The 105,000-nt window shown below is 43.8% G+C and overlaps 1 protein-coding gene and 1 pseudogene across 1 annotated transcript; both read right to left on the minus strand.

Moving 5' to 3' along the window:
* Positions 1–5,513: 5,513 nt before the first annotated feature.
* Positions 5,514–66,252, minus strand: LOC145391150 (sulfotransferase 1A1-like). The gene is made up of 6 exons (XM_080265830.1): positions 66,187–66,252; positions 65,710–66,017; positions 62,699–62,888; positions 7,275–7,401; positions 6,761–7,051; positions 5,514–5,626 (listed from the first exon to the last, which is right to left on the minus strand). Exons 1-6 carry the CDS (start codon positions 66,250–66,252, stop codon positions 5,514–5,516), a joined length of 1,095 nt encoding a protein of 364 aa, XP_080121956.1.
* Positions 52,164–52,279, minus strand: LOC145391334 (5S ribosomal RNA; annotated as a pseudogene).
* Positions 66,253–105,000: the final 38,748 nt, after the last annotated feature.

The following is a 105,000-nucleotide window of genomic DNA, read 5'->3' on the forward strand; positions in this document are numbered from 1 at the left end:
GGGCGATTTTAATGTCCATAATGTTGAATGGCTCACTTATTCAGCCAGAACTGATGACTCTGGTCTTGAATGTGAGCTATTTGCAGACTCATTTAAACTCACCCAGTTAGTCAGTCAACCCACCCGTGTACCAGACAACCCCGATCAAAATCTCCACCTATTGGACTTGTTTCTAACAACCAATTCAGATAATTATAGTGTCGAAGTGAAGTCCCCCCTCGGATCCTCTGATAATTATTGTCTGATTCAAGCCACCAGTTTAACACCTACCACACCCTCCTGCTCTGAACAAGTCGTTGTGACTAAATGGCACTACGACAGGGCAGACTGGCAGGGACTCCATAATTTTTTCATGGATGTTCCTTGGACCTTCTTTTTCTCCTAGGATGTAAATTCCACATTAGGCCACATATAGGATTTCATTAAAGTCGGCATGGAAATATTCATTCCCCTTCATAGTTACAGAAAAAGATGTAATTCTCCTAGATGGTTTGACCACACTTGTGCTAGAGTAACAGAACATTAAACAATAGCCTATAACACTTATACAAGAACCAAAACCAAAGAAGCCTTTAACTATTATAGAAATATCAGAAACCATGCTAAAACTGTCATCAATCTTTCTAAATCAAACTTTCTGCATAGACAGGCTAACAAACTACTAAACAACCCAAATGATAACAAAATATTCTGGTCAACCCTTAATTCATTCAAAACTAACTTCACTACCTCCTCTTCCATTCCACCTTTACAGTTCCCCAATGGAAATCTAGTCAGTGACCCATGTGGAAAAGCCAAACTTTTCGTTGACATTTTTTCGACAAACTCAACCCTAAATACAAAAAATTACAATATTCCTGTACTTGATTTTGGTTCCCCTCAAATACCTCCTTTCATCATTCACACCAGATACGTACAAGCTGTATTACAGAATCTCTCAGCAAACAAAGCTGCTGGTCCAGATGAAATTCCTTCAATAGTACTTAAAAATTGCTCCTCAGTGTTGGCTCCTGTATTGGCAAAATTTTTCCGCTTATGCATCCGCACCTCATGTTTTCCAGCCTCTTGGAAAGAAGCAAATATCCATCCTGTTCCTCAAAAGGGGGCAACTTCTGATCCATCAAACTATAGACCAATTGCAATAACTTCCATTCTCGGTAAAGTTTTTGAGACGCTAATTAACAAACACATAATCAAGCATCTAGAAATTAATAAATTAATCAACGGTCGGCAGTATGGATTTAGACAAGAAAGTTCAACTGTAGACATTCTTTGCCTTCTTACCCATCAGATTAACAAAACAATAGACCAACACGGTGAAACACACACAATAGCACTAGATATATATCAAAAGCATTTGACAGAATATGGCACCGGGCCTTATTGTCTAAGATGTCACACTGTGGCCTTGCATCACTGGTTCCTCTAATTTCTTCTTGCCTTCATAATAGAAAAATACGGGTCATGGTAGATGGTATTTATTCTCAGTTTCATTCCATAAATGCTGGCGTACCTCAGGGATCAGTTTTGGCGCCAACCCTCTTTCTAATTCATATAAATGACCTCCTATCTGTCACTTACAACCCAATACACTCTTATGCTGATGACTCGACCCTTCATAGTCCTTTCACATTTAGTACCTCCTTTACACAATTTGATATTATAAATTCCCAAATAAACACAGCAATTTCTCTGAACCAGGACCTTTCTAAAATTAATCAATGGCGACAAACAAATCTGGTCTCATTTAATGCTCAGAAAACTAAATACATTCACTTCTCCAACAGAAAAAATCCCTCAGACTCTCACATAATTTTAAATGATGTCAATATTCCCATATCCACTACTATTGATATCCTAGGTGTTACCCTAAACCCCAATCTAAACTGAACAGTTTATGTTAAATCCCTTGCTAAAAATGCTTCCAAATAATTTGGACTTATGTACAGAGTTCGTGAGTTCTTCACTGACGAGCAGATGGCCACAATATACAAAAGTCATGTGCGTTCTCAGATCGAATACTGTTCACCACTGTGGAGTGGATGCGGAGCGGTTGCACTGAGGCAGTTGGACAAAATTCAAAATAAAGCCATTAGATTAATCAATAATCCTGCCATCACGCAAGACCTTCCTTCATTATCAGTACGTAGAGATGTTGCTTCTTTAGCATTATTTTATAGATATTTTTACCGTAAGTGTTCAGACGAACTGGCTTCAATTGTTCCTCCCCTTAACATTTTCTCCCGAAATACTCGGGCAGCTGGGAGCGCCCATGAATTCACACTCTCTCCCCCGCAATGCAGAACCTCTGCTTATCAAAATTCATTTATCCCCAGAACTACTACTCTCTGGAATTCACTTCCTGGGACATTTAATCCACTTCATTTCAAATCCAGTTATTATAAATATTTTATGAATGGAGGATGCCTTTAAGCACATGGACTTATTTTTTTCCCCCTTGTTTTTCCTTCTTCCATTCATTATCTATTAAAAAAATATATATTATGTCAAATGTATATATTCCATATATATCATGGAGAGAGAGAGAGAGAGAGAGAGAGAGAGAGAGAGAGAGAGAGAGAGAGAGACTGCGTAGATGCCAAATCGTTAATTATAAATAACAAATCTCTTATTCTGAGCTATTAAATATATGTGAATGTATTTCATATACTCTTTGTGGCTTCATGTACATAAAAAAGCTATATAGTTTTTATGAATTATTCACTTTATGAGAATAAAAAGTGGCTGTATAAATAATTTCCAACGACTTGTCACCGTTGTTTTTGCGACTTGGAAGGGGGGGAGGGAAGGAAGGGGGGGAAATGATAACATATTTCTTGCCAAACGCTTCCAGATGGAATTACTACGTTACGAACCTGCTTTAAACAAATACATTCTGCGATATACCGTACTTCAGTTTCAACATTATTGCTTTATTGCTAGGGTACTCAGTATTGATTACCTACAGTACGTGGGTAGAACAAAATAATGGTGGGTAAATATGAATACTAGCAACTCATACTAGTGCAATGGTCAGTTGCCTCAATTTATATTACCTGGGCTGGTAAATGCAATGCACCACGTGCTTTTCCACATTTCTGCAAGCAATAACCCCGTGAGGGGAGATACTACTGCACAGCTTATAAAGAGCAAAAGTGACCTGTTTGGTGCCGTGACCTCTAAGCAACTGAATCTACTTCTCACTATATGGCAACTCCTACTCGGGAGACCTCACCTGGTGTCTTCGCCATGACGTCATGCACAAACACGACGCGTTTTGGGGTCGGTGTGGTTAGACCCTGTACATATATGGGTCCTGGAAATGCGAATACTTGACGAGAGACTCACGAGCTTCGCCCTCGCCCGTAATAACACTTATATGCAGCCTGCAATGGGTTTTTGAATTGGAATTGTTAGATACCACCTTTTATTCCCCCATAGGCCTACACTACATAACAGCTATGGCAGAAAGAATATAATCGTCTGGAGTCAGCAAGAATACGGGAAAACAAGACGTCATCGGAGTGAAGGACAAAAGGAGAGGAGAGAATCAGACGTCAGGGATAGAGAAACGGACGTCGAAGTCAGGGTATCGAACATGGGAAGGGGTAGAAATGGGGGTGGAAGGGGGAAAGAATTGGATGTGGTGGTGGGGCATCGAACTGGGTGTGGGAGTGAGAAAGAATCAAGGGGGAGAAGGAGAAAGAATCAGGTTTGGGAGAGAGAGAGAATATGGCGTGGGAAGTATTGAGAATTGGACGTGGCAGGAAGGGAAGACAGAATGTGGCAGGAGAAGAGAATCGGACGCTGGGAGAAGGCTACATATCAAGGGTCAGGCAGCTGGCAGGCATAACCTCAGTTCCACCACCAAGATGCCAATGTTCGTACGATGCTTGAAGGAAGTCCAGGAATCCGGATAATGCTGAGGCGAGTGGAAAAGAAGCGACGGAGACAAAAAACGAAGACTAAGAGATGCTGAAGAAAAGAATATGGAAGAAGAAGAAGAAGGAATAGGATAAAGCAGGTGGTAATGACGATGATGAAGATGGTCAGGAAAATGAAGATGGTGATGATGATGATGATGGTCAGGAAAGGATGATGATAATGATTGTGATGATTATGGCGATGAAGAAGAATATATGTGCCCTACAATGAGAAAGAGTAAAAATGGATGGTAAAGTTGTTTGTTGTGCCTTTCAATATTGGTAATAGTTTTGGGATGTGCAGCAGTCTTCAGGGTGTGCTATTGGTATTTGTCCTTCTCCATCTTGTCATTCCAAAGATCTGTCATCCTTTCTCCAACTACTGTATTCCTTATACTGAATAGCTGTTTCGACACTCCCGCCCGCAATCCAAGAGCAGGCGTTATGCTTTGTGAAGCACGAGTGTCTGCGTGTGTATGAACAAAAATATTGCGCTTTTTTTTCTTTTTTCTTTTTTTACGAAACATGGTGTGAGGTTTGATGGATGGTCACGGGGTTTACTATTGTTTTTAACAACTAAAGCTTGTTAGATACATAGCGCTTGAATGAACTGGAAAGTGTACTTACATCAGCTTAACAACTAAACCACATTAGATATATAGTTGCTTGAATGAACTGGTAAGTGTACTTACATCATCTTACAGTAACAACTAAAGCATGTTAGATACATTGATGCTATTGCTAATATGAACTGGTAAGTCTGCCTACACCAGCGTAACAGCTAAAGCATGCCAGATGCAGCAGTGCTAGAGTGAACTGATACGTCTGCCTACATCAGCTGGACAACTATGGTCAGACTCAAATATGAAGTCCGTTTGGGTGGGGCCCGCGTGGGGATTTCCCTCTCTACAGCTCTGCCAAACCTCCTCTCTCTCTCTCTCTCTCTCTCTCTCTTTTCTCATTTGATTGAGAAAGTTTTTATATATTTATAAGTTGCGTTTTCTTCTATATTGTCTCGACCTTTTTTCCACACCACCACTGTGGTCTTGGCGCGTTTTTTTTTTTTTTTTTTTTTTTATAGAGGTTTCCCCAGTAGGCATAAGTCCTCTGTCTGATCTTTCTTCTAGAAAATACTTGTCCACATTGTAAATAAGTTCTTTCTCCCGACTGTGGAGCACACGAGAGCGAGTCGGAGTAGCTGCCATCGTGGGTGGGGATCAGGCAGGAAGTGACCGGTCACATGTAGTCTGAGGTGGGTGTCCTTGACCTCTGGCAACGTCGGAAAGCGACGTTGTCACGTGGTGTGGAATTTATACAAATCATTGCTATTATCCTAAAAAGCAACACATTCATAGCACTATATAGCCTTATTTAATATATTTAATAAGTACAGAATATTTAATATACAATTTCAAATAGTAAATAGCTGACATATGACAGAGAGAGAGAGAGAGAGGTACTGGGGTTGATGCGGCAGAGCTGTAGAGAGGGAAATCCCCTCTCGGGCCCCACCCAAACGGACTTCATATTTGAGTATGACCATAATGCATGTCAGATACATCGGGACCAGGCTGAAGCTCAGTCATTGGCCTATAAGGTGTCCTTGAAGGTGATACCAAGACTGCCCAAATTCTTTGCTGTCCATTCATTGATCTTGTCCTCGAGTTGTGGTGTCAGTTTGCTCTTCCATGAGCCAATCTCGCCTGAGGAGAGAATATCAAACACAAGAAAGTACTGAGATAACAAGAATGCAAATAAATTGTATGTGACTTTATCAGGTTGTGATAAATTGGTATTCATCCTATAATTTATGGGCTCCAGGGACTTCTTAGAAACGGGCAGGGGGCTATGGTACTCCATCCTCTGTCCCCGACAATCACCTTCTCCTCCCGTTGCTCTTGGCCATATGAGGGTGGATTCATAAATGAGTCGGTGGGATGGTGATCAACCCGCTTCCCCTTCCATTAATTGTCTCCTTATTGGGACTTGATATCTACTTCAGATTCAAGCAAGCAAATACTTTAAATCTACAAGCATCTGATGTTTCTGGACAATATGAAGAAAACAACAGCTTGTGGATTACTTCGTGTGTCAAAAGACAACAATCACTTGGAATTAGTAAGTGGTCAATTACGTCCCATTATTTACTACTTTACTAATGTGTGAACGTCTTCAACACTTTTTACTTTACATCATCATCCTTGACATCTGTCTCCCGTTTTCTCTTTTCTGTCCTTCACTCTTGAATGTATCTGCCATTTAGTGTCAGTCCAGGTAACCTTACTTTCCCTGCTGCTCAGTGCCATCCTAATATATATTTTTCCTCCTACTTACAGGTTTGGTCAACTTTCCTACTCACCCATCAAGAGAACACACTATATTGTGTCCTTCTGGCCTGCCGACCAAGCAAAAGTTTTGTTGCTCCTTCCTGTCACTTTAACCTACCCTTCTGCATGCTAACTGAGAAATGTTCGTCGTGCTTTGTTACCTTCAGACAAGCTTACTTACTCCTGCCGCCAGTCTAACTTTCCATCACCAGTCTAACCTTCCTATTCCTGTCCCCTCTGGGTATAACGTTCCACAAACCATCTTCCCCTCACAGCCTCCTTGCTCGCATCCTGCTTGGCAAGTAACTGTAGCTAAAATATTCCTCTTGGGGAGCAGTATTTGTGGTGACATTGTGTGACACTCAAAAATATTTGTAATTGTTTGCTAAAAGACACATGTATGACTACCAACATATGCCAGTGTATAAAATAGTGGTATATACTTCAATAAGGTGACTCATCATTTAGTTTGAAGAGGAGACTGCAGTCAACATTAACTGATCAGCTCACCCTTTCTGAAGAAGCCTCCATCCTCTGCCACTACATCTTGGTTGAACACCACAACATCATTTTTCGTCATTCCAAGTGTAGCATTCCTGGCCTTCATCGCATCGAAACGACAGTGTCTCTCCACATTCACCATCTGTCTGTCTGTCAGATTCGTGCCCAAGAAGGAGTCTAGTTTTCGGATCTCAGCCAGAGGGTTTTCCCTCAAATCCTCATAGAAAATGAAATGGAGGTTCGAGTGGTGACGCTTCTCCCAGGACTCCTTCAGGTGCGTTGCGTATGACCCATACAATACTGTTGATAGGAAGGAATGAAAAACATGCTGTATTATTGCATTCCCATTAAACTTACTGACATTTAACTGAATGAAAATGATGATACGTATTTGAGTGACGATAATCAGATTTGGTTATTATTGCACGAAAAAAAAAAAATCCTATTAACAGACTACAGTTTGGGTATGAACATAATTTTGATATACTCAATGGCTGGTTAAACCAAGGAAAAAGATACTCACAGTCACCATCCACAAAGTACTGAACAAAGTCGTCTATGCTCCCGGTGTAATTTTGTTTCTTTATCAGCCGACAGTGGTGGTAATAGGACACAACCACATCCTTGGGATTCCGAGCTACATACACCACCTGAGGACAAGACTCATAGTGCTCATCTTCCATTCCACTCATCATGAACACAATATCCCTACTTACCACTATCAATGAGGTGGGAGGGAATACAAAACAACATGAGGAGCAGTATAGTGTGACATGCATTTGTCAGTCTTTCCTTGTAGAGTCCGAGGTAATTTCTGAACGTGTGAACATTTACAGGTTACCACAAACGTTTAGTGATCTACATGAAACTCATGAATAATGATATGATTACTCAAAGAAAGTGATCATATGCAATCATGTTATACATCAGTGTTTTTATACTCAGCAGATATTAAATGTTTATAATTCCTTATATAAATTACCTCCTGGTTCCTTTCTTCCTTAGTCCCAGCAGTGATTCTGAATGTAAAATATGCTGTAAGGTGCAGAACTAGTCTATTTCATATCAGTTTATTTTAATATAAATAAATTATATCTGTACACACACACACACACACACAAACACACACACACACACACACACACACATATATATATATATATAATAAAATTAGCTGATAATAATTACTCTCATTTTATCCTAATAATATAATCATTATCATCATTATGATATCAGTTTTTCCACTCCACTTGCAGGGAGCTCAAGAGTAGCCTCGCTAAATGATTAAATTCTGGTTAGGAAAACACTATATTCTCTTCGCTGAAAGTAGATGTAAATAACCATTTCTCCATGTTTAACCTACTGTGTCCCATTGACGTATATATACGTCCACACATTTTGTCACTGTCAATCCCGTTGACATATATAAATGCGCATCAATTGCAAGGTCCCTAATTTGCACAATTTTCAATTTTTGCGTGTGATTTTTGGTACGTATACACGGGACATCTTCCTCTACAAGATACCAGGCAGGGACAATGCCTTACCTTGCATGACCTCTCCCCTCCCCCCCGCACGCCATTTTCTCGGCAATTCACCTGTTAAGACATGTCGTGCCACGGTATGAAATTCAGGGCCAGAGTGATTCCCCAGTCGATGACAATGTGGAAGACAAAGTTTTGTAGCATTAGAGGAAGAAACAGTCAGAAATGATGATCAGGTAATGTTGCTAAAAAAGGTCAGGTATGCTGATGTGTTTGGTGAGTGAAACAATGCTTATATTGCCTATATTACTGTGTGAAAACCAATATACTCTCATACTACATATAAATTCGCAACAAATAAATAAATACCGTTTATGAGTGGTGTGGAATAGTTACCCTTCCATAGAACTCGTTTTCCTTAGAGCCAGCCTGATAGAAAACCCAGTAGGGTATGGGGTACTGCTACCTGTATCGAGCACTTTAAATCTCAGGTGAGCGATTTTTCTATGAATTTTCGATGTTTCTCACCAAAAGTGGAGGTTTGAGCCAACAAATATTTTTTCTAAAATTGGTCGGAATTGGGGAGAGTCAGTGGTGGAAAATTGGTCGGGATGAGGCAGGTTAATATTAAGTTATGGCAAATTTTTATCACTATAATGTGATGCTAGTCATGAAATAGTTCTGTGTAGATGATAAAGGATTTTCCTCTTCTGCCTTTTAACTATTTAAAGTATGCTGTAACGGAAAGAAAATTTCTGCCTTGTTTAAATGAAGTATAATCAGGAACAAAAAATAAATAAATAAATAACAACGATCATGTCACGAACTAATTTGCACTGTATTAGTAGTGTATAAAGGAACGTCTGACTCTCCTTGAAATGCGTAAAGTTTCGCTCAGACAGTTAACTGCCTAGCTTTTGTACTCAGATCATAATGAGTTTCGTAACCCTTGTCATTGTTTCATAAGTGACTGTCTTTCTGTATAGACAGTGCATTTCACTGAGCAAAAATTATTGTGTAGTTGTCATTTTCACATTACCTCTTGACCTTTGGGCCATGCCCAGCTGCTTACATAAGTCAGTCAGTGACAAGTAGCCACGGAAGGAGGTTCGTTGTGTGAGAGCTGAGAGAGGAGCTCTTCTAGCCCCTAGTCTCCGGAGTTCAATGATTCCCCATATTTCCCCGCCGAGTTTGGTGAGCAGTTGCTGTGAGCAGAGCCAACGAGCAGCAGCCTGCCTTGGCAGAAACACCCAGTCTTGTGTAGCTTCAGCTCCATTCCCTTCACTGACCAGTATTTTCATTCGTTTTCTTAGCCTTAAGTCTGATCAGCTTTTTGAATGAGTGAGTGAGTATATTTTTTTTGTTATTTGAATTCATGAGTCCCCCTGTGACCGTCAATTCCTCTCTAGAATTCATTTTGAGATTCATGTAACAAATTTATTTTATTGTAATCAGTAAATTTACAGTTCTTTTCTTTGAGCTCATTTAACTGTGTTAATGGTGTTTCACATCTCCACACTGAGCTTAATTTAGTTTGCTACTCCCAGTTAGCACAAACTTCTTATGTTAAACACAACTGGTAATTAGGCCAGTTCTTTTGTATCAAAACTTAAATCCGATGTGCCAGCCATGAGTTAAGCATCAGCAAGAACTTGTTCATTATTATTATTAATTACTGATTGTTAGGGGGTAAAGATCACACTTTCTCAGAGACTAACAGTAGTAATGATACATTGGTATTCGTGAGTAGTCTCTGCTGTGTACTGTTGAGAAAGTTTATAAAGTTCTTGTCTTTAACCCGCAGCGTCCCGTTGACGTGAATTAACGTCCACACGTTTTGTCACTGCCAATCCCGTCGACGTACATAAACGCGAATCAACTGCAAGGTCCCTAATTTGCACAATTTTCAATTTCGCGAGTGATTTTTGGTACATATACACGGGACACCTTCCTCTACACGATGCCAGGCAGGGACAATGCCTTGCCCAGCATGACCTCCTCCCCCCCCTGCACGCCATTGTCTCAGCAATTCACCTGTTATCAGTGTCCTGGCCAGTAAAGCCATGTCATGCCACAGTACAAAATTCGGGGCCAGAGTGATTCCCCAATCAATGACAATGTGGAGGACAAACTTTACATAGCATTAGAGGAAGAAACAGTCAGAAATGATGCTCAGGTAATGTGGCAAGAAAAGGTCAGGTATGGTGAGTGAAACAATGCTTATAATGCCTATATTACTGTTTGAAAACCAATATACTCTCGTACTAAATATAAATTCGTACCATGTAAGTAAATAAATACCGTTTATGAGTGGTGTGAAATAGTTACCCTCCCATAGAACTCGTTTTCTTTGGTGCCAGCCTGTTAGAAATCCCAGTCAGGTAAGGAGGTACTGTTACCTGGATCGAGTATTTTAAACCTCAGGTGACCGATTTATCTATGAATTTTCGATGTTTCTCACCAAAAGCGGAGGTTTGAGCAAAAAGAATTTTTTTTCCAAAAATGGTCGGGATTGGGGGGAGTCAGTGGCGAAAAAGTGGTCGGGATGGGGCGGGTTAAAGAATTGGCGAAGTAAGCCAGCATAAAGTAAAACTTACTACTGGATTTCACAAGTCAATTATCTGTGTTTACCTTCGATTAATATCAGATAAATTTCGCATCCCCCCATGACATCTGGTGACCTCATTCCAGGATATTAACTCCTAGCTCTAAAGTTATTAACGTAATAATACTCACACCTAGATATTTGTTATCATTTAAGGCTATAGGCTCTAGTCACAGATTCACTAGTCCCCCTGTGACAGTGAATCCTACCAGTTTAGTTATATAAAAACTAGTCACGATTCACTAGTCCCCCTGTGACAGCGAATCTTACCAGTTTAACTAGATAAGGCTAATCACAGATTCACTAGACCCCCTGCAACAGTGAATCCTACCAGTTTAGTTAGATAAAACTAGTCACGATTCACTAGTCTCCTTGCGACAGTGAATCTTACCAGTTTAATTAGATAAGCCTAGTCACAGCTCACTAGTTCTCCAGTGTCAGTGAATCATACCAGTTTAACTAGATAAGACTAGTGACGATTCATTAGTCCCCCAACGACAGTGAATCTTACCAGTTTAACTAGATAAGAGTAGTCACAGCTCACTAGTCCCTTAGTGACAGTGAATCTTGCCAGTTTAAGTAGATAAGACTAGTGACGATTCAGTAGTCCCCCAGCGACAGTGAATCTTACCAGTTTAACTAGATAAAATGAGTCTCAATTCACTAGTCCCCCTGCAACAGTGAATCCTCCTCCGCAGGAGATAAAACGAGTAACAGTTCACTAGTCTCCCTGTGACAGTGCATCTTCCTCCACAGGAGATAAAACAAGTCACAATTAACTAGTCCCCCTGCGACAGCGAATTCTCCTCCACAGGAGATAAAACAAGTCACAATTCACTAATCTTCCTGCGACAGTGAATCCTCCTCCACAGGACATAAAATGAGTAACAATTCACTAGTCTCCCTGTGACAGTGAATCCTCCTACACAGGAGATAAGACTGGTCACCACCAGTCTGTGCCTACATTCTTTACCTTTGATTATTAGCATTTCTCTGTGAAACAGCAGTCAGTACTCAGTATTTAGTCCACTCAGCCTTTGTTGAGTTAGCATCATGGCTACTAATATATATGTACAGGAAGCCAAAGATATGGGGCTTACTGATCCCAAGGAACTGAAAGACTATGTGCTCTCACAGTACACTTATGAATAGCATTGCGAGAGTGATGCCCGTGAAGAGCGTAAAATTCAGCGTGAGGAACACGAGAGAGAATGTGAACACGAGTGAGAACAACGCGCAGAAGCGAGAACAGCATGGGAACGTGAGAGAGAGCATGAATACGAGCGAGAACAACGCGAGAGAGAACGTGAACACGAGCATGAGGCACGTGAGAAACATGAACTTGAGATGCTGAAGCTCAAGTAAAACTCCATGGCTTCAGGCACATGTGGTGTAGCCGACCCGAGCTCCACGAGTGCTCTCCCAGCACATGTTCTGGCAACCCCACGCCTCAAGCTTCCTTCATACAAGGAAGGCGAGCGAACTGAGCCATTCATAGCTCGTTTCGAAGACATGGCGCAGCTGTACCAGCTGGATGAAGCAGCTAAGCGACTCCAGTTTCTTTGTTTGAGGGCCCTGCCCTCGATATTCTCCAAAGAATTCGTGGAGACAGTCTCACGTATGAGATGATGAAGGCTGCACTCATCAAAGCATAAGGTCTCACAGCTGATGACGCCAGGAATCAGTTCATGAGGGCGTGTTTCCAAGAAAAGGAGACTGCTGTTCAGTTCCTCAACCGGCTTACTGCTTACTTAGATGAGTGGATGGAGAAAGATGAGACCCCTTGCATGCAAGAGGGGATAATTGACCTTATGCTGTGCACACAGCTAGAAAAGTCGTGGCCTGCTGAGCTTATGGCTCAGCTTAAGATCTGCCAGGTAAGGGATGCCAGCCAAATGATGGAAAAGGCTGATGCATTCTTCACTGCGTACGGGTACCAAACTCGTAAACAACAGACCTGGAACAGGAAAGCTGACAAGTCTGGGAAGCCATCTCAGACTGAACCCCAGCATCAGGGCCGTTCTCAGAATCATGGCCAAGATCCAAACAAACAGCAGAAGAAAGACCAGGGGCAAAATACGCAGAAGCCCGATTGGAAGGGGTACAACAAGTACCCTAATCAGCGTCAGCATCAGCCATGCAATCGACAGTCGGGACAATACTTTACAGCACCAGCCCCAGTGTATCAGAGGTCGGAGGCAAACGCAGCCTTCATTCCCCGACAAGCGTACAATGGTGTCGTCCCTAGCAGCACAGGTCCTCCTCCACAGTTCACTAGTCCCCCTGCGACAGTGAACCCTCCTCCACAGGTGGTCAACGCTCCATCTTCCCAGACGGTGAGCACGACCCCTCAGGTATCTAATTATCAGGGCACCATGTTTGCCGCATCGTTCATTCAGCAGCTTTTTCAATGGCTGGCCACTTCCTCAACTGGCCCTCCCACAAGTAACAGTGCCTTCCTTGTTCAGCCAGGGTTTGTGAGAGGCATTCCTGTAAATGTTCTTAGAGACAATGGTCCCTCAGGTTGCTCTGTCAGGCAGAGTCTAGTTCGGCCCGACAAGACACAGGTCAACAGATCCAAGCTCAGCTTATTGATGGATGAGTGAGAGTGTTCCCTGAGGCACGTATCCAGGTGGCATCTCTATTTTACACTGGTATGACAGTTGCAGTTGTCATGCCAGAACCTTTGTTTGACCTAATAAGAGGCAACATACCAGGTGCCAAGTATAGTTGCACCGTAGATGACGCTACTCAGACTTCGGCTGCAGTAACAAGAGCCATGGCCAAGGCTCCAAATTGTCACCCCGGTGACCATTGCTTCGCCGCAAGATCTGATTTGTAGTCAAGATGTTGTCCAAGAACAACACTCTGGCCCGACACTTGCTGCTATGCAGAAGAAGCAAAAGGGTAAGGTAATTAAGTATTCATAGAAGCAAAAGAGTAAAGTGATTAAGTATTCATGGGGAGGTCAAGCCAGATTCCTTTGTAAACAAGGACGGCTCTACTGTGAGTCACGAATACCCCAGGGAGAGGTTCGACTGCAGTTTGTTGTTCCCATCAAGTATCGCCAAGCAGTGTTAGAATGGGGTCGTTGTTCAGCCTCAGGAGGTCACATGGGCAAATGGAAAACCCAGGGCCGTATCCATGCTGACTTCTTCTGGCCAGGAATAGGACAGGAAATAGATAGGTTCGTGCGTTCCTGCAATGTGTGTCAATGTACCACCAACCAGGGACATGTCCTTCCTGTGCCATTTGAATCCACACCCATAATCTCTGAGACAGATGAGAGAGAGGGCAGTGGTGATGTGGGTGCAGACCTAATGTCTCGCCCATTGGTCCCACAAGACACATTATGTCCAGAGTTTGTACATACATAGGTACCATAGGTTAAAAGGAAGTTTGAGACCCCCGCAGAAGCAATCCAAGGCTGTGTCTGAATACCGTGTGGTGTCTCGGGCTGTGGGCCTCTCTGAGGATTCCTGGAGAATGCACATTATCCACATGAGTGTTCACATCACACTGAGTGTTAAAATGTGACCTGCCTGAAATTGCGTAGGGATTCTCAGCGTGCCGATATTAACTGTAAGTGTAGAGTTAGGTTTAACAGTAAACTGCCCATTCTGAGAGATTTGAGCAATCCAAGGACTAGCACATTTCCTGGTTAATAATAATGTAGGTTTAACCAGTAAACTACAAAGGTCCTTTGAGATTCTGTCCTGGGACTACATTTCCTGGTTAATAATGTATCCAATAAGAAAATAATGGCAACCTTGAATGTACAAAGCATTGGCTGCCACTTAAAATTTTCGGCTAGGGTGTACTTCTTGTAGCATATATACTGACTACTAGGCAGAGAGAGAAATTGTAATTTAATAAAATTTATTAGTCGCACTGACACTTTTGATGCTCCACCTTGATTGATTTTGCAGGTACAGTTGGCAGGTGTAGCAGTTTTGTCGGGCAGATCAGCTGATTGTCTCTGCCGCATGCTGCCACCTCTTCTCTTTTGCCTCATCATCTCCATTTACTATTAATTTCTATTCTACCATTTTACACGTAGGTACATTACACTACAACGGTCACACCTACACCATGTATAACATACACCACGCTACATAACTAAAATGCGTGGCTTGAACAGTGCCCCCGAAGAATACCATAGTATCCCCGACGACAGGGCAAATCAAGAACAACATAGTTTGCCTGCAAATATGCCGACATCCCCACACGGACCCCACGGGGTAGCCACCACCAGCCACCACCACTCCGGGCAACAGTGATGCATGTCAGCCCGGGCCGTGTGCCCCTGTGACATGCAGCCACCACGCCGCCGCCACTGTAGTAGAAGGACACTACCATCACGTAGTGGAATTGCTGAGCTAGCTAGGGGTGGAATTAGAACTCAAACTCCAGATGGCGCCCCTCTGGTAGAGATGATCTATGGTCGTTCCCAAAGTGTTTCGGTAGAGACGATCTATGGTCGCTCCCAAAGTGTTCAGGTAGGGACGATCTATGGTCGCTCCCAAAGTGTTCAGGTAGAGACGATCAATGGTCGCTTCCAAAGTGTTCAGGTAGAGACGATCAATGGTCGCTCCCAAGGTGTTCCGGTAGAGACGATCAATGGTCGCTCCTAAAGTGTTCCGGTAGAGACGATCAATGGTCGCTCCCAAAGTGTTCAGGTAGAGACGATCAATGGTCGCTCCCAAAGTGTTCAGGTAGAGATGATCAATGGTCGCTCCCAAAGTGTTCAGGTAGAGACGATCAATGGTCGCTCCCAAAGTGTTCAGGTAGAGACGATCAATGGTAGCTCCCAAAGTGTTCAGGTAGAGACGATCAATGGTCGCTCCCAAAGTGTTCAGGTAGAGATGATCAATGGTAGCTCCCAAAGTGTTCAGGTAGAGACGATCAATGGTAGCTCCCAAAGTGTTCAGGTAGAGACGATCAATGGTCGCTCCCAAGGTGTTCCGGTAGAGATGATCAATGGTCGCTCCCAAAGTGTTCAGGTAGAGACGATCTATGGTCACTCCCAAAGTGTTCCGGTAGAGATGATCAATGGTCGCTCCCAGAGTGTTCAGGTAGAGACGATCAATGGTCGCTTCCAAAGTGTTCAGGTAGAGATGATCAATGGTCGCTCAAAAAGTGTTCAGGTAGAGACGATCTATGGTCACTCCCAAAGTGTTCAGGTAGAGACGATCTATGGTCGCTCCCAAGATGCTCCGGTAGAGACGATCTATGGTCGCTCGCGTCCTCGTGAGACGATCTATGGTCGCTCTGAGAGTGTTGTGGTAGGAACGATCTATTGTCGCTCCCTCCCTCGTGAGACGATCTATGGTCGCTCTGAGGGTGTGCAAAGGAGAGGGACGTCCCCACGGCCGGAGACTGAAGTCCAGGCTCTCTGTCCCAGAGTGTCCCAGACAGGCCTCCCAGCCTCCCCTGGTCTCTGTTCTCTACGCCTGGCTCTAGAGCAGATGCACCTGACGGACCCCAGTGGAAGTCGCTGCCGCAGTCCTCCCCTGACAGCGCCCCTAGACGCTGGAGACCGCAGCCCACAGTCTCTCTCGGTTCTCCCCAGAACACCCGGGCGAGACCTCTCCACGCCCCCATGACGCTGGGACCTCTCACAGAGGTTCCTGGAGCTATTCGGCCCCAGTCCTGAGGGCCACATGCCAGAGCCAAGTCCAGGAGCCACAGGAAGTCCAGGACACGAGAGGACGCCCTTGCGAGCCGCCCCGTGCCCTCCTGGCACGCCCAGCATTGACGGTGCCACTAGCCCAGCAGGATCACCGATGTCATGTTCCTGTCTATCCCCCTGATGAATACGAGTAATTTTGTAACATGAGTGATTTAGGTTAAGTGTAACTTTCCCCTAGTGTAAGTATTGTGCAGTGATTTCATATAGTGCATATCGGGGCAAATCAGATCACAGTGAGAAGTTAAAGGGCGAGAACGTGGACTAAGATCTGACTGACTATACGTGCGAGTGCCATCCCTGTTATATAATTAATAAGCCTATGTCTCTAAAGACATACCCCCATTGCTGTGAAGGAATATTGTGAAAAGAAGTATTAATAGTATTCTATCTTTCCCCCACGCTCTGAAACGAGATCTATCGACTATACCCGTGAGTGACATCTCTGTTATATAATTAATAAGCCTGTGCCTATAAAGTCATACCCTCCATTACTGTGAAGGAATATTGTGAAAGGAAATATTAACAGTATTCTCTCCTTCCCCCACGCGACCCATAAAATCTTGTTTACCACTCGCTCTCACTCCCAAATCTCAAGTAAGTGTAAATCAAGGACCAGATTCATTTACCAAAGTATCATGGCAAGTGGAAACCATATAAACTTCACGGCTAATATCTGCCGCCTTCCAGTATTATCATAACTTTCTCCTAGCCATCCTAAGTCACTCCCCGCACCTCCCCTATCTCCTCCTAGTGAGTCACAACTCCTCCCCCGCGCCCCTGCGCGCGCCTATATTTACTGCACTCCTGACACAGTAGGATTGTTGTGTTGTCATTAGTATCAGAAAAGGAAGTATCCTGCGAGATACACATATCCTAGATAAGGTTTTATATTGCTATATATTGTGCTGTAATATCTGCTGATTTGTCCTATGTCTGACTGTGGTAATATACAAGTAAAGGTTGTTGCCTAGAGTTTTGTGTCCTGCCTCTCTTTATTGCACTAGCTCCGGTCTCGAAAGAGGACCCCGCTCCACGTTAGGTGAAATAGGAACGAGAAGTCGATTCTAATTTCACCTAGCATTACACTGGTGGCCAGCGGTGGTTCTAGACCCGGGCGTAGAAGAGAGGTAATCAGGAAATATTTGGAAAAATGGCAACTAAACCGCACGTTCAGTTACCCAAGTTTGACCCCTACCAGTATGATATACACACATATCTGGCAATAATTAAACCCTTACTGGATATTGGCTTTGAAAATGACCAACAAAAAATTGCAGTCACACTACCACTACTGGGTAAAGCGGCAGCAAATATAGTGCCGAAAATCGTCCCAGAACTCACCTGGCAGAACTTTACCAAGTTCACTGTCCAAGCCATCACCCCATCATTAGGGAAAGTAGTGGCTCTATCCAAATTGGATAGTTTTGCATTCGACGGGGATTTAGATAATATCCTGTTACAGGCAAGACGCCTGGTTACTGCTGCCTACCCAGAGGCAGATGAGGAAACCCGGGATCAGCATACATTTAATACTCTGCTCCGAGTACTCCCAAGTGTTGTGAAGCAACACTTTACTATCCATTACCCATCAGGAGACATGGATAGAGATATACAGCTGATACGGCGCCTCCTGACCACCTGCCCTTCTCCACAACAAATTAACGTTGTTAAGAAATTCCCCACCCGACCCCCGGCTCCCCCAGCCACACCGCGTCCTCCTCTGCCCCACACCAGCCCGACCCCGACGCCTAGCCCGCCCAGGGCACACCCCTCCCGTCGGCGTCCCGCCCCATGAGAAAACCCGAACCTAATTCTTATAAACCCGTGGGAGTTCACAGCCTGCAGCTCCCGCTGCCCCCTTCACGACATACGGGACCAGCTGAAAGCTGATCGCTGCAGAATCACAACCTCGGATTCGTGTAAAGTGTCTGCCTTAGAAGGCAAGGCCCCAGGGGACGAGCTGACGCCCGTGGACGAACCCCCTCCAGGAGAACTAGAGCAGGAACAGGAGCACGAGAGCCCTAGCCAGCTGGATTTTTAGGCCCGCCCCCGCACCAACCCACGGTGGCGGGGGCCATCACCCCTAAGTATTGCCCCCCAGTATTCCACAAGATGAAAATAAATGGCATGAAGGCCAGGCTACTAGTTGATACGGGAGCAGCCAGGTCCTGCCTTTACAGCCACTATTTCTCCCGCTACAAATCGCGGTTTGGCCCACTTTGCCCTACTACCACTCACCTTGTGGATGCGGGGGATGGCGCCCTGCCCATCCGTGGGGAAACTCGGGCCCTATGGGTGGACACCCACCAGCCAGTGTTCGCCCAACACCCATTCATCATTTTTTATTCCTCCTGCCGGAGTTATGACTGGTATTTAGGGCTAGACTTGCTTCAAAAACTTGAAACCATGATCGACTGTCGCCACCGACAACTCCAGTTCTGCCCCCCACCCTGTTCCACCCCAACCGTTTGCACATGCACGCCGCGGCCCCAGCTGGAGGATTCACCCTCTTCCTCCCCCCAGTGCCCCTTTCTCCCCCCCCTTCTTCGCCTCCCTCTCTTCCCCCTCCCACGCCTTTCCACCCCACTCCTGCCCCCTCTTTCCCTGCCACCATCTCCGCCGCCATTACCATCCCCTCCCACCATGAGGCATAGGTGCCCCTGAACAGGCCCTCAGGTCCATCCGTTTTGTTCTCCCCCCTCCTCCCCTCCGGACCCCTTTCTGCCTGCCTTGTGTCCCCTACCTTCCTCCCTTCCCACCACGCCGCCATCTGCATCGCCAATCTCGCCCCGTCCCCTTTCATCCTTCCCAAAGGGCTTATCATCGGAGAGATGGAGGAAGCCGAGCCCTGTGCCCCATCCTCCTCCCACCACCCTGCCCCTCTACCCCCCATCCCTGACCATCTCTCCAACCAGCAGTCAGACACTTTACGCCGCCTCCTCCTGGATTTCCAGGATTTGTTTGCGACAGGACCCGCAGATATAGGGCATACTACGTACCTGTCGCACGAAATCCATACGACAGGCCCACCTATATGACAACCTTCCCGACGCAAGAACCCCCGACAGAGAGAAGAGGAGGACTGCCAGGTGCGCGAAATGGAAGAGGCAGGTGTTATCTCCCCCTCCACCAGCCCGTGGTCCTCCCCCGTCGTTCTAGTAAAAAAGAAAGACGGCACGATGCGGTTTTGCATCGACTACCGCCGTGTGAACGACGTCACAATTAAAGATGCCACCCCCCTCCCCCGCATTGACGATTCCCTAGACTCCCTCTACGGGGCGTCTTGGTTTTCTACCCTCGACCTCCAGTCTGGATACTGGCAGGTCCCCGTCCACCCGGACCACCGAGGCAAGACGGCCTTTTCCACCAGTAATGGCAAACATTACGAATTTAATGTCCTGCCATTCGGCCTCTGCAACGCCCCTGCCACATTCTCCAGACTAATGGAATCTGTCTTGAGCAGCCTCACTTGGGAAATATATTTAGCCTATCTTGATGACGTCATTGTTTTTAGCCAGACCTGGGCCGACCACTTGCAGCATCTCCGTTGAGTTTTCACCAGAATTCACCAGGCAGGCCTCAAGCTACATCCTTCTAAATGTGTCCTGGCCGCTAAAACTGTCTCGTTCCTAGGACATACTATTTCCTAAGCAAGAATTTCCCCAGATCCCGACAAGCTTCATGCCATAGCGGACATACCACCTCCGCAGGATGTCCACGGCGTCCGTGCCTTCCTGGGACTCACGTCCTACTACCGTCGCTTCGTGAAGGGATTCGCGCAGATCGCTAAGCTGCTTCACGACTTGACACGAAAAGGGGAACCTTTCCTCTGGACCGAGGATCGGCGAGCTGCTTTTCAACAGCTAAAAGACAAGCTTGTCTCAACCCCCATCGTGGCCTTCCCCAACTATGCCCTCCCTTTTCACCTCTACACGGACGTATCCCTTACCGCGATAGGCGCTGTCCTAGCCCAGCTACAGGCCAGCCGGGAACACATCATAGCATGCGCCAACCGCACTCTGAATCCAGCCGAAAAAAATTATGCCGCCACCAAGCAAGAATGCCTTGGCATAATCTGGGCCCTCCAATATTTTAGGGCTTATCTTTCCGGGACCCAAGTCACGATAATCACCGACCACCAATCACTCCATTGGCTGCACCAATCAGACTCCCATAACGCTCAAATCGTCCGGTGGCGTGATACCCTAGAGGAGTTTCAGTACGAGATTTCATACAGACCCGGAAAGCTCCACACCAAAGCAGATGCCCTCTCCCGCCTTCCCATCCACACGGTCCAACCGGACCCCGACCTACTACAACTCTGGCACCACAGGGAACGGCCCCCCTGGATCCCTGCTCACCTGTTCCCCAAGCTGTGCCGACAGGGCAACCACCTTCTAACCCTGTTCGGGCACATCCTCTTGGCCCCTGATGCGGCACGTGACACCCTACGCCACCTACACGCTCACAACGGCATCCATTTGGGCACCAAAAAGTTACTACAGGTATTCAATGATATTTATTGGGCCCCGAACCCCTCCACCCTTGCCAAGGAAATTATTCAGACTTGCCGCGCCTGCGTGCTTGGGAAAGATATCACCCAGACCGCCGGGCCATCTGGCCATATCACTGCCCACAAGCCCTGGCAACTCCTGGCGATCGACGTAGTAGGCCCTCTTCCCCCTAAATCTGGATATAAATACTTGATCACTTTTGTAGACACGTACTCCAAATTCGTAGTAGCCTGCCCAGCTAAGGAACATCATGCCATCGCTGTCGCCGATGCCCTACTCCGACACGTGTTCCCTTACTTTGGCATCCCCCAAGCCATCCATTCCGATAATGCCCCCGAGTTCTCCGGAAAAGTCTGGGAAGAACTGGCCAGAATTTTCAGATACAAGATCTCCCACTCCTCACCATACTGGCCCCAAGGGAACATGGTATGTGAACGTAGCCATCGTACCCTTGTCAATTAGCTACGCACCAGAATCGAGGCTACAAAAAACGACGATTGGCCGGCACACGTAAAAATCTTCCAGTGGGGCATGAATTCGTGCCCCCGAGAAGACGGGGTTTCCCCCCACGAAAGAATCTTTGGCGAAACCCCCCTCCTACTATCCCTACGCCATCACCTGCAACCGCCCGCTTCCGCTCCCACCACAGACCCGCTACACCTGCTAAAAGGGCAGATATACCACCTACAGAGGAGTTTAGACCTTGAACCCGACACAGCCACCAACCCTTTCAACCCGGGTGACACAGTCGTCGTCGCCCAACTTCCCACCCCCCACAAGCTCGCCCGGCCCCACACCATCACCAAAGTCCCCAATCCTTACCAGGTGGTCGTAGACTATCACGGCAATCCCCGTACCCTCCGCAACTGGCACGTGCGGCCTTTCTGCACGTCCACCTCCCCCGCTCCGGCCCCACACCCCCAGCTCCCTTCGGCCCCCGCCCCACCCTCTACAGTCACATATGAGTGCTATGTCTCCTCCTCACCCTCCCACTCTGCCCCCCCTACCACCTCCACCTCCCCAACCGCCACCACCCCCAGCACCTCACCTGACGCCTCCCCCGCCACCCCTCCCTCACCCTCACCCCTTCCTTCCATGGTCTCCCCCTCAATGCCCACTCCCACATCTTCCGCCCATGCCACCACACCCTCCCCACAACCCATTACCACCTCCCCTCCCCTACCCACCATCCGTACACCCACTTTGCCCACACCGCGCCCACAACACGCAAAACAACACGCCCATCCCAGCCACCCACTCCCACATCTGCCCACACCACCACACCCTCCCCACAACCCCCTACCACCCCCCACCCCACCCACCATCTGTACGCCCACTCCACCAACACCGCGCCCCACTGCGCCCGCAACACGCAAAACAACCCGCCCATCCCCGATGCCCACTTCTCCCTCCACCCCAACCCTCAAGACCACCACCACCCGCTTGGGCCGCCTCTCACGCCCACCTGCCTGATACTCACACACCCCTACACCACCCACCTCTCCACGACTTCACACCATCAAGCTACACCAGGCCCAAATCCCCTCTACCTGTACTCCCCAGAGACTCAACGCCGTATTACCACGACACAAAACCCGGCCCTTACCCGCAGTATCCAGCATTCAGCCCCCAACCACACCGACAGCCACACCAAGCAACATGAGAGTGAAGAGGGCCATATGGGCACCTACCCTTAGCAGGAACCACCGACTCCGCGGGCCACACCACCTGCTAAACATCCTCCAGTCTACCACCGCCCCCTCCACACTCTTCCTCACCTACGACCCAGCACAAGAGGAGAACTCCTACACTGTCGCCTGGCAGACTACACTGTGACACCTCCAGCCCGTCTACACCACCCCCAACACACAAGCGTTCCACCTCCAGCCATGGGGACGTGACTTTTTACAGGGGGAGGGTGGTAAAATGCGTGGCTTGAACAGTGCCCCCGAAGAATACCATAGTATCCCCAACGACAGGGCAAACCAAGAACAACATAGTTTGCCCGCAAATATGCCGACACCCCCACACGGACCCCACGGGGTAGCCGCCACCAGCCACCACAACTCCGGGCAACAGCGACGCATGTCAGCCTGGGCTGTGCGCCCCTGTGACATGCAGCCACCACGCCGCTGCCACCGTAGGAGAAGGACACTACCTTCGCGTAGTGGAATTGCTGAGCTAGCTAGGGGTGGAGTTAGAACTCAAACTCCAGACGGCGCCCCTCTGGTAGAGACAATCTATGGTCGCTCCCAAAGTGTTTTGGTAGAGACGATCTATGGTCGCTCCCAAAGTGTTCAGGTAGAGACGATCTATGGTCGCTCCCAAAGTGTTCAGGTAGAAACGATCAATGGTCGCTTCCAAAGTGTTCAGTAGAGACGATCAATGGTCGCTCCCAAAGTGTTTAGGTAGAGACGATCAATGGTCGCTCCCAAAGTGTTCAGGTAGAGATGATCAATGGTCGCTCCCAAAGTGTTCAGGTAGAGACGATCAATGGTCGCTCCCAAAGTGTTCAGGTAGAGACGATCAATGGTCGCTCCCAAGGTGTTCCGGTAGAGACGATCAATGGTCGCTCCCAAAGTGTTCAGGTAGAGACGATCTATGGTCACTCCCAAGGTGTTCCGGTAGAGACGATCTATGGTCGCTCCCAAGGTGCTCCGGTAGAGACGATCTATGGTCGCTCCCGTCCTTGTGAGACGATCTATGGTCGCTCGCGTCCTCGTGAGACGATCTATGGTCGCTCCGAGAGTGTCGTGGTAGGAACGACCTATTATCGCTCCCTCCCTCGTGAAACGATCTATGGTTGCTCCAAGGGCGTGCAAAGGAGAGGGACGTCCCCACGGCCGGAGACTGAAGTCCAGGCTCTCTGTCCCAGAGTGTCCAAGACAGGCCTCCCAGCCTCCCCTGGCTCTAGAGCAGACGCACCAGACGGACCCCAGTGGAAGTCGCTGCTGCAGTCCTCCCCTGACGGCGCCCCTAGACGCTGGAGACCGCAGCCCACAGTCTCTCTCGGTTCTCCCCAGAACACCCGGGCGAGACCTCTCCACGCCCCCACGACGCCGGGACCTGTCACAGAGGTTCCTGGAGCTATTCGGCCCCAGTCCCGAGGGCCACACGCCGGAGCCAAGTCCGGGAGCCACAGGGAGTCCAGGACACGAGAGGACGCCCTTGCGAGCCGCCCCGTGCCCTCCCGGCACGCCCCGCATTGACGGTGCCACTAGCCCAGCAGGATCACCGATGTCATGTTCCTGTCTATCCCCCTGATGAATACGAGTGATATTGTAACTTGAGTGATTTAGGTTAAGTGTGACTCTCCCCTAGTGTAAGTATTGTGCAGTGATTTCATATTTACTGCACTCCTGGTACACTAGGATTGTTGTGTTGTCATTAGTATCAGAAAAGCAAGTATCCTGCGAGATACACATATCCTAGATAAGGTTTTATATTGCTATATATTGTGCTGTAATATCTGCTGATTTGTCCTGTGTCTGACTGTGGTAATATACAAGTAAAGGTTGTTGCCTAGAGTTTTTGTGTCCTGCCTCTCTTCATTGCACTAGCTCCGGTCTCGAAAGAGGACCCCGCTCCACGTTAGGTGAAATAGGAACGAGAAGTCGAGCCTACTTTCACCTAGCATTACAATAACAATTAATTGTTAATGTAAATGTAGCAAACTTTTGCTCAATTTGACCTGAGTACAGGATTTTCCACCGTCGTCACAGAGCATTTTCCTCAAGCTTGCTTCTATTAACATAAATACGTGGTTTTTATGCTCATTGGCGACAGTGATTTTCTCCTGTAGCAGGATAGTACACACACCACAGTGTGAATCTTGTGTGACTGAGTTAGGATGTAAATATCACCTACTGTTAAATTTTCTATGAGAAACGTTATTTTGATGGGGCGTAATATCACGAACTAATTTGCGACATTGTATTAGTATTGTATAAGAGAACGTCTGAATCTCATTGGAATGCATAAAGTTTCGCTTAGACCGTCAACTGTCTCGCTTTTGTACTCAGATCGTAATGAATTTTGTAACCCTTGTCATTGTTTCGTAAGTGACTGTCTTTATGTATAGACAGTGCATTTAACTGAGCAAAAATTTTTTGTGTAGTTGTCGTTTTCACATTAACTCTCAACCGTTGGGCCGTGCCCAGCTGCTTACATGACTCAGTCGGTGACGAGCAGCCACGGAAGGAGGTTAATTGTGCGACAGCTGAGACAGGAGGTCTTCTAGCACCTAGTCTCCAGAGATAACGATTCCCCGTATTTCCCCGCCGAGTTTGGTGAGTGGTTGCAGTGAGCAGAGCCAACGAGCAGCAGCCTACCCTAGCAGAAACGCCAGTCTTGTGTAGCTTCAGCTCCGTTCCCTTCACTGACCAGTATTTTTGTTCGTTTTCTTAGCCTTAAGTCTGATTAGATTTTGAATGTGAGAGTGAGTGTATTTCCTTTGATATTTGAATTCATGAGTCCCCCATGACCGTGATTCCCCTTTTGAATTCATTCTGAGATGTAACGTAAATTTATTTTACTGTAATTAGTACATTTACAGTTATTTTCTTGAGCTCATTTAACTGTGTTAATGGTGTTTCATTTCTCCACATTGAGCATAATTTAGTTTGCTACTCCCAGTTAGCACAAACTTCTTATGTTAAACACAACTGGTAATTAGGCCAGTTCTTTTGTATCTAAACTTAAATCCGATGTGCCAGCCATGAGTTAAGCATCAGCAAGAACTTGTTCATTTATTATTATTAATTACTGATTGTCAGGGGGTAAAGATCACACTTTCTCAGAGGCTAACAGTACTAATGATACAGCATTCGTGAGTAGATAGTCTCTGTGTACTGTTGAGAAAGTTTATAATATTCTCGTCTTAAAAAAATAGGCGAAGTAAGCCAGCATAAAGTAAAACTTACTACTTGATTTCACAAGTCAATTCTTTGTCTTTATTTTCGAGTAATACTGGCATTTTATTCTTAAATTCACATCCCCCCGGAACAGAACACTCATAGGCACCCACTCATCCGCCAATTCGTACAAGAGCCAAACATTTGACTTTAACTTCTGTGCATGAATTTCCTCGATTGCTCTCGGAGTTGACCCTCTTCATCCTTGCTTTACCCTGGACTCTCCCACAAAGTTTGGTCGAAATAAGATCGAATCTGTTGAAGTTGACTTTACCATTTGTCCTTGACATTTGACCATTCCCTGTGACCTTGATATTTAATTCACTGTGATTAAAATATCTATAGCCAGACGTCCCCGTCCCGTAAGGGGTGGCCACAAACAAATGGCCTCCATATTGCCCTGTCCTTTGCCATTTCGCTGTCTTCCCCCAACTTGCATGGCCCCCCCCCCCTCTCAGATACCTCTCTGCTCCATTCCTCCATGTCAGCCTTGGTTTCCTCCTCCTTCTTCCCTTCTCACCTCACATATACTCTCCTAGCCAGTCTCTCTCTCCAACCTGTCCACATGGTCAAACCACCTCACTGTAGTGCTTTGTATCACATCCACATCCACGCGTCAAGGCTCCTTCACTTCATCATAAAAATATGACTCCCATATTCTCCCTTCACCCTAAACCCTTCCACATATCTGGGTCTAAATTGGATAACAATTTTAAATTAATATCTTGTTCATATACAGACACACGGGTTGAACACTCACCTTGTTCTGTGACACTGACTTTTGACTACAGGAATTGTTGTCACAGCTGACTCACCTCGCTCTTGTCTTAACCTAACCACTCAACCAAGATTGCTGTAAATCAGACAAAAAATTAAGTTTATTTTATCAGGTCAAACTTTGACCTGTAATCTTGGCCACTGACCTGTTGTTAAAGAAATGAGAGTGTCCTCATTTCTAACCTACAGTCCTTTCACCAAGTTGGACTGAAATCAGGTGAAAACTTTTTCAGTTACTTTCTACACACACACACACACACACACACACAGAGGGATTCAATCGAGGCGGACGTGCGACATCGGAGCTCCGTACCGAACCAACACGGCCAGTGGCATTACCTAAATTAGTATCATTGTATGAGTCAAGCTCTGTACCAGGTTAGACTAAATGATTTTTCATTATTAAAAGGAAAAAAATAATAAGTTTAAACAAGACTTGTTCAAACAGGAAAGAGAACCAAGACGAAAGAATACGCTGAGTCATATGGGGTTTGTTCAGAATACAACAACACGGGGATTGTAAGTACATGCTCTACACTTTTAGTATTGCAAAATGGATACATACTTTAGTTATGCAAATCTGGAAAAGAAAAGGGATAAAGGTAAAAAGCAAAATGATGATTTCTACCAAGAACTGGTTGAAGTGGAAGCTCACAATAGACTGGTTGAACGTGTAAACAAACTAGAAATGGCTTTCAAAAATGAAATTGATGAAATAAAGAAGCAGATGCTCTTGCAAAAGGAAGAAATGGAAAAACTAGGAAGGGAGGCCAATAAGAAAGACACAACCATCAGTGAACTAACAGTGGAATTGAGTACACTTAGGAAGAAAATGAGTGAAATGGCAAGTAAAGTAGTCAATCACGAGAGTGTTATGGAAGAGTTTAAAAATGACACAGAGACAATTAGGCAAGTAAGCAGTCTTAAAGATCAGAGCAGTGATACTGAGGAGAAGATAACACAGGTGAATGAAGCTGTGCAAAGCTACAAAAATGATGTGGAAACCACTTATGCTGAAATGGTGAAAGTAAAGAAAGACTTAGAAACAAGGGTGGAGGAAAAAAGCATTAAAAAGGAGGTGAAAAGAATAATCCAAAACAATCCAAAGTTAGTCAGAGATTCAGTAGATATAAACAAATCTATAGTAATCACTGGTATAGAAGAGGAAGAAGTAAAAAACAAGATCACAAGAGACAAAAAGGAGATGGCAAATGTAATGAGCTTACTGAAAGAAGTATCAGAGGAAATCTGTAGTAAAGACATAGAGGAACACAAAAGGTTAGGGAAATATGAGAAAAGCAAGACAAGACCTCTAAAGGTGACTTTCCAGAGTGTAAACACTGTGGAAGAGATACTAAAAAATGCAAAGAATCTCATGGAAAAAGAGGAGTTCAAAAATGTATGGATAAAAAGATGCCTAACACAAGAGGAACTGGAATTACTGAAAGAGAAAAGGGAGGAAGCAAAAACAAAAAATGAGGGAAGATCAGAAGAGAAGATTTTTTTTTTTTTTTTTTTACAAAGTAATAGGATTGCAGGTACGAAAGTGGTACACAAACAGGATGGAATAAAAAGGAGGAAGGTAGTAGAACCATGTCATGACAAGTATATAAACAAGATGATAAAGTTGATGTACTCAAATGTGGATGGAATGGTATCTAAATTACTAGAGATGAATGATTATGTCAGAGAAAATGAACCACAAATAATATGCCTAACTGAAACAAAATTAACACCAAGGATATCCAATGACATACTAAACTTAGAGGAATACAATATATGGAGAAGAGACAGAAATTTAAAAAAGGAGGAGGAATTATAATATTAACTAAGAAAAATCTAAAAGTCAATGAAATAAAACTAGATATACCATCACAAGTAGAACTGATTGCAGTAGAGATCAACACATCTGAAGGGAAAGTAATTGTAGCCAATTTGTACATGCCACCCAGATCAAACACATGGGAAAGAGATGAATATGAGGACCTGGCAGAGAGTACAATTCAGAGTTTAAGATCATTACTACATAAAATGGAAGAGAAATCAGAAAGAATTATACTAACTGGGGATTTCAATACAAATATAAATTGGAATACTCTAGATATAATTAGCCAAGAAAGCTGTTGGGACCAAAAGCTCCTGGATCTCGTACAAGAGTTCTTCCTAACCCAACATGTGAGGGAAACCACCAGAAAGAGAGGACTTGATATACCTTCAGTGCTAGATCTAATATTTACTAGGCAAGAAAATGATATTGATAGTTTAATATATCACCCTCCACTCGGCAAAAGCGATCATGGAGTACTAAATTATAGCTTCAGGATAGCATATGACATAGTAAACAGCAATGACAGTTACAAAAAGAGCCTAAACTATAAAAATGGAAATTATCAAGACCTAAAGAAGTATTTCTTAGAAGTTGATTGGGAAAATGAGCTTAAAGGACAAGATTTAAATGCTGTATATAAAAAATTCTGTGAATTTTATGAAATAGGAGTCCAGAAGTACATCCCAAAGCACAAAGAAGCAGATAAGAAAATACAGAAATGGTTCAATACAGAATGTAAAAAATCAAAAGAAAGAAGAGATTTGTTGTGGGGTAGATACAGAAGACATAATAGTGAAAGGGCGTATAATAATTACAAACAGGCAAGAAACGATTATACAAGAATAAGGAGGGAAGCCCAAAAACAGTTTGAGGAGGATATAATAAATAAAAGTAGTGATCAACCAAAGCTGTTTTACAGCTATATCAGAAGCAAAACCAAAGTAAAAGATATAATACACTCCATTACGGACGAGGGAATCACTTATACACAAGAGAAAGATATTTGTGAAGCACTAAATAAACATTTCCAATTAGTTTTTACAAAAGAAAAAATTATGAGAGGGACTATGTGGAACATGCATGTCCACACATACTACCAGATATACAAATAGCAGAAAAAGTAATACAGGAGGAGTTAAGTAGATTAGACAGAGGAAAAGCAAGTGGTCCTGATGAAATTTCATGTTGGGTACTACGAGAATGTGCAAAGGAGTTAAGTAAACCATTATTTTTAATTTTCAAGAAATCCTTGAGTCAGGGTAAACTACCTGATATTTGGAAAAAAGCAAATATTGTCCCCTTATTCAAGAAAGGAAATAGACAAAATCCACTCAACTACCGACCAGTATCACTGACCAGTGTTGTAAGCAAGGTATTAGAAAAGCTTATAAGAAAAGCTTGGGTAAATCATCTAGAAGAACAGAAAGACAGTTTGGTTTCAGAAAAGGAAAATCATGTGTTACTAATCTGTTGAGCTACTATGACAGAGTAACAAACACAATACAGGAAAGAGAAGGATGGGTGGAATTTAGATTTCAAGAAAGCTTTTGACACAGTACCACACCAAAGTCTTTTATGAAAACTGTACCATCAAGGAGGAATTCGAGGCAAACTGTTTTGTTGGATGCAAGATTTTCTCATAAAAAGAGAAATGAGAACAGTACTAAGAGGAAACTACTCATCATGGAAAGAAGTGACTAGTGGAGTACCACAGGGTTCAGTGCCAGCACCAATCATGTTTTTAGTGTATATAAATGATATAAACAGTAACACTGTAAATGAGAGCTATCTGAATATGTTTGCAGATGATGCAAAAATACAAAGGAGAATTACTAACACAGACTCTTGTAAAGAGCTACAAGAAGAATTAAATAAACTTCATGAATGGAGTAGTACAATGCAAATGGAATTCAATGTGGACATGTGTCGTGTAATCAAGTTTGGTAAAAGTGGAAAAAGACCTGACTGGGATTATAAGTTAGGAAATAAAACCCTATACACATCAGAAAGAGAAAGACCTAGGTGTGATTATCAATAACAGACTATCTCCGGCTGACCACATCCGCGAGAAGGTACGGAACATGTATGCACTGCTTGCAAATATAAGAATAGCATTCAGATACATAAATGAAGACATGCTAAGAAGGATAATAACATCATTCATTAGACCAGCCCTGGAATATGCATCAGTAGTCTGGAGTCCTCATCTCAAAAAGCACATAGACAAGATTGAAAAAGTTCAAAGGGCCGCTACAAGATGGATACCAAGCTTAAGGGACCTAAGTTACGAAGAAAGACTAAATAAACTGAATCTAGCAACACTACAGGAGAGAAGGAAAAGAGGTGACATGATAATGCTATATAAGTGCATATCAGGGTAGAGATGTGGCTTGCAGTCCTATCGGACCCAGGTTCAAATCCCCGCTGGTGCAGGGAACAGTTTAAGGATTTGAATTTCATTACGGCAGAGTTTACCGATCTACCAGAAGACCCGCCGACATGTCGTAAAAATACCCCTGTCAATACCAATACATCAGTCCAGTATGAGACAGCCCATGTATTCAATATGGACGGTGGGTGTTAGCGCCGAAGTGGTGACATGTAGAGGTGTACGATATGTAGGAGGACTACTGGGCCTTGGGAGCAGGCTGAGAAGCCTATGCCCAGAGTCGAGCACATTTAAAAAAAAAAAAAAAAAAAACTTAACATATGGAGAAGCATCAGCAAGAGGACACTGCAAAAAACTGCATAAGAAGAGAGGTGATAAAGACGTAAGGAAATTCAGTTTCCCAAACAGAGCAATTGATCAATGGAATGCACTACCGAATGAAATAGTGTGTGCCAAAACAATTCACAAATTTAAGGATATGTACTATAAATATGGTTTAAGACACGGGACAGTACGAGCTTGACTCATTCCTGTAAAGATACAATTAGGTAAGAACAATTAGGTAAGAACACACACACACACACACACACGTCGAGTGGAGCTTGATACTCGCTAATGTATGGGTATAATAATAATAAAAAAAAAAATGGATTAGAAGTGAATAAAATTTACTTGCAATTACTGGTAGCATTTAGTTTGTTCACATTTTTGTTTTCACCTAACTGAGAAAAGTAGCTTATACTTACAATGAAAGGAAAAAGAAAGTTTTGTCAAGCCAAATGTTTGCAGTCAGTGGCACAGTGGTACAAGTTTTCCCAGTCTGTGTCAATTAACTAATCATTACCGTCTTGCCACCCACAGTATTCCAGAATCACACAGCATAAAGCCTATGGCCCATTGTCAGGAACTTTCCTACGACTCGCCATTAACATGTCTTCGCGTGTTGCCGCCTGTCGTCATGAGTAACGTGGCGTGACTTAGCAATGACGTAGGTGTGATTTGACGTGTCGTAGCAATAACTTGGAGATCAGATCCCGAAACCTGCTACGACATGCTGGCAGCTGCCTACTGACACCTGCCTACAGTATACTCCGCCGGACTATATACTGTATAGCCTCGCACCGAAGATCCCGGCCATTGTCTTGCAGCGTCATAATCTTAGTGGTGACTTAGCGGTAAGTTAGCAGTTCCGTAGCGTGTCGTAACTTGTCGTAGCGTATCGTGGCGTGACGTGGAGTCAAAGTGACAGTTGTTTTTTAACTGAGGGATAATCGTAGTGTGTCGTCTGGATAACGTAACGCTTTTGTAGAGTTACGTGGGATGTCATAGCAATGTCTTTGCCTTAGCACTAACGTGACTGTGTCGTGAAATGGCCGTTTAGGCCTTACCGTTGGAGGTATGATCGTGGCATTTCACCAAGATCATCCCTGGAGGGTAAGATTGTGGTGATCGAGGCTGTTCTCGAAGATGAACATGAATATGGGACACGGACTTAAGAGTGAATTAGGTTGCCAAAGTAGCTGCTGGAAAAGTGTACTTATAGCCTCCACGAAGGTCATACAGGCTGAAGACGGCATTCTGACCGGAGACTACGACTGGAACTTCCCAGTTCTCTTGGTGATGTTGCTGGACTGAGAAGAGTGAGTTTGTGGAAGGAGGGAGGCTGCGTGTGGCGTGGCACCAGTGATGCCATGAAAACTGTTCTTTTTCTTTTCTCTCACCTACTCATTACATGCACACGACACGCGTTATAACATTATTTTTTCTCATTCTCTTATTAAAAATAAGTTTCAATATTGGTATGATGTGCATAGTACAATGTTTGACAAAACGTGATATATGATTCACTTAACCTCTTTGGTTTGGGTGCCATATAAGTAAGGCACGAATTTTAGCACCACCTATTAAAACTAGTTGGATTAAACTCGTATTTTGGCATAAGGAATCCACCAGATGCTCTCTCCATGGTTGTCATGCTTCACATTCATTTAAGTCACATTCAGGCATTCGTGGGAGAAACACTGGATGTGTGTCTCCTTTATTTATTTTTTTTTTAAATGCGAGTAAGGAGGAACCAAAGGCCACGAGCCCGCAATAACTGTTCCTTTCATGAGAAAAGCAAAATACAAGAGAGCCAAATTCAAGATCCAATCATTTTGAGATGCCTGGACACCCTGCGTTTGAAAGACTGGAGATCATAGGAAGCAGGACATACAGACAGAGGGAGACAGTTCCACAGTTGACCTGTTGCATAAATGAAGGACTGGGAGTAACAGTTAACTCTTGCATTAGAGAGTTGGACAGAAAAGAGATGAGAGTTTGCTGCTAGACGGGTGCTACGCGCCCATTGTTGAGGTGGAGGAATGCAAGCAGACAGTTCAGAGGAGCAATGACCATTGAAGTAGCGATAGAAAAGAGATAAAGATGCAACATTGCGGTGAAGAGACATAGGTTGAAGGGAGTCAGTAAGAGGAGGAGAGTTAAGCCTTTGACTCCACCCTATTGAGAAGAGCTGTATGTGGGGAACCTTCCCACATATGAGAGTTGTGCTCCACACGGGGTGGATAAAACCCGTGTATAGAGTCAACAATTGTGCAGGGGTAAAGAAGGAATGGAGTCGGCTTAGCACACCTAATCTCTTGGAAGCAGATTTTACAAGAGATGTAATATGATCTTTCCAAGACAAGTCCCGAGTAAATGAAACCCTAAGCAAGTTTAAGGATGTTACAGGATTAAGCTGAATATTATTAAACATTAGTGGGTACACCTGTGGAAGATTTTGTCGGGTTGATAGGTGTAAGAACCGAGTCTTTGATGCATTAAAAACAAGATTATTTTTTTCCCAGTCAGAGATACGAGCCAAGTCAGACATTAGGTGTGCCATAGCTTCATCCCTTGTATGTTGAAGTAACTGCTGAGATGGACGTTGCGGGAACCGAATGGAAAGGTGAAGGGTGGAGTCATCAGCATATGAGTGGATAGGGTTAGATGTACAGTTTAGAAGGTCATTGATGAATAAAAGGAAGAGCGTTGGTCATAGGACAGAGCCCTGAGGAACACCACTGTTGATAGATCAAGGAGAAGAACGATGGCCGTCTACAACAGCGGCTATAGAACGACGAGAAAGGAAGCTAGAGATGAAGGCACAGATAGAATGATAGAAACCGTAATAGGGCAGTTTGGAAATTAGAGATTTATGCCAGACTCGATCGAAAGCCTTTGAGATATTAAGTGCAATGGCAAAGCTTTCGCCAAAGTCCCGAAAGGAGGATGACCAGGAATCTGAAAGGTAGGTGAGAAGATCGCCAGTGGAGCGTCCCTGATGGAACCCGTACTGACAATCAGAAAGAAGGTTGTGATAGGAAAGATGCTTTAAAATTTTTCCATTGAGAATTGACTCGAGAACTTTTGAGATACAGGATGTTAAAGCAATTGGACGATAGAGGATTGGGACTGGGTGAATGAGAGCAAACTTCCAGCAAGAAGGAAAGGTACAAGTTGACAGACAAAGGCGAAAGAGTTTCTTAGGCAGGGTGTAAGCACAGAAGCACAGTTCTTGAGAATAACAGGAAGGACTCCAGCAGGCCCATATGCTTTGTTAGTATTGAGGCTTGTGATGGCAGAAAATACATCAGCTGAAGAAATTTTAATGTCAGCCATGAGGAAGTCAGAGAGAGGAAGTGTTGGAGGAACAGCACCGGAATCGTCTAAGGTGGAATTGGAGGAGAAAGTCAGAGCGAGGAAATCTGGTTTATCAGCGGAAGAAATAGCTACAGAACCATCAGAATAGAAAGGAGGAGGGAAGGATGATGAGGTAAAATTGTTAGAAAGGTTTTTTGGCAAGGTGCCAGAAGGATCGGGAAGGATTCGAGTTGGAGAGATGAGAGCATTTGGTACGTATGAAATTATTTTTAGCAGAGCGAAGAACAGACTTAGCACGATTCCGGGCAGAAACGTATAAAAGATGTGATTCACGGGTGGGTTGGCCCCAGTATCTTTTATAGGCCCTCTCCTTGTTGCTGACAGCATTAGAACAAGCGTAATTAAACAAAGGCTTTCTTGCATTAGTCAAAGGATATGAGAAAGGAATGTATGCTTCCATGCCCGAAAGAATAACTTCCAAAATGCGCAAGGCACACTCAGATGGCTCCCAGCCATGGAAGCAATAATCATTCCAGGGAAAATCAAAGAAGTACTGCCTGACGGCCTCCCAATCCGCAGCTCCAAAGTGCCACTGATGACGTTTCTTTGGAGGGTCCACAGGTCGTACCGGAGCGATGTATTGCGTACTCAGTATGTTGAAGGACAATGAAATACGAAATATGCCACAAAAAATAAAGTTGAATTATTGATATAATTGCTAGAATATTGTACAAATTTCTGGCGTTTTGCAGGTAGAGCGTGATCACAAAATCAAACACATCAGATCCAGTCCCCCAGGAAAATCTGTGTGACCTAGATGCTCACAGCAAATGCAAAGACTAACATAGCTTTAGGAAATGTTTCTAGATGAAGAGCATTGTCAGATTTAACATTTTATTTAATGCTTCCAGTTAATGTTCCAAATTCTTAGTCAACATATTCAGTTTGAACTTCTTCCTCTTCCTACTTCTCCACCTCCTCCTCCTCCTGCTGGGAAATGGACGTTTCTTCCCACTGCTTCGTGTAAAGTGTGGATGGGGAAAAGTTTCTGTTGTTATAAGAGACACCATAATGTCTATCTGTCTATCTATCTATAGCCTGACGCCCTTATCCCGCAAAGGGCGGCCGCAGACAAAACGCCTCCAAGTCGCTCTGTCACCCACCATTCGATTGCCCTCACTCCAACTCACTCACCCTCCCTCATATACCTCTCAACTCCATCCCTCCCCCTCATCCTCGGTGTACCCCTCCCTCTTCCTCCCTCCACCTCACCAACATATACACTCTAAGTCAGTCTTTCATTCTCCATTCTCTCCACATGTCCAAACCACCTCAGTGTATTTCTCCTAATCTTCTCAACCACATCCACATCCACCCCACAACGATCCTTCACTTCCTCATTCGTCAACCTGTCCCTCTATGTCACTCCACATGCTCCTCTCAAGTAGCTCATTTCCACTGTTCTCACTCTTGACTTGTTCCCCTCTTGCAAGGTCCACGCCTCGCTTCCATACGTCAGGGTAGGGATCACAATACTATCATGCAGTGACTTCTTAACTTCCATACTCACCTCCCTATTTCTCATCACTGCTTTCAGTGAACCAACAACCTTCCTTCCCTGCTGTACCCTTTCACGTACTTCATCCCCCAAAGTTCCATCCTTACTCATCACACTACCCAAGTACTTGAATGCACTCACATCCTCCATATCCTCACCATCCAACCACACTGTACATTCTGTGACTTCATTCCTCTCAAACACCATAACTTTACTCTAATTTACTTTAACTTTCCTCTTCCTCTTCCTACACACTGTCCCAAATTCATTCACCAAACTCTTATGTGTGTGGAGGCTCCCCACATACAGCTCTTCTCAATAGGGTGGAGTCAAAGGCTTTTCGTCTCATTAACTCTCCTCCTCTTACTGACTCCCCTCAACCTCTGTCTCTTCGCCGCACTGTTGCATCTTTATCTCTTTTCTATCGCTGCTTTAATGGTCACTGCTCCTCTGAACTGTTCTGCATGCATTCCTCCACCTCTACGAAGAGCGCGTAGCACCCACCTAGCAGCAAACTCTCATCGCTTTTCTGCCCAACTCTCTAATGCAAGAGTTAACCGTTACTCCCAGTCCTTCATTTATGCAACAAGTCAACTCTGGAACTGTCTCCCTCGTCTGTATTTCCTGCTGCCTATGATCTCCAGTCTTTCAAACTCCGTGTGTCCAGGCATCTCGAAATGATCGGATCTTGAATTTGGCTCTCTATTGTATTTTGTTTTCTCTTGGAGGGAACTGTTTTGCGGGCTCATGACCTTTGGTTCCTTCTTCCTCGCATAAAAAAAAAAAACTCCCAATCATCTTCACTCAACAATACTGTATCATCAGCAAACAGCAACACCGGAATCTTCCAAATCTCACCCTCGTTCATTAGAGCCACCCCCACATCCACTGCCCTACCTTGCACCTCCTTTACAACCCATCCATGTATATATTAAACAGCCATGGAGACATCACACAACACTGTTTCAGTCCCGCATTGAGATCAAAGAACTCACTCAGCTCACCATCCACTCGCACCGTAGCCTTAGTTCCTTCGTACATACTCTTCACAGGACTCAACAATTTCCCCTCCACTCCATATATTCTTAATACCTTCCACATACCTTGCCTATCTATTCTGTCATAAGCTTTCTCCAAGTCCATGAAGGCAGCATACACTTTCTTTCCCTTCTCTAGATACTTCTCCACTAAACATCTTAGAACAAATATCTGATCTACACATCCTTTTCCCTTCCTAAATCCCCCTTGTTCTTCTCCAACTAGCTCCTCTGTCATATGCTTAACCCTATCAATGAGTATTCTACCATATATTTTTCCAGTCACAGTAAGAACGCAAATACCTCTATGGTTACCACATACTTCTTTCTCCCCCTTTCCATTGTATAAAGGGAACAATTTTACCTGATTTTCAGTCCTCTGAACCCTTCCCTCTTCCCAAGCCAATCTACACAACTTCCATATCCACTGCACAACAATCTCACCCCCATACCTCAGCATTTCATCACACACTCCATCAATTCGTGGGGCCTCTTCCATCTTTATCTTCTTCATTGCTTCCACTACTTCCGCTCAACTGATCTCTTCCTCCCTCCTCTCATCTCTTCTTCTCCCAGCCATTCCCCAACCACTTATACTCTCACCATAATGTAATGTTAGTATTTAAAATTTGTATAGTTGCATGATTCTCTTTAAATACTGCAACTTGAATATATTCAGGTCAGTTATTAATTTCGTTTTGCAGATGAATCGTATATAATAATTGCACAGTAATATTGTTGCATTATGGTATTACTACTTGATGCTAAATTATCAACAAGTGGAATGTGTGCTGTCGTCGCCTCATGGGAAAAAATAATATCCAAAGTAGATGCTTAAGTTTCAAAGTAATAATAAATCATGTGTTTAATAGAAAGAAAGGTTTTGCATCATGTCTAACTTCTCATCAGAGCTTTACCTTTAGCAACCAGGTCCTCAATCTATGCTATACTTGAATCTTCTGGGATATTTGCATTAACGTAATGGCTATGTCCCCCCCTCACCTCAAACAAGGAAATCACAAAACTATGGGAAATATAATGATTTTGCCCGGTAAAATAGGCAATACATTAACCCATACATCTCTGAAACCTGTAACATTCATGGCTCCAAAAAGCATGGTAACGACTAACAGTCATATGCTTCATAATGTGATGCGAACTTTCCCATCGACTACCAAGTTTTGTATTTTTTTTGGTAACAGAACAGAGGAAGAAAAAACAAATGAATAAAATTAAATCCATACACCAGATTACTAACGTCCTTCATTCGTAAAATATCTGTAACAGTTGGACTTGAACAGCTGTTGGTTGGGTTTGGGCGGAAACAACCCTGGGGAAGCAAATTCCAGAGACATGCAATTCGGGGAATAAAGAATTCTGATAGGCAGAAGTTCTGCAATATGGCTGAGTGACATTCCAGTCATGAGCGCTATCAGATGCCCGTGCAGCACGAGGAAAGGCATGGGGAGGTGGCATAATGGGTGCAACTTCGTCTGAGCATTTGCCATAAAAGTATCTGTACAATAATGCAAGGGAGGCAACATTCCCTCTTACTTGAAGGGGAGGTAATTTATTTATAATAGCAGGGTTATTAATAATTCCAACAGCTTTGTCTTGAATTTTGTCTAGTTGCTTTAATGCAACCTCTCCACATGCATTCCACAAGGGTGAGCAATATTCAAGCTGAGAGCGCACATGACTCTTATAAATTATAGCTAACTGCTCGTCAGTGAAGAAGTTTCGGACTCTGTACAACAATTGAAGTTTCTTTGAGGCGGTTTTAGCAAGTGATCTATCATGAGAGGTCCAGCTGAGGGCATTGTTTAGTGAGACAGCGAGAATTTTATACTTTTGGAGATGGGTATATTAGCAGCACAGAAGGTAATATATGAATCTGGCAATTTCTGTTTATTAGTAAATTGTATATGTATTTGGTTTTACTACCATCAAATGAGAATAGGTTGTTTTGTCCCTGTTCATTGATCGTAGATAAGTCTTGATTTATGGAGATGGCTGTACTGCGGTGAGAGTTTAGAGATATTAGAATTTGTAAATGGGTGTCTGAGTGTGAAAGAACTGTGAAGTGTTGAGTCATATGCATATGAATGGATGGGATTATGGGTGACAGATAAGAGATCATTAATATGAACCAGGAACATGGTTGGCACCAGAACTGATCCCTGTGGCACGCCGGCATTAACTGAGTGGAAACTGGAATATACATCATCTACTTTTACTCTTATTTTTCTGTTACTGGATATGAGGAAAGCAGAGGAACAAAAGACGTTAGTTCATAGCAAAGGAATTTAGACAGAAGGGAACGGTGCCATACTCTCTCAAAAGCTTTAGAAATATCAAGGGCAACAGCATGAGTTTCTCCATGTAGGTCGATTGATTGATGGATGGTATAAGTCAGGAGATTGAGTATGTCAATGGTGGATCATTTGTGGCGATAACCATATTGTCTATCACTAAGTTGTTGGACTGAAGATGTTTAACAATGTGCAAATTAATTAAAATTTCAAATACTTTACCAAGAGAAGATGTGCCAGCTATTGGTCTATAATCAGAGGGGTCAGAAGAACTTCCTTTCTTTGGAAATGGGTGGGTATTGGCTTCTTTCCATGAATTAGGGAATGAAGTACGTATGCATAGTCTGAATAATTTAGCTAGAACAGAGGAAAGTTCTGGGGAACACTTTTTCAAAACAATTGAAGGAATTCCATCCGGGCCTGGAGCTTCGTTGGTTGGTAAATTGTCTAGGATGGATTTTACATATCTTGTCTTTTTTTTTAAGCGGAACAATTTCGGGAGAGCCAAGTTCTAATAATGGGACGTTCTGGCTGACTTTCTATAAAGTAGAATTTCTAGCTCATGTACTGGCAAAGATAATTGTTTTCCCACGCGGGTCATTTGTAATTATGCCATCTGAAGATTTTAGTGGGGGATAGATGAAGACTTGTTAAAGTTATTATCGAAAGAATTAAGAGTTGACCAGAATATTCTATTGTCATTATGGCTGCTAAGTAGTTTTGATGTTTTGATGCTTGATTTTGAAGAAAATTTTATTTAGCGAGAATTATTTCAGCTTTTAATGGCTTCTAGCAATTTTAATTTTAAACGGTGTAACTTCAAACATGTACATTTTCATGCATAATTTTCCCATTTAATTCTTTGGTTTTTCATGTTCTACCCCTTGCTTATTTACATATTAACCTATCTCTCCGTACCACGCCTTTCTCTACCTTTCAGACTTCATCCTGCTGTCAGTCAGTATTCACTTCTAGTTTTAAGCAATCTTCCAAATATTAAATCTCTCTCTCTCTCTCTCTCTCTCTCTCTCTCTCTCTCTCTCTCTCTCTCTCTCCAGGCAAGTGAGGCAGAGTACACTATCCATTATTTATGCGGTTAGTTTGCATAGATGAATATGTTGTAAGCAGGAAGACTGGAGCCATACTTTCCTTGTTTCCGTACGGTTATTGCTACAACTGGTTATAAGACGCATCAGAATTTTAGGTGGATCGCCAGTCAAGCGAGGCATATCTCACAAAGTAGACAGAATGGCGGTGACACAGTGCGCTAACTCGCCTCAGCCACCCTCAGAAAGGATTTGAAAACATAACTATTCTTTTCATTGATTTGCTCACTTGTCACCAACGATGGTAGATACCTAATGGTTACGTTGTTAGGGATGGACAGGATTTATTAGTATAATATACAAGATCGTCGCCCGTGTGTTAACGTCTCATTGTATTTGTACTTGGTTCCGCCTGCATCCATTCTCATGTTAATGGGGTTAACCACATTTGCATTATCTTCGGCTATTCATGTGCTAATGATTCAAGGATTTTGCCAATAACATGACAGGTTAATATCTTGTCATAATGCTATCTATCTATCTATATACCTAGGCTGCTTCCCCCAAGGATAGGGAGGTAGCCGAGACAGGACGACACACTCCCAACTTACTCATCCATTCAAACACATTCATCCGCATCTTAGTCCCAAAGGGGAGAAGGGACAGATCCTCACCACACCACACCGCACAAGGGTCAACTGTGCACTGCAATCAGTGACATCCGCAGCGGGGTCCGACAGCAGAGCTGGTTTACCCCTGCCACATCATAATAGACCCATCTCCTTACCCACACCTGACCTGATTAGCTGATCAGACCAAATGCGGGAGAATATCCCCTCAGGGATGCATCATCATTTATTCATTCACAGTTTCTCTCCATTTATTTCTGTCATGCACAGCCACTCTTCCTCTCCATTTATTTCTGTCATGCACAACCACTCTTCCTTGCTCAACAGCCATTCCTCTTGCATCCAACGCTCTCTTCACACTGTCCATCCACCCTATTCGTGATCTCCCTCTCAGCCTTACACCTCTCACATCAGATCTAGTTATCTTTTTCATGAATCGCACATTATCCATTCTCTCCATATGCCCAAACCATCGCAACACCTGCTGCTTAACTCGATCAGCCATCTCCCGAACAACTCCAGTTCTCCTGCGCACTTCATCATTTCTCACTCGATCCATAAGCGTCTCTTCACAGATATTCCTCAGACACCTCATCTCCATTACATTCAAACTTTTCCTCTCTGCTACACCCATATAACGCAGTCAGTACCACAACACCATACAGCCTTCTCTTTACATCCATTCTAAGCGAACGACATCTAAACACTGTTTTCATTCCTCCCAGCATATATCATAATGCGATATATAATATTTGTCAGGATTTGAATTAATATGATTTAATAAGTGCGAGCCTTTTAATTTTAAACTTCATTTGGTTCTCAGACATTAAAAAAAAAAAATCTAATAATTCTATTCAGAACCCACAGACCCGAACGGACCTAAAGATGACGATGAAGTACAGGACAAGGAACATATTAAGGGTGGTGACATGGAAAGTGAGAGGTGCGTATAATGAAGTGAAAGAATAATCGTTCGAGTGGTTGAGAATGCAAAAGCTGACATATGCGGACTGACTGAGACCACATGAGAAGATTAGAGAGTGCGAGTATGGATTGAATGTATTTCCTGAAGTAGATGAGAATGTAAGGGCAATGGAGGGTGCATATATTGTTGTATGCAAGAGTTGGAAGAGAGTATAAGGGAGTATGGATCAATTGAAGCCCTGATTGTATGGCTAAGAAATGCAGTGGGTATATGAGCGGGGGCAACTGTCTGCGTGAATGTCCAAACAGAAGATCAAATGGCTAGAGTCAAAAGATTAGTTTTGGGTGAAAGTGGAAGCCTGCATGGAAAATTCTGATTGAAGTGAGAGTGTTTTTGATTGGAAATATGAATGAAAAAGAGAGAAATGTCAGGGTAGATGGGGTGGATGGCGAATGAGAAGTAGGCTGCCTTCTGAAGTGAATGGCAGTGGAAGTGCTCTGGTAGACTTGGCAATAGCTGACACCTTCTTTAGGCACAAAAAGATCCACAGGTACTATTGGCCACAAGTATTCTTACATATCTCAGCTTAGCTTCTCAACAGATTTCAACTGGTAACACTGACCCCATGTCCAGAAGTACGATATTCTATGTTCCTCTCTAATTTTCCCTTCACATACTTCTAGCTATTTATGGCACGATATTCTATTAATATTGTTATTAATCCCTCCATTCAGCCAAATGTTTATTTATTCTGATATTACTTCATGAATGAAGAAAAATGGTCTCTCTCCACTTCTTCCTCCATACTTCCCTCTCTTTTTCTCTCTCTAAAATACCCGCCACCTCCTGGCCACCCACCCCCACCACCCCCCACCCCACCGCCAAGCCAGTACCACACCGCCACCCCAGGCGGACACCACGGCGGGGCTATTGACCCGGAACAAGAGGGTCACCGGGACACCCCTGTCCCGAGTCCCTCTTCCCCGCAACTGTCACAACACCAAGTAAGCGGGAAGAGGCAACGACCCTGCGAGTGGGGCACACTTCACCAGGTTCGGGGTGGGACTGATCCAGAGTCAGTCCCAGGCAACACCGTGGTACGGCCACCATACATACCGGGGAAGGAGCGATCACTGTTCGCCCTTCAGTTGTTTTCCCCTGTGACACCGCCATCACGGCCACCGTACGTGAAGGGGGAGGGAGTGGCCACCATATGCCCCTCAGTCACAGCCACCTCTGGGGACGGCCTCGGGGCGTTAGGTATTGAACACGCCCCGACTGGCAGAGAGAGGAATAGTGGAACTGCGATCACGGACACTGTACATGATGGGGAGGGAGTGGCCACCGTACGCCCCTCATCCACTATTTCCTCCTACTACGGTAGTAACACCGCGTTCACGGCCACCGTACGTGACGGGGAAGGAGCGGCCACCATACGCCCTTCAGTTACTTCCCGAAGGGCAGACAGGCCCACGGCTATGGCCTTTGTACGTACCAGGGTAAGTAGACCCTCGGCTGTGGCCTCTGTACGTACCAGAGAGGGCGCTGCCCCTGTGCACCCCTCTCCTGCCTTTTCCTCCTACTATGGGAGTAACACCGCATTCATGGCCACCATATGTGATGGGAAAGGAGCGGCCACTGTACGCCCTTCAGTTACTTCCCGACAGGTAGGCAGGCCCATGGCTACGGCTGCAGTGTTTGCAAGGGTAAGGAGACCCTCGGCTACGGCCTCAGCACACACTGGAGAGGGCGCTGCCCCAGTGCACCCCTCTCCTGCCTTTTCCTCCTTCGGGAGCAGCACCGTCAGCACTATCTTAGTACGTGTGAGGGAAGGAGCGGCCACTGTACGCCCTTCAGCTGCTAGCCCTAGGAGTCAAGAAACCTCATTCACGGCCACCGTACATGACGGGGAGAGAGTGGCCACTGTGCGCCCCTCATTCGTGATTCCGAAGGCCCTCCCGAAGCAGGAGGTCCCTTGCACGGCCAACCCCTTTCCTCTCGGCTGTGTGGGACGCCCTTTGTCAGGAGCGGTTCCCTGGAGGTGCTGTCGGAGTGGTGGCGTGGCCCAGTCCAAGCCCTACCACCTACCCCTGGGAGGTCCTTGTCCCTGACGGACACCTGACAGAGGCGGCGCAGCAGTTCACCCCTGACGGCGCTTTCTCCTGTAGGCGGCCGCAGTCCCTGGACTCCCAGGTCTGGTCAGCAGCCCCCAGGCCCAGACAACCCGGGCTCTCTCTCTCCTCGGAGCCAGAGGCACCAGGCCCGCCTCCTGCAGCTGTTTGGCCCTAGTCCCGAGGGTCACCTCTCAGGTCGAGGCCCCCAGACCGGAAGGCCTCCCTGCACACCACCGACGAGGCCCCAGTGAGAGGGCCGCCTCTCAGGTCGAGGCCCCCAGACAGGAGGGCCTCCCTGCACCCCAACAACAACTACGACCCAGGCAGTGACGCCCCTGCGGGCAGTGCATTAGGGCTCCCCGTAGGGCCCCTCTCTCACGCCCTGGACTCGCAACAGGTGATGCCCAGGAAAAATATGGGTACACAGTGACTAATAACGCTAGTGTCATGAACAGTCAAGATAGAAGTGCACAGTGATAAGTGACAGAGTAAAGGCCCAAGTAATATATAAGTGACTAAAGTTACCGACAGTGTATAGTGACCCGGTACTTGGCAGAGCAGAAAAGATCAATAACTATATACGGGAGGACTTATAGAAATCGTGTGTCGAGATCAGAGGTGTGCGGGCATCATCAGAAACTTGTGAACTAGTGCTACTGCGACTAAATGACTTCCGCGAGTGTCGCGACCCGCACCCTACCCACTTATGATAATATTCATTCCCCCAACTCTTGGTCACGTCCTCTCCTAGTGTATCGAACTTAACATATAAAACGCCATCTCTGCCTAGAAACTATACGGGTATTATAATATTAAAACCAAATATCCATGTATAAGTGAAGAGTGACATATTGTGAGTGTGACTATAATCATTTGTATTAAAGACTAACTCTGTGTTTCCTGTCTCCACACATATCCAATATATCTCTTTGTGTATATTGTAACGGTGTAAGAATTAAGACAATAGATGTGTTAACGTGTACTGCCTGGTTTTTATGTCCTGTTTCTTTGTGGGTGCTTTACTCCCGGTCCGGAAAGAGGACCCCTCTCAGTCGCTGGTGTTTTTAGGACGAGAGGTCAGACTAAAAACACCCAGCATAACACTCATACTCCCTCCCTCCCATTCCCCATTTCCTCTCTCATTATCCTCCCCTCCTCTCTCTCATTTTCTCTTCCTGGTTCCCCTTATTCTCTCTCCCTTCCATTCCCCCTTCTCTCTCTCTCTTTCTCACACACACACACACACACACACACACACACACACACACACACACACACACACACACACACAGCTATTTACCTCGCTTGAGACGATACTTCTCTCGTCTATTATGCCAATATCGATGAGTTGTTTTTGTTAATCCATCCATCCAGCCAATAATTTCTCTATGGTATTTGTTCTAATATTCTGAAATTAGCAAATTGGATTCGTGTCTAAAGAGTCACGAAATCAAGGCTCTTGCCGATCACCAGGTGTGGGAGGGACTCCGCATTTACTGCTAGTCCATATCCATTCCCTCCCCCGAGTCTGACGACTCTTGCTAGCATTAGCACAGCCCGGTTGGGCTTTGACTTTCCGAGGTACCTGTTCAGCCTTGGTCAGTTGTGGAATAATTATGATATTTAAAAAATCAACAACTGGTCTCTCCTCCCTCTATCCCTCTCTCTCTTCACCCCTCCTTCTCTTTGCCCCCTCCCCATCTCCAAATGTTTTTAAATGCGACGCCTCTTGGACGAACGCCTCGCTACACAGGCAACCTGTGGTCTGTGGCCCGCATATATACATACATATATATATATATATATATATATATATATATATATATATATACGCTAGAGAGAGAGAGAGAGAGAGAGAGAGAGAGAGAGAGAGAGAGAGAGAGAGAGACAGAGATGCCGTACCTACTGTATTTCACCTGCGGGTATTTGCCAAGCTCAAGTGTCAGGGGAATACCTCTCTCTCTCTCTCTCTCTCTCTCTCTCTCTCTCTCTCTCTCTCTCTCTCTCTCTCTCTCTCTCTCTCTCTAATTTCCTAACACTTCTGTTTTTTTCGTCGGTATTTTGAAGGGTTTGAATTAATGTAAAATTGTTACAAGAATTATTTTCACATATATAGGTCGGTAGAATTAATATTTTGTTGCATTCACCAATTGTTTCGTTATACCTAACCTCTTCACTCATATTTCAATGAATCTATCACAATTTCATTATGGAAATTATATAAATAATTGTATGTTTAATGAAAATATTGTTATGGTGCACTGATAATGCCCTAGGTACGCGCCCGTCGTAGAGATGGAGGAATGCATGCAGACAGTGCAGAGGAACAGTGACCATTGAAGTAGCAATAGAAAAAAGATAAAGATGCAACAGTGTGGCAAAGAGATAGAGGTTGAAGGAAGGCAGTAGGAGGAGGAGAGTTAATGAGACGAAAAGCCTTTGACTCCACCCTATTGAGAAGAGTTGTATGTGGGGAGCCTCCCCACATATTCCACACAGGAGCAGATAAAACCCGTGTATAGAGTCAACGATTGTGCAGGGGTAAAGAAGGAATGGAGACGGCTTAGCACACCCAATCTCTTAGAAGCAGATTTCACAAGAGATGTAATATGATCTTTCCAAGATAAGTCCTGAGTGAATGAAACCCCAGCCATATTCAAGGATAATGCAGGATTAAGCTGAATATTATTAAACATCAGTGGGTACACCTGTGGAAGATTTTGTTGGGTTGATAGGTGTAAGAACTGAGTCTTTGGTGCATTAAAAACAACAAGATTATTTTTTTCCCAGTCAGAGATACGAGCCAAGTCAGACATTATGTGTGCCATAGCCTCATCCCTTGTTTGTTGTTATATGCCCTCTCACTATTGTGACTTTGTATCTATTCCACGGCAAGTCTCTTTTCTTTTGATTTTTTACATTCTGTATTAACACATTACTTTATTTTCATTTGTTTCTTTGTGCTGTGAGATGTAATTTTGGACTCATGTTTCATAAAATTCCCAGAATTTTCTATATATAACAATTAAATCTTGTCATCTAAGCTCCTTTTCCCAATCTGTTTCTAAGAAATACTTCTTTAGGTCTTGGTAGTTGCCCTTTTCTCAGTTTATGTTCTTTTTTTGTAACTCATTACTGTTAACTATGTCATGTGCAACCCTGAAGTTCTATCTATAGCCAGACGCCCTAATCCCGCAAAGGGTGGCTGCAGACAAAACGCCTCCAAGTCGCTCTGTCACCCACCATTTGACTACCCGCCCCCCCACTCGCTCCCCCCTCCCTCATATACCTCTCAACTCCATCCCTTCACCTCATCCTCGGTCTTCCCCTCCCTCTCCCTCCCTCCACCTCACCTACATACACCCTCTTAGTCAGTCTTTCATTCTCCATTCTCTCTACATGTCCAAACCACCTCAGCGTATTTCTCCTAATTCTCTGTCACATCTACATACTGAAGTTGCAATTTAATAATGCATTGTCACTCTTGCTGAATGGAGGGTGATTCATTGTATTGCCAATATCATTTTCTTGCCTAGTATATATAAGATATAGTACTGACAAGTGCTCATGGGCCCTTCGGGCCCCTTGCACTTTGCTCCTGCGGAAGGCTCTTGCGTTTATGTGCTGTTCTAGTGTAACGTTGTAATGTGGATTTTTTGCAGCTAAGCAATTGATCGTGTTATTTGCAGCTTTGGGAATGGAACCCAAGTTGTCTGAACGCTAGTCCGAAGTACACACACAGACACACAGCTACTGCTACAGTTTATTTTAGTTCTACCTCTGGGCAAAAAATTCTACGGAGATGCTATGCCGGGCTCCGGGACCAGCGTTTATTGATGAAAATGTGATCACTTATTAAATATAGTAAAAGTTTTTCAATCGTGATGGGACCAATTTTTTTTTTTTACATCAGCTATTTTTTTGCAGTTTTTGTGCCAATGTAAGGTGCGATTTGAATGTGTAGTTTCGGCTGCCCAAAATACACAGACACGCGGCTACTGCTATAGTATATTAGACAGATCATCAAGTCCCCTTTCTCTGGTGTTTTCCTTTACGTTCTGTGTTAGGAAAAACTCTTGCACAAGATCCAGGAGCTTTTATCCCAATAGCTTTCATGGCCTCTTACATCTAGAGTATTGCAGTTTATATTTGTACTGAAATCTCCAGTTAATATAATTCTTTCAGATTTATCTTCCATTCTGTATATTAATGCTCTTAAACCCTGAATAGTACTCTCTACCAGGTCTTCATATTTGCCTCTTTCCCAAGTGTTTGTTTTGGGTGACATGTAAAAATTAGCCACAATTATTTTCCCTTCTGATGTGTTAATCTCTACTGCAATCAGTTCTACTTGTGAAGGTATATCCAGTTCTATTTCTTTGACTTGTAGATTTTTCATTGTTAATATTATAACTCCACCTCCTTTTTTTAAATTGCTATCTCTTCTCCATATATTGTTATCCTCTAGGTTTAGGGCATCGTTTGATATCATTGAGGTTAATTTTGTTTCCATTAGGCAAATATTATGTGGTTCCTTTTCTTTAGTATAGTCTTTCATCTCTAATAATTTAGATACCATTCCGTCTAATCTGAGTACATCAAATTAACTCTTACAAGCCAGGGGTTTTTCAATGTCATGATCCTCCCTACGGGGGATTTTGTTATTTTGGAAAAAAAATTCCCTTACTTAAAACCCTAATATCGGCCAAACTATTACAACTAGAGAAAACATTGAAGATACATAAGGCTCACCAACTCCTCTTTCAAATGAAAGTATCCCCCATATCTACATGTGGTCCTGTCGATGATTAAGGATAAGTTAAGTTCAAAGAGTGGCAGGAAGATGTTTGCAGCTATACAAGTCAAATGGTGTTGCTCTGCGACCAAAATTGTGACGGCTATACTCGTCAACTGGTGCATAGGCGTTAATCATCTTGTTTACATACTTGCCATAGTTTGAATCTTCTTTTTTTTCTCTGCTGGTTGTGTACCACTTTCATACCTGCAGTTCAATTACTTTGTAAAAAATTTACTCTTCTATTCCTCTGGTCTTTCCTCGTTCTTTGTTTTTGCATCCTCTCTGTTCTTTAGCATTCCCAATTCCTCTTGACTTAGGCATCTATTTATCTGTGCTTTTATAAATTCCTATTTTTCCATGAATTTCTTGGCATTTTCCAATATTTCCTCTACAGTGTTTTTGCACTCCAGAAGGTTGCTTTGAGGGGCCTTGACTTACATCTCTCATATTTCCTTAGACTTTTATGTTCTATATCTTTATCACAGATATCCTCTGATACTTGCTTCAGTATGTTCACTATATTTTCCATCTACTTTTTGTCTCTTGGGATTCTGTTTTTCATTTCTCCTTCACCTATGCCGCTGATTACTGTAAATTTGTTAATCTCTACAGCTTCCCTGACTAGTTTTATGTTGTCTTTTATGATTTCTTTCACTTCCTTTCTTGCACGTTTTTCTTCTTCCTTTGTATTTAAATCCTTCTTTATTTTCACCAATTCAGCACAAGTAGTTTGTACCTCATCCTGGTAATTTCTCACCATTTCATTTACCTGAGTTATTTTCAGTATTACTACTTTGGTCTATCAGAATGCTTGCTTGCCTGATTTTCTCCGTATCGTTTCTGAAATCATCCATAATTCTCACATGGTTGACAACTGCACATCCCATTTCATTAGTCTTCGTTCTCAGTGAATTTATATCAACTGATAGTTCATCTATTGTTGTGGCATTTCTGTTTGTTTCCTTTATTAATTCTTAATTTTCTCCTGTCTGCATAGCTCATTCTTGATTTCATCGATTTCCATTTGAAAAGTTTTTTCTAGTCTTTTTACTTTTTCAACTAACTAATTGTAAGTTTCCTTTTCAACCAGTTCTGGGTAGATGTCATATCCTGTTTTTTACCTTTGTCTCTTCTCTTAGCACCTTCTAAAGGCATCTTTCCAAAATATGAAGCCATCTTAAAGAAAACATAATCTCTGCTAATAGTAGTTGCATCACTGTCGTCTGTTCGTCTTAATGTTGTCTAGCTGATGTAAGAAAACTTAGGACATTCCTAGACACTGATTTATAGATACTACGCTTTTGTTGCTATTACTTGTTTTACTATGTTGGATCTTCACGTAAATTAACCTAAATGAGCTTGACCCATAAACAGATACAACTTAGGTATCATCAGAGCGGAGCACAGTAATATACATCCGACTCGTGTGTTGTCTCTCTCGTGTGTGTGTGTGTGTGTTCTTACCTTACCTAATTGTTCTTACCTAATTGTATCTTTACAGGAATGAGTCAAGCTCGTACTGTCCCGTGTCTTAAACCATATTTATCGTACATATCCCTAAATTTGTGAATTGTTTTGGCACACACTATTTCATTCGGTAGTGCATTCCATTGATCAATTGCTCTGTTTGGGAAACTGAATTTCCTTACGTCATTATCACCTCTCTTCTTATGCAGTTTTTTGCAGTGTCCTCTTGCTGATGCTTCTCCATATGTTAAGTAATCATTTATGTCTATTTTCTCCTTTCCTGATATGCACTTATATAGCATTATCATGTCACCTCTTTTCCTTCTCTCCTGTAGTGTTGGTAGATTCAGTTTATTTAGTCTTTCTTCGTAGCTTAGGTCCCTTAAACTTGGTATCCATTTTGTAGCGGCCCTTTGAACTTTTTCAATCTTGTCTATGTGTTTCTTGAGATGAGGACTCCAGACTACTGATGCATACTCCAGGGTTGGTCTGATGAATGATGTTATTATCCTTCTTAGCATGTCATCATTTATGTATCTGAATGCTATTCTCATATTTGCAAGCAGTGTATACATGTTCCGTACCTTCTCGCTGATGTGGTCAGCCGGAGATAGTCTGTTATTGATAATCACACCTAGGTCCTTCTCTCTTTCTGATGTGTGTAGGGTTTTATTTCCTAACTTATAATCCCAATCAGGTCTTTTTCCACTTTTACCAAACTTGATTACATGACACTTGTCCACATTGAATTCCATTTGCCATGTATTACTCCATTCATGAAGTTTATTTAATTCTTCTTGTAGCTCTTTACAAGAGTCTGTGTTAGTAATTCTCCTTTGTATTTTTGCATCATCTGCAAACATATTTAGATAGCTTTCTTTTCCAGTGTTACTGTTTATATCATTTATATACACTAAAAACGTGATTGGTGCCAGTACTGAACCCTGTGGTACTCCACTAGTCACTTCTTTCCATGATGACTAGTTTCCCCTTAGTATTGTTCTCATTTCTCTTTTTATGAGAAAATCTTGCATCCAACAAAACAGTTTGCCTCGAATTCCTCCTTGATGGTACAGTTTCCATAAAATTCTTTGGTGTGGTACTATGTCAAAAGCTTTCTTGAAATCTAAATAGATACTGTCCACCCACCCTTCTCTTTCCTGTATTGTGTTTGTTACTCTGTCATAGTAGCTCAACAGATTAACAACACATGATTTTCCTTTTCTGAAACCAAACTGTCTTTCTTGTATCATACTGTGTTCTTCTAGATGATTTACCCAAGCTTTTCTTATAAGCTTTTCTAATATCTTGCTTATAACACTGGTCAGTGATACTGGTCGGTAGTTGAGTGGATTTTGTCTATTCCCTTTCTTGAATAAGGGGACAATATTTGCCTTTTTCCAAGTATCAGGTAGTTTACCTTGACTCAAGGATTTCTTGAAAATTAAAAATAATAGTTTACTTAACTCCTTTGCACATTCTTGTAGCACCCAACATGAAATTTCATCAGGACCATTTGCTTTTCCTCTGTCTCCTCCTGTTTTACTTTTTCTCATTCATTCATTCATTGCCAGACGCCATGTATCCCAAACGGGGTGGCCAAGGCTTAGAGTTAATTGTTTTACAGGGAGGGGCACTACTTCTCCACCAACCCCACTTGACACGTAGGGAGAACGTTATGCCAACAGCATCTGGTGTTCCCAGGCGGTCACCCATCCAAGTACTAACCAGACCCAACGTTGCTTAACTTCGCTGATCGGACGGGAAGCGGTGTACTCAACGTGGTACTTTTTCTGCTATTTGTATATCTGGTAGTATGTGTGGACATGCATGTACCACATAGTCCCTCTCCAAATATTTTTCTTCTGTAAAAACTGATCGGAAATTTTTATTTAGTGCTTCACAAATATCTTTCTTTTGTGTATAGGTGATTCCCTCGTCCGTAATGGATTGTATTATATCTTTTACTTTGGTTTTGCTTCTGATGTAGCTGTAAAATAGCTTCGGTTGATCACTACTTTTATTTATTATATCCTCCTCAAACTGTTTTTGGGCTTCCCTCCTTATTCTTGTATAATCGTTTCTTGCCTGTTTGTAATTATTATATGCCCTTTCACTATTGCATCTTCTGTATCTATTCCACAACAAATCTCTTCTTTCTTTTGATTTTTTACATTCTGTATTGAACCATTTCTGTATTTTCTTGTCTGCTTCTTTGTGCTGTGGGATGTACATATTTCATAAAATTCACAGAATTTTTTATATACAGCATTTAAATCTTGTCATTTTCCTAATCAACTAAGAAATACTTCTTTAGGTCTTGATAATTTCCCTTTTTATAGTTTAGGCTCTTTTTGTAACTTTCATTGCTGTTAACTATGTCATATGCTATCCTGAAGTTGCAATTTAGTACTGCATGATCGCTTTTGCCGAGTGGAGGGTGATATGTTAAACTGTCCGTATCATTTTCTTGTCTAGTAAATATGAGATCTAGCATTGAAGGTACATCGAGTCCTCTTTTTCTGGTGGTTTCCCTCACATGTTGCGGTAGGAAAAACTCTTGCACGAGATCCAGGAGCTTTTGGTCCCAACAGCTTTCTTGGCTAATTATATCTAGAGTATTCCAATTCATATTTGTATTAAAATCTCCAGTTAGTATAATTCTTTCCGATTTTTCTTCCATTTTACGTAGTAATGCTCTTAATCTCTGAATTGTACTCTCTGCCAGGTCCTCATATTCGTCTCTTTCCCATGTGTTTGATCTGGGTGGCATGTACAAATTGGCTACAATTACTTTCCCTTCAGATGTGTTGATCTCTACTGCAATCAGTTCTACTTGTGAGGGTATATTTTGTTTTATTTCATTGACTTTTAGATTTTTCTTAGTTAATAATTCCTCCTCCTTTTTTTAAGTTTCTATCTCTTCTCCATATATTGTATTCCTCTAAGTTTAGTATGTCATTGGATATCCTTGGTGTTAATTTTGTTTCAGTTAGGAATATTATATGTGTTTCATTTTCTCTGACATAATCATTCATCTCTAGTAATTTAGATACCATTCCATCCACATTTGAGTACATCAACTTTATCATCTTGTTTATATACTTGTCATGACGTGTGTGTGTGTGTGTGTGTGTGTGTGTGTGTGTGTGTGTGTGTGTGTGAGAGAGAGAGAGAGAGAGAGAGAGAGAGAGAGAGAGAGAGAGTCTGTCTGTCTGTCTGTAAGGTGGGGTGGTGGAGGCGAGCAGGCAGCCTGGCTTCAAAAGGTTGTTGCTATGGTTACCGGCCTACCAGCACCAAGTGCGACCGATTATGGAAAATTATTCACGTAAATAGTGTTTGTGGTGTATTTTGGTGTTCTGGATTTGTTATCTGAGTGTTATTGTTGTGGAGGGTTATTGTAAGCTTTAGTAGTGTCACCGAACCTTCGCAACGCATACTGACATTGGCAAAAAAAACAACAAAAATTGCCCTCATTCCCCACTCACTCACTTCCTACACGCACTTCACGGACCATCTGATGCAATCAGCTTGAAATTGAAGGATAGTTGAGTAATATGAGACCTTGTTTGTTTTATGTGATTAAATATTAACTGAGATATGAAGGTTTAATAATAGACGATTTTCCCGATTTTTCTCGGGAATGCCTGGCTGGGGGGAGCGCTCACGACAACATCTGTCTGATAGGAGGGGTTAATTAACTTGAAATACTTTACCAAGAGAAGATGTGACAGCTATTGGTCTGTCATCAGAGGGGTCAGAGGAACTTCCTTTCTTTGGAACTGGGTGGATATTGGCTTCTTTCCATGAATTACGGAATGAAGAACGCATGCATAGGCTAAATAATTTAACTAGAACAGAGGCAAGTTCTGGGGAACACTTTTTCAAAACAATTGGAGGAATTCCAGCTGGACCTGGAGCTTTGTTGGCTTGTAAATTGTCAAGCATGGATTTTACGTATCTTGTCTGTATTTTAAGTGGAACAATTTCGGGAGAGTCAAGTTCTAGTACAGGGACGTTCTGGCTGTCTTCCTCTATTGTAGAATTTCTGGCAAATGTACTGGCAAAGATATTTGCTTTCCCAAGTGGGTCATTTGTAATGTTGCCATCTGAAGATTTTAGTGGGGGAATGGATGATGACATGTTTAAGTTATTATTGAAGGAACTGAGAGAGGACCAGAATATTCTGTTGTCATTAGGGTTGTTAGGTAGTTTTGAAGCTTGATTTTGAAGAAAGTTTGATTTAGTGAGATTTATTACAGCTTTTGCATGGTTTCTAACAGTTTTAAATTGACAGAGTGATTCAGATGTTTTTGATTTTAAGTACGAGTTATATGCTAACGACTTTTGGGCTGTTGCTCTGGCACAGTTGCTATCAAACTATTTTGGGGAGTTCTATTTTTAGTAAATTGCTGACGATATGGATAAATCCATACCAGCTAGTATTAATGCATTAATGTGGGACTGGGTAGAACTGGCATCACTAAAGAAGAAAGAATGCCATGGAATGTCAGCAAGATAATTTCTAAATCCATCCCAGTTTGCCCTATCAAAGTGCCATCATGTCACCCTGACAGGTTCAGAATGGGGAAGTTTGGGGAGGCTAATTAATGAGGCTTTGATGAGATTATGATCAGAGGATCCAAGTGGTGACAGTACTTCTGCCCTGTATTGATCTGGATTATTTGTCAGGAACAGATCCAAGAGATGGACATTATGGTCAGGATTATTTGGTATTCTGGTTGGTTGCTTTACCAACAGCGTGAGATTAAACGATTCTGCAAGAAGCACACACTCTAGACCAGCATCGTCAGTCCTGGCAGAATGCAATAACCATTCAATATATGTATGTTAAAATCACCCAGAATGGGAATTTCGGTGCTAAGGGCAAGGTTAAGGTTAATCAATTGTGTGGATATGGAGTCATATGCACTGGTTTCTGAAGAAGCACTGGGAGAGTGATAGACTACACTGATATATTTGGTAATATTTAGATAATCTAGTTTATACAGCGAGTAGTCAAAATTACTTGAAGTGATGTTTAAAACAGTGTCAACTGCAAATTCAGATTTGATGTAACAGCAGGTGCTGCCCTTGTTACGGAATTTGTGAGGAGATGGTAATCAGGAAAACAAAACTGGGACATTTTGGTAGAGGGTGAGATTTGTGTTTCTGTGAGGGACAGGGCCAGAGGGGATATGAACTGAATTTAAATTGGTGCTAAGACCACGGAAACTGGTGAATAAGGCCACACCTTCACTTCTCTGCTGACGAGCATGACTGGAATTTGCAACAGTCGCTGCTGGCACAGTTGCTTGATGGTGACCGGGAGGACCCTGTACCACCAGCCCTACCCTGCCAGCGGTGGCAATCCGAGATACCACCTCGTTTGCTAGTAATAATTCAGTGACCATTGCTAGATGGAATGGAAATATAGAAGGTGTGATATCTTCAGTGCATATAGCGTGGTGTAGACAGTTCAAGGTAAAGGTATTAAGAGAGTATGCTGGCCTACTCTCTGTGTAAATGAAAGCACTGAAAATGTTCAGGAAAGGGAGATGGTCAGGATCAAGTCCTGAGGGCTGGTGAAACGGGAGCTCCAGCTCTCCCTGTCATCAGTTTGCCATCCACCCAGGGAGTACTGCCCTGTTTGACTGGTGCTGACACGCATGAATGGGAAAAAATGAATCGGGACACTTGTTCCTACAAAGGAGCTGGCAAACTGCCAAGTTGGAATGGGGTTCTTCCCGGAGGATTCACGGCAAAATGAGGAGGTTTAGTTTCCGGGGAGAAGGTGCTTATGCTTCCTTGCACCCAGGCCAACGGCGGCACCACAGGAAGGCTCCTCTCGGCTGCCTGTAGGTGATTGCAAAACACAGAACAAAAACTGGGTTAATTCGGGGCCTCTTAATGCTACAGTGGATCCATGCACATCGTTAGAAAGTTTATGGAAAGTGTGAAAGGAAGGATATTATCTATAAATTTTGTACCATATTGCTGAAATAACCAATAAATGCCAAAATGAGAACCAAAATTTTAAACTTCAGGCTTCAATGAAACTAAACACAACACTGGAAATTTTAGAAAAAATTAATATGGCAGGGAACTGTGAAGTTTCTCAAAGTGTCACAGTGTGGCTAAAAAGAAGTCAAAAAGCTAAGACTGAGCTCTGAAATCTATATTATCTGGGAAACTAAAGTACAGGGGGGGCAAGTACATATGGAAAACCTATGGAAGACTAATGGGTCCTATAGGTCTCTCTCTCTCTCTCTCTCTCTCTCTCTCTCTCTCTCTATATATATATATATATATATATACACACACACACACACAAGTGCTCGTGGGCCCTTCGGGCCTCTCTCACTTGCTCCTGTGGAGGCCTCTTGCACTTATGTGCTGTTCTAGTGTAACGTTGTCACTTGGATTTTTTGCAGCTAACCAATTGATCGTGTTATTTGAAGCTTCGGGAATGGAACTCAAGTTGTGTGAACACAAGTCCGAAATACTTAAGTTGTACCTGTGGGCAAAAAAATCTACGGAGATCCTATGCCGAGCGCCAGGAGCAGCGTTTTTTGGTCAAAATGTGATCTCTTATTAAATATAATAAAAGTTTTTCAGTCGTGATGGGACCAAGTTTTTTCACATCAGCGAATTTTTTGCGATTTCTGTGCCAATTTTGGTGCGGTTTGAATGTGTAGTTTCGGCCACCCAAAACACACACACACACACACACACACACACACACACACACACACACACACACACGGCTAGTGCTACATTTTATATGTATATTGTATATAATATATACAGTATATATGTATATATATATATAATATACATCGTACTTCGAAAAAAGTCAAAGTGCCCCAAGTTGCATACAAAAAACGGTCATATAAGAAAATACGATTATTAAAGCAGACTCCTGGTATCACTGCAAATAACGTAAGCTCACTTGCTTGGCTGAGGACGTACCAAATATTCAAGTGTTGTTGTTGTCACTGTTGCTGTTGCGCTTCCCCCGCCTGTCTGATCAAGACAACCCGTCCACAGCAGGTGAACAGCTGCACTTTGGTGTTGTTCCATATGTTCCCTAAACCGCTGATACTGTGTCTGCATCGTAGTGTGGCATGTACTGTGCAGTGTTCCATTGTGTGTACAGAGCCGTTCCTACCACTAGGTGACCGCCTAGGGCAGGTTGACTGGAAGGACGCCAATTTCCGCCAAATATGAAAATATTCAATTAAATTCTTGCAGATCAAGCATCCTTTAGGTGCGACAGTAATAGAAGTAATTTCCACAAAATGTTTGCATATCTTCCAAGCCTAAAATTCATTAAAATCTGAAGGAGGGAACAGCGCCACATTCGCTTAGGGCATCTGATACCTGTGGAATGGGACTGTGTGTGTTATACAGTGTGAACTTATTCTACAGGTCAGACGAGTGTCTTCTCTGTGACCTTCCAGTCCAAATCTAAGCTGGTAGCTGACTAGGGCTGGGTGAAGTTCTGCTCTAAACTGAGGTAGATGAACTTTATCATGCTTATTAAAGGGCACCGCCCATAGATGGATGTCAGGAGGGGGTGATTGTGATATAGTATTCTGATCGAGGTGTTGTATTGCCCTGTGCATGAAGTAAGAATGTAGGTATTTCTTCATCACTAGTACTGGAATGTCTGGAGGTGCTATATTGTTGAATTGTTGAAATAGATTTAACAGTGTTAGTGTGGTGATTATTTTATGTGCCTTTGTGTGTTGTGTATGTCTGTCATGTAATGACATGGGTGTTGTGTACTGGTACAGGCTGATGCATAGAATTGTGTGCCACTCATATCACTGTATTCTCTGGCAGGAGGACTTGTTTCAGAGTAGAAAAGAGCTGTTGGAATGGTTCTGGTGCAGCCAGTGGCTATGTATAGGGCGTTGTTCTATATGGTTTAAAAGATATTGGAGTGAGTATTAGATAGGATGGGATCCCATGCCGGCGAGGCATAGGACGTTACTGATCAAATGAATTGTCAATAGTGCAAGGAGTGTTTCTTTTTGATGGCCAAAGTCTGGCTCTGCAGTTGCTCTAAGTGCACTGAGTCTGGGGGAGCACCGCCTCTTGCTTTCTTGTCCATGGCCGTTGAAGGTGAGTCTGGTGTCATATACTGTATACTCCAAGCTTCTTCGTGGAGGGTGCCTGTGGCACAGCCACATTATTTTACGTTTTATGTGAGGGGAGAATCTTTATCCATGTTTAATGCTGGTGATGAGTGTGGTGATGGATTTGGCTGGAGGGCGATGGTCAACCTTTTGTCTTCAACCCAAGTCTCCAGGAGGTTGAATTAGTCCTGTTACAGTGTGCAGGCTGTGTCTGGAATGTGGTGTGTGGTTGTAATTATGATGTCATCTGCATATGAGGCAATGTTTGTGGATGGTTGGGGTGTCTGAATATCATACATGTACTCGTATAAGATGAGGAGTGTAGGTGAGAGAACGGAGCCTTGAGGAACTCTGTTAGAAAAATTTCATGGTCGTGATGACTTGCCTTGCAATACAACATCTATCTATCTATCTATCTATAGCCCGACGCCCTAATCCCGCAAAGGGTGGCCGCAGACAAAACGCCTCCAAGTCGCTGTCACCCACCATTTGACTACCCTCCCCCCAACTCACCCCCCCCCTCATATACCTCTCAACTCCATCCCTCCACCTCATCCTCGGTCTACGCTTCCCTCTCCCTCCCTCCATCTCACCTACATACACCCTCTTAGTCAGTCTTTCATTCTGCATTCTCTCCACATGTCCAAACCACATCACTGTATTTCTCCTAATCTTCATCACTGCTTTCAGTGAGCCAACAACCTTCCTTCCCTGCTGTACCCTTTCACGCGCTTCATCCCCCAAAGTTCCATCCTCACTCATCACACTACCCAAGTACTTGAATGTACTCACATTCTCCATATCCTCACCATCCAGCCTCAATGTACATTCTGTGACTTCATTCCTCTCAAACATCATAACTTTACTTTTGTTTACATTAACTTTCAGCTTCCTCCTCCTAAACACTGTCCCAAATTCATTCACCAAACCTTGCAACTCCCATTCATCTTCACTCAACAATACTGTACTGTATCATCAGCAAACAGCAACACCGGAATCTTCCAAATCTCACCTTCATTCATTAAAGCCACCCCTACATCCACTGCCTTACCTTGCACCTCCTTTACAACCCCATCCATGTATATATTAAACAGCCTTGGAGACATCACACAACCCTGTTTCAGTCCCACATTGAGATCAAAGAACTCACTCAGCACACCATCCACTCACACCGTAGCTCTAGCTCTTTCGTACATACTCTTCACAGCAATCAACAATTTCCCCTCCACTCTATATATTCTTAATACCTTTCACATACCTTGCCTATCTATTCTGTCATAAGCTTTCTCCAAGTCCATGAAGGCAGCATATACTTTCTTTCCCTTCTCTAGATACTTCTCCACTAAACATCTTAGAACAAATATCTGATCTACACACCCTTTTCCCTTCCTAAATCCACCTTGTTCTTCACCAACTAGCTCCTCTGTCAAATGCCTAAGCCTATCAATGAGCATTCTACCATATATTTTACCAGTCACACTAAGAAGGCAAATACCCCTATGGTTACCACATACTTCTCTCTCCCCTTTTCCATTGCATAAAGGAACAATTATACCTGATTTCCAGTCCTCTGGAACTCTTCCCTCTTCCCAAGCCAATTTACACAACTTCCATATCCACTCCACAACAATCTCACCCCCATACCTCATCATTTCACCACACACTCCATCAATTCCTGGGGCCTTTCCCAACTTGATCTTCTTCATTGTTTCCACTACTTCCGCCCTACTGATCTCTTCCTCCCTCCTCTCATCTCTTCTTCTCCCAGCCATTCTCTAACCACTTATACTCGCACTGCTCTCACTCTCTACATTCAACAAATCCTCAAAGTGCTCCTTCCATCTCCTCAAGTTCTCTCTCTTCTCCACCAACACTCTATTATTCCTATCTTTCACTCCCCTACTATTTCCCCTTTCACACTGCCTTACTTTCTTTACCTCCTTCCGAAACAATTTCTTACTCTCCCTCCATTTCACACTCAGTTTCCTCCCAAACTCTTCATCCACTTTCTTCTTACTCTCCTTCACCAGTCTCTTCACCTCCCTTCTCTTGCTCATATATACCTCTCTCTTCTCTCTCTCCTCTTCTCCCCTACCTCTACTCGCTAACTATTCAGTATATGCCTTCTTCTTTTGTTCCACTGCAACAAGCTTGTGGATATTTTTCCTCATTGAGAGGTGTCCTTCATGAGAGGTAATACTTACCTCTTATGTGTAATTGTCATAGTCAGAACCAGAGGATGAAACACAAAATGATGGGCATATGGTTTAAGCGTTTGGAAGCCTATGAAACATCGTACCACTGGATGGTCGACACCTCTAAATGGGGAAAATTTTCCATAACGTTTATGTCTACCAAACAATTAGTTGGCAGGCCATCGTTTGGTGTTGTTCGCCATATAATTTTGTGTCATGTATCTTGGTGATTAGTTTGTGTCGGGGGATGGCATTAAAGTTTTACAGATGATTTGTCTTGAGAAGCGTGCGTTGTTCGGGTGCCGCAGAGCTGATGTCCTCCAGTGCTTGTTGTGTGAGGTTAGTAAGTTTGTAGAGTGTTGTGTTGTGAAGGAGCAAGGGGGACACGAGATGTGCCTCTGAGATGTACCTAAATGAGGCGTTCATTTATATTGGATGGTGGCCTAAGTAGTGCTATGGGTCCATGTTTGGTTTATTTAAAGTGATAACAGTTCCATGCTTGAAAATAATGGGAATGGTACAGTAAGTGATGAGTATCTGCTGATGTTTGTGAAGGCCTGGATGCCTTGTGGTCAAATATGCTTCAACTGCATGTTGCCAATCCCATACGACCCTTTGTTTGTAGAGTTCTCTATTTTCTTGATAATGTTACATGTTTCTTCTAAAAGGAAGGTGGTTACACTGTAATAGAGTGGATATGATTGTCTACTCTGAAAGGTTATTGCTTGTGTTGAATGACATGTTTGCGGAGTGGTGAACAAGTATGTTTGCTTGTTTTTTGTAGGAAGGGATGTGTTAGGTATTGTAACTGATGGAGGCCTGGGTCTTGGAGATGCAAGTCTGTGTTTTTATGATATATTTATTTTATAGGGCCGAGCTGGACCTGTAGAGTAATTAATTGTTGCTATAAAGTTCTTTCAGTTTTCCGTTTCTTTGCAGTAATTCTGTTGATCTTATTGTTTAGTACTTAGAGCCTTGCGATGGTGTCTTCAGAGTGGGAGAGAGGGGAGTTAATGTTCAAGTCTGTCACATTGTCTTACGAGGCGGGCAATCTCCGGGGTAACGTTGGGTTGTAATGTTTTTTGTTGTCTCATAGAATATGGTGTTTGCCCTAGGTTTTAATGTTTTTTGTTGTCTCATGGAATATAGTGTTTGTCTGCCCTAAGTACGTTGTTGAATATGCCTGTTAATATTGGTAATGGGTATGTTTTTAGTATCCTGAAATATTGTTCTGTTTCTTCGGTGAATTTTGTCCATTCTGATTTCTCCCAGTTTGTGTACGTGCATCGTGATGGCTCTGGTTTGGACTGTGTTTCTGTGGTGATAATGACGGGCTATGATCTGTAGCGAGTATGGGTTCCGTTCATGAGGTTGTGTTCAGCGCTTGTGATGGTGAAAAGACTGTGATTTTTGGAAAGGACGGGGAATGGTTTGCCTGGTATGGGAGGACGGTATTACGTGAGGTGTCACTGAGAATGTAAATGTTGTGGAGTTGTAAGGCAATATCGTGGCCTCGGTAGTTGCTATTCCATTGTTCGTTCCTGGCAGTGTTTTTAACGTTAAAGACTCCAGCAATGATAAAGTTAGATAATTATGTATTAGAGGGAGGAACAAAGGTTTGTGTTGCACGTATATAGCGTGTAGATGCTCATAACTTGGAAAAGATTGCTGGTGCTGGACAGGCACTCCTTCACACTGGAGCACCGATTTAACCAGGCAGTCCTGCAGTCCAATAAGAGGAACTCTCCTTGGCACTTTCCTCATCTCCTTGAAGGAGGATGGAAAGCAGCAGGAGAACAGTTTCAGCCTTCAGTCCGTCAGGTTCTCCTTCAGATGAACCTTTAGAAAAAACAATGACATTAGCATAAAGTTTCCCACCTTTCCAATGTCCAGGAGGTGAGGGTGGAGGAGTGAAAAGGGAAGGTGAGTTCTTAATGTACGCGGCTCTGGTGTGGCTTCTGCTATCTGCAACACACGTCCATCTGCTGGGTCCTTTCCAGGGCATAGCTTATCAAACCTATGCCGGAGGGGGGTGATCGGGTCGTTCTTATCCACTAGGCAGTCCCTCCTGATGGTAAAATGCACTAATGTGAAGGATGCTATGAATGGTGGGCCACTTAAATACTTTAAAACAGCGAATCTATATCCCCCCCCCTTCTCTCTCTCTCTCTCTCTCTCTCTCTCTCTCTCTCCTTGAGCAAACATATTTGTTAGTTCCAGTATTGTAAATCATTTTGTTGATTAATTTTGTGGTTGTCAGACCTTTTTATTCATCTTTATGGAGACGTATCACATTGCAAGGGTAAATAAATGTTAGTTATAAACTCCACAATTAGTAAGTCTCGTTCAAGCTGAATATTGTTATTTATAGTGATATTAAGACACAGTGGCCAAATGGAGCCAGTAAGAGTTTACATTGTTAAAGGTTGTTGTTTATTCCTCACATAATGTTACTCATGGGAAACAAAGCGGGTCACCCTTTTCGTTAAATATTAGGACTGAGAAACGAAGTGGATCACCATTATGTTAAATGTCAGGACTGAGAAACGAAGCGGGTCATCCTTACGTTAAATGTCAGGACTGAGAAACGAAGTCCTAATATTTAACATAAGGATGACCCGTTTAGAGGTGGGTCACCCTTTAGTTAAATGTCAGGACCAAGTAGAATAGTTCTGGGCTCCTAAGCTCCTGCAAGTGTAAAAGTAAAAGGGAGATAAATATTTACTTTTCTTTTACTGAGTTTTACACTGTGTCCCCTTTTGTCGATAAGGGCTAAGGCGTTGTCCCTGGATAGAGGACTTTTGGTTTGGAGCGTGTAGCACTTTATGACCAGATGCCCATCCTGATGTCTACCAATGACCATTGGGTGGACTCGAACTTTTGACCCTTTGGTCAGAGTGCTGTGCCCAACTGAGCCACGGCTGCTACACCCTGGCCTTACTAACCAGACCCAGTTACATACCAGTGTTGGCTGTATTGGTTTCTAAATTGGAGTGTGGGTTGGGGTTGGATCACGGGCGCTCAGTTGCCAGACCCAGTTATGTACCACTGTTGGCTTTAATTAGATATTACCATAGAGAAACAGTTGTTTTGCTCAACACATTTTGTATTTAATGCCTTCATCTCAAGGTTATTTAAAGAATTAATCTTTTGGCTGCAGCAATGTGTTTTTTTAACCAACGTTGCTGGTGTGGGAGATAGGGGAAAAATAGGGTGTTTTGCGAGCTGTTTTGACCCACTTATGATTAACAAAATATTTTAAAATTTTGACCACACAAACTTTAGTCTTTCCATTTACCCTTGAAAGAAACTGGAAGTCCGTATGTGGTCCACGGCTAGAGGCAGAGGAAGTTAAAGAAGTGGTGTTTTGTACGGTCAGAAAACAAAGGTAAGCTAGGCGGGCACGAAACAGCATGTCTAGTCCGCCACTGCACGTGCGGGAAGTGACTAATTATGCAGTTACAAGGTAATTTTCTATCTCTGCCCATACTAGCCTTTGCTCTTACAGTTGTAGCAATCCACAGTAACTATGTAGCAAGTGTTGCTTTCACTTTCACGACTGTGTAGCACAATGCAGTGTCACTCACCACTGTCTCCATATTCACTGTTATATTAATTATTTACTTTCTTATGTACTAAAACAGGGTATTTACACAAATGTACATTATTCTTCGCATAACGGTGTGCTTTTTTTTTTTTTTTTTTTTTATGTGACCGACTCTGGGCATAGGCTTCACAGCCTGCTTTCAAAGCCCAGTAGTCCTCCTACGTACCGCACACCTCTACATGTCACCACTTCGGCACTAACACCCACCGTCCATACTGAATACATGCTAGGGCTGTCTCATACAGAACTGGTGTATTGGTATTAGCGGGGGTATTTTTACGAAATGTCGGCGGGGCTTCTGGTAGATCAGTAAAGTCTGATTTTATGAAATTCAAATCCTTAAACTGTTCCCTGCCTCAGCGAGATTTGAACCCGGGTCCCTCAGGACTGCAGGCCAACTCTCTACCGATTGAGCCACTGCTACACTCGGCAGCACTCTCCGGTTGTCACTTTTGATTTTGCTTGTGTGTAGTGCACTGCATTTTTACTTGCCATTGTCTCCTGATTCATTATTGCATAAATTATATCTATATTTTTCGTAAAACCAGGATATTTACACATTTATCTTTTTCCCTTGCACCCAGCACATATACTGTAGTTGTAACTTTCTTCCTCATCTAGACATGTTTTGTGGTGTGGCGGCTCACATACTGTAGCAGCGCACCTCCTTCTTGCACGTCCCTGGATACGTACTGGTCTTACCAGGTAGTTCTCAGAAGCACAACTGTAACACGTGCCAGGTAGGTCGATTGAAGCACAAATGTGACACCTGTCAGACGGGCCGACTCTCCTCCACCTTGTCACACATCACAAAATTCTTTGTATCAAACCACTGTCATTTTGCCTGAAAACAAGCAGCCCCTTAAACGAAAGAAGTCTTGTCAATCACATTACATTAGGTCACAAAGTATTTCCTGTACAATTCCTTGAGCGTCTAAAATGTTGCGAATCTTCCTCAAGCAGTCATTGGCAGAGGTAACAGTTGGCAAAAAGCATGAACTGTAGCATCAGCAAGAATCAATCACGGTTCATGCACTTCTCAAACACTGGTGTGTCAATAATCAAATCATGCAATCAGTATGAGATCAGCACACGATTCTTGTATTGTTGCATGAGCATAAACAGGCAAGGAACACCAGGAACTCCTCGTGAAGTACATCATGTCACCACAGCCAAAACTTATGACAAGACTCGGCCTGCCGAAACGAAAGCTTAGTAGTGTTTTGTGATAAGAATGCAAATGGTGTTTGTCACATTTCTCATCATGAACACGCTACAGTACTCGACCTCCTCTTCGCCTGTCACATAGCTGTTGGAGGCATCCAAGGAGTGGATGTTGGGATAAACCACCATCCCTCCTTTAATGTGACCTGGATCACTTACGATGGCGGAAGTGGTGAGGGAGTCCCACGCCCATTTGACTTGCCCAGTCTCCTCAGTGGTGGGAATGGAGGTGCAGGTGAGTTCCTGGATGGGCCTGGCTGTTGGGTTGAGAATGCAGGCAGTGCCGGTGAAGACACAGACGGTGATGTTGAGGATGCAGGCAGTGTGGGTGAGGATGCAGGCAGTGTGGGTGAGGATGCTGGCGATCTGGAGAGGTTGTCTAAGATGGGGGAGATGACCCGGGTGATCAGGGTGAGGGTATGCGGAAGATGGGGGACTACATTCCGAGGGTGGTGGTGGAGGAAGCGTGTTCACTCTCCCTCCCCTCCCTTCTCCTCTTTTTCCTTCTCTCTCCTGGTAACTCTTCATTGCTGACCTCCCAAGTGCTAGAGATGTTATGTGTTCCTATCACACCATCACTGTCCTCACAATTGGTCCACATGTTGTTTGCATGCTCCTCTGCCTCACTCTTATTTCTCTTGACTTCGAGAAGGGTCCACTTCCGAGGAATGAGGGGAACAGCTCAGCACGGAGGTGGACTGGCATGGCCTTGGCTTGAGGAGGGATGCTGGGAAGGATATGGGTTGGTGTGACCTTATATCATTTTTGTCCCTCCTATTTCCACCTTCTCCCATTCAGTCACTCTCACAGCTGTCAGTGGGTGGTAGCAGGTGCTTCTGAGGTGGTTGGTCATACTTTCCGGCCTGTTGGTCGATGGGGAATGGAGTCGGGAGAAACCGAGTGGCGTCATGATTTCATGACTGGCGGTGCAAGATTGAGGGATGTGACATGTCTGGGCAGGCTGGGTTTGACCTAAGTGAGCCACTCATCAAACATAAAGCAATGTTTAGGCAGACAAATGGAGCTAATGTGACATGACTTATTCTGTTCATGTACCTGGCACGGGAGATACGGAAAAAGAGGGAATTTTCATCAGCTGTTTTGACCCACTTCTACCTAACCAAACATATCAGACAAACTAGACTCATTCCATTCATCTTTGAAAAAAACTATAGGTATGTAGGTGCTCCAGCCAGAGGGAAGCGAGTTATAGAAGAGGCGTTTTGTGCTGGCAGTGAGCACAGTTCGCCCAGGATGGTGTGAGGCAGTGTGACCTGCCACCACCTCTCACAACATGCAAGAACTGTGGGAGGTGACTTTCGTGATTTGGAGTACTAAAACACAAGTTGTTTACTAACTTCCAAGGCTAAAAACACTGTAAGCACGTTATTGTGGTATGTATAATCAAATATTAAAATCCATTCACATTCTCTTCATCTTTCTCTTTACTGGATTATTGATGATTAACCCGCTGTGTGCCGGCAGACTTTGGACCCTCATGGAGCCGTGGTGCTGGCCAAATTTCAACCTTTTTTTTTTTTTTTTTTTTGCTAGATAGGTTAGAAATGATGAGAAAACATGGAGAACAACCATAAAAGTATTCACAGAAGCCATTTAGGTCGATTTTGAGGTTGATTCCCTGAGCAGGCAGCTGAAAACTTCGGAGTAACGCCCGTAACCTTCACCGCCTGTTGCCACCACAGAGCGAGAGGAGGCAGAAGCTCTGCATTTTCTTTGTCGGTAACTATGCTATTCGAGCCAAGGACACTCCTGTTGGGAATATAGATGATATAGGAAGTGTCCCCAAACATAGTTATGTATGTTGGCGCATTATGACAAGCGAGTGAGTGAGTTGGATTGCCCACTTAATATTCGTAATAGTTCATATTCTATGTCTCTGACGTAGAAGGTCTGTGCCCACTCGTATTATACTGTACATTATATTTGTTTTCCACATAACTTATAATTCTGTTCATAGTCTACACATTCTTGGTGTGATTTCTCTCACACTCAATGCAATACTGTTTTTTTTTTATCGCATGGTAAGATATCTGCATCGTGTCCTTTCACTTAGTATTCTTTCTCGCACACACACACATACCTATGTAACTTATTTTACTTTACTTACTATTATGAAATCACTAACACTAGTTTTATCATATTACATACTATTGAGATAATTATAATTACATATTATTTACAATTATATAAATTTCACATGCTTTTGATAGTGTTTCGAGAGAGACTATGGGGAAGATCATGAGATTATGGAATACCAGAGGAGTTTGTGAGGGTCATTATGAACATGCATGAGGACACATTTTGTAAAGTGATGGTTGATGGTTGTCTGAGTGATTCGTTTGAAGTAAAGTCCGGAGTAATTCAAGGTGGTGTTCTATCGCCTTTACTATTTATATTGGTCATTGATTACATTATGAAACGCGTTGGAACAGAAACCGGTGCAGGTATACTTTGGGGAGAGAACAGGAAACTTTTGGATTTAGATTATGCAGATGATATAGTTTTGATTTGTGATGGGCCAGAAGAGATGCAGAGAGTGTTGGACTGTTTGGTGAGTGAAGGTCGCAAGGTGGGTTTGGTTATTAATTGTGGAAAAACTGAAATAATCAATATGAATATGGAAAATGCACGGGAATGTGTAATTGGAGGTATGGTTGTAAAGCAAGTTGATAGGTTTAAATATTTAGGTACTTATTTAGCCAAGGATGGTTCTTTGAACTTTGAAATCGAGGAAAGGTTAAAGAAGGCTAATCAGGCAATGGGAATGCTTAAAAATATTTGGAATAATAACAATTTCTCTGTGCATACAAAAATCAAACTTTATAAGGTAATGGTTAGGAGTATCTTAATTTATGGACACGAGTCTTGGTACAGCACAGTGACTATGGAAAATAAATTCTTGGTGTTTGAAAATAAGGCACTTAGAAGAGTATTAGGAGTTAAGTGGTGGGAAAGGATACCAAATAGTAGAATTAGAGAAATAACGGGAGTGCAGCCGATCGATGAATATGTTAGATTCTCACGATGGAAGTGGCTAGGACATGTGTACAGGAGACAGGGAATAGTACGAGGTACACCAGGGTGGGTGGCACTTGGTAGGAGAGGTAGAGGAAGGCCAAAAGAGACGTGGGTGAGGACAATGAGACGGGAAGCTGGAGATGAGTGTTGGGGAGATCTTGAGGAGTTAGCACAAGATAGGATGTGGTGGTGTGAGTTCATCGAGGCCCTATGCATCCCCGCGGGTGCCACAGGAAATGATTGATTGATTGATTGATCACATGCGTCTTTTATCGCACGCACCACATGGTTCACAATTGAAGTAGGGTGTGATTATTTTTTAAAGCAGGGTGTAAGGCACAGTCCCACATCACACTCCACACGCTGGTAACGTGTGTCCTTTCACTGTGTTCTTGACCGTACTGTGCTGTATTGGCACACGTGACACCTGCGTTAGGGATTCCTCTTCACACCTGGTGCCATCATTAACTCAGGGAAATGATGTTCAGTGAGGCGAAGGGGATTTTCACCACAAGTTGAATGCTTTCTAGGAGCACGATCACAACCGCAGGTGCCAATCAGCTCCCTGCACAGCTCCCTGATGAAGTCCTCAAAAGTCTCACTGGATCCTGTGGTGTTGGCGCGGAGGAGGTGAGCATTCAAAACTGTTACATCCAGCACGTGAAAGAACTGTTTCTTGTTCCACATCATCGTGGGCCTGGCAAACTCGATGCTCGATATCATTGCATCTGACTGGTCTACCTGATGCATAATGATAATGTAATCAATTAGAGCCTCAGGCTTCCAACTATGCACACGTTTATCACTTTGGTAATCGATGGCCTTTGTGATATGCATCAGGGGGCAATGAACCATCAAAAGGAGGTTTACCTCGTGGTTGTGGTGCCAGGCAGTGGTGAGGATATTGTTTGTCTGGAAAAGCACTACCTCCTTCCTTTGCAGTTTCCTGCCCACCTGTACCATGTGTCGTGTTTTTTTTTTTTTTTCCCACTGTACCGCAGATGCCAGTCTCTTGCTGCTGCAAATACCAAGCGAGAAGTGGGTTAGTGTATCAGTTGTCCCTACAGGAAGTGCCCACAAATGATGTTATGGCTATATAATTGTCTTGGCAACTGCACCAGACAGACCAACAGTCGTATCCTCTGTAACTTCCGTCTGTGCACTGGTGTACAGGACTATGTCCAGCACATACCCGGTCCTGCAGTCACGCATGATGAAAATTTTGAAACCAAAGTAGTGTCTTTTGCTTGGGATATATTGCCTGAAGGCAATATTCCCCCTCCATAACATGAGACTTTTGTCAATGACCAGGTCTCTGTAGGAAGAGAAAGAGGATGAGAATCGCGCCCTCAGGTGATCAAACACTAGTCGAATTCGGTGCAACTTGTCAGTGTTGCCTGCATTGCTGGGGTCCTCATTATCGTAAAAATGGAGCCAGCTGAGAGTGTACTGGAATCTGTTTCTCCCCATATCTCTGCCAAAGAAGGGTGTTGACATAGGGGGGGTCCACAGTCCAGTAAGAAGGTAATTGATTCATTTTTATCAGTCCCATCATGAGATCTAAGGCCAGGAACAGGTACATCTAGTCAACAGATATGTCAACATCAAACAGCCGGCTATGGGGTGTGTATGGGGCTGTGACACGGCAGAATGCTGCGTATGTGTTGTAAAGTATGCAGATTGTGAGAACCAACTCTCTAGTAAAAAAGTTTTTGAAGAAATCGATCCTCCTAGAGGAGTGGTTCAACTCAGGAAGAGTACAGCCTGCTGTGTCCCCATGAGTACATGGTTGGTGAATGGAAACAAAATTGCTCCCATCCTCCCACTCCCACGACACTTCATCCTCTGCTTCACCATCTGCACCATCACCACCACCGACCCTGTAGCCAGGATGGAAAGGAAAACGGAAGACACCTGTGGAATATTTTCTGCCTCCTCACCTTCCTCCTGACTATCACCTTTTTTTCCCCTAACTTTCTGTTTTCCTTTCCCCTTCCCCTTTCGTCCCCACACTATCAATAAGGGAGGAGGAAGCAGTAAAATGAGGTGGGGAATTTCCATAGGGTAGGTTACCTGTGCCAAAAGTGCTGGACTGAGGTGATTCAGGAATTTATGAGGTCAGCGGTGGCACGGTCCTCCTCGCCCCATGTGCATAACACAAAGCACTACTCACCTTGCATTTTTTTGTTTGAACATCTTCTGGCCCTTTATGGGGAGATTCTACTCATTTTGGAAGACCGTAGGTAGCACTAGGATCCTCCTGATATCCATCCTCACTGGAGGAATTGTCATAGGATCGAGGGTGGTGGTGGGTGGTGGGAAGGGTTGATGGTAGTGGGGCTGCCTGGGAGGATACCATCCTCACTGCCATATATTTAGCCTTCTTGGGGGATGGTATTTTCTCATCACTGCTAGATTCTGAGTATGGCTGGACATAATCTCTGTCAGCCACATTGTCATCTAATGAGGAATCACTTTCCCCATCATAGGGCACCTCAAGGAGAGAGTCAATCTTGTGCTGGGCTAGGCCACGATGTGCCATGGTCCTCACTTACTGTCAAAATCAGACTGACGTGGCTAGCTCCCACACGGGCCCAGGCATGCAGTGATGACTCATACCTGGTGGGTGAGGCCTAGAGCAGTGCGGGAATATCCCAGCTGATTTTTTGGCGCCTAATTTGAATTTTCGAATTTTGTTAAATATAGCAAATTGCTGACATACATGTATGTCGCTGGCTCTATCTGTACATATAGCGGCTGACGTACATGTACGTCGCCAGTACATGTCAGGTAAAATATTGCGAGGTGATATATGTGCATATTATCATCCATAGATGAATGACGATAGGCACCTTAGCCCAGTATGTCACATTCATGCATCTATGAATCCAGTAAGGAAAACTGAGACAGGAATGGACTTTAGTATTTGACTGTACTTGAGCTAAAACAGCAGATCACAAGTACTATACATATAACTACACATGCTATGTGAATTTTATGTGGCATTTTGTTTTCCTTGTTATAAGTCACTTTTTGACTAAATTCATCACTTATCACCAATTCATATAGAAGGTCACATACAAGGTAAGGTATGGAAGTAACTTACAGTATATTTATGCTGGTTTACCACATGAGGGAAGAAGTGTAATACTTTGCTTCCATTGGAGTAGTCACGTATGTGCTTCTTTGACCTCCATTCATTACCACTTCAGCATTACAAGATAATTATCAGTAGTGTAGGGTTGAAAAAGTTAAAGCTTGGCAGGGGGGGGGGCAAGGTAGTGTAGGTAAAGATAAAGCATGACAGGGAAAGGCAAAGTACAGTAGTAAAGGCAAAACATGATGGAAAGGCAGGATAGGGTACTGAACAACCAGAATTGAGTAAGGAGATTTGGGGTAGAGTAAGGAGGGGTAAGGCAGGGTAGGAAAAACCAAGACATGGCAGGGAAAGGCAGTGGAGGGTAGAGAAAGGCTAAGTAGAGTGGGGAGATGCAGGGTAGAGTAAGAAGAGGCAGGATAAGGTGGGGAAAGGCAATAAACTGCAGAGACAGGCAGTGTAGGGTAGGGAAAGGTAAGGCATGGCAGGGAAAGGCAGTATAAGGTTGGGAAAACCAGGGCAGAGCAGGGAGAGGCGAGACAGGATAGAAGGAGGGACAGCAGGGTAGGGTATGAGGCAGGGTGAAGTAAGGAGAGGTAGGTTAGGGTAAAGAGAGGCAATGTAGGGTAGGGTACAGAATGGCAAGGCATGGCAGAGAATGGCATAGTAGGGTAAGGAGAAGCAGGGCAGGGTAAGGAGAAGCAGGGCAGGGTAAGGAGAGCCATGGTTATGTACTCCAAATTTAGACTTTTTCCTCCTCACTTTCACCTCCTTCCATTTCGAGCTGCTGTCACAGGTGTCTCTGGGTGGTAGGTGGTGCCACTTTGGTGACTGAGTGCACTTCCCACCCAGCTGGGTGGAAGAAAAAGGTGGTAGGAGATGTAGGGCAGCATACTATAGAAACTCCAAGATGGCCATTGGATGACCTATCAATGTAGTACATTCAGACAGGCTGGAGGGGACCCATGTCACCTATTCATTAATCATAATAAATAAAATTAGGTGGTAATAAATGAACAAGCAAAATACAAAATTTACTGTGGTCTTCTGCAAGGACCATCACAGCTGCCACCACTGTCATTCTGGAAGGACCAATGCAGTATAAGGGATAAGAAGGATGATGATTAGACAATGTACTGTGTTAATTCTGAAACTATTCAAGTTACAATAGATTTATGCACAGCAATGTAAATATGTAGAAAATTAACCGTTAGGTCTTGTATTGAAATCACTTCACTCAGCAGTTTGTGAATGTGGATGTGAATCAGACTACCTTAAAAATATGAAGAGTTTCACAGTTTCAACTAGTAGCTAGTACAGGGAGTAGATTTTAATGCCAGTTGAACAAGGCGGTACTCCCAAGGTGGATGGAAAGCTGATAACAGGGAGAGCTGGATCTCCCATTCCATCAGCCCTCGGGACTAGCTTCTGACCATCCCTCTTTGCTGAACTTTTGCAGTGTTTCAGTAGTATAGAGAATAGGCCAGCATGCTCTCCCATGAATAAGTTCCTCTAAATGTCAACACCAAACTACCTGGACATTACACACTTTACTTCCATTCAAAAAAAAAAAAAAAAAAAAAGGTATCTTATCACAAAGCCTCGGAGAGGGACCATCAGTGCCCCCACCATCCACCCCTTCCCTGGTGTCAATCAAGTGAGATGTACAGAACCACAATCTGACTCCCCACTCCCTGCCTAGACACCGTCTGATGCAGAGCTCTGACTGTTTTCCCACTAATGCTGGACTCAGTCTTATTTACTAGTGGCGATTTTTCGCCTGTTTTTTCAGCTTTTGCCACTTTTGAGACTCAGTCTCTGGTACTGAGGAAGGTTTTTTAGACGTTTTTCCAGGTTTTCCTGGGACTCTGTCTCTGTTTGCCTGTGTGTGATTGGCAGTGTGTTAGTGTTTTTTTTTTTTTTTGGCCTGCCGTTAGTGTTCCTCACTGTAGTACGACGCCAAACCCTGAAGGGGTGCCGTTAGGGCACTTCCAAGAAGGGGGGCCTTTAGGGCCTGGTTATAGGAGGCAGTGAGGTCGGCTCTGTTAGTTTAGGGAAGACCCGAAAGGGGCAGTGGCGGGGCCTCCCATCGCCCTTTAGAGGACGGGGAGCATAGGTTGCCCGTCACTGTAGGGACCTTGGCCACTTTTGCTGTTTTTTGTTTGTGCTTTTGAGTGGTTGTGTGTGTGTGGTGTGTGTGTGTGTGTGTGTGTGTGTGTGTGTGTGTGTGTGTTGACTGAGTTTTTCTTTGCTTGTGTGTGCAGGATGAAGGGATCTTGCATCCCTAGGCCCCAGGGGCATTCCCGCCTCCCGCTCCCTCAGTCAAGGCTCTCCAACCCATGTCCTGCTACAGGCATGAAGCGGGAGCGTCATTTTTCGGACTCTAGCTCCCACTCGTCAGCTCACGAGGTTTCTTGTGCTGACACCTCTCTACCTAAGTCTACAGGCGTGGTACCTCACTTGCGTGGTGCCTCAACCCGTTCTGCTAAGGCAGCCCGCCGACATGAGGCTATGGAGGAGGTTGCACCTGCTCCACCCTCTCTTCCACCAAGGCTGCCAACCCTGCTCCATGGCAAGGCACCCCCATGAACCGAGCCCTCAGTCTGCAGCCTCGTGCTCCCACCTGCGCACCCTCTCACGAGCCCAGGCCGGCTAGGTCTGCTTGTATTCCCAAGTGGCTGGAGGTCCCGTTGGAGGCTCTGCTGCTACTCAGATCTCCCCCTCTTCTGATCCTGCTCTGCATGATGATGAGGGTTTCACCCCCGTGGCAAGCAAGGGATCAAGGCGTGGTCACCAGGGAACGGCCCTTCTCTGGCAGTACGTACTGGGCCTCCTCTCAGGGGTCCCCCTGCTGCTCGTCCCTCTGTGTCAGTAGCTGTGCGTCCGCCGCCTCGCTCTGCATTCCCAGCATTCCGTGTGCCGGTCCAGGACGGGCATGCGACGAGTTACGACGCCGTGGCTGCACTAGAGCGTCACCTGCCAGGGCTACACTGCTCCAACCTGATAGGACGGGATGGAAGCTCGGTGTTGGTGCCGAAGGACGAGGGAGCATACGACCTCTTGAGAACAGCTCTGCAGGACGAGGCCTCCCCTGTTAAGCTAGTCGAGCTGACGCCTGGCCAACAGTCAACGAAGGCAGTCGTCATGGGTTATCCCTTGCGGATGCCAATGGAGATACTGCTACAGCACCCTCAGGTCGAAGAGGCAACCCGCTGCCAGAAAGCGCGGACCAGGGAGGAGACTCGACAGGTCATCGTCACCCTGCGGGGTCCTCTGATCCCTGTGATCAACCTGGGGAACTGGCGAGAATATTACCTTCGCCCCTTCACCCCGGAGCCACTCCGTTGCTACAGATGCCAGCGATACGGGCACTACAGAGCCACTTGCAACCGGGCCACAGTCTGTGGAATGTGCAGCGGCCCGCACGAAACGGAGCGGTGCTTGGCCAAGTTCAAGGCCAAGGAAGCTGTCTCTACCTGCTGCCCCAACTGCTCAGGAAAACATCATGCGTGGCACCCCAGCTGCCCAACAAAAGATGCACTTGTTGATCGAGGGTGAGAACGCCAAGTTACCTGGGTGAAGGAGCAACAGGCGAGCAGCAACAAACCGGCACCTACAGGAACTTTCATTTGGGGCCAGCAACGCCGTCCAGCAGCGACTGCATCCCCAGTGCTAGACGAGGCAGCGTTTCCGCCCCTCCAACCTGCTCTCACTCGTCACACGACGACTGCGGAGGTCCATCACCCTCCTCCCCCCCCCAGTTCGGCAGACAGTCAAGGAGTTTACTCCACCCACGCCCCACAACACGGGCTTTCCTCTCATAGTCTTCACCAGGGAAGAATTGCATACGATGGGGACAGAAATTGCTACAAGCTTGGCTCAGATGCTAGGGACGCTTCTCGGCAGGCCTCTGGAAACGGCACCATTGGTACAGGCTGTGAACGTCATCATCGACCAAGTGGTGGAGGCAAAACAACACTCGCGCTCTTCTTCCCTGGTACCTCCTGCATCACCTCCCACACAGACAACCGTGGAAGAGCCGCTACCCACCCAGCTTCCTCTGCCTTGCCCTCGTATGCCAGTCAACATTCCTTCGGGGCTCACACCAGCCACAGCTGCGATCGAGGAAGAGCGCAGGGCCCTTGGCCCCCAGACAGATCATCCCCAGTGCCAGACACCGCTGCCAGCCTCCAAGTCCTACAGTGGAACTGTTTAGGGGTATGGAGCAAGCTCGCCCACCTTCAGGAGGTGGCTGCCTGCTCCCCCTCCAGAGACTACCAACCCCCTACCGCGCAGGGCGGCTCGCCCGAAACGGAGGGCATGGCCTCGACTCACCGCTGCCTCATCCCAGAGGGCTCAGGAGCCTTGTCTCCCACCCCCTCCATCAGAGGAAGCGCCGGCACCAGTGACAGTCGACACGGTGGTCGAGGCCCCGGCCTCTCTCTCGGGCGACAGCCCCCTGCCCCCCATGACCTGCGAGCAAACCCTGCAGACATCCGACTAATACAGTGGAACTGTTTGGGGATCAGGCACAAGCTCCCCCTCCTGCAGGAGGCAGTCGCTAGGGATCAGCCCCACGTCTTCCTCCTGCAGGAGACCTTACTCCCCGACAATTCCTCCTTTCAGCTACCTGGATACACCTCCCATCTCCTCCCCTATGAACGTGGAGTCACACGAGGATGTGCCATTCTCGTCCAAGATCACGTCTCCCACACTGTTTGTGACCCCCTGCCTTTTTGTGGACCAGGTGTAGAGGTGCAAGGTGTTGTGTTACACCTGGCATCCTCCTCACTAACTGTGTACAATGTCTACAAAAGCCAGGGGGGCACTCTTGATGTGGGAGAGGTGTTCTCCCACGCTGCCTGCCGTTCTGTCTTTATCGGGGGTGACTTTAATGGCCATCTTGACATTCTTGCATCGCCCCTTCCATCCAACGAGGCAGGACGGCACATCTCTCTCGTTCTCGAGGAGATGGAAGGTGTCTCCTTAATAAACAACATTCAAGAACCCACCCACATTCGGGGAGGACGCCTGGATCTGTCATTCACCTCCACCCCCCTTGCTGGCTTGGCGCAATGATCGCTCCACCCGCACCTAGCCAGCGATCACTTTGCCATACTGATCAGGCTGCCACTCACACCCCTCCCCCCGCCCCCACCTCCCCCACCGAGATGGGACCTCAGCAAAGCTGACTAGGCTGCCTTTGCCAGGACCTTAACCATTATTTTTGAGGCCTCTCCTCCTGTCCTAGACCTCGAGGGTAGAGCAGATCATGTTGCCAGTGCTTTTGCACAGGCCGCCTCCATATCCATCCCGCAACAGCGTCGCTCCACGAAGCGTTACCGAGACGGCTGGATCTACTGCGACAGGGTCAGGGAACTTAACCACAGACTCAACACTGCACGAAAGCAATACTGGCGGCGCTGCACATCCCTGCACCGCCGACACCTTGCTGCTGTTACGCAACACGTCGTGTCAGAAAAACGCCAGCTGAAAGAGGAGGCGTGGATCAGATGGTGCAGGACCTTAGACTCTCACTCCACTCTCAGGGAGATGTGGAGGAGAATCCGGTCTATCTCTGATCCACATCCCCCCTGTCCTCCCTCTCACCCTGACCCAGCTGCTGAAGCCAGCCGTCTCACTCAAAACTTCGTGGATCGCTCTGCTTCCCACAATCTTCCACAGTCCGTTAGAGACAAGCAGGAGCAGTTGTCTACCTCTCGTCTTGCAGCAATTCAAGCTGCCTGTGAAAGGCCTGACCCCGCCGATGTTCCCTTCACCAGCAGGGAACTGCATAAAGCGCTGCAGCACAGAGGAGACACTGCTCCGGGGCTCGACGGGCTAACCTACTCTCTGTTATCACATGCTGGAGATTGTGGGAAAGATTGCCTTCTTCATCTGCTCAACCTCTCGTGGTCTCAGGGCCGCTTACCAAGGTCGTGGAAGACAGCCATCATCCACCCGATCCCTAAACCTCGCTACCCTTCTGCCATGCGCCCGATCTCTCTTCTTAGCTGTGTTGCTAAGACAGCGGAGAGGGTGGTGCGAGCTCGCCTTTCCTGGCGCCTGGGCCCGCTACACCCGAGGATCTTTGCCTATCACCATGGCAGGAGTGCCACCCACTGCCTAGCATCCCTCCTCGGGGAGCTCAGAGGGGGAAGGGGAATGGCTGTCTTCCTCGACCTTGAGAAGGCCTTTGAACTGGCTAACCAAGTCGTCATCCAGGCTGCTCTAGCTGAGAGAGGAATGGGGGGCAAATTGCTCACCTGGGTGGGAGATTTCTTCGCAGGCCGTCAAGCAGGGGTCCGTTTCCAGGGGCATCTTTCCTCGTTTTACCACCATAGCAACGGCACGCCTCAGGGGAGCGTCATAAGCCCACTGCTCTTCAATGTCCTAGTTGAGGGACTCCTTACAGTTGATTACGGACAGGGGGTCACTACTCTGCTATGCCGATGACCTGGCCCTAGTTTTCACGAGGAGAGATTGTTACACTCAAGCCCTTTCTGCTCTTCCTAAACTTCACGCAAAGTGTACCGAGCTTGGCTTGAAGATCAACTTCAAAAAAACCAAATGCCTGCCCTTTGGCTTACACCCCCCAGAATTCCCATTGTTGCTTGGTGGCCACCAGCTCTCCATCGTCACTCTCCACCAATATCTGGGAGTCTGGGTCGACAGTGGTCTAACCTTCAAAAAACAAGTCAGATACCTGCAGGAGCGTGCTGCCACCCGCACTGCTGCCCTAAGGTATCTATCACAACGCAGCCTAGGGGCATCCTTTAAGGTCCTGAGAACGTTTTATGTTCATGCAGTCCGCTCGCTTGTGGATTATAGTGCCATAAGCCTGACCGGCCTTGCCTCCCCATCCAGAAGGTCACTAGAAGTCCTTCAAAACGACTCCCTGAGAGTCATGTTGGGAGCTCCCCGGTGGACTTGGATTGCTAATCTAAGGGCCGAGAGTGGTTTGCCGTCCTTGGAGCATCGTATTGCTCTCCGGGCTACAGTCACCACCCTCCAGCTAGTCCAACGACGACCACACCTTCCAGTCTCAGCCTTATTCAGACGCCTCTTGAGCCGCCCATGTGACCCTCATCCAGAGCATGATTGGGCTCGCACCACTGCCGCCTTGGTGCATAGCCTTGGAGCCGCCCCTGACATCTGTAGGGAACCCGACTCCCCCTACCCTGGTTACACCGATCCACCGCCATGGGCCCCCCTTCCATATGAAATTCACTGCCCCACTGAAGCTCACCCACGTGCTTCCATCCCTGCCCTTCTTTGACAGGAGGGCTTCAGCAGGATGGTTGCTCTCGATTCCCCTGAATGTCACTTATTACACAGATGGATCTGTGTGCGCTGACGGATCCGCCGGGTCTGCTTTCATTCTAGGGCACCATATTGAATCTTGGCGACTCTCCCCTGGGGTCTCTGCCTTCCAGGCTGAGTTAGTTGCCATACTTGGTGCATTACGCCATGCACAACTTAACCAGCAACGGCGGGTCGTCATCCACACAGACTCCTTGTCATCCCTTCAGGGGTTGCGCTCCTTCTCCTGCAGTGACAACGTTTATCTATTAACGGAGATATACTCAGTCGCCTCCCTCCTCACGAACAGACGCACCTCCGTCACCCTACACTGGATTCCAGGGCATGTTGGGATCCTTGGCAACGAACGAGCGGATGCTGCGGCACGCTCAGCATGCACTCTCCTGGGAATCATGTTCCCTCTCCGCCCTAGCACCTCTAACACCATTGCCAAACTGACTGGCACTATTGCAAGGCTATCCCGGGAGGACCATCAACTGTGTGTTGCAGAGGGCTCTCGTTCTGCGTTGTGGTATGCCACAGTCACGACCTACCTACCGCTCCTGCCTCCACCTGGAGTACCGAACTACGTGTTGGTGCAGCTCCGGCGATTACGGCTGGGATTCCCATGTTACAGTCAGGTCACCGGGGCCGCACCAGAGCCATGCCCCCACTGCCTTGAGAGGGCTGAAGAGCCTCTACTACATTACCTACTCCACTGCCCAGCCACTGCCCAGCTCAGATCTCACCTAGATGTGGGCCGCGCCTGGTTTGATAATGCCTTCCATACAGCAGCCAACATCATTGCTCAGTCCCCTTTTAGCACTCTATTATTCTTAGTAACCAGTTACCCGCCCCCTAGGTAAATCAGCAAGGGCATTGTTAGCTCTACCCTGACGGGCTCTTTGTTTGCCCGTACCCCACCTAGTGTGGGGAAATATCCAACAACAACAACAATCTGACTCACTTCTTCATTTCTGCAACATTCATAGCCCTTCTTCTAACTTTTTCTTTTGAACACCATCTCTCCTCCTCTAAAATCACCTTCTCTTTCTCACTGAGAGTCAGCTGTTTAAGGCAACTGCTAGTAAACCCTTCATTGTATCCTCCTATTTTCCCTATACTCATTTCAAAGTCAAAGGTGGCTGTTGCGTATATGTGTGCAACATATCTTGCTCATGAGTTGACCCTGAATCTTCTGAATTCTCTACTCTCTGGCTTCAGCTGTCCTGCCATTCTCTGATTAATTATATCTGTGCTGTTCACTTACCATCTATTTTTACTGACTATGAAAAGTTCTTCGACTATTTTACTTCTAAGATGAACACATCCTGTGAATATCTCCTTTCTCTAAAATTTCCATTCGAGGCTCTCCTTTCCTTTCACTGACCCATCTGGTGACCAGGCCTATATCTTTTCTATCCTTAATGACTTATTTTAGCTTGTATAGCACCGTACCAGTATCACTGACTGTCTTGGAGAGACAATATACTTGACCTCTTCCTTACAACTAATCCTTCTGCTGATGCTGATAATAATTTCTCTCTGTTGGGTTCCTCCGATCACAATCTTATCACCTTAACTTCACCTATCGCTGCAGTAAGGCCTGTGTACCCTCCAAAGAAGCGGGAGCTGAGGCAATCTGGAGCTGCTGATTGGGAGGCCCTCAGGCAGTACTTATTTCTTCCCTGGAGTGACTATTGCTTCCATGGCCGAGAGCCCCTGAGTGTGCCTTGTTCACTACGAAAGTTAGTCTCTCTGGTATGGAAGCATACATTCCTCCATCGTATCCTGTGCCTAATGCAAAAAAAAAAAAAAAAAAAAAAAGTTTAATCACGCTTGTTCTAATGCTGTCCACAACAAGGCAGAAGGCCTAAAAAAGGTACCAGAGCCAACCCACCTGAGAGTCACATCTCTATTATGTTTCTGCCCGGAAATGTGTCTGTTCTTCAGTCTACTTTTAATAATTTCATTCGTACTAAATGCTCTGAACCCTCCAACTCAAATTCTTCCTGCTCCTTGTGGCACCTTGCCAAAAATCTTTCTGACAACTTCACCTCATCATCGTTCCCTCTCTCTTTTCCACTCTGATGGTTCTGTAGCTATTTCTTCTACAGATAAATTAGAACTCTTTGCTCGAAGTTTCTCCTTCCATTCCATCTGAGACAATTCCGGTGCTGTTCATCCATCACCTCCCTCCTCTGACATCCTCAATTCTGACATTAAAATGTTTTCAGCTGATGTATTTTTTGTCATTGTTGGCGTGAACACTAACAAGGCATATGAGCCTGATGGGGTCCCTCCTGTTGCCCCGAAGAACTGTGCTTCTGAGTTTACACCCTGCCTAAGTAAACTCTTCCGCCTTTGTCAACTTGAACCTTTCCTTCTTAGCTGGAAGCTTCCTCTCATTCACCCTCTTCCAAAGAAGGATGACCATTCCCAGTCCTCTAACTCTCATGCAATTGCTTTAACATCCTGTATTTTAAAGATTTTGAGTCTATTCTTAATGATAAAATTTTAAAGACTTTTCCTCTCACAACCTTCTTTCCGATCGTCAGTATGCGTTCTGCCATGGGTGCTCCACTGGCGATCTTCTCAGCTACCTTTCAGACTCCTATTCATCATCCTTTCGGGACTTAGGCAAAAGCTTTGCTGTTGCACTTGACATCTCACAAGGTTTTTGATCGAGTCTGGCATACATATTTAAAATCCAAGCTGCGCTTTTTTTTTATCTTTCGATCTGCGCCTTCTTCTATAGCTTTCTTTTTGGTTGTTCTATAACTGCTGTTGTAGACAGCCTCTGTTCTTCTCTTAGAGCTATCAATAGTGGTGTTCCTCAGAGTTCTATCTTTTCACCAAATCGCCTCCTTTTATTCATCATTAACCTTCTGACCTCTATATCTCTCCCCATCCACTCATGTGGTGATGACTCCACCATTCTGCTTTCCATCAGCTTCCTGCAGTCTCCATCTCGGCAGTTATTTCAACAAACAAGGGATGAGGCTACGGCACATCTAATGTCCGACAAAGCCCATATCTCTGATTGGGGTAAAAGTATTGTTCTTGTTTTTAATGCATCAAAAATTCAGTTCTTATATCATTCAACCTGAAAAAAATCTTCCGCTGGAGTATCCTCAAATTTTTAACAATATCCAGTTCGATCGTGCGTCATCATTAAACATACTGTACTTGGAGTTTTTTATTCTCTCTGGATTTATCTTGGAAAGATTATAATTATTACCTCTCTTGTAAAATCTGCTTCCAAGAGATCAGGTGTGTAAAGTTGACTCTGTACCTTCTTTACCCCTGCACAATTGGTGACTTTATACACGGGTTTTATTAACCAGTATAGAGTAAAGCTCCCATGAGTGGGGACATACAGCTCGTCTCAACAAGGCAGGGTCAACGGCTTTTTGTCTCATTAACTATCCTCTTACTGGCTTCCTTCAACCTCTGTCTCTTCACCGCATTGTTGCATCTTTATCTCAATTGTATTGCTACTTCAGTGGTCATTGCTTCTCTTAACTGTCTGCTTGCATCCCACCACCATTACGGTGGGCATGTAGCACCCATCCAGCAACAAACTCTGATCCATTGTCTGTCCAACTCTTTAATGCAAGAGTCAACCGTCATTCCCAGTCCTTCATATATGCAACAGATCAACTCTGGAACTGTCTCCCTCTGTCTGTATTACCTGCTGCCTTTGACCTCCAGTCTTTCAAATGCACTGTGCACAGGCATCTCAAAATGAACAGATCTTGAATTTGGCTCTCTCTTATCTTGTTTTTGTTTTTTTCTTGGGGGAACAATTTGCAGGCTCCTGGCCTTCGAATCCTTCTTAACTGCAAAAGAATAAAAAAATAAATAAACAAATAAGCTGGAGTGAGTCAGACTTCCCTATTATGGAGAGTATTTCTCAGGCAATAGAATAGCCTGCGATAGACAACTATGGGTCATCAGTACCATCGCTGTGTTTCTCTAGTAATTATTATTATCAGTATTTTTAAAAATTTTATATTACTCATATATTTATTATTGTATCTTATTAACTCTTAGCCGCGGCAGCAGTTGCTGAGAAATACCTAAAAAGAAAACAAAATCGTCTTTATATAGATGCCCCCGACCACAGGATTGGAGCATAAATATAGTGACACTGCATTATGTAAGGTTTTAACATAATCTATATATAGGCTCTACCTCATATAAGGTTTTAACGTAATCTTTATATAGACTCTCCCGCAATGTCGAACAGTTGCTATATTTCATTAACATAGCAAAAAGGTGTTGCAAGCATCTGGTTGGTGGAGTGGTATGAATAGATTGTAGGCTTCTTTACTAAGCCTTGTAAAATGACCAAACCTAAAAAGGTATACATCTCCCCAGCATTAGTTTCCTTCCACATCAGATCTCTACTCTTTCTTATCATTTTCACCTTCCTTTTCTTCACAGACCTTAACAACATAATTTGTTTTTCTCACTATATTTTCAATTATACCCTGTATACAAAAGACATAAATCTCCAGTGGGTCCTAAGAATTCTGAAAAACTACTTTGACTCCCTGTGTCTCCAGTAAATGGCAATTGTTATCTACCAGCTGGAGAATGACCTAACCACCCAGCTGGAGCAGTTATCATTGCCATCATCTTCTGAACTTTGACAGATAATCATCTGGCTCCTATGCAATCTCAAGCTGTGATTCATCACCAGTATCAGAGTCATCACCATCATTATCTGATGTCGAGTCACTGCTATTATCATCGATGAAATCATCATCCATTCCTGATCTAGCATAAGTCATAATATCTCATCATCACTAATGTTCCTCCATGTGTGGGACATGATTATGTCTACAGTATTCAAATATGTTAAGAAAATTTGAAATTGAGCTCTACAGGAGAAACAAAAGAGTGATGAGTCCCCTATAAAAGCTGGGAACAGACTGATTGAGTCACTGTTCGTATGTTTGAGATTTACCTCCCTTGGGAGGACTGGGCCAAATATGAGCCCACCAGACAAAAGTTTGTAAAATTAAGAGGGCTCTAAGAGAGCTGCTGTAGATGGTGTGAGGCTCACCAAACTCCCAGCAGCAGATGGAGGAACCAAGGAGGGAGGGCCCTCAATGTCCAGATAGGCAGGAGGGACAGAGGGCCATCAACGTCCAGATCAGCAGGAGGGACAGGAGAACAAGCCCTTTCGCCCTCGGGTGCTGGCAGTGGGGAGTTGGTCTCACCGAGTTCGGGGGTGGAGTTGTTAACTCAGCGAGAGATGGACAGCGAGAGTTGAATTACTGAGTGAGCAACATTATACCACCTGCGACCCGTATGTTGCCAGTTAGGGATATTTAACGCTCTAGGGCACTTACACATTGCCGACTATATATCCCATTGGATCCCCGGGTTGCTGGGCAAGGCATTGCACTGGGAGGGTACTAAGCGTACTGCTCTCCACCTATCGGCTAATAGTTGCGAAACTCATAGGTCCCTACCCGAGGGTTCCCTACTTTATTAAGATTTAAAAATTCCCAGTTTTGTCCAATCCTGAGGACACTGGGCTCCAATGGGTTAAAGTGTTTGCTAGTATTTACAGGGGTAATTTTTTGGAAAGGCATCTATATATAGTCTCACCACAATTTTTCAGCAGATTTTGCACAATCTATATATATAGTTCTGCCGCTGGCTGAGGGTCAATGATGTCATGTCATGTAGAATAATAAACTGTGAAAAATAAAAAAATTCCTGCCGTCTTTTGGAATGCCTGTTGCTGCCATGAATGCAGACCTTCTGAAAGGTCTGTCATAGCCTAAGAGTTAAATGGGAGTGCCAGCTCTCGTGTGCACCGGAAGTAAAAACCCTGTTTTTGCACTGCTCTAACACCCACTTATTTTTATATTACAATATAATTACGATATAGTAGCAGCCGTGGCTCAGTGGGTTAGAAAACTCCGTTCTGGCCGAAGGGTCTGAGGTTAAAGTCTACCCAAGGGTCATTGATAGACATCGGGAAGGGCATCCAGTCATAAAGTGCTACACACTCCAAACCTAAGTCCTCTACCCAGGGGCAATGCCGTAGCCTTATCTAAAAAAGGGGACATTGCATAAAACTAAAAAAAAAATCTCAGTTGTTCTCCTCTCTGAAATTATGTCTACTTCATAACACACATAATCAGTGAATAATTACAGTATCATTATGAGCTCTCAGTAAGGTTGGAAATGAGTGGCCCAATCTGACCCAACCATCACACTAAGCACAAAGTAACAACTTTACTTTGTGAAGTAGCGTTTAAAATTCTTCCTGCATGTAACACATTCATTCAGTATATATTTTTATCAGTTAAAAACTCACCCATAAATGCATAGGAACCCCTTGGAATCTTGAGTTTTCCAAGGGAGTGTTTTGTTCTAATCGGTAAACACCTCAGTTCCAAAATCATATTTCAAAAGATTTTCCATCGTAACACACTGTACAGGCATACCCCAGTTTAACGATCTAATTGGTTAGGTAAAACCCCATTGTTAGGCGGGGTATCGTATATCAGGGTACTTTTAACATGTATTTCAATGTGGACCATTTACCAGCCTTGGGTTTCCCCCTAAACCAAGTCCAAAACCCACCCAGATGAGCCCCCAAACAGGTTTAAAGGCAATCTAAATTGACTAACAGCTGTCAAGGAAGCTAACCTAAGCCTAACACCTGTAAATATCTCACTAAAACCAACAAATCAAATGTGAATATCATCAAATATAAGTCTGGAAAAAATCAAGCTTAGTAAACTGTACCCCCAAAATGACAATGTTCGCCCCACCTATGGCTAAAACACATTAATTGAAGTCTAAAAACAGTTTATAAATCAACCTAAATACATTAACTGAAGTCTAAAAACAGTTTATAAATCAACCTAAAAACACAAGTTTAGTCTAAAATATCATGAAAATCGGTAAGAAAAATCAGAACCCATCGTTAAACCGGGGTTTGGCCATTGTTAGGCGGGGCATGGTGAAATTTCTATCCCCATAGTTAAGCTGGGGTATTGCATCTAGGGGTATCATATCGAGGTATTACTGTACATCAGAGGGAAATTGTGATAACATGGCGCTCACTCACTCATCACACACTCACACTTTACTGGTTATAAGGTACGCAGCATGCACATGAATGTGTTGAAAATGCTCTTGACATGGCAAGAGGTATGAGCCAGCAAACTTGAAAAAATATCCGTATCTCCAAAACTGCTTGGAGTATCAGTGTGAAGGTGGTTGCATTCTCTTTCCAGTGGGGTGTCTGATATTGCATCATTGGAAAAACTGATACTTACCGCTACTCTCTAAGCAAAAAAAAAAAGCCATCAAGTCAGTGGAGGTGTAAAACCATATATGAGGTCTGTTCAGAAAGTATCCATCCAATTTTTTTTTTTTTTTTTGTCACCAACCAGTTGGTAGGTGTGGGGTTTTGTCTAGCACAGCACAGGACCTTTGTGAGCATGCCAGCCGCCACGAGTGACTCGGTGACTGTCAGTCAGTCTGTGATCATGATCGTGTACCTTACGAGTATGCTTATTGTGTTCCGGTGCTCGTAGCAATGACCATAAAAGTCGAACAGTGTTATAGTATTAACTTTTCCCCTAAACTAGGTGATACTCATGTTGAAACTAGCAGGAAGTTCCAGTAAGTTTGGGGGAATGAAGCCATGGGGTAACGCAAATAGAGGAGTAGTACAATTGTGGGAGTGATGAAAATGTGAAAAAAGTCTGAGATTTGGTCATCGGAAATTATCGGTTGACTGTCAGAAATTGCTAATGAATCTGGAATCAGCGATGGATCAACACAGAAAATTTTAATGGATGATTTGGGCATGCAAAGAGTTGCTATCAAGATCATTCTAAAGCTCCTTTCACGTGAATAACAAGCTCTGTGGATGAGCTTTGTTCATGTTGGAGTGTGGAAATCATGATCCAGACTTTCTGGAACCTGTTATCAATGGAGATGAGACTTGGATGTGTGAGTATGACCCAGAAACCAAAGCCCAGTCGTCCCAGTGGAAGGATGCAGGGTCACCTCAGCAAAAAAAAAAAAAAAAAAAAGCACGACAGGTCTGCAGCAAGATGAAATACATGTTGACAGTTTTTTTTCGACTACCGAGGTGTTGTGAATCACAAATATGTGTCAGGTCAGCCTGCCAACAAGCAATACTACCTCGACGTTATCTGTCGTCTCTGTCATGCAGTTCAGCAGAAGAGCCCAGACTTTTGGAAAGTGGCAAGTTTGAAGCTGCACCATGACAATGTCTCTGCCCACTCTTCTAAACTGATTCGCGAATTTTGCGCCAAGAACAATATCTCGCAAATCTGGTAAGCTCCCTACTCACCAGACATGGCTCCACACGACTTTTGGTTATTCCCCAAGCTCATAACTCCACTGAAGGATTCGCAAGATGAGACGAGAGAAGAGTTCATACCGAATGCAGTGAAGGATCTACAGGAGATACCGAAAACCGAGTTTTAAAAATATTTCAGGCAGTGGAAAGGATGCGGGGCTATGTGTGCAAGTCAGAAAGGACCTACTTTCAGAGGGATTAGTTTCCTAGTTCAACGGGTTAGCTATTTATTTTTCCAGAACCTAATATCGGATACCCTCTGAACAGACCTCGAATTTTCGTTTATTACATTTATGCTTTTAGCATATACAACTGAGAATTTGGTATCATCGTTTTTGGCATGAGCCATGTTTCATATACATACCCACTGAATAACATTAAAATCTTTATAGGCCACGTGGTACGTCAATGAAAATCGCTGAAAATGCTGTGGAGACGAAAATTGGGATCTCTTAAACAGCAGATAATTACGCTACAAACATACAGTTGAGAGAGTTATATGAAGAGAGGAAGAGAGAGGTGAAAAGATTAGTAAGAGAGAGTAAGAAGAGAGTGGATGAGGAATTTGGAAGAAATTTGTAAAGTGGAGGAGTGTAAGAAAATGTTCTGGAAAGAGGTAAAGAGAGTTAGATAGGGTGCCAAAGAAGTTAGTTGGGAGTGAAAGATAAAAATGGTAGATTACTAGTGGAGAAGGGAGAAAAAGTGTGCAGATGGAGAGAACAATTTAAGGTATTGTTGTACATAGAGAATGAAAGTAATGTGAGTGTAAGTGGCTGGGGAATGGCTGGGAGACAGAGGGATGTGAGAAGAGAGGGTGGAAGTTGTGGAAGCAATGAGGAAAGTTAAAATGGGGAACACCCCAGGAATTGACAGAGTGTGTGGTGAAATGCTGAAGCATGGGGAAGAGATAGTGGTAGAATGGATGTGGAAGATATGCAGATTGGACTGGGAGGAAGGTAGAGTCCCGGAGGATTGGAAGTCAGGTACAATTATTCTCCTGTACAAAGGTAAAGGGGAAAAGGAAGTATGTGGTAATCATAGGGGCATTTGTCTTCATAGTGTAAAAGGAAAAGTATATGGTAGGATACTTATTAACAGAGTTAGGCGAATAACAGGGGAATTAGTTGGAGACGAACAGGGAGGATTTAGGAAGGAAAGAGGTTGTGTAGATCAGATATTCACTCTTAGATCTTTAGTGGAAAAGTTTCTAGAGAAGGGAAAGAAATCGTATTGCTTGGTGGATGAGTCTGGGAGAATGTGTAAGAAACGGAATCTAAAGGTGAATGTAGGGAAGAGTAAAGTTATGGTTTTCGAGTGAAGTGAAGTTAGTGAATGTACAGTGAGGATGGATGAGAAGGAAACGGATAATGTGAGTGCGTTTAAGTACTTGGCAGTGCGATGAGTAAGGATCAAAATTTAGGGGGTGAAGTGCTTGAAAGGGTACAACAAGGAAGAAAAGTTTCTGGTTCCTTGAAAGCAGTGATAAGAAACAAGGAAGTGAGCAGGGAAGTGAAAAAGCTACTACATGACAGTATTGTGATACCAACTCTAACGCATGGAAGCGAAGCTTGGACCTTGTTGGAGGGACAAAAGTCAAGAGTGAGAACAGTGGAAATGAGTTATTTGAAAGGGGCATGTGGAGTCACATGGAGAGACAGACTAACAAATAAGGAAGTGAAGGAGCGTTGTGGTGTGGATGTGGATGTGATAGGAAGCGTTAGGAGAAACAGATTGAGGTGGCTTGGCCATGTGGTTTTTTCATATTTACAGTGAAATAAATAGGGTACCATTGGAAAGCATTAACAATCAGCTTCAAGATGATGAGTATATCTTGAAGCTGAATGTTAGTGCCATCTTTTGATACCAAATTTATTTCAGCGTTAGTAAGTGTTGTTTGTGACCGGACTTGGGCCAAGGTCAATAGTAGTAACTAATATTTTTATTCATATATGTATCGTAGTTACCTTTCCAATCTCTCTCTCTCTCTCTCTCTTACTTTCACATCTTCATCTAAGCATTAGAACTGGCTATTCTAGATTCATATGTCCCTATTAGACTGTAAACAAATATCCGATTTCAAATTTAGTTTCCCTTGACTGATGATACCCGACACTGGAGCCCGTATACTGTGCTGCCACTGACCAGTGACACCCAACAGCCAGGGGTTAATCCCACAAACAAAATGTCGCTTGAAATCGTATCCTCTGCCAGCAGGTTGCCTCTCTTCCAACTCATACATCCTCATTCATATACCTCTTCGTGCTTTTTCATTGCTGCAGTGCCTCAAAGGTTTTCACTTATATTTCATACAATATGTTAACGTAACTACATTTGTTGTATTATTCGAACTTCCATTGGCCACCTAGAGTCAAACTTATCCCTAAGTACAAAGAAAATATTCCCCCAAAAGAAAAGAACACGAAATAATATCACAATATTTCCTCCATGTCCTAAATAGTCCAAGAGATGAGGTCCATTTATTTTTATGAAAGTACCAGATGTTTTGTTGCTTTTTTTGAAAAGGGTGTACCTTGGGTCATTGGAAATGGGTAGTCTTAAGTTTCAGCAGTGATGGGTGTGGACGGTATTAACACTTTTCCATCATTTTGCAAACTCCACTGATTCATCAAAATTATGGGGTACGACAAATGTTAAAGCCCATATTTGACAAGATATTTTAAGCAGAACAGTGAGCTATGCGTCGAAATACTTGTTATTGAGTTGTCTTTCAATGGTGTAACACTCATACAAATCGGGCCATTACTGAGGTCAGTAGAGGTCGAAAGGTCACATGACATCAAATTCCACAGAAAATCAGATATCTCTGCAATAAAAGCTCTTGCCTGGTCATGTATTGATAGGGGGACACAAACAAACACCTGTAACTTAAACTAGGGTCATACAGGCAGATTTTTAAAAAGGTTTAGCCCAATTTGATGATGTGCAGTAGTCGTGACAGCTTAATAAACTTCGGTGATTTTAGGGATGTTGCACCTGATTATTCAAATAAACCTAAGACATGTGGTTAACCAGTCAGAAGTGGTGGAATGAAACTGATTCAATTGTGTGTTGTTTAAATTTGCAATTTGAGGGTACATTCCTTTCTCCTTTGTGTTCCAGGTGAGAATCCAGAGGAAACTGCAAGATGTCAAAGTTGACATGCACTCTGAGAAGTAAGTGCCTGCAACAAAAAACTACACCAGCATTTTTTTTTTTTTTTCATCAGTATGCATTTTTTGCAATAAAGTGCGCAGAAAGATTAAAGGAAAAGAAGTCTCACTGGTCAGCTGTGAATTTGACAGTGCCCCCCAGAATGTCAAGGACACATCTCATGCATTAAATGATGGTCCAATGTTGGCTAAAATAAGTGACACTGATTTCTTTCGCCAAAGAAGTGAAATACCACAATGAGTGCAAACGAGATTACAGGAACAGAGCAAAATGTGTTTTGTCAAAATCGGACATCAGTGAACAAGTGCAGGTGTATCAAGATGCTCTTGATTCACTTTTCTCATATATTGAGGCATCTGTCACACGGAACAACCGACCGGAATACGTCACATCACTCCATCGTCACTACTGTGAGATTTTCGAAAGGACAGCTAAGGAAAATGGATTGACAGTTGAGCCATATAAACTTTTTACCATTAAGGAAGAAATATCACAACATTTTGGTAAGAGGGTAAAATTGGATAAACTAAGTAATAACCATGGATTGGTACTTTTTTCTAGTATTGCATCAAAAGAAACAGCACTCCAGATGGCATCCCATTGTAGCACACCCGAGGAATTTACTGTGGTAGAAGCTGCTCGAATATTACGAAATAGCATATATGAACTCACGAAGGATGTATCTGAACATCCAACTCCATTAACCCTACATGACTTCCAGAATGGGCAAGCAAAGCCACCAGACATTTTGATTACGTTCATTGAGACTCTTCTGTCTGGCACTCAAGAGGCAAAAACACATTATGCAGCTGAAGAAATAAGCAGACGGACATCATCTCTATCAGAGGATGTTTTGTTTTGTGTGAGCAAGGGCAAAGTAAAACCTAAACACCTGTGTATGGGATTATGAATGAAAAGCTTGACAGGGAGTCGGCGAGTCCTTGAAATATTAAACCATTTTGGACACTCGATATTTTACCATACTGCAGAGGAAATGGAGACCGAACTTGCATCAGACATATCAGACAAAGATAGACTAACACCGGACACACTGTTGCAGCAGCCAGGTTTAGCAACTGGCCTTGCTTTGAACAACTACGACAAACTGACTGAAACGTTATCAAGAAAAGCCACGCTTCATGATACGGTTGGTATCTGTTACCAAAACAAAATTTCAAATCCAGTCGTTGAAGAGGAACCTGTGTGTCATTGGCATGACTTTCCTTTAAAAAGGCCCACCAAGCCGAAAAGGCAATATCAAGCTCCAGAGTGAACCATCGTACCATACAAGCGCCGACCATCAATGACAGGATTTAGTTATGAGGTCTATATAGTGAATCCACCTACTGTCAGCCTTGAAAGGGCAAAGAAAATCTAATCTGGATGTTATCTTGTCATGAAACGCAGGCGACACCAATGTGGCGTAATTGGAATTCCTTAGTGTGTAATGACGACTTGCCACAGCAGGTAGTTGGCTATATGAAGAACATTGAACTCCTACACGACTAGATGTCGTGAGGGAAACTCTTATAAGATCTCAGAAAGTTGCCTGTGAGTGTGGAGAAAAATATGCCATTGTCCACTTTGATTTGGCGATTGCAAAACCTGCACTGCAGATACAGGCTCAAGAGTCCCCTGTGTTTGATAATGTATTTATATGCTTTGGTACTTCCACAGTTTCATGGCATATTTTGGTGCACTGGGGTGCATTGTAGAATCTTCTGGGGCTGCTGAGATACTGTATTTTGCTGATGTGTTAGCCTCAGGCTCAGTGCGTGATTCCTTGGAGGAAAACACTTTAACACGTGCAAGCGTTTGCATCCCGTACTTGCCACCGCCATACAGATTCTTCATTTTAAACAGTTTCTTGAACTACATGGAGCTATGTCCAATGAGTGCATTGCTTTGTTGAAACACTTTGCTGCCAGTCCTACCCCGGAATCCCTCTCAGTTCTCATGAATTCTGATGCAATTACAAATCTATTGGAAAGATATGAGAAATTCTCTGACAACAGACGTCAGGGAGACCATGGAGCAACAGCAAAGTTCTGGATCATCTATGTTGATCTTGTTCATCTCTATCTACATTTAGGCAGGGCATGTAGAACAAATGATATAGACCTCTACATATATGCGCTTAGCCAGATGTGTCACATTTTCTTTGCTACCCACCGTCCAAATTATGCAAGATGGATGACAAAGTACCACCTGAACCTCATAAACATGGAGTACACACATGAGGGAATACGTCATATGTTTGATGAAGGTGCTCTCTCTGTTCGGCGTACATCAAATTCAATTTCCCAAAGTGTTGTTGATCTGACATTAGAACAAACAATTAACAGGGATGCTGCATCTAGGCGTGGTGGTATCGCAGCCTTCACGCAAAATGTAAGTGTGAGAAAGAGATGGACTGTAACTAGGTCTATTCGTGGCAGCATAGTTAGTGCCCTTTTGGATAAGGCAGGCCTTGTCATATCTGAGGAGCCAGCCCAAGAACTAAAACGATCAAAAATAGCAAAGGACAACTCAGACTTGATCAGCATAATGAAACAGATAGAAGATACGCTAAATCCCTTTACATTAGCTGATGACCGGCTCTGTTGTCTAACAACGGGAAAGGCAGCATCGCATGAAGTAAAGGTTGACCTGCTCCAGATTGTAGAAAAGGGAGCTCAGTGGTACCAAGAGCTTGTGAGTGAGTGCAAGGATAATCCTGAAAAGCCAATCAAACGTCAAAAGGTTAAGAACTTTGGCAATGATGCAAAGTCAAAATCTTTACCAAAGACCAAAAGATGAAGGAGATGAGGTGCACCAGAGATATGTTTGGCCGGCTGCTGCATCTGGCTGCTTCAAACAGTGAAGACTTAGCAAAAATCCTTACATACCCTCTGGCTCCAGTGCCATTGTCACTATGTCATCTCGAGGGGGGAATGAACTAGACAGCTAAATCCTCTCTTGCAAAGAAAATAGAGGCTATGATAATTAATAAGAGAGAACCTACCAAAGTAGATGTGTATCTGATTGATTTTTTTTGTTCTTTTTTTTTTTTTTTATAAATAACAGAACGGAGGAAGGAAAAACAAATGGGTAAAAAAAAAAATAATCCATACACCAGATTACTGGTGTCCTCTGTTCATAAAATATCTGTAACAGTTAGACTTGAACAGTTGTAGGTTGAAATTTGGAGGATAACAACTCTGGGGAAGCGAGTTCCAGAGAGATGCAGTTCGGGGAATGAAAGAATTCTGATAGGCAGAAGTTCTGCAATATGGTTGAGTGACATTCCAGTCATGAGCGCTACCAGATGCCCGTGTAGCACGAGGGAAGGCATGGAGAGGTGGCACCATGGACGCAACTTCGTCTGAGCATTTGCCAAAAAAATATCTGTAAAATAATGCAAGGGAGGCAACATTCCTTCTTACTTGCAGGGGAGGTAGTTTATATGTAATGGCAGGGTTGTTAATGATTCTAACAGCTTTATTCTGAATTTTGTCTAGTTGTCTTAATGCAACCTCTCCACAACCATTCCACAAGGGTGAGCAATATTCAAGCTGAGAGCGCACATGACTCTTATAAATTATAGCTAACTGCTCATCGGCGAAGAAGTTACGGACTCTGTACAATAATCCAAGTTTCTTTGAGGCGGTTTCAGCAAGTGATCTGACATGAGAGGTCCAGCAGAGGGCACTGTTAAGTGAGACACCAAGAATTTCAATACTTTTGGAGATGGGAATATTAGTAGCACTGAAGGTAATGTACGAATCTGGCAATATCTGTCTATTAGTAAACTGCATATATTTAGTTTTACTAGCATTAAAAGAGACAAGGTTGTTTTGTCCCCATTCACTGATTGTAGATAGATCTTGATTTATGGAGATGGCTGTACTGAGTCGAGAGGTAGAGATATTAGACTTTGTAAATGGATGTCTGAGTGTGAATGAACTATGTAGCGTTGAGTCATCTGCATGTGAGTGAATGGGATTGTGAGTGACAGATAAGAGATCATTAATATGAACCAGAAATAGGGTTGGCGCCAGAACTGATCCCTGCGGCACGCTGGCGTTAATTGAGTGGAAATTGGAATATACATCATCTACTTTTACTCTTATTTTCCTGTCACTAAGATAAGAAGAAATCAAAGGAACAAAAGACGTTAGTCCATAGCAAGGGAGTTTGGACAGCAGGGAACGGTACCATAATCTGTCGAAAGCTTTAGAGATATCAAGAGCTACAGCATGAGTTTCTCCAAAAAGATCAATTGATTGATGGATGGTATGAGTTAAGAGATTGAGTATGTCAATGGTGGATCTTTCGTGGCGAAAACCGTATTGTCTAACACTAATTAAGTTGTTGGATTCAAGATGTTTAACAATATGCTTATTAATTAAAGTTTCAAATACCTTACCAAGAGAAGATGTGACAGCTATTGGTGTGTAATTGGAGGGGTCAGACGAACTTCCTTTCTTCGGAACTGGGTGGATATTGGCTTCTTTCCATGTTCCTTCTACACATTTCAAACCTCCCAGCAACCTACGGTGGTATAGCTAAGACCATTCTCTTGCAAGCCTGTTCTTTTGCTGCAGAAGTGCATCTTGTTTGCGACACATATAGAGAAGGGCCATCAATCAAGTGATATGAACATGAGGAACGTGGAGATTCTCATACTGTACATAAAATTACAGGATCATCTCAGCGAAGACTAGCTGATTTTACTGGTGCTCTACAATCAAGTACACTCAAAACTGAGCTGTTGAACTTCCTTGCACGAGAATGGCTGTGTCCAGAATATGCACCTGCGTTGGAGGGACATGCAGTCTACTCCGGCACTAGCCAGTCTTGCTTCAAACATATAGCTAAAGAAGAAGTACAGTGTAGCCAGGTTGATGAACTACAGTAAACTGAAGTCATGAAGAGGCAGACACGAGACTCCTTTTCCATGCGCAGTATGTCTCGCAACGTGATCTTGAAGCACCTAAAGTGATAGTCGTTCGGAGTGATGATACCGACGTCCTTGTCCTGCTCATCTATCATGCAGATCAGGTCAGAGCAAGTATATGGATGGATGCTGGGAAGAGCTCGGACAACACCTGGCGTTTCATAGACATCTCTGCCACTGCATTAGATATGACACCAGGTATATGTGCTGCATTACCTAGTCTTCATGCATTCACTGGCTGTGATGATACAGCATCATTCATGTTGATAGGTAAGTCAAGACCGTTTGAAATAATGGTGAAAGACAGACGATTTGCTGCAGCATTAAGCAAACTGGGTACCTGCAGTTCTGTGGATGCAGATGTCGCAGCTACAATGGAAGAGTTTGTTTGTGCTATATACGGGATTCACAACGTGTCTGATGTCAACCTCGGTTGTTATCACCATTTCAGGAAGCTCTATGCACCATCTAAGTCTGGCCAGCCTCTGGAGAAAATTAAATCGTCTGATCCATGTTGTCTGCCTCCCTGCCGAGCAGTGCTTCAGCAGAAACTAAAACGTACGAACTATGTGGCAATGCTCTGGAGGAATGCAACACTCCCTAAACCAATTAGATTTGGGCCTGATGGGCATGGTTGGACAGTTAAAGATAACAAACTGCGAGTGGTCTGATTTGAGGGGCCCCAGATTCCAGTCAGTATCAGTGTAGATGAGGACAGTGACAGTGAGGATGACGATATTCCAGAATATGATGCATCTTCTGATGAAGAAGCTATTGATGAAGACTAAACCTAAAACCTTAAATAAACCTTTTATCTTTATAGGAGATATTTTCTCTGTTTGGTAGATAACCACAAGGCAGTGTTTTGTATGGACAACGTTTTATATGAGAGATATAACTGAATCTGAAAATTTGCAAAATTAAATTTAATTAAGATCGTTGTCACAAACTTTTCATACCAAACAATTTAAATAATTCTTATTTCAAAAACTGCCAATACAACCCTAGTTTAAGTTACAGGTGTTTGTTTGTGTCCCCCTATCAATACATGACCAGGCAAGAGCTTTTATTGCAGAGATATCTGATTTTTTTGTGGAATTTGATGTCATGTGACCTTTTGACCTCTACTGACCTCAGTAATGGCCTGATTTGTATGAGTGATACACCATTGAAAGACAACTCAATAACAAGTATTTCGACGCATAGCTCACTGTTCTGCTTAAAATATCTTGTCAAATATGGGCTTTAACATTTGTCGTACCCCATAATTTTGATGAATCAGTGGAGTTTGCAAAATGATGGAAAAGCGTTAATACCGTCCACACCCACCACTGCTGAAACTTAAGACTACCCATTTCCAATGACCCAAGGTACACCCTTTTCAAAAAAAGCAACAAAACATCTGGTACTTTTATAAAAATAAATGGACCTCATCTCTTGCGCAAAACCCCCCACCCCGCCCCATAGTTAGTAGCAATACTTATTGATTTGCATATAAGCTCAGAACCAAGTGGAAATGAAATGTCGCACACACAATCTCAAAAAGAGTCTCAGGACATAAATGAATAGAAATTACTAGAAAGTTGCAGCTACGTTATCACCCCATGGCTACCAGATAATGCATTTACTGCCCTGGATATGTTATACCTGCCGCTGTTGTACAACATACTCAAGAAAAGGAGTTAGGTAGGCGAGTGATTGGATTGCCATGGCATTATCAGTGTTAGGGTTGTTCCTCATGGTCCACACCAGAGCCTGCGTCCACGTTGTGCCACATTTCGGCCACGTCATTACTACCACGTCACTCGGCTTATGCTGAGAGAGAGAGAGAGAGAGAAATATATATATATATATATATATATATATATATATATATATATATATATATATATATATATATATATATATATATATATATATATATATATAATCTGTTATGTAACTTGGCATAACATTGCTATGTTTCCATCCAGAATACTGAACAATATGAAGTGACTAAATGGTGCTGGTTTACAGACGCATAAATATAACACACCCTTTAAATGGATGCTGGTCACACACACACACACACACACACACACACACACACACACACACACACACACACACACACACACACACACACACACACACACACACACACACACACACACAAGATAGATAGATAGATAGATACTTTATTGACCACAACAACACTTTGTTACATATATAAACTTTTATAAGATTGGTTCAACATAAACCCAAATTTATAATAAAGGAATAAACACTTATTGTTAGTCCAGTGAAAATACAACTATCTCGCTGCTTCTATACAAATGATAAAAATGCTGAGTGCATTACATGGTAATGTAAAATATAAAATAGCTGAAGCAGTCATTACAGGTACTTATCTACAGTAATAAAATAATAAAACAAGAAAACGCCATCTCAAACAACGTCAAATATAAAAACATAAAGGTATGAGATTATAATCATGTTTACAATTAAGACCAAAATAAAAGAAAACACGCATACTGTATTTCATACATTCATACAGTTCTAGACATACATGAATACAGACATAAACAGCCCACATAGCTTCATATACACACACACACACATACAACCATAAGCATACACGCATATACATTTATGCACCTATACAATTACACATACACACACGCTTAAAACATGATACATGTCACGAAAAAATATCCAGGATCTGTCTTATGATTCTACAGGAGGATTCGTAAGTAAATGTACCATCGAAGAGATCATGAATTCTAGAGAAACTGTGGGAGTTACGTAAATGCTGAGTGAGCGTACAATATTCCACTACGTGCACCTCCGTCTGTATCTCACCACAAGCACACAATCTTTCCTCTACTGGTAAGCAGCCGCGCCCCCTCCTATTCCACCTGCCCATTTCTATAGCTAGAAAGTGGCTCGACACACGAAAACGTGTAAATGCAACGCGGTCACTTTCAGCCACATTTTCCAGTGCAGTATAGACTGCATGCCCGCCCGCGTTTATGAAAAGGATGGGGATTGTGGAGTCAGCATCATCATCATCATTAACCTAAATCAGTCTGCTGGAGGATACAGGCCTATTCCATCTCTTTTCCACACTGACTTCTTTGCTAATATGCTTTTCTGTTCAGTCCCAGCGAATCATCGATTCTAATTTCTTCCTTTGTCTGCTTCTTCCTCTCACGTCATCATTGGCCTGATTCTTAGCTATTCTGGTAGTCCATCTGTAATCTCTTCTGTGAAAGATGTGACTGACTCACATTTTTTTTTCTTTACTGTAGTTCTTACATCATTTTATTTGTCCTTGTGACCCCCTAACATAATCCGATCCACTCCTCTTCCATCGCTCCCAAGCTTAGGTTCCAAGTAATTTGTCAGACTCCTCATTTCCGAGCTGTAGGTTACAAGAGGAAGGACATAGTGATTATATAAGTATCTCTTCTGGCTAAATGGTATTTGCTTCTCATTCATGTAGTTAATTAGTTTGTTAGAATCCGTCCATCTCTTTCCTACCCTAGGCTTATGTATTTCTCAACACATTTTACTTCATATCGTATTTTTACTTGACGAGAACGAACATGTCTGTCAAATATAAATTTCATCTTCATATGCATTTTCAAATCAATATTTATAGTCCCTCTTCAGTTCATCTATCATTTCATGTACAGTATACCCTCTTCTGGATAACCCAAATATCACTGAAAGGAAGAATACAGTATTCAAGGTGGTAAATCAAATGAAGAAGGAAAACAGGGATATATAGGTGAGCAGTGTGTTAAGAATGATGAAGGAAAAATAATGATGGACAGTGAGGATACCAGAGACGTGTGGAGGAAGCATTATAACCAGTTTCTGAATGAGGAGTTTGAGTAGAAGAGGAAAACTTTGGAGGCAGCAGATCCAGTGTTTGGTCCTTGGCCTTTGATTGATACTGCTACTGTACTGTGAGGAGGGCAATAGGCAGGATGCAGCCCGGGCAGGTGGTGGATGTACCTGGTTTGACTGCTGAAATGCTGAGGGCCTTAGGAGATACTGGAGTGGGTTTAGTTACTGATTTGATGAATTCGATTATATATGAGTGTCACGTCCCGGATGACTGGCTGATGAGCGTAATTATAAATGTGTACGAGGGGAAGGGTAATGCCCTGAAAAGAGGAAATGAAAGAGTTATGAAATTTTTGGACCAGATAAGGAAGTTAATGGAGAGAGTCCTAGAAGGTATGATAAAATACTGATGAGAGACTGTTTGGGTTTATGCTAAGATTCAGGAGAACTACATTAGAAAGAAAAGGATGTCGCACTTTTTGTCGATTTGGAGAAGGTCAATGATAGGTCCCAAGGGAGGTGGTGACGTGGGTATTGAGAAAGCTTGGGACCTAGGAGTGGCTGATTGGAGTGGTTATGGCTATGTATGTCGGTGCTTGCTCTCAGGTAAAAGTAAATGGAAATCTGAGTGATGAGTTTTCCACGACTGTTGGCGTACATCAGGAGTCAGCCTTGAGCCCTTTGTTGTTTGTCATGGTGCTTGAAGCTTTCTCACGTGGCTTCAGAAATGGATTCCCATGGAAGACGGGAAAGGTTTTATGTTAATGGCATGATGCTGATTGCAGAGAAAGAAAGAGTCAGGGGAAAGATTTAGGAAATGGTGAGATGGAATGGGGTACAAGGGTTTGACAGTAAATGCAGACAGAACAAAAGTGATGATGTCGTGAGATAGTGGAGAGACTGTCAAAAGCAGAGGGAATGTGGCCATTTGGAGTTCACTACAGGAGTGTAGGAAGTAGCTCCATTTTGTGCAATATTTGTGGTAAGTGGTGACGACCAAGCAAGATGCCTGAAAGCACTGTCTGACTCACTTCTTTTGTGCAGTATTTGCGGCCTTTCGTCTAATTTTCTGTTAGTTGAACAGTATCTCTCCTCCTCTAAGCCTAATCGTATCTTCGTCACTGAGACTCAACTGTTTTGAGGCAACTGAAAACAAACCCTTCTCTGTATCCTCCTAGTTTCTCTTTACTCATTGCAAAGTAAAAAAGGTAGCTGTTGTGTATATGTATGCAGCAACACATCTTGCTCTCGTGTTCCTGAACTTGAATCTTCTAAATTCTCCACTCTCTGGCTTCGGCTTTCTTGTCATTCTCTGACTAAATTTATCTATGCTTTGACGTATCTCCCAATTTTACTATGAAAAATTCGTCGACTATCTTGCTTCTAAATTGGAACACATCTCATCAATTTCTCTTTTCTCTGAAATCTCCACGCTAAGTGACTTCAATGTTCACCACCACCTTTGGCTCTCCTCTCCTTTCACTGATCCACCTAATGAACAAACCTACATCTTTTCTATCCTTAATGACCTAAAGCAGCTTGTACAGTGTCCTACCATATCCCTGACGGCCTTGGAGAACGTTCCAACATGCTTGACCTCTTCCTTACAAATAATCTTTCTGCTTATGCTGTTAATGTTTTCCCTCCACTGTACTCCATCACAACCTTATCACTTTAATCTGTCCTACCACTCCAGTAAGGCGGGTGGATCCTCCCAAGAAGCAGCAGTTGTGGCACTTTGGAGCTGCTGATTGGGAGGTCTTCAAGCAGTACTTCTTTGATTTTTCCAGGAATGATTATTGTTTCCATGGTCCAGAGCCATCTGAGTGTGCCCTGTGCATTATGGAGGTTATTCCTTCGGCCAGGGAAGCACATATTCCTTTCTCATATCCTGTAGCTAATGCTAAAAAAAAAATCTTGTTTTCATTACACTTGTTCTAATGCTGTCCACAACAAGAAGAAGGCCTACACTAATGTTGAGAAGCGGGATTTGCCAGTTAGGTAGTGCTAGAGAATTCCCAACATTTCTCGTAATTCCATACTTTCATTACAAGTCAGAGTTGCCACTTATCCTGCTGTTTGTGATCGTAGTTATTTTGTAAGTTGTACTTTAATTTTTGAGCTCTTTTTCTCTATAATGTTTTATTTTTGTGATTGTTAAATTATGTAATTTGATTTAAATCTGTATGCGGAATAATTTAGAGTGTTTTGCAGTGTAAGAAAACTCTAGCATGTTTTGGATGTCTCCAAGCTGGTAACTGTTGTAACCGTTGCTCTCTCGGGAATACACGAGAATTTTGGAAGAGTGTAGAACACTCTAGATTATAGGAAGCTTATATAAGGATGGGGAATAGACTAGAGCAGTCTGTCAGTTTTCAATTCAGTATGAGTGTAGTGCAGTGTCAGTGAAGTGCTGTTGAAAAGCATTACTGTAAGTGGATTGCAGTTAGTGAAGATTATCTTCAGTACTTGTGAAAACAGAGAAGTTGGTAAGCATTAAATATAATTATTTGCAAAATAAAGGCAGTGAACTTTAGAAGCCAGTGTTTATTCACCAAGCCTGAGCTGATCTTATGTACTGCACACCGTAAGGCTGCCTCTGGGAAGAACAACTCACTGGGCAATGTCCTTCCTATACTGAACTACTGCTGTTGGAGCCTGTGGCAGTTTGGGATGGGGATGTAACACTGGTGTCAGGAGTGTGGATTAAGTGCTGCAGTGAGTCAAATCTTCGACATGGATTAAGGGGGTGTGGAGACATGATCCCGAGCTGGGCAGGAGGACAAGGTGTCACTGGCAGCAATCATGAAGCTATTGCAAGCACAAAGTGTCCATTATAATTACAGAAAAAATTACTACAGGCACGGAATGAAGGACAGAAAGAAATCAAAGAACACTTATAGGCACATAATGAAGGACAGAAAGAACTGAAAGAATATTTACAGGCACAGAATGAAGGACAGAAAGAACTCAAAGAACAATTGCATGCACAGAATGAAGAACAGAATGTTATGAACAGCTTCAATAGGCATTACAGGAGCATAGGCATTTCAGAGGCAACAGAGGGAATTACAACTGAGGATGCAAGGAGAGCTAGGTGCTTTCTTGGGGGAAATGAAGGAAGAACAGCAACAGTTGAAAGAGGAAGTATACGCTAAGCTACAGCAGCAGAAGTGTTAGGTAAGCAATAATGTGATGGAGTGCAGACAGCATGTAGACAACCAGCTGAAGATTAGTGAGGGAATACTGATGAAGTGCAGACAGCATGTAGATAACCAGTTGAAGCATGTAGTCGACCATGTGAAGATGTAGAGAAATATCACACTGCTAAGCCTCAGCTTAGTGTACAGGAAGCGTATGAAAAAAATAGACAGTGTATGGTGGATCTTGACGAATCCCAAGCATCTAAAAATAGCATTACAGGATTGAATAATCAGAATGTAGGAGGTTTAAGTCCTGAACTTAATTATGATGCCCCAGTTTTTAGGCCCAAAACCAGTGAAGTGCATGGCTATAACGGGGGTCAAATTTAAATGTCCAATTAAAAACAAACCTCACGAATTTGATGACAAAATATCTTGGGAAGCTTATAGTGTGCAGTTTGACTTGCTTGCAGATCAGAATGGTTAGGATGATAGGCAGAAGGCAGTGCAGCGTGCTACAAGCCTCAAGGGTGATGCAATGGAGATTCTTGGCCAAATGTCAGTAGAAGATAGGAACAGTTATCAGTCCCTAGTAGAAGTGGTGGAGCACAGATATGGAACTATGTACCAGAATGAGGTTTACAGAACACGATTCCAGACCCAGGTACGGGCTTGAGGCGAATTCCTACAGCAGCTTGCTCATGACCTGGAGATATGGCATACAAGGTGTACCCTGGAGCAGCACCTAACCTGTTGGCTATTCTTTTGAGGGAACAGTCATCGATGCTCTTGATATTGCAGAGTTGAAAATGTAAGTGATGCAGGCACAACCCAGAAGCATGCAAGAAGCACTAGCCAGGGCTCTAAAATTTGAGTCCTATGTCAGGTCTAGTACATCCACTTTTCAGGCCGGTTGTAGTGCAGGACTCAAGGCAAGAAATGGGCAGATACGTGAAGCAGACAATTTTGAAGGAAGCTGCTGGTACTGTGAGAAGCCAGGACAGTGGCAAGAGGACTGCTACAAGTGGACGAGGGAAAAGGAGGAGACCGGAGGAGGTTGCTGGTTCTGGAGGAAGCCGGGACACAGGAAGGAGTATTACAAATGGAAGAAGGAGCAAGAACAGAGCAGTGCAAGGAAATCTTCAATTGTAACAAAAGCGTGTTGGACATGTAAGTGCGGTGGGACACTTCAGTTCTGAGTGTCTGAAGAAGAATAAGGACGATAAGAAGAAGGCTGCAGAAGACCAGAAAGAAGTGGAAAACTAGTGGAGGCTGGTGATAAGGGGCAACCACCATCCAGCTTTTGCCAAGTAGCTCCACCACCGAAAAAATGCAAGAGAACTGTAATGGACAGTGTGCGAATAGATGGAAGAACAGATGGAAAGAAGTGTTCCCTGGTGATTGATTTCGGTCTCAGAGCACACTTTTGTGAGGCCTGATGTGTTACATCATCGGTAAATAGCCTGAGTCATCAGAAGAATTGTGTGATGTAACTGGGCACCGTACAGTTACATCACACATGACCATACCATCTCAGTACGCTCTCTTCAATTCTGGTGTCCACCGACTTCCTTACTCCACATCTTTCACGAATCACATTATTTCGTATCCTATTCACCCTCTGTACTCCACATACATTCCTCAGCAGTCCCATCTGCACTGCTCTTACTCTTGACTTTTCATTCAGGTATGGATGGGTGTGCTGTGGAATGCCTGAAGGGTGGTGGTGTGACTGTTGTTGACTGGCTAGTAAGATTGTTGAATGTGTGCTTTGTGAAAGGTATGGTGTCAGTTGACTGGGCAAGTGCTTGTGTGGTCCCAATGTATAAAGGCAAGGGTGATAAATATGAATGTACTAGCTTTAGGGGTATAAGTCTGTTGAGTGTTGTAGTTAAGGTTTATGGTAGAGTGTTAATTATGAGAGTTAGAGTACAGAGGGAGTGATTGGTGATGAGAAGTGTGGCTTTAGCGAAAGGCAAGGATGTGTTTTGGGCATTCATGGATTTAGAGAATGCGTATGATAGAATTGATAGGGAGGCTTTGTGGACTGTTTTAAGATTGTATGGACTTGATGGTAGGTTACTAGAAGGGGTGAAATGTTTTTATGTAAATAGTAGAGCGTGTGTAAGAGTGGGAAATGCTGTGAGTGATTGGTTTCACCTGAGAGTGAGGCTGCGACAGGGATGTGTGATGTCGCCTTGGTTGTTTAATATTTATATGGATGGTGTTGTAAGAGAGGTGAGTGCAAGAGTTTTAGGTGGAGGTCTGAGTCTGGTGAATGTTGATGATGGAGAGTGGAATCTAAGCAGCTGCTGTTTGCAGATGATACTGCACTGGTGGCTGATTCAGAGGAGAGATTGAGACAGTTGGTAGAGGAGTTTGGAAGGGTGTGTGAAAGGAGGAAATTGAAAGTAAATGAGAATAAGAGTACAGTGATGAAGTGTACGAGGTTG

This window comes from Coenobita brevimanus, chromosome 17 (assembly GCF_032717465.1).
Source record: "Coenobita brevimanus isolate Jiangsu-jjx chromosome 17, ASM3271746v2, whole genome shotgun sequence".
Classification (NCBI taxonomy): domain Eukaryota; kingdom Metazoa; phylum Arthropoda; class Malacostraca; order Decapoda; family Coenobitidae; genus Coenobita; species Coenobita brevimanus.

What these genes read in the sequence shown, in the direction of transcription:
- LOC145391150 (XM_080265830.1), bottom strand. Translation starts at nt 66,252, where the DNA reads ATGTGGACCAATTGTGAGGACAGTGATGGTGTGATAGGAACACATAAC. An exon ending in ACATCTCTAGCACTTGGGAG is followed by an intron (nt 66,018 to 66,186) that starts GTCAGCAATGAA and finishes CAACCTCTCCAG; the next exon opens with ATCGCCAGCATCCTCACCCA. An exon ending in TGGAGGCTTCTTCAGAAAGG is followed by an intron (nt 5,627 to 6,760) that starts GTGAGCTGATCA and finishes TTCTCTCCTCAG; the next exon opens with GCGAGATTGGCTCATGGAAG.